Source organism: Lissotriton vulgaris, chromosome 11, assembly GCF_964263255.1.
Source record: "Lissotriton vulgaris chromosome 11, aLisVul1.2, whole genome shotgun sequence".
Lineage (NCBI taxonomy): Eukaryota > Metazoa > Chordata > Amphibia > Caudata > Salamandridae > Lissotriton > Lissotriton vulgaris.
The window spans coordinates 338,792,889-338,937,067 of NC_141699.1; the positions used below are offsets into that span (position 1 = coordinate 338,792,889).

At 45.8% G+C, this 144,179-nt stretch overlaps 1 protein-coding gene across 1 annotated transcript; it reads left to right on the plus strand.

Moving 5' to 3' along the window:
• The first annotated feature begins 6,040 nt into the window (after window positions 1–6,040).
• On the plus strand, window positions 6,041–120,002 carry HSPB8 (heat shock protein family B (small) member 8). Its single transcript, XM_086943296.1, has 3 exons — window positions 6,041–7,057; window positions 52,445–52,508; window positions 119,332–120,002. The coding sequence occupies exons 1-3, from the start codon at window positions 6,667–6,669 to the stop codon at window positions 119,489–119,491; spliced, it is 615 nt and encodes a 204-aa protein (XP_086799422.1). The 5' UTR covers window positions 6,041–6,666; the 3' UTR covers window positions 119,492–120,002.
• The last annotated feature ends 24,177 nt before the right edge of the window (window positions 120,003–144,179 follow it).

A 144,179-nucleotide genomic window follows, 5' to 3' on the forward strand; every position in this document is an offset into this window, starting at 1 on the left:
GAACAGGAAGCAGGCAGGGTAGTCAGCCTCCCTCCCCTAAGCCAATGACAGTGTTGTGATTGGCTGGGACGCAGACCACACAGGCGTCAATAAGAAGCACATTTTCTCCTTGTGGGCTACATGCAGCCTACATGGAGAAAATGCAGAGTGCGTATGACTGGTTTGGTCAGCCCTATGGCCAACCAAACAGTCAGCGACCTCAGAATGGGAAAGCCACTCCGTCCATGGCCTCAGCAGACCCGGTCACCCGCCAGCCCACCCCTAAGCATACCCTTCTGCTTTCTTGCAGTGCGAGAAGCAGAAACATAAAATGGTAGCGAGATAGCAGTGGGGCGACGCTCTTCAGTCTAATGGAGGAGCTGCCCCTGATCTAAATGCGTACTGACGGGCTATTTGTTCAGGGCCTTTCTGCTAAAGCGATGCTCAATGGAAGGTTCCCGATTATAGACTGAGAATGGATTGTCCCTTCTGCACCACCCTCCAACAATGTGGCAGTAGTCCAAGAGGGGCTGATGCCTGATGAAAAATATACTGCAGTCAGGTCATTCCTCCATGAAGGTCTCAGTAGTAAGTCCCAGAGCAATGTCATTGGGCTTCTCTATGCCATCCTCAAAGTAACTGTCAGCTCCACCCAGTCAATCCATGAAGAAAATGGAAGGCTATCCCCATGGAAATTGTCCACACCCTCCCTGTACAATTCATGTGATATCACATGCACCACCTGTAAAAAAGGTCCACAGTGGCGGCTTGTTGTCGTCATTTCTCCATAACCAATTTAGTTACACTATTGTGACAGCTCAGGTTCAATCAGGCCCTTAGCCAGGCAGTTAGCTGAGCAGCCTGCCCAGGAGCCCACCTAGGAGGCTGCCGGGTTATCAATCACCTGCACCAATCAGAGCCCCCGTGGATCTCCTATTCTCCCTCTCTAGAACACGGACACTAGCAACCCGCAATATATATTATAAGGGATACTACAGGGCTGAGCTTAACATCACCATGTGGGCAACCTCCATTTTACAAATGGATACGACCCTTTTCAGGTTTCATTGTCTGATCAATGGTGTTTCACTGCATCTGCAATCGCTTTGCACTGATATATTCCATTGCAAATCACAGAGAAGGGAGAAGGCGTCTATCACACCCCAAGTTATTTCTAATTCATAACGAATTAAAACGTGCACATTAACATTACTTGTGTACTTGTAAAGCACACATTCACCCCTGGGCATCTTGGCGCTGAATAACAGACGATTATTGTTACCCAAATCTATGGTACTCATTTTATCGAGCTCAGAACGATGAAAGGGTAAGTAGACCCCCAGGATTTGAACTTGTCACCATGGGATCCAGGGCCGGCTCTAGGGCGGTGCGATCGGTGCGACCGCACCAGGCGTTGACATGGGGTGGGTGCAACATTTTGAAAATGTATATTATCATTTCAAAAGCACCTGCTGATGGGCTCCTGGCCTCCAACAATTGTCAAACATTCATTAAAATGTCAAGATAACTCTGGTGAATAATCATCTTCCTGGAAAGTGACCGGAGCTTTGCCTAGTGGAAGTTTTGACTCATCCTAAGGTAGTGCAGAGGGTTAAAATGCCTGCTCCTAAGAACGTGTACTCTGCGGATAACGCATTAAAATGCATATAATGTAAATAAGTCAGTGGGTTACTGTTGCTATAAGAGAGCTCCTTTGTTACTTGTCGTTTATAAGTCAAAATCCTAATTCGAACATTGAGCTATAAACTGTCATCACAGAGCTACATGCAAACTGCAAGGTATATGTTAGAGATAAATGTTTTTTTGCCCAGTCTTGCATCATCCTAATCCTGTGAAAAGGGTTCATTTGGGTGGAAAACAGTTCTTATTATGAAAGAAAACCTTAACAATGATGTTACGTTTAAAATTCTGGATTTGTGCTTTTCCAGAATAAGGACTCTTACACTATATTGCCTACCAGTATCGATGACATGTCACTCCTACACTACACCTTGTAGTCCTGTCTGATGTAACATTTCCTATAAACTGAATTACACACATATGATTATCTCTGTGCAATGGGTGAGTGTGGTGTAAAGTGCTCTGACACCTTACACCGGTTTGAGTGGTGCTATAAAACTAAATGACTCTGAGAGACATTGGTTATGGAGACTTGAGAGGCACTGCTAAAGGGTGCTTGTGAGGGAATCCGTGGCAGAGGTGGTCATTGGGGGGGCGCCAACAGACATTGTCGCGCAGGGTGCCACCAGCGCTAAAGCCGGCCCTGGCGGGATCAAACCCAGGCTCCTCCCCGGGACGCATTAGTCCACTAAGCCAGCAGATCCCACCTACATTAGGAGTCGCAATGTGATTTGTGGGTCAAGTGAAGCTTTTATACAGTGAAACTTTGGAAAGCCTGTACTTTTGAGAAACGCAGATTTTGTGCTGGACAAATTTGCATACTTTAGCCCTGTGCGCACTAAACAGTGGGTGATGTGACGCTGCAAAATATTAAGAATGATAATAGAGTTATTTTCTGACTAAGGATGAGCCATAGGCCAGCAATCTGCTTGCTTTGCTTAATTCTGAAACGACACTTTTCGAAGAATCACACTCAACCCCTGCCTTGCTAGGAAACTAGACCCCACAGTGCATTCATTCTTACAGTCCTATTTTGTGGTTATTGTTTCAAGCATGTTTTGTCGGTGGTAAAAGCATATCTCATTGAAAAATAAACATAAACGCAAGAAGTGGAAAATGGAAAAGTGAGAAAAGGCCTTTTGAATCTCATTCTCCGGGTCTCCTCAGGTCAGGTGAGAGATGTTCAGTCAGTGTTGTTTGCATGCCACGTTTCATGCTGGTACTTGCATCCTGAACATTAAAAAGGGGAAATATCTGACTTACAAGTACCAGAAGGCAAGACGGTAGGGGTAAAAATCCATGATTAAATAATATCTCACAGCTGACATTATCCAACTTGATAGTTGGAAGTGATCTGAGACCAGAAAAAGACGCTTATTATTTTAAGGAATGTTCCAGTGGAGGGCAAGTGGGAAATCTTTCAATTGCAAATTTAATTATTTCTGTCAAAAGTCGTCTGGGAATCCCAAAAAGCCCTCTGTCAATGGTCCTGCTGGATGATGAGACATTTGTATTTAACCATTGTTTGTGTTAAATTGTATACCGATGCTGACACTTGTTTAATAAAATGAAGTTTAAAAACAGAAATGTCGGCTGGGAAGGGGAAGTCTCATTAAGATGCCGGTCTGGGCTCATCTGTTGTTGAAAGGAGACGGAGCTAAACAAAACCGGCTTTTGGGCATGTCATGAAGTCACGCACCTTCTGACCTTTAGGAGGCTACTCAAGACCTGGCTGTTCGAGCAGTAGCAGCTCAGAGGCTTGAGACCCTCACGGGTGAGTAGCTGTGTATATTAGTTATTTTTTTTTAATCCATGAGGGCCCAGCATGACACATACTTCGTGTATGCTGTGTATATTTTATATCGTTGTATCGTTATCAAGATGGATGCAAGACACAACTACTAAATTTCCAGATAACCCTGGTGATTAATGATCCTGCTGGAGAGCAATATTTTGTCTGTTCCTAAGTTTTTTTAATGCAGATAAACTGTATTTATGTGGATAGCTCAGTGGGTTACTTGAGGTACAGAAGTTACAATCCTAAAAGAGGACAGTGACCTATGAACTGACATCAAAGAGCTGCATACAAACCTGAATGGTATAGTTAGAACTCGTTTTTTTGGTGTTTTAATATAGTTATTTACCCTGTCTTTCATTACTCTAATGTTGCTATAAAGAGTTTGTTTTGGCAGATATACATTTTAATCAGTAAAGCCAACCCCGCAACCACTGGGGTATGCTTTAAATCCTGTGTTTGTGCTTCTCCAGACCAAACCCTCTTAAAAACATGCTGCCCACCAGTATGGATGACATGTGATTCCTACACCATGTAATCCTCATTGGCTTATGTGACATTCTCTATAGACTGATTTACATACTTGTATGATTCATTGTCTCTGCATGATGTAAGTACTGTGGCACCCTACACTATGAGTAGCGCTATACAACAAATGAAATCTGAGAGAGGGGCTACAGAGAGATGAAGGGCACTGTTGGAGGGTGACCATTAGGGAATCCGGGGAGGAGGTCATGTGGGGAGAGGCTATGGAGTGATGAGGGGCACTGGTGGAGGGTGGCAGTGAGGGAATCCAAGAAATATGTCATGGGGGGGGCTACGGAGAGATGAAGTGCACTGTTGGAGGGTGGTAGTGAGAAAGCCTGAGGAGGAGGTGATGAGGGGGAGAGGCTATGGAGCACTGAGGGGCACTGGTGGAGGGTGACCATTAGGGAATCCGAGGAGGAGGTCATGGGGGGAGAGGCTATGGAGCGATGAGGGGCACTGGTGGAGGGTGGCAGTGAGGGAATCCAAGGAATATGTCATGGGGGGCTACGGAGAGATGAAGTGAACTGTTGGAGGGTGGTAGTGAGGGAGTCTGAGGAAGAGGTGATGAGAGGGAGAGGCTATGGAGCGATGAGGGGCACTGGTGGAGGGTGGCAGTGAGGGAATCCAAGGAATATGTCATGGGGAGCTACGGAGAGATGAAGTGAACTGTTGGAGTGTGGTAGTGAGGGAGTCTGAGGAGGAGGTGATGAGGGGGAGAGGCTATGGAGCGATGAGGGGCACTGGTGGAGTGTGGCAGTGAGGGAATCCGAGGAGGAGGTCATGGGGGGAGAGGCTATGGAGCGATGAGGGGCACTGGTGGAAGGTGGCAATTAGTGAATCCAAGGAGGAGGTCATGGGGGGAGGGGGAGAGATACGGAGAGATGAGGGGCACTGGTGGAGGGTAGTAGTGAGGGAGACTGAGGAGGAGGTCATGAGGGAGGGGAAGTGGTTATGGAGAGATTGTGAGGGGGAGGGGCTTTGGGGTAATGAGGGTCACTGTTGGAGGGTGGCAATGAGGGAATCCACGGAGGAGGTCTTAAGGAGGAGGACCTTTGGAGAGAGGAGGGTGAAGTTGGAGGGTGGTACTGAGGGGATTTCAGGATGAAGTCAAGAGGGGGAGGGGCTTTGGAGAGATGAAGGGCACTGTTTGAGGGTTGTATGTCATGACAAGGCGTGGTATTACCACTCGTGCCATTACAATGCAGGAATTACAACGAAAGTCGTTACAACGACTTTCGCTGGAGAGCGCTGGATAGTGGAATAGTTTAATTTTCTATTCCAACTCCAGCCCACGTTGACAGTAGAGAAGGTTTGGATATAAAAATTAACTATTCCCTATCCGAGAGCGCCCTCCAGCGAAAATCGTTGTAACGACTTTCGTTGTAATTCCTGCGTTGTAATGGCAGTGCGGGGTAATCCCCGCGTTGTCATGGCTGTTCACCCTGTTGGAGGGTAGCAGTGAGGGAATCCGAGGAGGAGGTCATTGGGGGAGGGTGGGAGATACAGAGAGATGAGGGGCACTGGTGGAGGGTGGTAGTGAGGGAGTCTGAGGAGGAGGTCATGAGGGGGAGGGGCTACAGAGAGGTAGAGTGCACTGTTGGAGGGTGGTAGTAAAGGTATCTACAGAGAACGAGGTTAGTGGTGGGGCACCAATAAATACATGCTCTGTATCCACACAGAGGCAATCCTTGTATCACAGAGGCAATCCTTGTATCATAGTGACTGTTTGCAAGTAGATATGATGTAATCTATGGCTTGTAGTTTACCTCCTGAAGCGACAAATTGGGCCACTAGTGGCCCACCCGACAGCACCTTTGGCCCACCCAAATAAAAATTCCTGGAGGCGGGCATGGGGACCAAGAACCTGGGTGCTGTTTGTGCATGTTCAAACCCTGCCACAGCAGTGAATGCGCGGCTATAGTTAGCATGCCCTGGCGCTGTTGCTGCTCAGGAGCCTGGCACAGGGTGGAGGAGGAGGAGACAGGGCTGGGCCAGTGATGAAGGCACCCTAATCCGCGTCTGCCCAGAGTCAGCCGTCCCTGCCCCCTCTGGGAAGGACCAGCTGTTAACAGAGCAGATTCCGCAGGCGTGCTTCATGCCTCTGAAATACTCAGCTGACAGGCAGGCCAGGCACACAGGCCCGAGCACCGACAGGTTATAAATAGAAGCCTTCCAGAGTCCTGGAGAAGTTTGGAGAACTTTCTGCGCTCACGGGACCAGTGACTACTTCAGCAGCACTTCTAGGCCTCGGGGAGGACGCCTGGTGCCAGTCTCGGACGCTGCTTGGGGGCCGAAGACCGCTTTACCTACCTTTCACTTCTTAAGGGGTTCTAAACAAAAGTTCTGTGGAACCAGGCACGGCACTTCTCCGTCCTTCCCCTGACATATTTTTTCATGACGTCTGAACTCCCAGGAACAGAGCATTCGAGGTAGAGGCAGTCTGGAGACTTTTACTTTGTGAGCTCTTAAGGGCAGCCACTCATCAAGATAGGGTCCGGGCCTGCCCTCGCTGCTCACTGCTCTGCCCACGACTGCCACCAACGCTCACATTAGTTTGCATGACGTTTTAGCTGTGTGGAGAGAAAAATTATAGGCATAGAAACATCTTTTGTAACTCATTTTGTTTACAAAGGTGGACCTTGATTCTAGGTCCAAGTGCCTGGGAGCGCCCTTGAAGTCTTTTAGGCGCTTTGGTTGCTGCTTTTCTTTTTCCACAGTTCACGATGGCCGACAGCCAACTTCCCTTTTCCTGTCATTACCCCGGCCTCAGACAGCGGAGTGCCCGGGACCCCTTCCGCGAGAACGCGCTGGCCTCCCGGCTTCTGGACGATGACTTCGGCATGTCACCCTTCTCCGATGACCTGACCATGGACTGGCCCGACTGGGCACGGCCGCGGCTCACCGCCACGTGGTCGGCGTCCCCGCTGCGGACAGGGGTCCCTCGGCAGTCAGGGGTCTCTCCCCCGGGGTATAGTTCCAGGTACACGGGGCACGTGGAACCGGTGAGCCCGGCCGCGTTCCGGGGGGACCCGTGGAAGGTGTGCGTCAACGTGCAGAGCTTCACTGCGGAGGAGCTGACCGTGAAAACCAGGGACGGCTTCGTGGAAGTGTCAGGTGAGTGGCGCGCAGGTGGAGGGCGGCCGCGGCGAGTGTGCGCGAGGAGGGAGTAACTGTCGTTTGAGAGGAGGGGGTAACCGTAGAGACTCGTACATACCCCCTGCCCCTGCCCGCTCTGCCCGTGTTGTAAGGGGAAGTGAATGAAAGTAAAGACAGCGCTTACAAACGATGTTGAATTTTTGTAGTTTCCAGACCTTTTTCCTTTAGCAGACTGTTAAGTTGCTGGGGGGTGGACAAGGGGTCAACACTCTGACGTCACGACGATTCAGAGGATGGAGTAAGTGTCAGTCAATATGTGGATGGAGAAAAGGTATTTAGTGAATGTGTGAGAGGAGATTTGAAGTGTCATGTGAATCATGCGCGGGTGAGTGTGTCAGGGGTGTCACAATAGCGAGTGTCCGATGAGTATTTGGGACGGAGTAACTGTAAAGTGAGAATGTGGGAAGAGGGTGGAACAGTAGAAGAGTTATGCAAGTGTGTCAGGAGAGGGTGAAAGTGTAAGGTGAGTGTTACAGAAGAGGAGAAATGTGGGACATCAAATGCCATCTAAGTGTGAAGTGGGAGGAAGGCAACGTCAGATGAGTGTGCAAGGTAGAATGGAAGTAGTAGGTGAGTGTGAAATACACGAGCTACTTAAAGAAACATAAGCACAGATACAACAGTGAGTGTGTGAGGGTGTGGGAAGGTGCAAGGGGATCGTGAAAATGACTTGGGCCGTTCAACATACTGGTGAACGTGTCAGATGATTGACCATTGTGGAAGGATGAGCAGGATGAGTTTAGCTGATGATGTAGGAGAGGGTGAAATTGGCAGATGGGGCTTGAGGAGATTATAGAAGTGATATCTAAGCGGAGGGTAAACATGTGTGGTGGATGTTCAGAAGCAGGGTGGAACTGCTAATTAAGGGGCTTATTTACAAGCCCCTTGCGCCGCCTGTCAGTCCCTTTTACCTGTGTTAAAAGAGACGCACATGCGGCGCAATGGGCTTGTAAATAAGCCACAAAGAATGGGGTAAGTGGAAATCAAGGGGTCTCGGGGGTATCATTTCTGTGCGTGTAAGTGGTGTAAACAAGTGTAAAGTGAGAATGTAGGGTTGAGGGCGGCAGCATAAGTTGAGTGTGTATGAGAGAATTAGATTGTTGGGTGCGTGTTTGGAACAGGAGACCGAGGGTAGCTCTTAGTATGAGGCGCCTGGATACCCTGACGGGTGACAAGCAGCGCTCTACAAATCCACCTCACATTACATTACAGTGTAAAATATGCAGGTCAAAGTGATAGAAAACAGGAGAGTGCTACACAAATGAAGGGTGGGATTGAAAGGAGGGGTGGACACAGTGGCATATCAATGCCCACAGTGAAGGTTGAAATGCTGCGTGAGTGTGTGAGTAGTTACACAGCACTAATCGAGTTTGCAGCTGTGAGCATGACGGTGTAGAAGAAGCATGAACATGTCATAGGAAGAGCTAGCCACAAGGGAGCAGTGCTGAGTCAGTGAGCAAAGCAAGAGGGGAAGTGTCTGTTAATGTGTCATGGGAGTTGGCAGTGTCCAGTGAGTTCACAATGGGAGTTTAGAAGTCTCCCGAGTGCACAAGGAGGTGGACAATATCTGCTGTAAATAAAGGGCAGGACGGGCATCCTGTGACTGAGTGTGTCTGGGCAGAGTGAGAGAATCTAGTGAAACTGTCAAGCAAATGAATTGTATTATTTTATGGTTAGGGTAGCTTAAAAATGTCTGACAATCCTGGAATGACACAATAGAAGTGTTATACAAGGGAATCACGGAAGTGTGAAGGGAGTGCGCAGGGGCATCGGAATGCCAGGTGATTTCCCAAGGAAAGGTGTTAGGTGCTAGGTAAGTGACACGTGGTTGTGTGAGTGGAGGGTACATGTGTGAGAGGTGAAGGATCAGTGTCAGAGTGTTTGCAAGAACGTGGAAGTACGAGGCGAAAGTGCATGGAGAGGGTTTTATAGAGCGGAACAGGATGGTGAACATTTCAGATGAGCGGGTGAGGGGCTGAGGGTGTCAGATGCATGTCTGAGGGAAGCATGCTATTGTCAGATGGGTGATTTGTTAAATGAATTATGTGGTAATTAATAGTGAGGGCGAATGTTTTTGTGCCAGAGGGGAAGAACGTTTCTTCATAGGTGGCACTTTTATAGCCAATGTGAAATCTCTCTCTCTCTCTCTCTCTCTCTCTCTATATATATATATATATATATACACACACACACATAAATGTATACATTTGCATGGCAAACCGCTACCCTTAAGTGCATCCTACCATGGCCTGCACCTAGCCAATCGTGCCCTTGATGGTTTACCCTTCTTTGATTAATACATTTAGCAAATTTCCTCAAACGCATATTTTTTAAGTTTGTTTCTTTAATACAAAATGGTGGATGCATGCTTGAAACGCTCCAGTTTTGGTATGAGAGCACAACGGGTACCATAACTCACGACCCCCACAATGTTTTGGTGTTGGTAGACAGCCTTTATTTAAAACACACGTGTGGCAAACATGTGCATTGGACTTGGCAAGGATTGTGAGTTATAGTGGGCTTGGTGAGGGGGGATGAGTTTTTGCTTTTCTAATGCAATTTGCCTGACTTCAAAACTTAGGGGTTTTCTTCCCTTCTCCTCCTTGCAACAGTAAATCTGGTCCGGTAAACACACAGAACCACCGCACCCTCAACCCCAGACACACTGCACCTACTCCATTCTACTCCTTCACTGTGGTTCCCCTCCCAGATCTTAAAATTGCATTGGCCCAGCAGAGCACATGATGAGCCAAGGTGACACAACAAAAAAAGCCACTGTTAGAAAAAAGATTCAAACAAAATTAATTACAATGCATTTATATTTTGAAATGCATGCATTCTCGTATAGAAAAATCAGTGTCTCTGCTTTGGAAAATAAATTATTTCAATGGAAGCTTAAATAGGCACTTTTTGTGTGTAAACATAATCACCAGCTCCCCAACACAGGCACAAACACGACATTAAGAACAAACAGCAAGCCAAAGGGGTCCAAGACCCCAACAGGTCTTAACTAGCAGTTAAGTGTTAATGATTTGAGTGGAACCCTTAATCAAGTGAAAAGGAATCATCATCATCAGCTGAGTCGCATAAAGCTCTAAAAGCCCTGTGTTAGAAGAGTGTGTAAGTGAATGGTGCAAGTTCAAGGTAAGTATGTTAGAGCCCCAGTAAAGAAAGGCATTCTGAAGTGACTGGGCGAAGGAGGATGGATTTGTCAGTGTGTCAGGTGTGTGTCTGAGGGTGGGTGAAGGTGTCCGGTCACTGAATATTGGTAGGAAAATTATTTCACCTAGTGTATGTTGTGATGGTATCAGAGCACCCTTCAGAGGACCACAGGGCAAGCAGGAGCTTCTGGGCCAAGTGTGAGGGGTGAGGATTTTTACTCCTGATATCTTGGGGCTCAACTACTATGGGTTCTGAGCAACTGAACTAAGTACCTCTCCAGTACTTGATTCTCAATGGTAGCTTGTGTCGGGCAGTCCAAGGCTTCTCGTAGAAGGTGGTGGCCACAGGCTCACAACTCAATGTACGTTCAGTAGCAGCAATACATTTTTGTCCTGTCAATTATATTCATTTATGACAAAAGTAGTATTTATTCACAAACACAAAGTGAAATACAGCATACACAAACAATAGGCATTGCGCCCTGAGGTCAGGGCTCTGGTGTTCAAAAGGCAGGTCCCTGATATCACTTTCCTCTCACTAGCAGTAGTGTTTTTTCCCCATTCACTATAGGTGACATTCAGGTTAGGCTCCATGAGTAGTGAAGCCTGACTCTTCTTCCTCCTCCAATGTGTGTCCCACCCAGCTCACAGGACTGCAGCAGTCCACAAGTTTGCCTGGGGGCATTCCTCTACCTCCTCATGCCACTGCAGTCAGCCATGGTCTCTCAAAATGGAACCCAGAATCATCCATGTATTGTACCAGACACAGACACACATACACCTAGCATATGCATGTAACGCACACACACGTGGCACAGAGCCACATACAAATTGATGAAGGCCACAGGTGACTCACACAGCAGAAGAACTATACATGAGTGAACCTTTAGGCATCACTCCAATGAAACCTGTTTAATTTTTACTGATCACTATATGGTATGCTGCCACGGCCAGCCACGTGCTACTTACCTCCGGGCAAACGCAGTAGCTTTTCACCTCTATGAGAGTATCACTTTGGGGATCTCCCCCGGTCCGACAAGATAGCAATCCGTTAGGCTGGCCTATGTCATGGTGCACACTCATGATCCATGGTTGTCAATGACAACAAAAATGAACACCAGAGATCCAGACATAGTTGCAGCTGGAGCACTCAGGGCAGGGGTACACGTCCATCACCATGTGTAGCACTTTACAATAGAAGTGTAAGGTGAGTATACAAGAAATATGGACTGTGTTGTTTGAGTATGTACAGAGAACATAGAGGGTGAAAGTCTACTGTAGGCGAGTGAAGGTAGGGTATAAGTGTCAAACGAGTGCGCAAGTGAAGAACAAAAGTGTTAGCTGAGTGTACAGGATGGGTGGATATGTCCGATGAGTTTGCCAGGTAGATCTAGACGTTTTACAGGAGAGTGAAGGGATGATAGCGATGTTAGCTTGTTGTGTGCAAGGAGTGGTTCACTGTGAGTTTGTAAGTATAGAATATCTGTATTAGATGAGTGGCGAAATTTAAGATGACAGTGTGAGATGAATTGTGAGAGGAAGTGTGAAATGTATTTGCAGGGGAAACTGGTTTTGTTGAGTGTGGTGTGTTTGTCTATGGGTTTAGGAGGGCTATAGAGATAACTGCCTTGCTAACTTCTACTACACACTCTATTCTGGTTAGCACACACTGTTTGACTTCAAGGCCAAAGTTATCTCACTAAATGTGCACCTCATTTGGTTCTGTGTTGAAGCTGAGTGAACGGTAGGGGCTAATTTTCCTGAAAAAAACATAATTTTCAGGCCTAGGTTTCTGATGGCCAGTTTGTGTCATTCTGGGTATGAAATAGAAATAGAACGAGCTTTTGTGCTAAGAGAGTCCAGGGGGGCTGTTGCTCCTGCAGAGGCGTAAGAAATTCTTCATAGTTATCTAAAAAGAAGCAAAACCCTGAGCCAGTTTAATTCACTCTGACCCCAACCAGACTGTTGCAGTGGGGATGTCCTATGCATGGGGAACTTGCATATACCCCTGTCTCGAGTGCCCTACTGCATGTGAAACATATAAGATGACTTTTATTTTGGTCCTGGCACCACACTAAGGTAGTGTGTGCCCAGCGGCCTAGGACTGCTCATGATAATGTAGGGTTGTTGTCCCGCCTTATGACCTGGGGGGGCTCACTAAGTCTGCCCTCATTGGAGGGTGGACTACAGTTCCTGTGCTGGGTGTATGAAGTAAGGCAGCGATGGCAGCATTCTGCGTTTGGAGATTAATAGTTGACTAGCCTGTTTTACTCTGTGTCAGTGACAATGTGGTGTACTGACCCCTATTGTGTGAAGTTCTGCTGTTATGTTAAACCTAGAACCTTGAACTGACATCTCTTGTGAATGTCAAGTGTTTGTGTACAGTGAGCATGTGATACATGTATGTTAGTAGAAACAATGTGTGTGTGTAGGCGCTCGCGGGCTTATGTGTGTCTGTGTGTGAGTCTGAGTACGTAACCCCAGAGGATTCATCTTAGATGCCCCTGGTTTGGCACGGCACGATGGAGGATGAGGAAAACTGCCCCAGACAGTGGCAGTGATTGTGTGCATGGCTGAAGGGTTGAGATCCAGACGCTAAAGGGAAGGTGGATTGAGATGGGGCTACCTAAAAAAATTCCATGAAGATATTTTTTTAGCAAGGAAGTTCTAATTAGTACTGCCTGAGCACTGCCATGTGGTTGATGGTAGGGATGAGATGTGGGGCTGCAGTTTCTATTGTAAAAGGTGAGGAATTTTCTGTGACCGCTGTGCCCATTTGTCTGTCCCTGACTATTGCTTCCATGAGACTAATGACAGCCATTCTAGGTGCAGAGAGCGCATGCTTTATTGTGTCCATATTCTGGGAACTCCTTGCTTAGTCCTTACCCATTTCCACCTGCCATGAGAAATACTACTTTACAATAGAGATTAGCCTTAGAATGATATTTGAACAAGAACCAACCCAAACTGGTTCTGAAGCATGAGGCTGTGGTTCCACATCTCCTGTTTGGGAAACGGGTATAAACACTGGATCCAAAGTATCCCACTTTGTTGCAGTTACAAGTTCTTCATGGCCACGGATGGGAGTACTCCCCAGAGTACTGAAATAACTGCTGACCAGGGTTGGTCTCTGCACAACAGCCAGTCTCTCAAATGTAAATTGACATCCCCTGATTTTCTTTTGTAGTTGTAAAAAATGAGGGTCTATGTTTTTTAGAAGCCTGCAGGCTTCTAAAAACCAGACAGACCCTCACAGAGGGAAGGAGTCTGTCAACTAATGCAGGAGAAGAGACTGACAGACATGAGTATCCAAGCATGTTCCCGGAGTGAGGAACACCCAGGGAAAGAGGACTACTTGAGAGAGCAAAGCCAGGAGTGACCTGTGCTATGGGTGGGGCTTCTGACCACTCTCTGTGGTTCCTACTGAGATCTGCACCCCAAAAGACTGCACATATTTAACATTAAGCGTGTTTGTCTGGCAGCCACCGCGATCTGGTGCTACAACAGCTGACAAATGTAGAAGCTGCGCTACTGCTGAGGTACAGCTGGTCAGCATGGGAAGGATGCAACTGCAATAGACACATCCTCGCTGACCAGTGGTCCTGGTTGTGGATAACAACTGCCTGGAACTGAATGTCGTTGGCCAGTGAAGGGCCGTAACTGCTAAAGACAACACCATGTGGGCTACAACGGGGCCACCAGGCTGAATTCATTTTGTAATCCATTCTGAAAGAAGGCCACCATGCATGCTAGTCACAAGTTGCGTCCACATATGACTAACTGTAGAACCAACAAGCAGGTAATGCGGGCCTCTGCATGCAGCGAGTATAGTGAGAGTGTAACATGGGCAGAAGGCTTAACCACCAGATCTGAGTTTTTTCTTACCAAGTAAAAACAGGGGTAAGAATGAGCAAACCGACTGTACATCTGAACCTGCGGAGTAAGACTAAAGAAATCTGTACTTGCGCCTAATTCAGATCTCTGCCACAGATTACTGATGATTAAAATTAATAGGGTCATCTGGATGGGCGAGAGTACAGAAGAGGGAAGTGTAGTGTCCACAATTCATAACCAGGTTTACCAACCTGTATTTGCTAATTGAATTGAATTGTGTAGTATTTAGTTATGTTGTGTGTTTAAAAGTGCTTTCTTTAACTTAAAGGCCTGTACTGGGCTGGATATTAAGTTATATTGGTTTGGTTGGGTGGTTGTTGCGTTCTGAACTCTTTCCCCCGATACTACCTCTCTGAGAAGTCTGTGACTGCTCGCCCTCACTACCCACAGCGTCAAGTGCAGAAATGGCTGTACTTGACCCAGTTTGCAGAGCCATAGTACAATGGTCTCTGGACACCATTGGAAAACAACCTCAAGTACCATGGTTAAGCCCTGTAGCGCTCATCTGCATGTGCCCCCAAACAAGGTCTGACATGGCAAATAACACAGAGGAGTGTATGGCTGTGTGTCTGTAAAGTACAGTCATGCAGTCCACAGGTTGAGTCTACCTAGGATCCAACATGTTTATACAGAGCCTCTCCCTAGGCTGGGCCCCTCCTGGCACAAAAAATTCTGCTTGTTAAATCTCTGCATATGCTGGAGCAGTCTGCAGGGTGGGATAACTCACAAAGGTGGGAGGGGTCATAAAATGGGAGAAACTTTTTGTAACAAAGAGCCTCTAAAAAGCATTTACAAAATGGCCACAGTGTATGAAAGTGGTAGAGGTGTCAGTTGAGTGTGTCAGTAGTGACTGATGGTGTGTTGGCAACTCACATCATTCCCTCTACCTGCTGATCCATACCTGCTGGAAAAAAGTATACGTAAATCAAGCGGAAAATGAGAAACATGGTGTAACTACGTAAAGATGGTACACTCACACTGTGATTTCTGCATGTTTCCTAACACAGCCTGGGAATCACATCTCATTGCACAATACTGGTTTGTAAGCCCTTTAAAATAGGTCTTGGCCTAACTCCTTTCTAATCATCAAGGGCAATTGATAACTTTCAGTGATATCAGCTTCTAACGAGTCACGTGCCCACTAGTGAGATCATTCTTCGTCAGTTTGAGCTAACAATTCTAAGCACAACAGGTCATACCTACACACTTCAAGCTCAAAACCAAAACCCAAGGTTAGGTACCAAAAGCTAGCTGTGCCTCCTGTCAGTTAGAAACCAATGCTGTCAGGTAATTCTTTCCACGTAGCAGGCTCCTTTATCTGCTACTCTCTCCTGCTTCATCTGCTATTGAAACAGTAGTTCATGAAGTACAGGTGAGGGCATCACCCCAGCCTACCTACTCTGCTTGGCCCTCAATTGCATCCCCTGCCGCTTGAAGCATTGTGCCTCAAGTAATGAATGACAGAAGCTCACCTCACTGTTCTGTAAGCCAGATACACAGCATGTAAGCAAGTATATAAGCCACAGTTTAATCATTCAGATTTAGGTCAAGCTAACCAATCACAACAGAGAAATCAGATGACGGTCCACACAGTTGTTCAACTGCACTGCATGCAGGTCAGATAGTGACATATATAGATTGCATTCAACCTCTTCCCCAGAAACCAGCCAATGCGGCCTACTGATGGTTTGAAAAGTAGGCAAATTTGATCTTCACTAAAAGAGGATAAACAAAAATTGCCAGCTTTGAGCCTTTAATGAAATTGACATAAAAAAAGTGGATGAAAAACCCTTTAAACGGATTGTTATGTTGAAGAAATGCCTTTTGTTTAGAGTAGAATTCTCATTCAAGAACTAGTTTGTGAGAAAATTGCCTGCAAAACTTTGCAGGCTATTTCTCCAGTGGAGAATGACAACTTTGATAAGTTTTAAAGTTTCACCTTTACGCAACTGCTTCTACAGAATTTGAATTTTGCTTACGCCTAATGGAAACATTAAATTAATCTTCAGTTCTCTTGGATGCTGCCTGCTTGATGTTGCCTTCTGTAGAGGTTCAGGCTCTTCTGATCCTCAAGAGAAACTTCCTATTGATGTTTAAACTCAGAGATAGCTTCAGACCCAGGGCTTCAAAAATACACAAAAGACTCTCTGGATTTCTTTCCCCGAAAGTAGAGCCAGATTTGCTGGCAATTACCGGCTTTCATTTCCAACTAGTCATCCATTTTCCTGCTCCCCATTCAAATACAAGTCCTGGTCTCCATCTCTCCCTTTACGTACTTAACACGAAACCTTTTTTTTATCATTTAATCGTTTTGTCTCCACAAGTTCTAAAATTAAGGCTGTATCGTATGTTCACTGTTCTCGAAAGTTAATCGAGTATTCTCATATTCCTTCTGGTCTTGTATCCTAATCTCCTGTTGTCTTTCAAAAAACTGTTTGGCTGTTATGTTGCATTTTCCTGACATATCCATCCACTCATTATTTTCCCCATCATATGGATACTTAAATTCTTTATTTTCCTTACATACAAATCATGATTTAATAATTTTCCAGCTCTGAACTGTATGCGGTCTGTTTTTACCCTTGAGCAGATGAAGCATCTGGCTTCGCTGTGAAATTTCAAAGATATGGCCAAAAGAACTGTATGCATGACCTCGTAATATTAGCCTTTTGTTTTTGTTAATCAGGCTTTTCCTGGCCTACCATACACTGACCACCAGTGTTGTGCTATCCATTATACGCAATGACAGATTCATCTCCAAAAGCGTAGTGCTCAAATCCTGCAAAAGCACATACATTGTTCTAAAGCATGTAAGAAGGACATGGTGGGTAAGGATTCCTTTGCTTTCGATGTATCCATTGCATTACTATTAGAAACACTTTATGTAGCATCAGCTTCAATGATTGCAATAGTCAAGATATAGGCTAAAAGAGGCCGGAGAGAATAGCATTTGCATGCATGCATAAATACATGTGTTGACCAAACTAATCATCACAGGGCCCAAAGGTGGTTTGGGAGGCTTGCGAAGCAGAGTTACCTAAGGTTCCAGCTGGTAGACCTCTTGCCAAGGGATGTTCCTTCATGCATTGGTGAGGGAGTGCATGTTGTTGATAGAGGACTGAAACTGCGAAGGAGAGAAAAAGGCATTTAAGTACTATAATCCAGTGCATGATTTGGGATCCGACGTTGCCTTTGGTGGCATTGGAGGAGATGATGTGTGGTAGAACTGTGGATTGATATGAGCACAAGACTATCAACATCCACAATAATATTTGGTCCTCAGTGAGCCGACCATCGTGTGAATAGGAGGTAGGCTTCCATGGTGTATAGGATGTAAGTGTAAATTTAGGCATATATTAATGGGCTGCAGACCATAGAGGTGATTGCTGCTGTTGCTAATTTTGACAAGAACAGGAGAGGCTATGAACTTTTTGGTTGTGTGGGAGAAAGTTCACACTGTGGTTGTGGGCTTCAATCTTCAGATCTGCCAATGTGCCACTTTTTCAAATAGCTAAATTCAGAACCTCCTGTCACAATAAGGACCTTGGGTTGGTCAGGTTCGAAATGTGTACGCAAAAATATTGTTAGTATCCAAAAAGTTTACAAAAAATATTATGGAAATGGGTTAATGCATAAATCGTATAATTCACAGCACACTTTTTCATGTATAAATTGTGATTATTATTAATATTTACCAGCATAGAGCCCTCATATTTTCCATAAAGAGTGTCTTGACCCAATGAATTATACATGTACTTAGGGTAGAGCTAGCTGATATTAACCAGCTTCTAGTGTTAGCAGACACGGCCGGTAGTAGGTGTAACTGCAGGGCGGTGACGTAGGGAGGGGGAGGGGCAGGGTGGGGTGTTGTAATGTATGGATTACGGACTTTAACAGGTAAGTAAACATATAAATAAATAAAGCGAATTTCGTTGCGCGCACTGCTTCGCATTTGGTGATGCAGTGCACGCAACAAAATTTGTTTTATTTATTTATATGTTTACTTACCTGTTAAAGTCCGTAATCCACACATTACAACCCCCCACCCTGCCCCTCCCTCTCCCCACGTCACCACCCTGCAGTTACACCTACTACCGGCCGTGGCTGAGTGTTAGGCAACACCTTTGTGCACAGACACCCTACTGGATGTTTTGTCTCAGGCTAGTCTATCAAAAGGATGTTTTTCAGGGGGACAGAGAGGACGAAAAGTAGGGAAATCCCTGTTAATCTGTAACATGTTCTCTTGTCGAATTAGAAAGCCAGCCATATAGATTTTCTTTAAAAATTGGCTAGCTCCTTCCTCAACAACTTTGCTTGTGCAATTTATTTAATCATTTTAAGCCACAGGTTCACCAAGAAGTTGGGAAGTACTTGTGGGAACTGCAGCTGTCATGACACTTTCTCAAAATTACATATAACATAGAAGTTGGGGTGACACTGAGGCACGCAACTTGACATGGCAGATGCAGCGCATGCTCCAAGCCACTTTCAGAGTCTATCATGGTGGCTTCGAAAAATGGAATAACTGTAGTCCTGTTGAGTTTATTCAACAGGGAGATTCTCTGATTTAAAACAACATATTGCACCGGAGTTTCTCTTCAAAGTGGTGGCCTTTTCACACCAAATCCTTGCGATCCCAAGTAAAATCGCTATATCAGACTAGATTATATACTTTATGTAAATCAACACCCTTTTCGCGTACCTAAATATTGTATTGTATGCATTATTTATAAAGCGCAGCTATCACAAAAAGGGTATCTTGGCACTATAGTACGTGACGTCAACACTCACAGATGGTAGAGGTTGTGGTTTAACAGTGAACGTCCTCAAACATTAAGAGAGATCAAGTTCTAGGTAACAGCTATGTTTTGACCTTTTTCCTAAACTGCAAAAGGTCATGGGACTGTCTGATTTCAAGTGGAAGTTTATTCCAAAGCTTTGCGGCAGCTGTGCTGAACGCCCTACCTCCTGATTTAGCTCTTCGAATTCTAGGAACTCTCACCAAGTAGGCAGAGAAAGAGCAAAGACACCTCGTCGGAATATACCAGGCAAATTTCTCCTGTAAAGGTTTGGTTCCAACAGCATGAAGGGCTTTAAACACTATGGAAAGAGATTTAAACTGAGTTCTTTGCAATATTGAGAGCCAATGCAGCTCTGCAAGGGCCAAAGAGCCCGAAGAGCGCTGTGGCTTCATTAAAGCCAGTTTAGCCTCCGAAGTTTGGACTCTTTGAAGACGTTCAATCAGGAATTTTGGAGACTCCAGTAGTAGAACATTACAATAATCCAACCTGCTGAGGATGATACATCCAACTACCAAGGCTCTAGCTGTGTTGGGCAGCAGCGGGAGGATCTTCCTCAGTGCTCTGGTAAGGGAGAAACAACTCCTCACCAATTTATTTACTTGTACTTCCAAATTCAGATTTGACGCTAGTCTGTGTATGTGATACAGCCAAAACTGCTGAGAAAATGTAATGCTGCTGACCCCACACGTTCAAAATAAGATGACCCTTGGAGTGTTTGGATCAGTAGTCTAGACCAGTGAAGTGTTTATATTTTCTTTTCATATTTCTTGTCTTTGCGGCATTGTGAAGGCCCTTTAATCCTTTCCATCACTGACCTTTCATCTAGAGTTCCATGCCTTCTTCTTCTCACCCCTCCTCATCCTGTCTTTTGTCCTTTTATTTTCTTATTCTGCCCCCGAAGGTCACATGCTCAATAGAATGTTTGCCTTTTGACTTTTTTCATAGCCTCGCCTGCTCAATTGCTGAGACATGCTCCCTAAATTGGTTCACTCTTAGAGCAATGGGCAGCCTTTCAATCTTTTTGATACCACAGATCTTCTTAGCCTGTGTCTGGCTCGGCCTCTGCTCTTGTACGCAGTCTCCCAGTGTATCTATCCTATTACCGCAATCTGATGCAGGGTTCATTAATTTGTCTACTTATCCAGCTAAAGAGGTTTTATTAGCTCAGATCGACATGGTATTCTATTTGGCTTCTGATTGCAACTTCAGTTGTATTCTGTTGTTTCTTCTCCCTGTAAATTTTCTGTTTGCTCCTGCATATACAAGGTCTTTTTTTCCTTCCTTATGTTATCCTATCTTCTCCTGTCCTTCTACGTGATAGCCCTTCAGCATGAACATTTATTGCAAAACACTTAATTTACAGGTTACTACTTTTTTGACCACCTGACTTTAGACGTGTAAATTAATCTAACAAAAGATATCCCTAACTCATCAGAGGGTTGAGTGATACCTGTTCAGGTTAAAATATCAACATCAGACCCTAACACTTTATTCAAAATGTATGTCACCGTTTCACCAGCTGCAATCACATGACGGCAAATTTCACATGTACATTTAATACAACAATTTAGTTCACTGTATTTACATTTCATCTAAATCCACATATTTTACAGTTCATTCTGATAATACTTTTACACTGATTCGCCATTTTTTGTCAAACCAGAAAAGGTTCACTACAGCAATTCACAAGGCTTTTCACCAATAATGCCCCTATTTGGTTTATTGACCCTCCCGTTTAGTATCCAAATACGTAGTGGTAAAGACGAGTGCGGGCGGGATGTATGAAGAGGTGATATGCTAGCCGTGATGCAGCTCGCGTTTTAGAGTTCCACTGCAACGGTGGATGATTGAAAGACATATACATTTCTTAATAAATTCAAATATGCATTGCGTTACATTTTTTCATGGACCTAGTTAGAATATCTGCTGAGCATGGAGGAATCCATAGCTGTTGCCCAAGTACTGTGTAATAATACATTTCAACATATTGCTTAACTCGTATTAAAAATGTGAATACAAATTTCAACCAATAGCTAAATGATTATCACTCAGTAGAGAACTAGATATTAAGAGGTGTCATTAGCTTCTGTAGCTTAGTTTATAATAGTTCTTGCAGCTGTGCACACAAATACTAAACATGGCTGTAATGAATGCCAGTAATCCAATAGCTCTGCTGTCTGCTGTATGCAACAGAAATATCCCATATCATTAGTAGGTCTGCACAAATATATCACATCACTTTGCTGTTAATCTTTCACAAACATATGTATCGGGCCCTTACATGACTGATGAACTACACTGCATGTTTCTCCTTATCCACTTAAAATTCAAAGTACATAAATATAATTGGAAATGATTTTATTATGCTTGTTTATTGAGCACATAATTGTAACACTTCTACGGCAAATTTGATTAGACGACTTCACATAAATTTGAAGGACCTACATATTAAAACTAAGCTGGATGTTTTTCAACCCTGATTAATTAACATACTTTATATTGCAATTGAAAATGATTGTTTGCTGTTGACTTGGTTAGCAATTCAATTGCTTCCTTCTTCTTTCATTCTTAAGCAAGTATCATCTATTCCGGAGCATAACGTTTAATTGGAATCTAGGATGATTTTATCTCGATTATGTTGTTTGTTAATTTTTTTAGCAACCCATTATCAGTCTTTTAAGTAGCTGTGTATCTATTCTCATCTAATGCAAACATTGAATGAGATGGCTTATGCCTATAAAGTGAGTATGTTTCGTTCAACTTTTTTGGGCTGTCCACTCATTGTGAGTGGAGTGTTATGAGGTCATATAGTTCTGAGTGGCATGTAATGAGTGGGGGCAATGTAGGTGTCTGGAGAGTGGGAAGGACCTGTTTGGTGGTGTTCCACTTTGTGTCAATAAACCCACTTCTACATCACCTGAAGCATATGTTAGATCTTTACTGGTGCAGGACCCAGCATAGGAAATTGGCGACGATTTGTGGAGCTTGCGGAGGAGGCAGGATTTAAATAACACAGACCCCTAGCACAGAGTACTTGCGGACGATATTCCTCAGCCAACCGTGTACAACCTACTTGAACTTTCTAGGAAGCAGGAGAACCTGTGACAAAGAATTGTACATTTGGAAACAGATTCTGACCATACCAGTTTATGGGTGAGAAGGCATTGGCCATTGCACGAGGAAGAGACATACAACTCAGCGCGAGGTGCCTATCATCATTTTGGCCATCAGTGTGAGCATTGCTGCTGATGGGCAGCTCAGGTGAGCGCATCACATGGCCATCTGTTTGGGCATTTTTGCATCACCAAGTTTTGCCACGTTGACACGTCACTATGCACACAAGAGTGTACTGCTTGCTCCGGATTTGGCATTTTCCAGAGTGTTATGTTATTGTGACTGTGAAATGGAGAGCTGCCATCTTGGTTTGGATGGTTTTGCATCGCCGGCATTGCATTGAGGGAATGTGCCAGTGACAGTTGTCATTCTGGTGTTCATCGTGTTTCCCAGCGAGGGGTCTGCACTGGATATCCTTATTAAGGCGGTTCTGGTGTGGCATATACGTTGTGCTTGAGAGTGTTCTCATCACGCATGTGGATCGTTTTGTCAACATCTTCTGGTAAACCTCAATTAGTTGGAGAAACTCTGAGCATCGGATTGCGAGCTGAGGCAAGAGGAAAATTCCTTGGTCCATCTAGGGAAGTGATGAAGGCCGCTCTGCTGGTGACAGTCCTCCTGGACTTGCAGGTTTTTGTTTTAGTTTGTTTTCATAGTCTGTTGTATTAGTTTGTTTATTTTTGGCATACTGTATTGTGGAAAGTGTGGTTTGATGTCAGCTACAGGGATTACAGGGATGATGCAACTCCCTAAAATTTTAAGTGAAATGGTGGAGCTAATTCTACCATGGATAAGATGGAAGAAACTATTTGATTAATATTTAGTGGCCATTGGTGCTGAAAAGTTTTCAATGTTCAAAAAATAAGGAGTACTTTACACAATCTGGGGGTTGAATGGAGATATATATATATAAAAGTCTAGATGATATTGCGGTGAGGCGTGCAGAAGGTGACCTCAGTGATGTGTTTGAAATATAGGTAAGAATGTTAGAACGGAATTTCGGTACCCAGATTAATGAAGTGTTGGAAAGTCACAAATTATTTGCCCGTCAGCAAGGCAAACGAGAACAGGTAGGCAACAAAGTAGCATGTTTGAGAAATTTGGCTAGAATATTGTGATTTTGGGGATTTTACTGAGTCGTTGGTTCGGGATCAGTTAGTGCACTGTACTAATAATGTAAAAGTACAAGTGAAACTGTTGGCTAAGAACCCTAGTTTGAAGGAAGCCATTGTTATCATAGAGGGTATTGAGCATACATTGATTGGGTCAAAGAAATGTGGAATGAAGACCATAATGAAGGGGGTATTGCCAGAATCACAGCTACAAAAAAGGCTGATAAGAGCATGAAAGAGGCAAAGAGTAGGTTTGACAGTAGCAAAATCAAGTGCTATCAGTGTGGTAGTGAACAGCATTCAGTGAATTACCCAAACTGTTTTGCAAAAAATGCAGTGTGTCGTAAATGTGGAAAGAAGGGACACTTTTCCAGAGTGTGCAAAAGCTTTTCTGAGATGGGGAGTGAGAGCAAAGTGGTACATCAGGTTGAGAAGGTCAGGGAGTGGGTCAGGAATCTAGCATTTATGGTCACGGATAAGGGCATGGATGATGTAATCTCTAAGGATTTATTGTGTGACAGTGATGGTGTGAGCATGCCTCAGTGTGAGGTGTTGATTGGTGGTATACATTTGATGGTTTTGGCAGATTCAGGGTCACCTTACACCGTGGTGGGTGATCGTATCTGGGAGAAGAAGTATGGAAGTGATGGATTTCAACTCATTGAACCAGATATCACGCCTTTGGGGGTATGGTGGTACAACTATTGATGTTATGGGAGTCGTTCCCATGTTGATTGATTTCCAAGACAGGACAACATGGGTGAAAGTGTATGTGGCGAAAAGAGGAGATTGCTTGTTGGGGGTCTAGGCATCAGAGAGATCTCGGAATCACTCTTAATCCCAATGCACATGAACAGGTGCTGTTGGTGAATTGTGGACAGGGGAACCCAAATATAGTGTTGAAATTTCCAGAAGTTTTTGAAGACAGTTTAGGGAAATTGGATGTTTTTGAGCAATGTAATGTCCTGAAAACAGGGAGCAAAGCCAATTGTGCACAAGGTGAGAAAAGTGCTGCATCTCATTCTTTGAATGAGGAACTTGGCAAGATTGGCTATCTTCCAAGGAAGAACATGGCAATTATTGAAGTTGGGTGTGATTTGAGGAGATTGAATCCTCAGAATGGCTAGCTCCGGTGGTTCTGGCACCCAATGATAATGGTAGAAGTTTGAGAATGTGGAATTGATTTGAGAGACCTGAATAGAAACATTTGGGTTGATATGCAACCTTTGCTGAATATTGGACAGGAGTTGTCTTTGATATGAGGAGCATGGTAGTTTAGTGTAATGGACCTTTCAGCTGCCTATCACCAGGTGCCATTGAGTGATGATTCCAAACTTCTTACTTCTTTTGGGACGCTTCTGGGAGCCTTCCGGTTCATCCGTATGCCATTTGGGCTGGCATCAGTGGCAGCATGCTTCCAGAGGGTGATGTTAAAAGTGCTAGAGGGGATTGACCAGATTAAAGAAGTTCAGGATTACATCTTGGTCTATGGTAAAGATGAGAATGGTCATGATAAGAAGTTAACACAAGGAGATGATGTACAAAGTGCTGAAACTTTTCAGACACTCACCCCCGTCACAGATCTGGGTTTAATCCATCATCATTCTTTAGCTCACTTTGCCACCCCAGTTCAGCCACGGCTATTTGCAAATCAGTCTTGACCCTGTGCCTCGTGGGCACAGTCCAGCCTGAAATGCCGAGCCATATCTTCCCTAGACCAGAAACAAGCATCCTGGGACCGGTTTCGGCATCACGCCCCCACATCAGCCAGGGCAGCTTGAATCCAAAGTCAAATTGAGCAAGGGACCCACGTCTGGACATACCCTACCAACTTAGGGCAAACAAAGCAAACACAAGAAAATGATGGACAGAGTGCTGAAACTTTTAAAACACTCACCCTCAGTCACAGATCTGGGTTGAATCCATCATCATTCTTTAGCTCACTTCGCCACCCCTGTTCCGACACAGCTATATGCAAATCATTCTTGACCCTGTGCCTCATGGGAACAGTCCTGCCCTAACTGCTAAGCCATGTTTTCCTGGACCAGAAACAATCATCCTGGTACCAGTTTTGGGATAACATCCCTCATCAGTCAGGCTAGCTTGAATCCAGTGGCAAAGTGAGCAAGGGACCCACGTCTGGGCATACTGAATGTATGATTGCACATCGCAAACTATTCCAACGTGTGCTTTCACCACGCGTCAAAGGCATCGCAAAGACCATCACACCGGCATTGTTAACAATGCATGGGGTTTCAACGCCAATGCGGTGTTTCCGATTGCCAAGAAGAATACATTGCACACTGTAAAAGCGCATGCCTTTACAACGCATATGTGCAGTCCTACCACAGTTTTGACCCCAGATTCCCGCCTCTAACACCCGGCCCCCACTGCCCCTGTATCATTCCCCATCCAAAAAAATGAAAACAAGCATTAGAAATGCAATAGGTCTCGGATATATTTGAGTTAGAGGTAATGGCATTGTAAATGGCAATGTCTTTTATCCATGTGTTATGGAGTGTATGCATGTGGTGTGTAGTAGAAATATGTGGGTTGGATTGGAATTGTATTAATGGTGGCATGCTGCGCTTTAGATGAATTTGTTTAAAAGTGAAGTGCACCATACTGCGATTGCTACAATAGTTTATTGTGGATGCGTTAACAGTTGATGTGTGCACTGATGGCTTTTAGTGTGTGTGCCTGTAGAAATTGTTCACTGATGGCTCGGGGTATGTGTGCTTGGTGGAAGCGTGCACTGCCGACTGGAAGTGTGTGTGCCGGGTGGCAGTGTGCACTGACGGCTGGTGGTGTGTGTGCCTGGTAAACGTGTGTACAGATGGCTAGTGGTGTGTGTGCCTGGTGAAAGTGTGCACTGATGGCTGGTGGTGAGTGCGCCTGGTAAAAGCGCGCACTGACGGCTGGTGGTGAGTGCGCCTGGTAAAAGCGTGCACTGACGGCTGGTGTTTGTGTGCCTGGTGAAAGTGTGCACTGATGGCTGGTGGTGTGTGTGTGTTTGGTGAAAGCGTGCACTGACGTTTGATGTTGTGTGCCTGGTGGAAGCCTGCAGTACGCCTGGTGGTGTTTGTGCCTGGTGAAAGCGTGCACTGATGGCGGTTGGTGTTTGTGCCTGGTGAAAGCGTGCACTGACGGCTGGTGGTGTGTGGTTGTGTGTGTGGTAGTGAGTGTGTGGTGGTGAGTGGTGGTGAGTGTGTGGTGGTGAGAGAGTGGTGTGTGTGTGTGGTGTGTGTGTATGTGTGGTGTGTGTGGTGTGTGGGTGTGTGTTGTGTGTGTGTGGTGTGTGTGGTCTTATGTATGTGTGTGTGGTGGACTTAGTTTGAGTGTTCGTATCCTGCACACTCACACACTGCTCACCCTGCACACTCGCACTGTTCACCCTGCACACTCACACACTGTTCACCCTGCACACTCACACACTGTTCACCCTGCACACTCACACACTGTTCACCCTGCACACTCACACACTTCAGTCACTGTCACTCTGCAGTCACTGTCACTCTGCAGTCACTGTCACTCTGCAGTCACACTTGGTCTGCACTTGCAGTCACTCTGCACTCACTCTGCACCTGCTCTCACTCTACACTCACTCTGCATCTGCACTCACACTCACTCTGCACTCACTCACTCTGCACTCACTCACTCTGCACTCACTCACCACTGTTCACCCTGCACACTCACACACTGCAGTTACTGTCACTCTGCAGACACTGTCACTCTGCAGTCACTCTGCAGTCACACTCAGTCTGGACTCACAGTCACTCTGCACTCACTCTGCACCTACACTCACTCTACACTCACTCTGCATCTGCACTCACACTCACTCTGCACTCACTCTGCATCTGCACTCACACTCTCTCTGCACTCACTCACTCTGCACTACTCACTCTGCACTCACTCACACTCTGCACTCACTCATACTCTGCACTCACTCTGCAATCACTCTGCACTCACTCTGCACTCACTCTGCAATCACTCACTCTGCACTGACTCACTCTGCACCCACTCACACTGCACTCACTCACACTCTGCCCTCACTCACACACTGCACTCACTCTGCACTCTGCACTCACTCTGCACTCACTCTGCACTTGCACTCACTCTGCACTCACTCCAGCAATCTCTCCCATCTGCCCCGCAGGACTACTAGTGGGCTATGCACCATTTTAGCCAGGGCTCTACAGAGTCATGTCACCAGATGTCTATTGAAAAGGCAGTTTTGAGGTAACAGATTTAATCTTAAAACAGAACAAATTATAACTCTGCTTCTGGATAATCCGGTAAAAACTGTATGAACTTGTTTTCGGACAGACATGAGAGCTGCACTGTTCACAGTGGGGGGCCTACATGGGAACAGGAACATGTTATGGGTGTTGTCAAAAGTCTGCCATTACCCTACAATGCCTTGTGAAAGGTAGTAAGTGTTATATAAGTACAAATTTACTAATACAAATTACAAAGAGATGGAAACCATGGGGACATGATAGTAATTTAATTGGAGGCTGCATAACCTGCTTTCTTATTCCGTCTGCCACACTCTACTAAATGGTTTGCTACAGACTGGGCAAATCACCTTACGTACCTCCATGTGCCTCTATTTCTTGCTGCCCGACCCCCTCCAAATTGGGAGTGTTTAAAAAACACATGAATACCCAGCATTGCGCATTTTTGGTTTACTTAACATATACCTGCGTGCCTAGCTTATTAAAATGACTCCTCGCAGAGACATGCAAATAGTTTGAAGCAAATCAGGCATTACCAATGAGATACAGCAGAGCTCAGAACAGATTATGCACTCAAGCCTTCATGGGAAATATATTAGCAACTGAACGCGACCGTGCAAAATTACAGATGGACAACAAATACACTTTCCCGCCCATTAAATACAGCACATATCATATTCAAAGGCACTGTTTTGTTCGGCGTGCTGAACACGTAAACACATTTGAATTCCACCCCAGTGTTAACTTGGAAAGAAAGAGGTTTGTCCTCTGCTTTGAAAACATGACGTCTCTCACGGCTGAGATAACTCACTCGCGTTGGTTACCAGGGGGAAATAGTCGGAGCTGAAAAGAAAAGCGGCCTTTATTTGTGTTCAGTTTCGAGCTGTACGTGTCCACGAGCCTGTATTTCACCCGCGCGCCGTTTGCATGAGTCTATGTCGCCTTTTTCGTATGTGCGGATTTAATATATGTCTGCCTGTACTTTATCGTGTGTGCGTGGAAATAGAGAGGGGGGATATGAGTAAACAGCACAATACACGCCCGCTCGGAGTAAACTACATTTTTTTTTTAATAGTAATAGGACTTTACATTCGCTCACTTTCACACTCCTAATTAATGCTATTCTCAACGTGGGAGACACCTCGGCTGGCTCACAGGGGCTGCTATCTTCAATGACACGCATGAGCGGGCTACAGTCACACCTTGATCCTGCCAGCAGGCTGTCACCGGGGTCTGTGATAAACTCCCCTCGCACAATACGGAAACAGAAAAAAGCCCCTCTCTTGTCCTGCCGAGGGTGCAGGAGGGAGAGAGAGGCGGCGAGAAGCTCCCACGCCTCATACAGCAAAGATTGTTATCAATATAGACCGTGCTGCAATCCTCCCCATACGGCGTCCTGGGACCGACAGCAGCATGAGCCGGGCTGCCTCCTGCTAGGAAACCGCATGACAGATCCATGTGCTGGTGCTGCACTGAAAACGATCGCTTTTGCGAACGGGGTTACAAAAAAAAAAGCCAGCTACAAAAAAAAAAGCCCGCAGTGGTACGCGCCCGTGCCACTGCAGGCATATGTTTTGAATTATCGCGGAGCCAGCGAGGGAGAAGAGGAGGTGAAGGGGAAACGAGGGGTGGAGAGATGCACAGACACATGCCGAGAGAAACAGTGAGGTAGAAGCGCCCAGCATCTGTCTTCAATTACCGTGGCCTCTGACAGCTGGTAATTGAAAAAATATGCCCTTCTGCTGCGTGTGTCAGCACGGAATATGCACTAGGCGGAGCAACTCAAACGCCTATGCCCTATTGCGTGCTGGCTTGTAAAAACACAGCCATGCGAGGCCCAATTGCCATGCAGCTGCCATAAGTAACGAGCAAAAATCACAAGCTTTTCTGGAATTCGTAGGTTAGATTTTCGAAGTCCTCAGAAAAGGACTCTTAAGCCACACCCACTTTGTGGGACGTAGGCCGAGCCCTAAAAGGAATAAGGCTGGACTCCTGCTGCCCAAGCCTCATGTCATTTTTCCAGCTGGAATTACGAAGCTGAAAATCGTGCACGTTTCTTCCTCCCAAGAAAGAACAAGCATTTACAATGCAACGGTTTCGCCTTTGCAAAAGTTAGAGCTATTGGCATTGTAAAGGATAACATTTTATTTATGTATTGGTTTTGAAAACAGATAAATAAATGGCATTGTCATTTACAATGCCAATAGCTTAATTTCTCGCAAATGCCACACACCCATAGAGAGCCCCCCCACACACAGCCCCACCCACACACACACAGAGCCCCCCCACACACACCCACACAGAGCCACCCCACGACACCCACACAGAGCCCCCCACACCCACACAGACCCCCCACCCCCACACCCACACAGAGCCCCACCCACACACACGCCTCAACGGGGTGCAGCCAGAATGGTAGACCCCCTGGGAATCTCAGGGCAACCATTCAAGCACACAAGGAATACTTGCCTCAGAACGCCGCTCTGTGATTGTCTCACAGCGGGCGCTTGTTAGCAGCATGCGTCACCCAGCGGGCATCTCACTGGCGCAGTAATGTTTGTTTTTTAGTGCAATTATTCCGTTTTTTAACCCCCCCGTTGCCATTTTAAAGTGACAGGTGATGTGCTTAAATATGGACAGTGAAATTTTAGTCCTATAATCAGTTTATAAATTGCGAACTAGAAAACACTTTTGCAGTTTTGTTTTTCCCATAGAAGTTTAAAAGCCTGTTTCACATTAGCGATTCTGATAGATAAATAAAAAAGACGAAGGAATTCAACTCGAGTCATGTGAATAGCTAGTTGTAGAAATCACATTGAAGCGCCCAGACACTTGATATATTTTCAGTGCTAAATATATTCGATGAATGCTCCGAGTATCGCAAAAGATTTTGAGATCTAAGCCCGATGGGGTGACCAATCAAAGAGCTCGGAACATGGCTGAGCTGGGTCGGAGCCCCAGTTTTGTGGTGGTTTATAAAACTAAAGGGGCATGCGAAGTTTGCAACGAAAAAACAACTTAAAAGGCTGTATTTAAACAAAACAACCTTAAAGGCTTTAAGAGTGGTTTTCTTGGTCAGGGACGAGAACACGTTCACATCCGACAATTTATATCACAACGAATAAATAAGGCGGGGCTCGTGTTTGAACGAAACAATTTGTCACACATGGTTTGTCAAACATGAGCAGCAAAAACAACGAACAAACAGGAAACCGCTCACGAAAGAGCGGGGTTCAGACACCCCGAGCACGTTCGCGCCACAAGATACATAAAGTCGGAATGGTGTTGCCTGCAAACTGAACAATTAAACAACTTGCGAGGGGGCAAATAAGGCATCTTATAAAGGTAAACTAAATGGCATTTGGGAAATGTATCATTTGTCAGTATTACCTTCTAAGGTTACTGTGCCCCGTATAATGGTTCAGCATATGCAACATTTTGACAGGTATCATTTTTTTAAGTTTAGGAAATAGAAGTTTATTAAAATGATATGCAGATAGGATACAAAGAGAAAAACACATCAACACAAAATATCCCTACAGATATGATATAGTGATCACTTTAAATATGTTCGTTTATAATCTAGTTTGAATTCGTTTTTAAGCTATTTTAGATTTCAAACTACATTTAAAACTTATTGTGCAACTGAATTGGTTTATTAATTAGTGACCTCATCGCTGGCATAATTAAACACTAACGGACCTCTGGAGTTAAGTGGCAGTTACTGTTTATTATGGTTCGTCAGGGGAGAGACGGACGTTTACATATAACGTGTGGCAATAACGCTCTCCACTAACGATAAAGGCACCCGTCAATAAGTAGGGTTATTTTTAACATCGATTTATAGCGCTCCAGACCACGAAGTGGTTCTTTCGTATTTGAGGCACTATTAGCTCATAACGTCCCACTAGTGTCACGGAAAAGCTCTTGCCATGCAGTAGACACCAACAAACGTACTCTGGTATTAGTCATCCATGGGGGTTTGTCTGCTGGTCATGTAGTTGCTATGTGACACGAGGGTATTAACACGAAATAACGGACTGCTAGCCGTCAACATTTGGAGGCCTTAATGGAGTTATTTTTGTGTACATATCGCTGTTAAGCAATAAAGACCAGCTGGCATACCAGGCAAGAGAGGCCCCGAGAGACCCATGAACATGATAGATTAATAGGTTGTAGAGTACGCGGGTGGGTCATGAAAACCAAATAATGCGGCTACCCGGTGTCACTAAGATGCTCTATCGTAGGCAGGTTAATTTTAAAATAAGTGTCAATAACCATCTGCACGTGCGTTAACACATAATGGCCCGCTCGTTTAGTTCAATTGAAGGGTACTTTTAAATGGCTTAAGGCGCAGAACAAAAGTTTGAACACTCATTTTTGACAGCTAAACACCAAATTTAATCCTTGCATTCAAAATTCTGCCCCCCTCTAAATGAGACCGGCTCCTTACCTGCCCTGCTTGGTAACTATCATCTCCGTCTAGTGCCGGTGAAACTTCAGCCAGAGGGGCCGGTTACAGAGCAAGACCTGAGCCCGCAGGCCCTGGCCGGAGCCTCCGAGGCCGCCTGCGCTGCCGCCCATCCCAGGGTAAGGGCTGTAGAGCGCCGCCGGGCCCTGCCCATACTGGTAGCCGGGACTGAACTGCCCCCGGGTGGGGCAGGCGGAGGGCGAGATAGCAGCGGGGGGCAGCATACTGCCAAACGGGTCCAAATCTACTTAACTGAGGGGGGGGGCTGGAAAGGCACGGACGGCGGGAGGGGAGGCGGGAACAGCACACGGTAGGCGGGAGGGGGGGGCGGGAAGGCAAGGAAAAGGAAAAACAAGCACTCACCCACCTGGACTTCCTCCAACGTCGGTCGGCCGCAGAATGAGAGCAACATGGCTCCGAAAAAAAAAAACAACTCCGCCCACGCCCATGGAAAAAATCTCGGGAACGCCTCCGAATCTGGTCCGTGAATGACGGACAGATCTCTGTTCCAATGGCTAGCCTCCATTTATGGAGCTAGCCAATGGAACAGAGGGGCGTATTCAAGTCCCCCTTACTGAAAACTAGAGATTTCTCCTGGGGGCCGAGCTAAAGCTCCGTGTCCCAGGCTATCCTGGATCAGGCTGAGTGAAATTCCATTCAGTAATTTTGCTCTGCTTTACTCAGAGTTGGGGCCTGTGTGTGGCTCCACAGCTTGGATGGCAAAGTGTGCATGTGCCCGATAGAAGACAGGAGCACAGAGTGCCCTCACATTACACTAGTTAACAAACCCATGATGCAGCTCCGTTTTCAGAAGCTGTTTTTCCTCAAATCCTCAACTTTTCTTTTTTTTTGCCACCACTTTACATCACTTTTTCTCGGCTAAAGATAACAACCACTGAGACGTTATGACGTATCAAAGCCACATTCCGTTGACGATTCCGCATTTGACACCTTCGAGGTTGAATAGGAAAGATAATAGTGTGACGAGCTATTCCGGGCCGTGCAATAGCGTAAGTACGCATCTCTGCCTGCACCAGATATGCCATTATTTTTCAGGCACCTAATGATATGGGTAGAAATGTTCATGCCTCGCGCTCGCAGGTTTCTAATGCGCTATTTACATGCATTTCACAAGTATCAGTATTACGGTATTGTTGTGTCAGTGTTCTATGTGCTTTTGTATTAATGTGTATGCGTTTGCGCGTCAGGGTGATTTGGTGTCACATAGTGTACGGTCGTATTTCAGTGTGTGGGTTTTGTCTGTCACGTGAATGTGCTCTTATGCCATTGTGTGTGCTTATTGTTCAGTTATGTGTGTACACTAATATGTCATTGTATAGGTGTGCTCTGGTGCCTGTGTGCGTGCTGCTCCTGTGACAAGGTGTGTGTATACTATTATGTCAGGCTGTGTGTGCTCTGTTCTAGGTGTTCTGTGGTTTGTGAATGCATTTGTGTGTTAGAATGCATGTGTGCTCTTGTATCAAAGCATGTGTGCTGCTTTTGTCTGTGTGTACTATTCTGACATTGTGTGCTCCTCTTGTGTCAGAGTGTGTGTATGATATGTTAGAGTGTGTGTGCTCTGGACTGTGTGTGTTCTCATCTCATTAGGTATACGTCCTCGTGCCAGAGTATGTGTTGTGTATGTCAGAGTGTGTGTGCTCTGGACTGTGTGCGTGCTCTCAGTGTGCATGCTCGTGTGTCAGGGTGTGTGATAATATCTAATTTCATAGTGTGTAGAATCTTGCATCAGGTTGAGGGTCATTATGGCAGCGTGTTCATCTTTCAGTGTGTAAGCGTTCGTGTGTCAGTGTGTATGCGCTGGTGTGTGTGTGCGTGTTAACGTGACACTTTGTGTACTCTTCTGACGCTGTGAAAACCGTCGTAATAGAATGCGATGTGAACAACAGTGCGATGCAAGGGCTTGCGTTGCTGTGACTTACGATGTAAAAGTTCCTGCGAAGTAAAAATTGGGTTGTGATGTTCCCGCGAAGTAGGCACATCGTTGTAATGGGTGTCCACCGGGCATACCGTGCCAACTTAAGATAAACACATGATAAGACGTTGTTTGAAGTACTTGTAAGGTTATGTGATGACAGATTATTATAAGAAATAGTGTTTCTAAGTTAATGCTACTCACATTCAAACTTCTTTGTGGGGTGGTTGAATTTCAAAATGTGCATATATTATTTGCAAATCTTATGAAACATTTTTATTTTCTCTTTGTCACTGCAAATGTTTTGTATTTATTTTGTAATGCTTTCTTTTCTATTGTAGGTTATTGAACCTTTTGACATACTAGTCCTTTCATTTTTAGGGTCAAAGTTTGTGTTCATTGTTGTTCCCTTTCTTTTGGAAAAAAAAGGATGTATTGTGTTTTACTTTCTGGGCTGTCCGCGCATTGTGAGTGGAGTGTTATGAGGTCATATAGTTCTTTGGGGAATGTAATGAGTGGGGCAGTTGGAGTTGGCTGGGCAGAGGGAAGGACCTGTTTGGTGTTGTTCCAGTTTGCACCAATAAATCCACTTCTACATCAACTGAAGTGCGTGTTGGATCGTAACAGGTGCAGGACACAGCTGAGTACACATTGAACAAGATATTAACCAGGGCCAGGTTTTGCCTCCAATAATGTCAATTTCCGTTGCTCTGTAAAGATCCATGACAATTTGTGATCATTTCCGGTACATGCTGTATGATGAGCAAAGTTTCAATAAAAATAATTTATTTAAAAAACGATATTTACCAGGGCAGAAATCTTAACAAAAGTAAGCATCTGTCTAATGAGCTTACACAACGCGCAATGAGATCACCAGGCATGATGTTCAGGACGTCACTTCGCCGTATCACTGCTAACGTTAATGGGAATGGATCACTTTTTTCTGTCTATGGCAGTATAATTTTTAGTCCATTCACCTCAGAAGACTACTGTATGTGAAGCAAGATGGAAATATTTATATATATGAATTCACAGAGTTTTCCTTATCCCTAATTCTTTAGGTCTTTTCAGTAAAACACAGTATAATGTTTTAATAAAACTGAGTGGGTTAAACACTCACTGCTGTCATAAACGTTTGTCTTCAAGGTTGTAGGGCCCGATCTTGTGATGGTTATAGCCATATTGTATTCTTTTGAGATAACGTGAATGAGCATCAGGTTTCATTAGATAATAACACATGTTATGCGTAGAACGCCTTGGATGAACTAACGATGTGTAGGTTACGTTTATCTTATTCCATTATTATAAAACGAATGAGTCATTCTTTCCACTGTGGAAGGGAGAGGCTGCCTGCTGTGGCATTTTTTATAATTAAGTAAAAGCACAAACGTGCATCCCTTAAACCGCTGGAGCTTTTTCTCTGGGTTGAGACTCGACCAAAACAATTTCACTGTAAATGGCGAAGCATTCGTTTTACAAAAAGCTTCCAGCATCTCTTGATGCCAATTTAGAGATAAAGTTGTGCCAGCCAGAGGGGGTTAAAAGCACCCTGTGATGCCACATTAAAAGTTAGAAATGTGGGTAGCTGTGTTCCTGGGGCACAGGTATCGTCAGGCCTATGCTTAATTTGTGCCTGTGTTGGCAGGGGGACAGCACTTATTTCGGAGGGTCATATGACCCTGTTGTGGATAGGGATCATTCAGAATTCATACATGAATTTCAATGTATTTTTGTCTTTGTTTCTATTAAATGTAAAGTGAGTCACAACTTTTTGCTAACTTTACTACCTCCCTTTCCCTTTTCCTTTTCTCTATGGGCACATAAACTAATGATAATCAAGTGTGTATTTTGATATTCACAAATGAATTACTTGACTATGACGAAATGGATGCATAGTGAATAAAACAATGCATTTCCAGAACCTTTTTGATTCTGTTTTCTCTTCAACTTTTTGAAATACTTGTTGATTTTCCTTTTCCCTTACCAACTCCATATTAGTTGGGGACCCCTCTGCTTATAATGTTTAAAACACTGGGTAGTTTCAAGGCGGGAACAAATTATATGTACAAATGTCATAAATTCTCACTATGTACAGCGCCTTAAATGAACAGGCACTCACGGGTACTGAGTATCTGCATTTTTTTCATTTTAAGGGGAGAGTACCTGCACTTCTCTGCAGGGGTGCAACACTTTTAACGGGGGAGTGCTAGCACTTCTCAGTAGCAAACAGGGAGCCTGGAATAGTGAGTACCTGTACTTTTCTATTTCCATTTAAAACACAGGTTTTCTATCTTCACTAGGATTGCCACCGATATTTTGATGGCAAAATGACCTAACGCTGGTGTTTTTAGCATTAATTTGTACACATTTCAAACAGCAATGTTTAATAGAAAGCACTCTTAAATGTTTTAGAGCTGTGTTAATGATCCATGACTAACTCTGTGGAGAGGTAGAGTTCTGGTTTAATATCCAATAGAAATGGTATACTGCAACACCCACAAACTGGCACTGTCAAGGTATGCACAACAAAACAGATTTTTTCAAAGAGCAAAAATCACAAGTCTAATGATATGTGGTAAGCACTGTAAAGCAGAACTGGCAGTTAAAATAATTTCAAAGCCGTGACAGGATGGCCATGATCACTGAAACCACATCAACAGCAACGCGGTATTATGTACAGTATTCCCCCATTGAAAATAAATGTGTATTTAACCCCTTGCATGCTGATGACGGGTCCCTCAGCCGTCATGCACTACGGTGCTCATGTGCTGATGACGGCTGGGGCCGTCATAAACCCACCCACTCGCGTTTTTGCCACACAGGCGCAGAATCGCGGCCGCATGGAAGGGGTTAATAGTTATATGGCGTAAACCAGCAAACTAAAGTGCTGACGGCCTTGTTGAAAAACAATATATAGAAAAAAAGAAATAAGCTGTATCTCATAGTGCAGAGTCAAATGGGATAGACGGCCCAGCAACAGCAGAACAAAGCTCCTCAAGAATAGCAAGTCTTGAGCTTTTCTGGTAGGCAACAATTTAAGGACAACCCTCAGGTCTTTTGTGGAATATAAGAGCCAGGGCTGATATTCTCACATCTCCTCTCTATTTGCACATCATTTTCAGTATCACCAAGGCTACTTGGTTATTAATAGCTAACAAGGAGCACACATTGTTGCTGTATTCCCAGAAGGTATGTTGGTACTAGTCTATGAAGGCATTTAAAGGTAAGACAACATTATAGTAAAGTCAATCTTTTTCATTGTAGCCATTGAAGCTGCTTTAACGCTTGAGGATAATTCAGCATTTGAGATGGCCATGGTCAATGGTGGTGCTCCACACGTCACTATACCCCAATGCACCAACCTGGAATCAAATCACTGACCCTGCAGTTATATACTAATCTGAAGTGATGTTATTAATTCACTGTTCCTTCGTACCTGAAAAACTTATCTCCTGTATAAGTTAAACTTACATTTTTTTTTATTTAAAAGGTGTGCATTATAGTTTTCACTCGAGTTCCTGTAGGTGAAAGACCAATGGCGTATCTGATCCTACCTCCACCATTCTCAGGATCAATGTTTCCATTCTTATGCAATTTGACCGCTGGTTGAGGTTTGAGGTTCAAAAGCCTTATGCCCCAGCTCTGCTTTCTAACAGTGCTTTTATAATTCATGAAAACGTTCAAGCTTTCTTACCCCGTCCACACTCCAATCCAAACCAAACAGCTATTACGTATGGAAGGGGGGGTGTATAAACTGACCAGGAAAACATGTTAGCATTGAACAGCACTCAGACAGATGCTCAGTAAAACACAAAATCACAATAGATGCGCATAAACACACATGAATATGACCCGTGACAGATACACATGCACCTCTGAGAAACGTCCCACAGGCATATGCCAGAAGCCAGATTTTCAAATATATTTTAAGACCAGTTTATGCCGAACAAACAGGTCGGTGGCAGCCAAACAGGCAAATGTATCAGGCGAGCTCAACACTGTAGACACTTAGCTCAAAACCAAACATTAGAAACACAACAGCTTTGCCAATACATGCTGTACCTGCCCATGGAGCTTCTCCACCCGGTACCAGAAGAGGATCCACTCATAACAGCCACTGATGAGCCATACATGCCGCTCATGCTCCGAAAACTTTGGCCAACTAAAAAGTGCGGAGAAAGCGAGACACACACATGAGAGTCATTTGGCGCAAGCTGCGACTGCAAACCCTGCAGCAAGACAAGTAGACATCTTGAAAGGGAGGTGAATTAAGAAACAACCAATAAACAGTAGCAGTTAATGTGCACTTTAAAACGTATTTCCTTGTTCTTTGCTAAGCAGAAAATGAACAAAGTAGTCCCCAGTGAACAAAATAAACACCTTCAGCATAATGAAACTGTAGTTAGCCGGTGCTCCTGAGCAGAAAACAGAAGTGATGTGTCCGGAGCGCCAACTAATGAGGACCCAGCAAAGAGGACAGACGCAAGAGTGAACCTATTGAAAGCAGCAGGTGGGATTCCACTCAGTAGTTAGTACAACAGGTCTTGCAGACAGTGCATGCGCGCTGACACTCGACCTAAAAACTTTGTACCTTCAGACACACACACACACATATATATATATATATATATATATATATATATATATATATATATATATATATATATATATATATATATATATATATATATGTACACACACACACATAGATATATACAAACACACACACTTATATATATATATATATACACACACACATATATATATATATATATATATATATATATATATATATATATATATATATATATATATATATATATATATATATACACACACACACATACATATATATATATATATATACATCCTCTCCATTCCTGTATCACCCACAGGAACCCAAATGAAGTCGCACTCTCACCATTTGTTTCTCAGCAGCAGTGTTGATTTATTATTTCAATTAGATTCCAAATGAAGGTACAGGCAAACAACCTACACGTTTCGGTATGCTTATACCTTGGTCACGGTCATATATATATATATATATTCCCCCCCACAAATTAAATGATGCACCAAGGTTATTATTCGCAATAAGAGGCACCGCCCCTTTCAAAGGGAAAAGGGTTCCCCTATCTAAAAATAATAGGAGGAGAAGGCGAGGATGATAGATGCATCCATTTGTGGCCACCCTCCAGTTATTTCCCACCTTCTAATGAATATATATATATATCCTCTCCATTCCTGTGTCACCCACAGGAACCCAAATGAAGTCGCACTCTCACCATTTGTTTCTCAGCAGCAGTGTTGATTTATTATTTCAAGTAGATTCCAAATGAAGGTACAGGCAAACAACCTACACGTTTCGGTATACTTATACCTTGGTCACGGTCATATATATATATTCCCCCCCACAAATTAAATGATGCACCAAGGTCATTATTCCCAATAAGAGGCACCGCCCCTTTCAAAGGGAAAAGGGTTCCCCTATCTAACAATAATAGGAGGAGAAGGCGAGGATGATAGATGCATCCATTTGTGGTCACCCTCCAGTTATTTCCCACCTTCTAATGAAAACAACAGTTGGTGCCCGAAAGGACACCTATGGTGCCCCCTTGTTGATCTCTGCACCGTGTGGCAAGCACCCTCAGGTGCCTGCCACACACTGCATTGATGAACACAATGTCCCATTTCCCTATGGGAGCTTGTGCTACGGCCGGTTTACGGCAGAAGCACATGCTCCATAAGGGAAATGTGATCGGTTACATGCTAATTAGGCGGTCGAGAACGCAAACCGGAGGTCGGTCTGGTTCCTTTTCCGCAATGGTGTTGGGTGGACTCAAGTCCACAAGACATCGTAATAAGCCCCTAAGTGTAAAGTTGGTTCGAACAGGGGGCTCCAACATGTCTTGTCCGGGGCCCCAAAAATACTCAAGATGTCCCTGCAGCAGGCTCTTTAATCTCAGAATTATGTGAGGGCATGATAATGATCATTCTTCTTCAGACCCTTTTTCCTGATTGGCTTTGGATAGTCACTTCATTCAAGATACGTCTGAGTAAGTTTCTTTTTAACTCTTTCCTGATATGCAGAGAATAATAGACAGGTCTCAATTCGGTTGCAAGGGTTTGTCAGATTTCTAGAGCAGGTCTGGGCCAGGGAGTGTTGTGTTTTTGGGTTATCGGACATCTCGGTGCATCTGATTTTTGCTGTTCAAATCAAGCATTCCTGAGACATCATACATTTACAAATTATGCAGGCTGTTTTGATGTTGGGATGCTCTTTATTGAGGAGACTGTGAAAAGACGTTAGGACAGTTTTTTTGGTTGGTCATAGCCCGTGTGCGCAGCTGGAAGGAATGTGTCAAAGAGCCATCTTCCAAGATGGCGGAATATAAGTGAGGTTTTGTGAGGCACATGGAGATTTTTGAACTAGCCAACACAATATTGCTGATATTACTCGATGCTGAAAAAGCGTTTGACCGCGTAGAATGAAACTATTTATGGAAGGTAATGGAGATCATGGGATTCCCCAGAAAGTTTATGATTGTACTGCAAAGCTTATACGTGGCACCAACGGCTAGGATAGCATCCATGGGTGCGACTTCCGACTTAGTGCAGATAACTAGAGGGACAAGGCAGGGATGTCCCTGCTCCCCTCTTCTTTTTGCATTATATATAAATCCCTTTATTGGTTTGCTTACTAAAAGTGAGGCTATTAAACCCTTTTATGTACGTAATATCCCCCATATTGTTTTTGCCTTTGCAGATGACATAGCAGTGACTACAGAAGATCCGACTCTTGGACTGGTAGAAATTGAGAGGCTAGCTAAGCTATTTAGCCAACTATCTGGCTTTAAGCTGAATGCTGCAAAAATACAGTTGGTGTGCTCCCACACAGTTAAGGTGAACGACTCTAGAGTAGTAGTAGAAGAAACCTACTTGGGGGTCAAGATAAGAGCAGCTATGTCAGAAGTGGTTACAACTAATTGGGGTTCACTGTATAGAAATATAGCGGAATCTTTAGAAAAGTGGGGGAGGTTACATTTTACTTTAATCGGCCAAACTAACATAATAAAAATGACTATACTACCAAGGGTTTTATATCTCTTTAGATCCCTACCATTAGAAATACTGCCAGTCCAAATTCAACAACTGCAGGCTTTGTGTGCCAGATTTATATGGACTCCCGGCAAACCACGGAGAGCCATGAGGCTCATGATGCTACCGAAAGATAGAGGGGGACTATCGTTCCCTGACTTTTTATTGTATTATTACGTTTGTTTTTTACAAAAGATGCATAGTGTTTTGATGGGAGGTGAAGAGGGAATGAACCTAACAACACCGAACTATAAGATCTCTATTTCTCACTTAACTCTGGGAATGGCAGCTAATCGGAGTCTGTTCAGGGAAATAGAATGGAGCTATTATAAAAGAACAAAGTTTAAGACGATATTAGCAGTTAATAAAATCTGTAAGAAAGTATGTAAGTTAATTAATTTAGGAACTATAATGTATTATACCCCACTAAATGCGACAAAACAGCTCCCTGCTATATGTAGTGATAGTGTGACGAGGTCTTGGCAGGGTAAAGGGATTAACCCGTTACGGGACTTATACGATCAGTCTGGTACTCTTAAACTGTTTGCATCATTGTCACAGGACTATGGCATACCACAAATGAAGTTTTTTAAGTATATACAAATTAGGGATTTCTTAGCTAAAAAGAACTGAAAATTGATATCTAAACCTTTGATGGAGGCTGTAAAGGCTCACAGCAGAATAGGGGGTCTGTATAAAATCTTAAATTCAAGAAAGAATGACGATCTGGAGAAACACATGGTATATAGGGCCGAAACTCTTGGTTAGAATGAAATAGATCTATCAATAGAGGAAGCGATTGTAAGAGCTAGGGAAACTTTAATGTCAGCAAATTTACAAGTGCAATTTTTTAAAACTGCGTTTAGGTTGTACTACACGCCCACGCGAATGAAAAAATGGGGTAGTAGATACGATGGGAAATGTTTTCGATGTGCTTCACCTGAGGCGTATATAGATCATATCTTCTATACTTGTGTTAAATTGCTTCCTTTTATACAAGCTATGGAAAGATTTTTATCTGCAACACTAGAGAAACCTGTCAGGATAACCCCTGCTATGATGATGTTAGGGATGGGCCACGATGTCTCAAAGGGGGGTAGTTGTATAAGTTTAGATATTTTTTATTTGTTGCAATGACCATCGCCCGCCTATGTGTAGCGGGGGAATGACTATGTCAAGAGCCTCCAAGATTTGAGGTGTGGAGGGCCAAGCTATTTAGAGTGTCAAAGAGCCATCTTCCAATATGGCGGAATATAAGTGAGGTTTTGTGAGGCACATGGAGATTTTTGAACTAGCCAACAAAATATTGCCAGCGAATTGTCTTTAACAAGAACCAACAAACAATTCAATAACTTCAGCACCAAGATTGGTGGCATCTGTGCCCAAACTGGCATCCAACCAAGAGTTGTAGGCTTCACCTTCTGAGTGGGTTTGCACCGATACCAGTTGCCCAAGGAGAAGCAGAAGGTGGTCCTAGTTAGGGATGGTTTGGCTGCTTTTGTTCTGTCCTTGTGTAGATGAGCTCCACTTTGGCCCAGTGGTTTCCAGAAGAATAGCACACGTGGCAGGGGGGAAACTGCCGGTGAACATCGTCCTGTGTATGGCATCAGAAGTTAAGATGTGAGTCATGATCTGATGATGTGGGTCCTGGTGCCAAGAAAGATAGAGGACTGCTGCTCGTGTAGAGGTGATATATACTTCTCTCAATACATGGTACGGAAGGCATTTGGCAACGTGGGCAACTTGGGGGTGTGCATGGGGCCTGGGAGTCCAGGTTGCCTGTGTGGCTCCTCTCCTGGCTGTAACGTGGTCACCCCTCCATCACAGAGTAGAAAGAGTTTGAGCTGGCCAGTACCTGTTGCCACACGTTGTTGACTGCCCTGCGGCTCAAAGAAGGTGTTTAGTTGGCAAGTCTGTAAATTTAAATAAACACAGATTTGTGTGGAAGAGATGCGGGAGAGGAGGTACTGAGAACCTTGCAGCAACTGTGAGTAGATACCTAAATGCAGCTGTGCAGGAAATGAGTAAATATGATGCAAATGGGTTGCCTAGGAGGCAGACAGAGTGATTGCAGGAAGGACTCCCTATTAGCACTTTGAGCTGCTGCCTTGCAACTTTGCTAATAAGGGACAATGGTCCCATTAAACATGATAATGAGGGACTTTTAAAAAAAAATCCACTTAAGGGCCAGATGTATCAAAGAGTTTTTCCCATTCTGTGTCTATGGAAAAATGTGTTCATACATCTGGCCCTTAATGTCGTCTACAATTAATGAGGCATTAGTTTCAAGGTACCATGGGACAATCAAGAGAAGAAATACAGCCTAAGAAGACAAAATATAGTCTCTTTCATTTAATACACACACAGTCTCGGCGATATGCTCGAAATGTAAGTACATTTATTCAATGTACTGCATCAAGTAAAAATGGTGAGAAGTGAAAAATAGTGAAAATAGTGCTCAGTGCGCAAGGTGGTGCACACGATGTGGCAGTGGGTCCGCTAGTGTTAACAATGAAAATGACTATATACTGTCTGGTAGTATACAAGGAAGTAGGTTTGTAGTTGCAAACAGATAGATTCAGTCGTTTGTGGTAAACTTGGGAGAGTGCCATTGAGGTTGCATTTCAGGGTCATCATCAAGAGAAACAATCCATGTGACTATTTAAGCAGCTGAGAAGAATCTTGAACCACAACAAACGTTGCTGGAAGAGAAGGCTAAAGGAAAGGCCAAGATTGATAACTTAAGACTTTCTTGGAGGCTGGGCAGGAAGCAGGGATTAGTGGGCAGCAGGTTGAACGCATGTCAAAGGTGCCTCTTGAAATAGGTTGGTACAATCTGGACAGGATTAGGTCTGAAGGCAATAAAACCTCAAGTGGAGTCAATGAAAAGCTGAAGTGCACCTACTCAGACAAGCAGGGGGTCTGCTGGATCCTGTCAACACATCGTATACTCTGATCTATTAACTCTTTGTTGGCACTGTATTTTTGATAGGCTACTAAATTTAGCAATTTGAAACCATGATATTAATGAATTAGGATCTGGGTGTATTTTTCCACATATGCCATTTGTGAATCTATTTGTAAATATTTATATACACAATAATCAGTATTCTACGAATGCCGCGCAGCGAGTGGGCAAAGGAGGCGCTGAGCTAGAGTTCAATTTTACTGCATTAAGTGAGAAAAATAACCAAACTACTCTGATAATGGTTGACAGTACAGCAACTACAGCAACTAAAATCAAAAGTGAAGTAGCGAAAGTCTATTCTCATTCCTCAGTTTTAGTCTTCCAAAGGCCTATGAAATGTAACTTCAAACACGACTCCGCCGGGAGGGCTCTGGGTACTTCCCCCAAAGCTTGCCCATTACATCTACATTAGCAGTAAACTCATGAATAGGTAATGATGATTGATCCTTACTTTAAATTTAGGCAGAGATTAAAGAATCATCCCGCACTCTCATCTGCAGAAGCCTAGGCGCCTCTTCTGAAGATCCAGGCAAACATCCACAAGTGATATGGGAGAGGTGTGGTGCAGTGGCCAGAGCAGCTGACTCCGGAGAGCGGTGCTCACGGGTTGATCACCGGCAGCAGCTCATCTCAGCATCATGTGACTCTGGTCAACAGCTCACCTAATCTCCCCGACGACCCCCAGTGCCTTGATACCCTTAGGGGTCATAAATTTGCGCTTTACAATAACAAATAAGTGGATTATTAGTGCTGGTCGAATTGTATCAAAAAGAGTGACACTTTTAAGCGGGTGGTTTGGGCAGGAGATTGAGCTGGAATGAGGGGCGGGCTATAGTTGTTGTTGGCGCCAGTGAAGTGGATTTTAGAATTGGGTAGAGCTGAGACCAGAAGTGTGCTTTCTCCTACAGTTGTTTTAGTTGTGTTACTTTTGGTTGAATTTTGTTACAGTTCAACCTGGTAGTGACGGCAGAGCTGGTATGAGCGATACAGAGCTGGGAACAGCAATGATTGTACTACGTAATGTCGAGAATGAGAATATGACGATATACTAATATCATATATAGAATATTGAGGGACAAAATATTGAAAAAATTACTTATATAACGGGACAAAATATTGAAAGGGAAGTGCATATAGAGGAAATATGAATTTTAATTTTCTTAACTCCACCCCATGCATATAGAAGTGAAATACAGGGGCTTTGGAATCATGTGATCTTGCTGCTAAGGCTGCTTTTGCATAGACACTTGCTACATTGAAAAATTGACAAAATTATACAGTAAGACTACCACACAATGTGCCCCAATATCCTGCATAATTTGCCTTTTTCTGGCTGCATAATTTAGTAAATGCCGCTTCATAATTTGCTCCTTCTCTGCTGCATAATTCCAGTGACCATAGTTATATATATTGTCAAGGTCACTTTTAAACTAGGCCCTGGTGAAATTTCCGTTATGTAGGCATAATCTCCAGGAATTTGTGAATTGTGTGATATCACAATGCATACAATTTTCCCCATTTTGTAAACCTTAAAATTTCAGACGATCTTTGCCCACATGAGACTGATTCAATTAAAAAATATCTCAATCAGACATTTTTTTCTCGAACCAGACTCCTGTCTGTATCTTGTTTTAAAATTCTACACAAAGTTTGCCACAATGTGCAATTTTTGCATGAAATCCATGCAAAGAGTATTTCATGTAAGACGTGTAATTACATATAATTTTTAGAAAGATTGTACATTTTATGCAAAATAAAAACTTTCAAATTTCATACACCCTGATTTCAAACAATTGATTTAAACACACTAATAGGTCTATGAACACGCCCCAATATAGACAAAAGATAGTCTAACCAGTACTGTTCCTTTTAAGATTAACACATACCACCTACTGGGAATTAAAAAAAATGTGCATGCTTATGGAAGATTTTTTGCTGTTAATGCAGAAGTGATGGGGAACAAAATCTTAAAGCAACTGGGACAGATTGTAAGTGTGTTACCATTTCAGAAAGCCACCATGACACAAATCGCTCTATATCACGTCTATCTCTTAATGCTGGTTAGCACCTGGCTTTTTCTTGTTAAGATAAAGCGCCATGGAAATAATCATAGACATCCCAGACTATACTTCTAAAGAAGAAACAATGCCACAGAGCAGGGCCATTCATAGATGCTTCACTATACACTACAATCTAAAATTAGGGATTGGAAGAGTATAAAACAATTTGCGGTTTTGATCCGCACATAGGGGGCCACTAGGATGGTGGACGGACTTTGTCCGTCCACCATCCTGTCGTGGCAAGGGACCGTCCGCCATAACGGCGGAGGTCCTGTGCGTCGAATTAGGATGCACCTGCCACAGTGGCGGGTGCATCCCGCATTTTTAACGTTGCGGCGGGCGGTGCTGAAAGCACCGCCCACCGCAATGCTAAAAATGCATGTTGTGCATTTCAAAGTACAACATGACAGGCACTGCGCGGTGCCTGCCATGTTGTACTTTGAAACGCAGGGGGTACCATAGGTACCCCCCTCCATGTGCACCCCCACCCCCCCTTCATCCTGGGGGCCCGCAACGGGCCCCCAAAGCAAAGACCGTATGCCTTTCCTCAGCGGCATTGCCATCACGGAAAGGCATTCCCCAAAGCCCATCCTAATATGGCTGGCGGTGTCTGATAGACACCGCCACCATATTAGACCTTTTCCACCACGGTCGCAAGGCACCGCGGCGGAAAAGCGGCGGATGGTCTTCCCGTCCGCCGCGGACCCCCCAGCCATCCTAATGTGGTGGGGGTTCATTTCAAGGAGGATGGCAGACGGATTGCCCCCGCCAGGCCGGCGGTGGCTACCGCCAGCCTGGCGGGGGCAATCCGTCCGCCATCCTAATCGGCCCCATAGTGCTAACCTGAAACATTTTAACAGCAGACAAATTTTCAAGGTAAAGTGCTATTCATAACATAATGTAGTTATCCCAATCGGTGAAAAATTACAAAGGGATCAACAGTAGTGTTAATTCAGGATGTTCTCTAAGGGATAAGAGTAGTTGACCCTAAGTGCTCTATCAGAAAAAAACAACACAGCCCATCATTCTTAATTACTAATTGCAATGACGGATACTACACATATGCGTTCCCTCCCTCAAGTTGCATGATGCCTAGCTAAGGTGAATGTAGTCTGATTTTATGTCCTGGGGAAGATGCTTGGCTGAAAACAGATGTAACATTGTGGTCAATTGCCCAGCAAGGTACGGGACGCGCATAATCAGGCAAAGAATAACCAGTCGTTTCAAGGAAAAAATGATGCAAAAAAAATAAAGGTAAAACTTTAAAACTGTTATTATTAACTCATGCGTTTTCACTTGCAGAATTCATCAGAATATGATAGGGTTCTGTGATTTATATACTCATCATAATGGCAGAGAAGTGATTAAAGGAAAGAGGTTCATTTTCATGATCACCCCTATACTCTCTCCGCAATGGGTATTTTACTCTCTCTTATCCATGAGGGACTTTTTCTCCCCGCCTTCGTCTCCTGAATGGTATTCCCCAACCTGCCCACTTCCCAGTAGAGAGTTTCACTCACTTTAATCCATCCCCTTTGCCAGATCCTCACCGATCGTTTCCACCATGGTAGGATATGCCACCTCAATGCCCCTTTTTCATGTAGAGTATTTCCTTTCCACTTCACCCCTCTCTTCTCTAATCCCCAGACATTTTGGCAAGTCCATCCTGGCACTAGGCCCCCAGGGACCAATATATTCCTCTGCTATTAGATATCCGCCTCTGTCCTTGCTCACCTTTAGTCGATGCCGTCTCCCCTTAGTTTGAGGGATCACAGTAGCAGAACTTCCTTCGGGTCACCTTCCTCTGCAGCTAGCTTCCCCAATACCAGCAACATCTGAAATGCGAACAATGTGCTTTTGATTTTATAGTTCTTCAGCCAGTGTGCATTCATCATTTTCTTGCACCCTGAACAAGAGGACCATGGGGCTGTCTGCACAACCACCATTTGTATGAGTACTTATTCTAGGACACGTGCTAATGCCGATTTGGGAACAAATGCGCATGTACACAGTCTGGTATTTTAGGTGGTGCTGTAATAGCTCATCCTGTTAGTGTTTGCCCGCAAATTTAGACCGGCTAAACCTGTCATAAATTTTATCCATAAAGCGTTCACTTTCCCAGATCTCAAGGAGAATATACAAAACCGTACAATTTCCACCTTGCCTCCCATTCCTCGGTCCAACATCTAGAAAGGTGTGGTAATTACGCACCCCTACACTCTGAAATAGGGGTTTAGTGGGTGCACAATTACCACAGTGAATAACACTGCTCATGGAATGAGCGCCTTTGACAACATGTGGCCCCAACAGGGCAGGGCTTTTCTGGACATCTCCTGGCTTTAGGCCACTTCTGAATGAATTAGTGACCAGGAGCAAACAAGTCATGGGTGCCATTTGGCAACCTGTCCCTGACAGCATTCTGTTATTGCAACAAACAAATGTGAACATTGCGTTGATTGTCTCTTTACTCCTGACCCTGAATGTTTTCTATTTATATAGTGACTACAGGGTTCATGCACACACAGGATCCTTCCACCTCTTGCCTGCCAATTTCCATTATTGTTTTGAAAGGAAGTTTTCATAATGATGGTAGAGTTCACTTCAGAGCATCTACCTACGTTCTCATACCCACGTATTTTCGTTGCCACAATATTTAATTTGCTCTTTTGAAATCTAAACATTAACATATTGGATGTGAGAGACTTGGCAGCCTACTTTGTACTTTTTGTTTTCTTGCTTTGTTCAGGATTAGGACTGGCTGGAACTTGTAAAACAAGCTCCAAACCTTCAGCATGTTTATTACAAAATATGGAACGCTCTGTAAAGCCTCGGCGCCGGGGATGGCCTTGTCTGTTGGATGTAATTTGTTTTTGTGATTAATTAAGATCTTTTCGATCTTGGACCTTGGTACTCTCTCCTCCCCTTGCTTTTAAATGTTTCTCTTTCTCTCGCATGCCATGTCTCTGCTTCTTTTTCTGTTCACGTTTTTCTTGCTCTTACTTGCTGTACTCTCTCATTCTGTCCTCTCTCTCTTTTATAAGCAGCATTACTTTCCAAAGAATATTTCAGTGCTCTTCACTTATGCCTCTATTTCTCCACCTATACAAATCCCGATTCAGGCACAATCTCCCGTTGTGCACTCTACTAATCCTTATACAGAGACGTTTTAAGGCATGGCCAAAGTGGGTCCTTGTCCAGGGCCCCAGACTTTCAGGGGGCCCTCTGATCGAGCCAGCTCTGGCCTTACTCTGATGACCTTGGATAATTCTTAACGGATTGCTTTAAATATCGTTTTCCTTTCATTTATTTTGAATGTGGATGATGGATTTGAGTCTATTAACGACATTTGGCAGAGAACTGTATGTTTTTTAATACCATGCAACATCCAAAAAAAACAGTTTCTTTTAGATTAAAATAGGACCTTACTTATGAGAAATGGCAGGGGGTCACACAGATTATTAGCAATAATATTAGTGAGCTGCTGCGGAATTATAATATTGAAAACACACGTCACTATTCCTGAATATTAGATGTATATACATTTAGAACTTGGACCAGTGTGCCACGTCAGTGATCTGGCCAAAGTAGACCAGAAAGAGCTGAACTTTGATAAAAAAATATGTAAAGCTGTTATGAACAGGGGCCCACAAAACACGTTTGGCCAAGGGCACTCACTGGAAACCCTTAATATGTCCTTGCATTAGCACTGAACATGGCGTTGTCATCAGTAATTTTGTGCACATGTTCAATATTAAATGTTTTCATGATAGTTGTCTTGCTGGAGAAGCCGATGCTCTAAACGACAGACCTGGGTTGGCTATGATGACAATGCGCACTAACGAAAAAGGATACAGGGCTGAGTTCTTCGGGGGTCCTTATGTCGAATACAAAAGGCCTGACCTGGTTATTCTTTTTTTTATCTTTTCCAATCTTTATTTCGGCCATTTGGCCATAAAAGAGAAACAGTACACATATACAATCCCAATAAGTCAAAACATTAAAACATTGGAAGTACATATGTTAAAAATACTGAAAAAACTGTGCATCTAAAATTTTAAGGGGGACCCAACACCTTTAAAATACGGTTGCGCGTATGCCAAACATTGGTAAGAAATTTTGATAAAGCGAGGACAGTAGGGCCTGAGAGATCAGATTTTAAAATCCTATACATTGGAGCATATTCCCTGCCACCCATATTCCTAATCAATGGGAGAAGCCAGTATTTCCGCACTGCCCTGTAGGCTGGGCAGAAGAAGGCCACATGTAAATCGGTTTCCTCCAAAGCATCACAGGCCGGGCACTGCATCGTAGTGGGGGGCGATGACCAAGTACTTGTAAAGGACCGAAAGGGCAGTGAGCCGTATCTCCATTGGAGAAACAGCTTCCTAGCAAGTACCGGAAAGATAGGATCCAATACCCTCTCAAACCTATAAAGGTCCTTGCTTTGCAAAAACACAGAGGATAGAGACCCTTCTACCTGGGTAACTCGGGCCCTAGCTAATTTGTGTTCGTGGTATACGTTAGTCAGGGACCTTTTAGAGATGTTCAGTGCGGCATTCGCAGGGTCAGTCCATAAGTCAGGGAGCCCTAGTTCCATGCAGGTGGATTGGATGTTTTTGACCCAAGGGATACGGAGCGCTTTTGGGTGGTTCAATAATTCTGCCAGTTCCGCCCTGTATGCTGCAAGATCATTACTGCTCCACAACCTACGCCAGAAGGCTATGGGTCTCAGGCTTATTTCATCAGATAATGGTCGTAGGCCGAGGTCAAGCCTCAAGGGGAGGAGCGGGGTACTGGGGGGAAGCGCGGTTATCTGTCTTATAAACTTGTTTTCTGTTAGTGAAAGGCTACGGCAAGGTGTGTGTCCCCACAGTTCCGCCCCGTACATGATAACTCCCCTGGCCTGGGCCTTGTATATCTGGATCAGGGCCCCCAACGGGCGATATGAGGAGCCGGTCATCATCCGGGCGATACCCCCAGTAGTTTGTGTAAGTTTGAGGTTCGCCCTACTCTGGTGAGATCCCCAAGTCATGGTTTCATTAAGAGTCACACCTAGATATTCAAAGGTGGCAACCCTCTCGAGCCGTACTACTCCCAATTGCGGATTCGGCCGCAATTTTTGGCTCGGATTTAAAACCATGAATTTAGTTTTGGCCGCATTGATTTCTAGCCCCCTGTCCGTACAGAAGGCTACAAATGAATCAAGGATCCTCTGTATCCCCATGGGGGTTTTAGATAGCAGCAGGGTGTCGTCCGCAAACATGATTGCGGTCACCCTGCTGCCATTTAGTTTGGGGGCATCAGTATAATCGGTGGCATTTAGGTGGGCGATTACCCCGTTGACGAAGAGGCAAAACAGGGTCGGTGCCAACACACAACCCTGCCTTACCCCTCGGTCAACGGGGAATCTATTGGTCAATTCCCCCGACCTCCCGCACCTCACTCGGGCATAATTATTATGATGGAGCCTCTGTAAGATTACTAGGATGTCCGGGGGGACGCCCATCTCTGCCAAGACGCTCCAGAGTTTTCCCCTGGGCACCAGATCGAAGGCGGCCCGTAAGTCCACAAAAATTGTGTACAGACTGCCGCCCTCGAATATTGCTGCCCTCCAGTAGATAAGATTCAACCTAAAAACCTGGTCCACTATGGATACCCCCTTCCTAAATCCCGCCTGATAGGGACTAAGGGCACCCACCTCTTCCATCCAATCCTGGAGGCGATTCAGCAAAACCCTGCCAAACAGCTTCTGTGCTACGTCGATTAAGCTGATGGGTCTGTAGTTGGCCGGGAGGAGAGGCGAGCCCTTTTTAAAGATAGGGACCACCTCTGCCCCCAGCCAAGTACCAGGGATTTCCATGCCGCTTAGAACTCCATTGAAAAGGGCAGTAAGGTAAGGGACCTGGTTATTAGAAAAGTTATAACAAAGGCTGGAGTACTTGACAATTAATTGTGAAATGCATATGTTAACATGTCAATGCCCCATACTAACCTGTGTGTGCATTTGAAATGAAATAAAATGGCACCTCGGCGCGCGTTGCGAAGTAACAACATTGAGGAAGGAAGCGTGGCTTCCGAAACGCGTCTGCGCGAGTAAAGTTGCTTTTTGAATTGAAGATTCCCGTGTGTGCAGTCTTTATTTCCCATCCGGGACTGGGAGGGATTGAGCTTGAATATATATATATATATATATATATATATATATATATATATATATATATATATATATATATATATATATATATAAATATATATATATAGAGAGAGAGAGAGAGAGAGAGAGATATCCATACCTTAATATATATGTATATATCTTTAAGAGATATATATTTATATAATATATAATTTTGTGTATTGTAGACATAAATGCTTTGTGTATAGTTTGTGTACATTCTAAAGCCTGCTCTACAACCAGACTTCTTTGCACATACATTAGATTCTCAATAAATCAAGATCCTAACAGGTTTTTTTGCACTTTGTCTTGTTTACCATTGAAGGAAAACACGAAGAACAGCAAGAAGAAGGAGGGATTGTTTCTAAGAATTTCACCAAGAAAATCCAGTAAGTAATTCTCCAGTTTGTCTTTGGAGATCCTACTCTTCTTTCCACACAGCGAGGCTCCACCTAAGTGTAACCTTTATATGAACATCAAGGACCCAGGGAATCAAGCAATGTAGTTCTCATTCTTATTAATAAGTATTGTATTGAAAACTTTATATAAAGCACTTTATACCTAGGTTCTGCTGTTTCTAAGCACTGGTAATAACACATATTGCTATCACATAATTATTGGAATTCAAATGACCAACCTTAGAAGTTTGGAGAGCTAAAGACGGACTTGATGGGATTTTAACTTGTGACTTTCAAATCACATTATTTGTCAGTTGATGGGTTTGACTCGCTGAGCTACCCTGACAGCTTAATCCAGCAGGGGACGTCTTGGAATATGAGGTACACTCTAATGATCAGTGTAGTATTAGATTTCTATATGAGGTCTGTGCGTGGCCTTGCTACAGTGGTCTTTTCTGTATGTTCACCACTAGCTCCAAAGTTCAGGCATCTGGTAAATGTGGAATGGAGTCAGAGATATCCTTTCCTATAGGCTGACAAACAAGTGACGCCATGGATGGAACAACTTGATGGGTTTCAACACAATTACTCAAATATGCAGACGCTGATGTCCTCATTCCAATTCCTTCCTAATTCCTGATTTGTCCAGTAAGAGCGGTTAAATGTGACTGGCCTTGTGAGGTCTCGGACCCGGCAGAATTTAATAACTAGCTTTGAAGGAGTCTCTAACGGCCCGCATACTCAGATCCTTACCTTTACAGGCAAAACATAGATTAATTTCTCAACAATGACTGCAAAAACCCTTAAGGTACTCTTTGTCAGGGATGCAGTCCCTGTTTGACTTAACCTTGCATCCACTAAGAGTATTTGCTTTTTCCAGATCTAGTGTATCTGCAGGGTGCTCCATGCATTGAAGGATTCTTGTATAGAACATACTGTAAATGGGTCCCTTCTTGGTGTATCGTTAATTTAGGTTGTGGGTGGGTGCTCATGACAGGGCAGAGTTGAGAGCTTTGGAGTTGAGGTTGAAGGCAGTGCCTGTCATTGAGTAATAAAGGTGTTCAGAATGCATGCTCATCCATTCCTTGGCCTCGCTGAAGAGCACACAGAGGATCACTTACATATGTGCCAATTGTTATTTCCATTGTAACAGAAAACTCACAGAGAGGTACCCAAATACTGATAAGAAGAAACCTTGTGTGAATCACAGAATGTTAGTTCATATGTTTTTAGCCACACTCTTATTTACATAGGCCATACCTCTTGGAAGGTATTCCTACTTATGTTTCTTTGGCCACACTCCTTCAGGAAGCCCCCCCTTCCATCCCTCACAAGTTTCATGCCACATAAACACTGGCTACAACTGATGCAGCAATTGTACATGTAGTATTGCTGCATTTCAAATTACCTCAGGTATATCCTGGGTCAAATTGCATTTTTAAAGAACGGTCCTATATTATGCTATATTATCCACAAACTCGCCGAGGCGACTTCAGAGTGCTGTTTCTGAGAATAGAGGAGAGTTGCATGAACAGAAAATATAAAGGAGATACTGAGAGACAGAGTGTTCAAACGTACTCCATAAGATCATTGGAACATTCTGAATTGCTTATAGTCTTAGATTTGAGTTGAGGGTACCCACAATTCGAGGAAGAGCACTTCGATGGGGGAGGAACTATGAACCACCTCTCTGTGTCTTAGAAGGTTGTGTAATTGATCCTTTTTGTAGATATTCGACCTGTAGGAGTACAATAACAGATGTACATATCAATACCCCCATAATAATGTATAGATTGCTGTAGGGAGGGATCATAGGAGTTAAAGAAGATGACGCACCAAAATGATTTATTTAATAAAAAGATTGTTAGAAATAAAGACTTTTGATAGCTCTATGTAATTTTAGTCCATGCATAAGGGAAGCACATGTGAGCTCCATAGACGTGGGCCCATTTTGGAAAATCTCCAGTCTCACTTTTTGGAAATTTGAAATACTTATTATGATAGTTGGTTTATGGAGGGTGACATTAGAGGCCATGAATGTAAGAATTTTGCTACCAAGTGACGATGGAACCTGGCCAACAGGTGCTTGCTCTCTATGTAAATTTCCTTGAAATACACTCTTTTTCTATCAAGGATCCACAGAAGATCATCTTCACCTTTCAGTATTTGATTACCCCTTTTCAGATCTGAAAACGAAGCAGGCACCGCCATTTTAGAAATTTTGACGTTGAGATAAAGATTATTTCTTGGGTATTTTGATTGCATACCTCCAGCCTGGGGCTGCTGTCAGTACCCCCCTCGTTTCTATGAAATCAGCTTGAATGAAATAGACAATTATTTGAGCCTATAAAACCTTCTGCCAACCTCATAGACCTCAAAGTTCATTATTGTGTAATTTTTTATAATTTATCCACAGATTCCCAAGACAGCGGCTCTTAACCTTTGGACTTTTGTGGACCCCCACTTAATTATTACTGGAACATGGGGACCCCCACAAAATCATTATAGGAATCCAGGGACGTACCTGGAAGCCGGGTACTCTGGGCTTATCAATTTCGATTATTAGAACCTCAAAACAAAATTACAGAAACAAGCATTCATCAAACAAATACACAAATTATGAAATATATAATGTAATTAACCAATTAAAAAAGTCTAAATTATAATTTAAAGGGTAGGGCTTTTCTAAATTCAATTGATGCCACCACCATCCGTACTATATTCTGTTTGATGTACTTACACTGCTCCAAAAAATCAAAATCAGGATACCAACTTGATTTTTATTCCCCCAATTTTAAATTCTTTCACACTTCCAGAATGTTTTCAGATTTTTAATTTCTACTTTATTAATCTGTTAATATTATTTAATTTTCTAAGCAGTGATGGGCCACCTGAATAGGCCTTGTGAACCTGACCACTGGTTAAGAATCACTGTCCTAAAACGTTAAAGAGAATGTTTTAACTGCAACAGGTCAATCACGTATAACCCCACTCATTTGTTGTAGCAGTTGGGCTAATTCAATGAAGGTTGGCGCCCTAAGCAAAGGATCCTTTTACCATTCCCGCTGTCAAAATGCAGAGATAAATTAGAATTTTAAAAACATCTGATTACCTGATGGGGCCATGTCGTCAGGGACACGATTTGTAATCACTACACGTTCTGTTTTTTAAAGTCATTGTTTTCAAGTGTCTGTATAATTGATTCAGTCGAAGTGAAGCACGACTACAACTCCCAGACTGCATTTGATTGTTGGAGCAAATGCCATGATCAATTAACCTTATTTTACGGCAATATGATGGTCCAAAACCTTCATTGCTGCTGCCAATCAAAAATGCAACTTAGTCATGCCCAGACCTGACATGTCGAGAGTTTGCATTCATGGTGCCCCAGTCCTAACTGAAGATTTCCTGTATGCAAAATGCATCTATTGTATGAGCAAATGTATTTTTTTGAAATGTTATTAGCTACCTAGAATATCAGCTGTGAGCATTCCAGGCAATGACGCTTGTTTACTTAGCAGATGGGGCACGCCAGTGTTATTCACTGAAGCAGATTCATATCAGCGTATGGAGACAAGCTACTGCAAAACAAAAGCAAGATATAAATAGAGGGATTGTCACATTTTTACTAACGACAAGAATAGCACTTGTCTGAGGGGAACGGTTGTTGTTTTTTCTCCACTTCACGCCAAACTATTTTTCACAGTGCTGGTGGCTCTGTGGTGCATTAGTGATGAAAACTTGTAATGATGGCCCACTGCACATTGGAACTGTACTGAGGTGAGGACAGCATTATGGCCCATATTTAGGAACATTTTTGCATTGTTGGTGCATTATTTCTTTTGGTGAAGCCACAACACAAAATATATTTTGGAATTTACAAAGCAACTCAAAGCCCAATTTGTGTGCTTTGTAAAAGAAAGAAAAAACAACACGGGAAAACACAGCACTGCCTTGCTTTACTTTGCATCAGGGAGGCATCCATGAGTGGAGTATTGGGGTTCCAGTGCATCTACCCATGTATTTTGATACAGACTCAGATTAACTAAAGTCTATTTAACCTGGGCTTGTGCCAAAATGGTGCTCCTACCCAAGGTTGGCATGAAGAGATATAGCTTTATTACACCTCGTTTCTACCTCTTTGCTTTGGTGCTGCATTTGCCTCCACTCAGAGCTTTAAGTAAGATGAATCGATTACTTAAGAACTGTTAGCATGGACCTTGTCATGTGCCCTTCATTTTTGGGATCATACCCGGGTAGATATCCCTTGGCCCTAAAGAGGTGTTCATAGCATTGGTCTGAGTTGAGAAAAAGATAACAGGCAGGTGCCCCACATCCACTGTTTAGGCCAGACTCAAAGGAATGTAGAGGATGTTAGAAATATGACAGATCTACCAGAGAATCTTTTACAGGGTATTGATGAGAAGCTATGCCCCAGAACACCTAGATTAATACTCACCCGTATTTCAGAATCAGTGTATATTATGTGGAATTTAAGGTCTGTCATGTGTTAGAGTTGTCACCAAAATAATTGATTAATCCATAACTCAGTAATATTAAATATTATGAGAATTAGTAAACAGTCTGTTGGAAATGACCATCATTTGCATGGCATTCCCCCAGATATTTGTGCCTTCTTTTGGCGAACCCATATTTGTTGGCCATAAGACTTTGTGCACTTTACTGTGTTTTTGCTTTATTGCTGGAGGAGTGCATAACTACTTTACACATTGTCTTTAAGGTAAACCTAACTGTGCTGTGCCAATCTGCCAGAGGTTAAGTCCATTTATTTAGTGACTTCAGTGGTTCATCTTGGCAAGGATTGGGATTATTATTTAAGGTGGGTTCCCATCCACCTCAACCGATACTCCAATTTCATACACAGCCTAAATGTCACTACTTAAATATGGTACAAAATAATTGGTTTTCCGAAGAGCTCAGACTAATGAGGCATAAATGCAATGTCATACTTACTCCACAGAAATCAAATAAGAGTGACTATTGTTAAATAATGCCTATTAAAAATCTTTTAAAACTGCAAAGGCATTGTACTTGACAGAAAATCCTTTCAGCATCAGATATGTTAATGGCAATTATCTCAGCAATAAATGAGCTCAAAGCAATAGCAACACTACAACCTTAATCCGAGTCAGCATTTAAGTGCAATATATTTGCTGATTAATTATGGTTTTACTCAATTTACTCAATTATGGGAGAAATACTACACAACTGTGATAAAAGTCCGTAAAGCTTTATGGACAGCTCCACATCCCTTTCTAGCAGAATTCCATAATTAATGCTATTAGTGTCACAGGCCCATGTTCAGTCCATTATTAATTCTTCCCTAATTTCTAGGTGTGCACCAAGAGCTTTGAAGAAATTTTATTTACCCTTAACTCGGACTGTTTGGGCAATAACAGACAAGTTTCACAACTCCCCAAACTATGAAATGTACTTTGGCAGGCATTGTTTAATCAGCTTTCCTACTTTATCACTCTCATTAAATACTTCACCCATTGCAGGCTGACATCCATGTTGGTTGCATCATGGAAGACTCATCCCAAATCTCAATCTATTACTCTCTCCGATCAACTGTACTATTTCTCACCAAATACCTCTCTAAATATATCCTCTACCTCTACTCTCTGACTAGTATCATCTCCAAAATAACCCCTTCTAGACTCTCGCCCCCTCTACTCTAACCTGTTTGGGTCCCAGAATAGTGTGCGTACATTTAATTTATTCACCACCAATCCTTTTTCGGTTCCAGAGCTACTCGCTTCGAAGTCTCGTCAGGGGTAGTAAGTGCTATTTAAATGCAATTTCAATTACATTCTGACAGCTATTATGGATGATCTACCCCACTGTGTTGGTCAGAATATATCTACAGCATTTGTGCTACTTGACCTATCTGCAGCTTGGTTACTGTGAACCATCTGGACTTCAGTATCACTGGAACAGTTTAGCCCAGATTTCAAGATGTTTAGCTGATTGATATATGCAGGTTAAGATGAGCCCCAATTTGTCAGATCCAAATCCTGTGCCATGTGAGTTCCTCTTAGGATGGTTTAACCACCCGTACATTTTAAATGGTACCACTGGTAAAGTTAGCTCAGTCATTTAGCTTCATGAAGTTAATCCTGGGGGTTGACAGTCCTCCCAAAATAAAGGCTGAAACATTTCATAACTCCATATTCAATGTGCAAGGATTAATGACCTAAAATAAACTTAATATAAATGGTTCAAAAACAGAAATATTAGCACTTTTTTTTAGCAAACTACTGTCTGGACCAATTCGAATCTGGCCATCGTCACTAGTTCAACAACCAGAAGCCCTGCATTCAGGAAAAAGTTTAGGTGTTTACATATCAACATGGATGCTCGATCTGTTCCCTACAAGTCAGATAATTCAGATCTGCAATGCCATTTGTCATTAATGTTAGACTATTGTAATGCATTGTAACTCACACTTTCCCTCCTAACATCTCGAAAATGTCAAATAGTGAGAATGCTGCAGGCAGAATGGTCTTATGCAAAGAAAATTTGACTGCGCTGACAAATGTGCTCTGATTTCCGGTAACTCAAACAATTACATTCAAATCCTTTTGCCTTGTGCATAAAGCACTTCGCAGTTCTCTAGCAGGAAGATTTACCTTCCATAAAGTCTGAGAGTCTCTGAGGTTAGAAGGGCTTTTCCTTTTAAATACCCGTAAGTTGAAATGAGTCCGCTTATAAAACAGAGCGTTCTCCTCTACAGCCCCAAAATGTTGCACTATTTTTGCCTTTTGGTTTACGAAAAGAAACTATCCTTTTTAAATGCAGAAAGCTTCTGAAACTATGGCAATTTTCTCCGATGTAATATATAGTGGCATTTTATAATAGCAGCATTTCCTATTCCGGGTGAACAATGCACTTTATACATTCCAAAAAGAAATACATTTAATTTACACCACAAATATAGTTGATCAACATTGCAGTAGGGCGTATTGTATTCTGAATATTGGTGAGACAGATTATCATTACAACAGTATCGATGGACAAAAGATTGAAATTAAAGTGCGTAGAGGGAGGTAAGGATTTACTATTCTTAACTCCACATCTACGTATCTTAAAAAAAAAATATATATATATATATATATATATATATATATATATATATATATATATATATATATATATATATATATATATATATATATATATATATATATATATATATATATATATATATATATGCACACATATATCCAAGGTAGGTTTATCCACAACATTAATGGTCTAATCCCCATATTTGACTTGTGGCATTATATTGTGATGCTACCTTGGTTCTTAAATGTGTACTACATCTGAACGACTGAAGCCCTGGTGGTCTTAGATAATGTATCCCTTTGGGCCAAGAAGGGGGGGGGGCACAGCACAGAACGCAAACCAGCTTGTTAGGTGTGAAAAAGGCCGCATTATTGACGACAGGTGCATCTGCTGAAAAAACCTGGCTTAGATCCCTCGAATCTGGCCAATTTTAGGCCTATTTCTCTTTTGCCCGGTTTTTCAAAAATCGCAGAAAAGATGGTTAATCGCCAGCTCTCGTACCACCTAGAATCCCATCATTTGCTGGAAGACTCCCAGACGGGCTTTCGCCCTGGTCAGGGGACGGACACGGCCTTATTGGCAGTGGTGGAGGAAGCAAGGAGCATTCTTGATATGGGGGGTCAGTGGCAGTGATCCTCCTGGACTTGAGTGCTGCCTTCGACACCGTGAGTCACCAGATGCTCCTCCAACGACTGTCAGAGGTGGGTGTCACGGGGATGGCCCTCAAATGGCTTGAGTCCTTCCTCTCTGACTGCTTCTATCAAGTCTGGGAAGGGGCAGAGCAGTCGACCCTGTTCCCTCTTCAATGTGGAGTCCCGCAGGGCTCATCATTGAGCCCTACCTTATTTAACGTCTATATGACTCCACTTGAGAGAGTGGTCTCCCCTTCAGGAGTGAAGATCATCAGCTATGCTGATGATACTCAGCTGGTTGTAGGCCTTACCCAGCTGGCGGAACAACCAGAGGTTCTTCATGACTGCCTTGCCAACGTTCATCGTTGGATGTCCCACTCTGGCCTTAAGCTCAACGGAGAGAAAACTGAGCTTATATTGCTAGGCAAACCTAGGCCTTCGCTCATCGCCAGTTGCTGGCCTCGGTCTCTGGGTGACCCACCATCTCCTAAGAAGGAGATTAAGAGCCTAGGAGTATGGCTGGAGGAAGACCTGTCCTTTAGGACACATGCTAGGAAGACCGCAGGGGTGTGTTTTGGCCTGTTGCGGTCAGCGCGCAAGGTGCTACCACTGCTCCCCAATCCATCCAGGAAGCTTCTGATTCGTGGTTTAATCTTGTCGAGACTTGACTTCGGGAACGCACTGTTCCTTGGCGCTCCGGAAGCGACCTTTAGGACCCTTCAACAGGTGCAGAATGCAGCCGCTAGACTGCTGAAGGAGGTTCCTAGAAGACATTCAGCTGCTCCGGCCCTGAAAACTCTTCACTGGCTCCCGGTTAAGGAGCGGGTGAAATTTAAAGCGTTATGCACGGCCCATAAAATCTTGCATGGTAGGGGCCCTTCTATCTTGTCCAATATGGCACGCCCCTATAAACCCACACGGCCACTGCGATCGGACCAAGGACGTCTTCTGCAGTTAACCAGAGTAAAAAGAGCTCGCTCTGGGGGCCGGCGTTCTTCAGTGCAAGTGGCGGCACTGTGGAACTCCCTGCCCTTTAAGATTCGTTCAGAGCCTAACATTCTGCACTTTAGGAAACTCCTGAAGACGCATTTGTTTCCTGTGTAGTGACTGAGTCTGAGCTTTCCCTTCTTCGTTCTGTTCAGCGCCGGGATGCCTCTGGGTAACTGAGCGCGCTACAAATTTCATATAATAATAATAATAATAATCTTACAATCAGTTTCCTTGGCCTGTGCCGTACAAAACTAAACCTCACTAAATATTTTCCTCCTGACTTACCCCCACCCCACCCCTAAAGTTTTCCCCTTTGCAACCATTTCTAAACCGCCAAATCTGTCCTCCTTGCTGCCCCGATAAAGTTGCAACTTCTCATCATTTCCTAACATAACTATTTATGTAACCTTCCTATGCTACTTCCCCTTACTGCGTGCTCCCAGAGGGACATTTTCCAACCAATAAACTGTAATTGTAAACAGATCTACCAACTATTACCCAGGAAAAACGCCACTCAGAAATTCTGGCCCCAGACGTTTTTGACCCTCCCTCTAGGTACCCTGTTATTTCGGAAAACTGCCAAAACCCTGTCCAAAAATCTCCTTAATCTGTGTTATACACAACTCCAAAACATAGCGGGACACATGCACCCCCTCTTCCCTGAAAATAGAGCGCTGCATACCTAAGCTCAGGATGTACCACTCCCCTATGCTTTCCCCATCACCAAATTTGCATGTCCCGGTTGAACTTTCGTCTGTCTTTATTTATCGCAGCGGGTCTCTCCGCCCCCCTCCACTGCCTCCTGGTATGAACTCCAACAGATAAGATAACAACCTGATCACTGCTGTTTAATCAGCAAAAATACCACTTCCTTTATTTTATCCAGGCCCAACCTTTGCACCTAAACAGATCCTTCTCCTCCAAATGAATAATCAACTCAGCCAGACAGACCCCACCCCTAATCATCCTGTGTAACGCTAGGAGCCAACTCGTGTCCCTCATACCCCCCTTCCGTTCCAGGCACACTTTAACAACTGTTGATCAAAAACCCTAATTCAAACCGTTTCCAATTGTAAACTCATAACGTTCTACCCCTTGAACAAAAGGGTGTCCTACGATGCAGATGGATAACTCCGCCGCAGCAGGCCCCACCAACACACCTGAAAAGACACGTATATGAGGAAGGAAATGAACATCATGCATCCCCTTCCCCCAAAGCCCCGCAGCCGTATGTGGGTTTTCCAAAACAGTCTGGCTTTCTTTTTTAAAATTGTTTTTATTTGTCAGAACCAGTAAAGACAGGAGTCAAAATATAATAATACCGCACAGTAAACAAACACATTCATATATGATTCGTTCTCACATTTTTGGAGAGATAAAGAAAGAGAAAGAGACATAAAAAAAAGGAAGAGAAAATACACCTTCCCATGACAGCAGAGATTGCTCGTAAAAGAAGGCAGATTTACATAGTTCATCATAGCCCTGAGCAAAGCCCCCCTCCTCCAATTAGTGATGGGCTGCCAAATCACCTTGCCACGCACAGCAGATTTTAACTCTCTAGTAGCATATATGGCGCTTTCCTGAGTGTATTATCAGTACCTAGCAGATACAGAGTGGGGGAGTCAGGTATTTTATGACCAAACACTTCTTCCCAGAATTTGCAAATCATTCTTTTAATTAATGTTAGTTCGTCACACTCACTGAACATGTGTATTAATGTTGTGGGCCGTTAAGACATCTAGGGCAGTGATCATTCTCCCTTTTGCCCCGAGCATGTAGCTTAGCAGGGGTAAAATACAAATTATATATGGTTTTGTAAGTCTGGGCTTTTAAGCTAGCTGACATAAGTACTCGTGATGATAAATATAAACTCATATCAATATCTACATTTGGGTTGTCAAGTTTGTCTTCCCAGGCAGTTTCTGTATGTTCTATATCATCTTGTAGTTTATCCAGCAGTTGGCCATAAATTGTACCTATTCTTGTAGTCTTTTTAGCTATGGTATCGATAATTTCAATTCTCCCCAGGTTGATATTGGGGGCCTTAAGTTTCAGCATAGTATGAATCTGGATAAATTTGAGGTAGTGCCCATTTGGAAGGTGAAATTTTTGTTGTAGGTCTGCAAAAGTGGTGACTTTCAACGCCCTAGGTGCATGATCTCTTCCCACCCCCGACCACTCCCAGCTGCGTCTGTGATTGCCCCTATGTGGAATGAATGTATCCCAAACTGCAAGGCTTTTCCCCCCAGGCAGAGGAGGGCATGCCTCACGGCCCAAAGCAGCTGCTATACCGACACCCCGCGTCCCACTTGCCTCTCACACGCCAAACCTTCTAGCAATTAGCTCCCTAATTCACCCTGCCGACGGCGCCCTACCCCCCACGAGTTCCCATAAAAAATGTATGGCCGACAACTTGCCTGCCATTATTACCCAGACAAACCTTTGTCAGTCACGTAGAAATAACTGTACCAACTGCGTTTCACGTACCCAGGGTTGTCCACAGCACTCTGCACCAGTGTCGAGAAATTACACCCATGCGTGCGTGTATGCCTTCCTGCAGATGGCGCCAGGCGCTCTTTCACTAACTGTACGACCCTTATGTCTCCTACATACCACATCCCTTATGAACCGGCTTCCTGCCCTAATCCTCTTCTGTGACTAGCCGTGGAACCTCTGCCACTGAGAACGAGGCAAAACGTCTGCAATGTCATTGTCTATTCCCGGCACATGTCCTGCCAGAAACAAGATATCATGCTCCAACCCCACAACCCAAGACGCGCACCAACTGGAGCACCTGAGCATCCCTTGCCAATAGTCTGTTCACCACCCGGACTACTGCCAAATTGTCCATGTGAACGATCATCTTCTTGTGTGCCCATCCCCGCGCCCGTCCTGTCAAGGCCACTACCTGCGGCACGAGCTTCTAGAAAAGCAATACCCATCCCCCCATTCCTCCGGTGTGGCATCCATCTTTCTGAGCACCACCTCCCTTGCAAGTAGAGTCCCAAGCTTCTGCCCCCACTGCGCCCGACGAGATCGTGACATCACCCTCCCATTCCTCCCGGGTTGCCATATGGATGCCGTTGAACTAGACCACAATTGTGTGCCACATGCGCAAGTCCCCCTTAGCGCCGGCCAACAGGCACCTATGATGGTGAGGCCCAGCCAGACCCACCCATTCATTGCCCGTCCTCCTGCAGAAAGTCTGCCCCGCTCTCCCCCCCTGCACGTAAGGTTTAGGTGTCCAAGCAAAGCCTGTACCTCCCTGACCGTCAACCTCTTTTTGGCCAGCAAACCGTCAAGCAACGTCAGCATGTGCCCTTTCTTTGACCAGCGGCACTCAGACTGCCATCGCTCCCCATTCCAGGTCAATACCAAGGAAGGATAACACTGTACTGGGACCTTGTGTCTTCTCTGGCACCAGGGGCACACCCAGCTAGCCCCTGAGCTCCTAAAACTTGCCAATTGCCGTTGGCAGTCCGTAGAACCGGGCAGTCCCACCAGGAAAAAGTCATCCAGGTAGTGTGCCACTGACTCTTTCACGGTTCGCCATGAGAACCCACTGCAGGAAAGTACTAAAGCGCTAAAATACAGCACCGGCTATGAAAACATCCCATTGGCAGTGCCTTATACCCAAGTTGGACCCCTCGAACTGTATGCCCCACCACTATTGCTCCTCAGGGTGTACGGGTACAATCTAAAGGCCGACTTTGAGTCACATTTTACCGTGGCAACTAGATGTCGGGCGACCTCTACCGAGGAGTAAGACATTGCAGCCAGCTCGGCCGCTATAAAATCGTTCACCAATGCCCCTTCTGGCCACGACATGTAGTGTATCAACCTGTACCGCCCTGGCTCCCCTGTTGGTACCACGCCAAGTGGGGAAACAATCAGGTCCCGCATGGAACTACTCATGAATGGACCTGCCATACGCCCCTCCTGCACGTCTTCTAACACGTCCGCCTGCCCTACTAGACCGCGCGTTTTTGCGGACTACAACCTCTCAGCCCACCGTGCGGCCCTCGGACCTTCATAGCGCCGCCAGACACCCTCCTGAAAAAACCCCGCTGCAAAAGCTCGGCATCCCCGTTCCATGGATAAGACACAAAAATTCCCCCAGACAACTACGTTTAATGGGCGTACTAGCCTTTGCCCCAGCCATGTGGTATGCTGTGTGGCCGGGAAAGACTGCTGTCCCTGCCCACCAGCACTCTATCTCCCCCCACTTAGCCTCCGGCTCCCAGTCCAACCTTGCCCTGCACCTCTCGTCGTAATGGACCATGCATACCCCGTACGCCACCTGTGCCCATCTAATCATGTCCATGTAATTAAATAATGAGTGGACCCGTCAGGGTACTTCTCACAGTACACACTGGCAAAATCAGAAATGCAGCTGACCCATTCGCAAAGTTCATGTCCCCTGCAGGCTCTTGGCAAGCCCCAGCTTATTTCCCCCATATTTGCCCCTCAGATCTTCTCTTTGGTGGCCAACATAAGGTGGGCTCCCAAGGCCTTGTTAATCTCCATGTAAGGTAACCCTATTCTCTGAATGTATTAACTCTCCTTAGTCCCTTCCTTGTCCGCCCCATCTGACCCGCATCTATTACTCCTGCCGTCCCCTCTGCAGAGTTGGTTGCCGCCATCCCTGCCCTCGCACTCCCCCCATTCAATGCCCTTCCGCCGTCGCACCTCCCCCTCCTCCCCCTGGAGCATCCGCACCCATTGACACCCTACTTCCAGAGCAAAACTGGGCATCCTCGACCCTTTCGCTGTGGCCCACCAGCCTCTGTCCCCTTGCGTGCGCTCCCTTGCCTTACCTGGCGTCATGGTTGGCTGCCTAACCAGTTGTGCGGGGGGCGCCACCCTCTCCACTTGAGTAGACTGTCCCAACTGTTCTGTAAAAAACTAGACAGTTCATTACTGACATCCCCCCTGACTACTCCCACCCTTCTGCTCTGATCTCCCCTCCTCCCACACTCTCTGCATCATAGTCCCATAGCAATGGGCCATCCTCCACCGTCTCCAGCCCGCAAGAAAGTGCTCGCTTCCCATTATTACGGATTGGCAAAGGGCCGCCCACCATGGACTCTAGCCTGCTCCATCCCACACTCTTTTCATCACAGTCCTATAGCCATGGGCCGTCCTCCACAAACTCCAGTCCGGATGAAACTGCTCACACACCATCATTGCGGATTGGCAAAGGGCCACCCACCGTGGACTCCAGCCTGCTCAATCCCAGACCCTCTTCACCATAGTCCTATAGCCTTGGGCCTACCTTCGCGGACTCCAGCCCGCACAAAACCGCTCGCTCCCTATCAGTGCAGATTGGCAAAGGGCCGCCCACTGTGGACTCCAGCCTGCTCAATCCCACACTCTCTTTATCACATCCTATAGCAATGGGCCGTCCTCCACGGACTCCAGCCCGCTTTAAACTGCTCCCACACCATCATTGCGGATTGGTAAAAGGCCGCCCACCGTGGACTCCAACATGCTCAATCCCAGACTCTCTTTCTCATATTCCTATAGCATTGGGCCATCCCCCACAGACTCCAGTCCGCATGAAACCTGAGCATCCCGCTTTGTCATCCATGAATCCCATGCATGCGCCCTAGGGCCGCACCGACTCACCGGGGTTGTGACACGGGAGATTGGTCATCCCTCCTGCTGCACACCACCTCCTACAGGTCGCTCGTTGGAGCCCGGCAGTCCGCATGAGGCATATCCTGCCCATACTCTTGGAGGAGTGGAGCATCATGTAACTCCCCGAGCACCTCACCTGCCGCCCCTACCAAAAAAAAGTGGGGTCCGACATGCCGGGGTTAGCACTTACTTCTGACCCTAACACCCTGGATACCACTGACACCCTCCCCCAGTCCCGGACGAGTGTCCCCCTGCCCCTCTGGTTAGCCCTTTTCACTCAGACGGTCCCATCCTCCCTCCCCCCTGCCCCTCGCACCCCCCTCCTCACCCTCACTCCACCCCAAAGAGTACCACCCACTTGCCCTCGCGGCCGCCCAAAGCCCGGTCGTTGGTAGCTGTGCTCCCCAACACCCCTGCACTCCTCCCTGCCCCATGGCTCCCCCCTTGCCCACCCCTCCGCATCCGGCCCCCGCTGACGGAGCCCTGCCGGGGCCCCCTCCCGCCGGTACTCCCACTCCAGTGGTGGCATAGATCCCCCACTGCGTCCTCCCCGCCCGACCCGTCGCAGTGCCTATTCCGGCCCGACGCCCCCTGCTCCCCCTGCACCCCTCCTATGGAACCCCCCCACCGTAAACACAAAATGCACTCTGCGCCTTGCCCCCCACCCACCATTAAGTAGACCCCCGGCCGCCCCACCTCCCCCTCTTCCGACTCCACATCCCCGCTGCTCCCCACCACCAGGGGACAATCTCAGCCGCTGTCCACGCAATGGGTGCGCCTCGCAGTGGTGCCCATCCTGCCCCCCCGCTCACTTCCCAGCTCGGGGCCTGCAATTGAGCGATTACAAACTGTTCATGAAGTGCTCTGTATTATAAATATCCCCCAGCCACCCAGGTCAATCACTGGCTGCACACAGCCCTAGCAGCCCTGTTCAGTGTTATGGGCAGCTTTGCAAAAGTGAGACTCTCCTTCCCTGATGCTTACTTACTTGAAAAGAGCGCTCCCACGACTCTTTGTGCTTCCATACCCAGAGGCACAGCCATTGCTGGCGGTGATGCGCGGCCAGCTCGGACATGCGGCCGCGCCCCTCAGACTCATTATCCCACCGTCCTCGGGCCCGCGACCCTGCTTGCCGCACGCCCCGGAGGCCTCAACATCAGCCCGACCACCTCATGTCTGCACGGCCCGCCTCTGCCAAGATGCAAAAGCGCCATCCTAGTGCCGCACGCAGCGCGACATCAATGGCACCAGAATAACCTTAACAAAATTGTCTTTCCCACAAAATTACTTTCCCTGCCTGTCTTTGGGTTTTACACAACCAGGATTCAAACTTCCCTCGTTTTACTCTTAGCAACTGATAATTATAAGCAGTGTGACAGTGGAAAGCTTCCTTCTAAGTTGCATTTAATTATGAGAAGCATGGAACAGTCAGACAGAAGCAGTAGCGGCTGCTACCCAAAGGGGGTGGTGCAACGGGGGGGCGGAGGGAGGGGAACAAATAATAAATAAAAAACACTTACCCTAATACTGCTGGCCACTGCCTCTCCTCCATCCTCTCTGCAGCAGGAACCAGGAAGCCAAGCACATAGCCTCCCAGAATCCCCAGACCAATCACAATGGAATGTACCTCTTTTTTACGCACTATTTTTCCCCATAGGGAATTACAACGCGGTCGTTACAACGACCGCGTTGTAACCACGCATGCCATTGCCCCGCAAGTCATAACAGAGACTTGCGGAGGGGGCTGCTGGAAGTTAGAAGAGTATAATTTACTATCCCAACTCCAGTCTGTACGGACAGTAGGGAAGGTGTTGGATTTTAAATCCAACACCTTCTGTCCCCTCCGCAAGTTGTTCCGACTTGCGGAGCAATGGTATGCGTGGTTACAACTCGGTCGTTGTAGCGACTGTGTTGTAATTCCCTGCAGGGAAAACTTTTTGTGATAAACGTTGTTCACCAATCACAATGCTGCCTTACAGAAGCATTGTGATTGGACTGAGTGCCATGATTCATTACTCATACAGGGGCTGGCGGGCTGTGCATGTTCTCCACCCAGGCTGTAATGGCGAGAAGGCCGGCCAAACCATCATTTGTACTTTAGGTGTGGCCACCACTCCTCCTCCCTGTGGCGTGGGGAGCCCAGCCCAGCCGCTTCAACTGCAAGCTGAATACAAAAAACAAAATGATACTAACAGGACATTATTATCATTTTGTTTTTTGTATTCAGCTTGCAGTCGAAGCAGTAGGGTGACTCTCCTTCCCCTTAGCAGAGCGGCCGCCGCTGAACAGAGGACATGTAGCGACACAAGCATCCCTCATGCAGAAAGCAAAAGACAACTGCAGGATAAATGTACTCCCATCAATTACACAGTCAAACACTGTTCTGACAAAACACTCAAATTAAGCAAAATCAGAAAGGTGTCATGCCCATGCACAGACCTCACCTCTACAAACACTTTGACCATAAACTCAAAGAGGTCACATAAGGATAGCAGGTGCAGATTGTTATCAGAATTAGTGCATAGTACTCATTGAATGACCGGGGAAGGGTGAAAGACTGAATGGGGCCACCAGGATTGGACTCTGTTACCATGAGGTAACATCAATTCTCTGCCGTTGGTGCATTAGTCCCGGGGACTTCCAGGCCGAGATTGCCCTTGCTGTCCACGACCCAGGAAGCTCCAGTAGTTCTGAGAGCAAACATGCCTCTTTCCCTTATGCACTCTGTGCAGTGTAGTTTCCTTACATGGAGTGCAGTGCAAGCACAGTTAAAGAAGTCAAGCACTTGGCCAAATTATTATGGGCTCATTATCTGATATACTAACACCCTTACTGGACATTCTAATATTTGTTTTAATAGTTTTCATCCAGTACTCAGTAGTTTGCTCTCAAACATGATACCCAAGATGTTACTGAACGTTCTTCAGTAACATCTTGGGTACAGTTCTTCAGAACATCTTGCCAGCCTGTAGCTTATCCCACTTATTTGGATGGTTTCAATCACCTTGAGTCACCATCACCTTCCAACAAGATACCTCCATTAAAGGTCAGTTGTATCTCAGTCACCCAGCAAACCTTCCTGACACTCCCAATATTGTGCTAATAATCATTGATTTCAAAGGAGCCCTCTCCAAAGGCACTTTTCCTCTTACTGTCTGTAGACTGAAATGGGGAGGGGCATGTTCCCTTATCCTTTTCTCTATTTATTTATTTATCGTGGGCAACATGCTTTCTAAAAGCACACAGCATGGTACGCAGATATGATGGCTAACACAAACCATTGTGGTGGAAGGGGCATCTCTTCAATTGGTGCAGCAGGTGCAGTTGCACCAGGGCTCTAAGAGGATAGGTGAACCTTTTGGTTTAATAATGCTCTATAAAATTCAAAAATAGATACAAGAATTCCAATTGCATGAGATGGCTTTCCAGGGTCGTTTTGAGCTCAGTGAGCTCCCTGTCCTAGACCTCTTTTTCCCTCTCCTGTCCTCCTCATCACTTTAAAGTGATCTCAAGGTGGTATAAAGTGATATTCTTACCTTCCTTACATTGGGACGGTCACTGAGAAGGGTGTACCCATACAGCTTCACAACAAGCTTGAAACCAATAATCCCCTCCATAAATACCAATTTAGATGGGAGACATCCTTTACATCGCATGCGGTACATTGCAAGCCATTAAAACGCCGTTGTTACAATGACCGTATTGTTGCATCGCAAACCATTGCAACGCAAGTCATTACAACGACTTGCTGTAGGTGGCAGAAGGCGTTTTAGTGGCATGCGATGTAGCGCATGCGATGTAACATCGCATATTCCTTTTAGACACAGGTCAAATGGAGACAGTCACGAACTGCGTGTTCGACGATGCAGTGGCTTTCCTGGTCCCTTCATCCTGCTCATCTACTCTGCGCGTTTTAATGCAGTCAACCAGCAGCCTCCCTTTTCAACGCCTTTCCATCACCAATGAGCTTTGTTGGAACCAGTTGTGAAGCTAATAGAGACTACAGGGGTCCTGCCCCCCCCCCCCCCCCCCACCCCCACTTGATTTAATGTTCCAGTCACGCCCCCTCCCTGGCTTCTGGTAACTGCAGGAAATAAGTGCCTGCATTTTGCAAGTGAAATAAAAGCATCTATTTGCACAAGCTGTCCCCAAGTTGGCTTGGTGACTGTAATTTTGCAAACGCATTGTGGCAATGTAAAATACGTCACTGTTGATGTTGCTGGCCTTGCCCACAAGGAACCCCAGTTCAATATCTGGTACAAGACGGGCATGTTGAGATGAAACGTGCTGCTGCTGTCTCTAAAAGCAGGTCAGGATCAGCCTGGGACGGGAGATAGGACCGGGCACCGAAATAAAAGCGACCTACGAGATAGGCCCGGGCACCGAAATAAAAGCGACCTACATCAGGAAATCCGATAGTTACAAAAGTGGCCCACATTTGCAAATCAGGGCACTATTAAAGACAAGCAGTATAGGGGTTTCACAAGTTGTGGGCCACTGCATGCATTGTGCTTGCTTCAGGCAATGTTTCTGGTATTATCAGCAAAATTGGCAATACAACCTGGCCACCAGGCCATAAAACAGGCCCACAAACATCCAAAAAACTGATCAGTCAGAGCAGCCCTTTGGACACTGCCAGACTGCCTTATAGGCCATTCTGGCCGGGTACCAGGTTTCTCGTTTTCACACTACTAATAAATAAGGCTGACCTGAACTGTTTCAGCTCAACACCGGTGTGCCCTAGCTGGCCCCCAGCTGCTTCTACTTTCAAGACATTCTGTATATGATATGCAAATAGAAGCAACTTCCAGGTGAGAAACAATTTCAGGTTTTTTTTTTCGAATAATGCAGCACACACTAAACGGTTTTGGAAGATGTGTTTAAACCCTGCAGCAAATTGTATTTTCTCGTTCCAAACCCTGTATTTTTCTCTGAGATGGCAACATGATGCTCAGTGAAATACTGTGTCCCCTTCCTTCCAATGTAATTGTTATTCAAACGAGCGTCATTCCCACATAGATGGTGGAGGTTTATGGTGTTGTCATTTGAGCAGTGTAGCTGCAGGCTGTGCTCTGAACTGAGTCTTCATTTTTTAGAACATCGCATCTATGTGCTGCAGATGCCTTAAGATGCCTTTGTGAGTCTGACCCTTGGGGGGATTCTCTGTGGACCAGCACAGCCAGCCCAGAACTCTCAAGTTTCCCAGTTCCATGCATGAGTAGCTCAACCTGTCCATTTCTTTTATTTGCATCCTTTGCAAATTTTTATAAGATGAGGATGTCAAGTCAGAAAATACAAAGCAAATACCTGGAATGGATTAACCAATCACACAAGCACCTGAGAAATAGAAAGGGGTCTGCCTGCAGTGCAGGAGCTCTAGTCAGCTCTGCCAGACCCTGTCATGGAACAGACCAGTACTGGATGAGGGCAGACGGTGCGGGGTGTGTATTTGTGTGGTAAGGTGCAGCCCGGGCCAAGGTAGCTGGAGATGTTGGTGTGGCTGACCACATCCTCAGAGTTATTCTCTAAGCCATTGCCAAGCTAAAGAACGACTGACTTTTAACACATGCTCTTTGTTGAAAGAAACACAGTACAATATAACACTTTTCAAACTGGAATGCCATCTTGAGAGCTACTTAGATAAAGGAACGCGGTAGTGAGAATGACTTTTCTCAAGATCACACAATTTAGTCAAGCGGGGAAACTACCTTATAAAACCAGCACTCCTTTGCCTGAATCTCTAAATTAGTCTCTTACCTTTATTGTCTCGCTCTCGTCCTCGCAACATGCCTTACATTCCATTATCATGTGAAGTGGAAAGGATTAACAATCAACATGTCTCACAGTTTCGTATGGGAATGTCTTAGTGCTTTTGTACCTTATTTTTCTAGCACAACAATATGAGGCACACTGCCTTTTCTGCAACCATGTCTACGCTTGTAAATGATTTATTTTATCGCAAATCCTGGTCCAGATTTACTTAGCTTTAGTAGAAGTGCTCACATTACACAAATTTTGCAGACAAAAAGATTTTTGTGCTGAGTGTTTATTAGAGCGCAGCCCTAAAACTCTGCAATGCGTACTTTGCAATACGTAACAGCAAACCCCCCAAAAATCAATGACAGTGGGTGTAATGGGGTGAGCACTGTGCAAAAACCCTTAGATTTCCGGGTAACTTGATCAATTAAAGTCATGCAAAGTGAGGCACCCTTGATTTGCTTGAAACCCTAACTGTAAATGAATACAGGCGCAAACAGTGGGTAAATGGAAATTGACATCATATTTCCAAACATATGTGCAATTTCAGCACAATGACACATATAACATGATTAACATATCGGTGATAGTTTGCGTGTAGATGTTTGTACTGCAGGGTGTGCCTAGAGTGCAGATGTTTGCATTATTGGATTTGCACTATAGTTCAAACCTAAATTCTGTCAGACTTGCGCAGAGACAGTATTTCTAGGATAAGTGTGGCCAAAGACTTCTTGTGCTCGCCACTTGTAGTAAACACAACAGTTCACAATCTTTTGCTGCTTGTGCAAGGCTTCACTAGATTTTTACATGGCAGCTAAGTCGATTTCCTCACAGAGGTGTATTGCACAATGCTTGATATGCCTTGGCTTCTGTTTTTGTTCGTTAGGTGTTTAGTTATTGTGTGGTGACTAGAGCTGTGATTTTATTGTGTGTCTGAAAAAAGAAATGGAGTGCATTGAGGCATGTAGGAAAGTGGGTTATTAGTAGAGAAAAATACATATCTCCCACTGGCAATTGGACAGAGCGTCCACCCCCAAATGGGGGGGTGGGGGGGAAGGGACGCAGCGCTTAGGACCCGGACCCCCGTGGGCTGGGACTCTCGCAATCCGGCAGGGCACCAGCCATGGGCAGACAAAACCGTGTTTTGGCTAAACGCCTTCCAGCCCCCCGTGTCTCACAATTGGTGGGCGGGCGGCCAGAAGTGAGTAATTGCTGCGCACCGCCATCGGGATGGCCATGGTGGGGGTATAAAGTCCCTGTGCCCTTTGGCCTGTGCCTTTTTCTTCACCTGGCTGTCCCGACAACTCAGCGACCCAGCGCAGCGCAAGCAATTAGGCCTCTAACACAGTCTAGGATCAGAATAGCTCTCACAAAAGTATTTCCGTGCTCAACCCTTGGTAGCTTGGCTGCGAGCAGGCAGGCTTAACTTCAGCGACAGGCACGTAAAGCATTTAAAAACGCAAATTCTGTAAATAATTAAGACACAACACACAATAAAACATCCAATTTATAAACATAGGAAATATTTTTATGGTTAAAATGACACCAAAACAAAAAAATCCAATGTAGAGAACTGGAGATATGAATTTTCAAAGATTTAGCACTATATAGCACATATAAACCTTTTGCGCCTATTAGAACATCTGGTGACGCTAGACGGGGTCAAAGTTTCAGGCCAAACACAATGGAGCCCTGCCCGGCAATCCCTCGCGGCAGACCTCGTTCAAAGTTTATACCTTCTGACTTCAAAACTATCCTGGAGCTTTTTCTGCTGGGGTCCCTCAATGCTCTCCACCAGTCCGGGTTCGGTGAGGCTTTGCCGGCTTCCCTTTGATGGAGCTCCCAAGCAAACTATGGAAGTTGGACCTCCGGAGCTTTCCAGTAGGAAGAACCAGGGATCAAGGCCAGCTTATGGCTGAAGGTGGACAGCTTGACTCTTGCGGTTGTGCCACTTAAGTCTTTTACCTTTGGATTTAGAAACTTTTACAGAGCTTTTTCGACCGTGGTCCCTCGATGCTCTTCACCAGGCCAGGTTCGGTGAGGGTTTGCCAGCTTGACTTTTAACAAGCTCCCAGTCAAACTGTGGAAGTCAGATCTCCTGAGGTTTTTAGCTGGACGGGCCTGGAGGGCAGGCCGGCTTGCGATTGAGGGTCGCCGGCTTGGCTGGCCAGGTCGAGTTGGTCCACTTATGGAGCTTTTTTCCACAGTTGATCAAACTTCTCCAAACTTCCGTAACGTCTTCCTGAAGTTCCTTTTATTGTTCCAGTGTGTCAAAAACACAATCCAAGTGTCTGAAACCTCCAAGATGGCCCTTGAAAGTTTGGGTCTTCTGTTCCCACAATCCGCTTGGACAAAACCCTTTCAAATCCACTGGACGCACTCCAGGCTGAAGGTTCTTGGTGGTGATGGTTCAGGTAAGCTCTGTTAACCTGTGGCTTGCAGGGAGTCCACTCTTTATTCTTCTTGAAGTAAGTTAGTTCCACAGGGCTTTAGTTCCAGATTGTGAAGCAGGTGCAGTCAGTCCGAGTGCAGGACCTAGTTGGTGCAAATCAAACTTCCAGCATGGAACCTTCTTCTTCTCTTGTTTCAAGCAATAGATATGAGAGGCTCTGCCTCTCTCAGAAACGTATTTAGTGATCTCTGGGGTAAAGCAGGGTGTCACTCCCGTCCAATGAGGTGCAGGGAAACACCCCAGAGCATGCCCACTTACTCCAAAGTGTGGCACAATGGTCTCCCAAAGACCACTATTCTTTCAAAATTCAATATGGCTGAAGTCTCATCAGATTAGCAAGAGCTAACTAAACTACCTCCTGGATGGCTCATTCCATAGCTCCCCTCCTTTTAAAATCTGCAAATTCCTTCCTAACGCCTGCCATCTGGATGCTGCACAACCTCTCCCCACTGCTCAGGAATTCCTGTGGAGCAGGGTCCTCTTGCAAGAAATAGTCACTCTGGGGTGAGCCGTTTATCACTTCATCAAAGTAGCCTGGCTAATCCTGTTAACTCTTACCAATCAGGACAGACCACTGGAAGGCTGAATTTTGGCTTACAGACACGAAAGTCTTAAACCTTCTTTTCTGTACATTTTAGGATAAATTCAACAACAACATATTTTTGAATTTATCAATATCATTCTCCTAGGTCCCTGAATGATATTTTTTGGTAGTCCATTCCGGTAGTTATGAATTCATAAACTATTACAAGGTTAACCTACATGGCAGGTGATCTATAATGGGGAAAATAAAATGTCCAATTCCCCCAGCACCAGGGCTTATAAAACATCTTTTTATAAGGACCCTGATTATAGCTACATGACTCCCACCCCTGAAACACCTAGGGGGGACTTTAGGGGTCCTGAATATCCAAACACGATGTAGAGCCGCACTCTACAGTGCTCCTAGCACAAAAGTCGATTTGGGGAATCACTTTACTATAATGAGTTAAGTGAAATGTGCAATTTTTCTATCCCCAGCTCATATAAAACTTCTTTTATAAGGGTCCTCCTTATAAGTACCTGACACTCCACCCCTGAGACACCTAGGAGAGGCAGGCCCTGGGGGTACCTAATATGCCTAAATATTGTTGTTTATCGATTTTTAAGTGTCCCTAACACCAAAGTCGAGTTTGGGCACCATTTACATTTAAAAACAGTTCTGCAACAGAGGGCTGCTTTTAAAATGACCTAAGGCTCTCAGCAGTGCACAGATGCAAGTGCAGTCAGGGCTGCTGGCCTCTAAACTGCCATGCCCTATTATGTATTAGGGACTTAATGGTAGCTTTAATCCCCCTGCCATACTATGAACTAGGAGCTTATAAGGTAGGTCCTGCAATCATAGGGGTACCCTAACCCATAGTGTATGTAGGTGTTTCACTGTATTCTAAGTGTGTTTTCAGCATAGCACTGGCCCTGGGCCTTGCCAGGCAGAGCCCAGGGACAGTCAGCGCCAGTTACCACCAGTACCAGTCAGCTAAAAATGGGGGAGTCCAGGGCACAGGATGACATTGCAATGGGGCACAGTAGCTTACCCTGTATTGTGTTGTGAAGGATATTGGAATATAAGAGTATCCTATATATGTGAGAGCTTTGGTCTTGTACATAATTGGCTATGGTTGTCATTGTGTTGTCTTGAATGGATAGCTGCACTTATACAGGAGAAGTGGTACCAGTTCTAGGATGGGTATGATCCTGAGCAGTCCATACCTCCATCTGGCTCAGAACCCAGCTCCTTTTGGTTGGTGTTCTGCTTCATTAACTGTTAGGGAAGGGTCAGATTTTTACTCCTTTCCTGAAGTCCAAGTAGACTTAAATGTCTGTTGTCTTTGCCGGCAGAATGTTCCTTAGGTTTGCTGCTTGTTTGGTAAAGGAGGTTCCACCTGTGCATTCCTTTCTGTAGGAAGTGACAGTCAGCTAAGGTGCCAATCTAGAGCAGAGGTGCACTTTAGTGAGTATTTCTAGGTAGTCTCTTGCTGAAGCATTTCAGATACTCTGAAGTCTTCAGAAAAGGAAAGGTTGGGTACCTAGGTAGAGACTGTTTGTATAGTCTACATGAGATCATGTCAGGTCGATCCTGAAACATCAGCAGAACGTGTACGATCTGATTGAGAATGAAGCCCCGGATATCTTTGCCTTAACCGAAACATGGCTTCAGGAAGCTGACACTGCCATCCCCAATCTTGTATGCCCTCCTGGCTACTCTATGTACACTGCGAATAGGCTATCTAGAGGGGGGGAATAGCCCTTATAGTGAGGTCTAGCTTTTCCTGTGTGTGGACCATCCTTAAGACTGCTGGCTGTGAAAGTGCCTCTTTCAAAGTCTCTGTCAGCCCAGAATTTACACTCTCTGGGATGGTGGTGTATCGTCTGCCGGGCAGTGACGTGGTGTTCAGGAATGCCTTCCCGGACACCGTTGCCACCTTGATCACTGACTGCGCCAATTTTTCCATTCTGGGCGTTCTAAATTTGCATTTCGACACACCTTCCAGTCTGGCAGCACGTAGTATTCTTTTGGACTTAGAGGCCTTTCAACTTTCCCAGCTGGTCTCCCAGCCTACTCATTCCGGGGGACATATTCTTGACCCTTTTTTCACTAATCTGACAGAGGCTAAAGTCATGTCGATTGCTCCTGTAGAATGGTCTGACCATTCTCTGGTGTCCATCTGTTGTCCTACATCAGCCACTACTTCTATCTCTTCAGCCAGACGGGTACCCAGGAGACCCTGGAGTAAACTCAGGCTGGAAGACTTCCACCATCTTCTGTCAGTGGAGCCTCTGGGCCCATTGAATAATGTAGAAGAGGGGTATGACCTCTTCTGCTCTTGGCTCACTAGGGCTCTGGACGCCTTGATACCTATTGTAACGACGAAGATCAATCCTCGTGTGTCGAGCCCCTGGTATGATGATGCTCTGCGCGCCCTGAAGGGAGCCTGTAGACGGGCGGAGAGGGCTTGGCGGAAGACATATGGGGCTGAGTTAAAAGCTGCATATGCTGCGTCCGTCAAGCTCTACCACCGGGCCATTTGCCGTGCCTGAGCGGCCTTCTATGCCGAAGAATTCCGGAACAGCACTAACCCGTCGAAGGCCATCTTTAAGGCGGTCCAAGATCTTATGGCAAAGCGGATCACCTCTACGGCTGAGAGCTCTGTCGCACACTGCGAATCCCTTGCTTCCTATTTCTTGGGAAAAGTTCAAGCTATATATCGGACATTCCCTAGTATTGGAAATGTGCTGGGTAGCTCCAAGGAGACACCTCATCAGACCACTCTGCTCTCATTTCCCGCTCTCACCTTGGATGGGTTTGATAAACTTGCCATGCAAGTTAAATCTGGGTCTCCATCTGATCCAGTGAGGCCTGCCCTCTTTCGAGACCAGACCTTTTTGGGACGCCCGGCTATACGCTCCGTTGTCAACCTTTCCCTGGAGTCGGGGGTAGTTCCTACTAGTTGGAAGCAGGCGGTGGTGTCTCCGATTATTAAAAAACCCTCCCTTGACCCGTCTAAGCCGGAAAGCTATCGTCCCATTTCGCTGCTACCCTGGCCAGCTAAGCTTACAGAGGCCCATGTCAATCTGGCCCTGTCTGAACATCTAGCCCGGTCCAACGCCCTCGATCCCACACAGAATGGCTTCCGTGCTGGCCACAGCACGGAGACTGCCCTTCTTGTGATGGTGGAACATCTCCGTGCGAGGTTGGATGCTGGTCAGACGGCGGCGCTGATTTTGTTAGACCTCAGCGCCGCCTTTGACACTGTATCTCACAGCATCCTCCAGCAGCGGCTCGAGGAGATTGGTATCGGTGGCCAGGCGCTGCAATGGTTCCGCTCCTTCCTGGACAACCGTTCCTTCTGTGTTGCCATCCCTCCCTTCAAGTCCAGGTTCCAGCCTCTGGCCATGGGGGTTCCGCAGGGGTCCTCGCTGAGTCCCACGTTGTTCAACCTTTACGTGAGACCGCTGGCTGATGTCGCAAGGCAGTGGGGCCTAACTTTGGTCTCATATGCCGATGACACACAGCTGGCGGTTACTCTCAGCGGGGATGCGGAACAGGATGCCCCCAGGTTTCAGTCTGGACTGAAGGCGGTGGCCAGCTGGTTGACAGGTAACTGTCTCCAGCTTAATGCCACAAAAACAGAGGTTATGGTTGTCGGGAAGGGAGTGGAGCTCTGGGGCGATCAGTGGTGGCCTTCGGAGCTGGGCCCCACTCCGACCCCGGTGTCGGAGGTGAAGAATCTAGGGGTCTGGTTAGACGTTGGTCTTACATTCGTAGGGCATACCAAAAAAATTGCAGCCTGTTGCTTTGGACTGTTAAGAGGTTTAAGACCAGCTCTTAAATTCTTCGATGCCCCTACCAGACAGCTTGTAGTCCAGGCAACTATCATCTCCCGTCTGGACTACGCTAGCTCTCTGCTGGCTGGGGCTAACCAGGCTGAGTTAACTCGTCTGCAGCGGGTGCAAAACGCCGCGGCGAGAGCCATTGTCGGCCTACCTAGATTCTGCCCGGTGGCTAATGTCCTCCGCTCCCTGCATTGGCTCCCTGTAAGGAAGCGTATTCTTTTTAAGGTCCTTTGTTTGACCTTCAAAATCATAAGAGGTATAGGCCCTGAGATTTTGTCCAACTCAATCTCCTTCTATGCCCCCACCCGCAACCTCCGATCTCAAGGTCAGGCCCTTGCTGTTGTCCCCAGATTTAGGCTCAGCAGGATGGGGGGTCGTTCCTTCAGGGTGAAAGCTGCATTAATTTGGAACACCCTCCCAGTTGAAATCCGGCTGCTTGAGGACCTGTTGTCTTTCCGTAGAGCCATTAAGACTTTTCTGTTTTAGCCATCTTTCTGAGGCCCTATCTTCCTGTTGTGTTATGTTGCTCCTTGTCTCTGCGCTGTGACGCTCCTTCGCTGGAGTCGCTGTGCGCATAATAAATTGTTATAACATAACATAACATAACATATGACAAGGGCAGTGGTAGCCTGAAGCTGTTGAGGGAAAACTAGATGCAGAAAGAAGTGTGAAAGGATTTGCTTGGCGGCGAAAGTACTTCTTGTGACTAGTTCCACTTGGAGCACCCATGAAAGGCTGTTGTCCTTGAGAATTCCGTGATTTCTTACTTCTGTCGATGTCACTGGCGGTGGGTTGTATTATTTTGGCCAGATGGACGTAGACTGGTTGCTCCTCCATTCTTCATAGGTTAGATTATTGGTTTTGGAAGAGTTAAGCTAAAGATTGATTATCAGCATCCATTGGTTGATCGCTCCGAGGCAACGGACAAGTCCTAAAGTGTGTTTGTCCATCGGATTTTCCATCTTCATGGTGATCTGAGTGTCATTGGTGTCGTTATAGCATATACGATTTTAGGATTTGATATGTTCCAGTAGTGGGCTGAGGGGGGTGTTAAAGAGGAATTGTGAGATGATTAACCCTTGAAGTACCTCACATTCAGTGCTTAAATGATGTGATGTAAACAGGAGAAGTGAGATGATGCTAATTCTGTCAAGGCAGTAACAGAGGGTCCAGTCCTAAATGGTTCCGTGGCTGCCAAGTTTCTTTAGTGTTTAGTCTCTCTAGGTGGGATTAGTGGTAAACTGTATCAAAGTTAACAGAATAGCAAAATAGTTGATAAATGTTCTTTCAAATATATGATTGGACTATCTTAAAAACTCTTGATGGCAAACACCTCAAAAGACCGCTTCAAATCGCTGGAAGTTCCCATTGCCTTCGCTCAATCAGTGACACTGAGACAGAGGCCCCAGTTACGAAAGAGCCTTTACCCTTTGCACAACAATTTCTGCACTCCATTCCACCATGATTGGTGCATGTCAATAGTCTGTGGCATCCATTGGAGCCCCATTCGGGAGCCTGCATAGTAGTGAAATTATACCTGCTAGGTGTTTCACTGCTGCATGACACTTGTAAACGCTGGGCTAAAGAGGGACAAAATGTGGGAGCGTCAGGTGTCCAGAACTGGAATGTAGCTGCTTTACATGCCTCCACATACCTTTATATGTCACTGGTCAGTGTATGAACACGAAGTGCAAGAATATGGCGCCCATACCTGCTTTAAATGTTTCGTAAATGTAAGTTAACCTTTACACATAGGCACTCGTTTCAGGTCGATTGCTAGCAGAATTGAAGCAGGGCATTCCTCTCCATGTACTAACACACAGCAAACTGTTATTTTCCAGCTTTAAAGGTACCCCCCTGCCACTTCCGGTGCAACAGCAGAGAGCTGATGGAGGCTAACAGGTGCTATTGCCTGAAGACTAGCTCAGTGCCATGCTTTTCTTCATCCCCCTACACTGCTGCAGTCATAGTCCTGTCATAGCTCCCCACCTGTCCCTCCATGAGAGATGTTTCTGATGAAAAATCTGGTAAACTAGCAATGTCTACAGAGTGCTTGATATATCATGCACTTCTGTGGGTGATTGATGTGAGATGAGAAGTGGAGCCAGAAGGGTGCAGGTGTCCAAGAAGGGGCAGGGAATACATGACTCGGCGGGATAGAGGAGTGTGACGGGAAAGAAGGTAAACAGGTCTGTCTCTGTGCCAGCATTGCTAGGGCGATACTTCGACTTCACAAAATCTTTTCTTTTTTTTTACTTTTTTTTTTTGTGAAAAGTTGCACAGTCGGAAACATTACATGCCATCGCACATGACAATTGTACATTCGAAAAGGACAGGCAGCATTTCACGACCAATAATAGAGTGCATAAGCATCCTGATTTTGGACCAATATTACAAACCAAGGATCCCATCTCAATAATGTCATAGTATAACATGTACAGTGTCTCATGACCACACATGGTGCATTATACCGGGTTTGAGTCACCCAGAAACGAGAACAGATAAAACGTCAACAGTGGTGGCAGCAGAAATTGAGTGTCAGGAACGTCCACTGAACTAGCTGGGACGAAGAGAAACATGAGTTGGATCCCCGAATCCTCAAAGGGGGAGGCAATAGTCACCCCTCTATGGGGAGTAAGCAAAGCGAGGGGGGACAGCAGAGGAGGAAGTACAGGGCCCTCCCCATGCGCCAAATGTCACGTAGGAGCATCCGCCTGCATAGTCCCCATTGGGGCACACCGGTAGGTGGGGGGGGGGGGAAGCACTGACAAGGACACCAACTTAGTGTGATAAAGGCCGCTTTATTTGGAATCAGGTGCACCTACATAACCCACCTGGCCTGTGCCGAACAAAACTAAAGCTCGCTAAATAGCAACTGCCTAACGCCCCCTCCCACCCCCATCCCTAAATGTATCCCCAACAGTGCAACAAAGTATCCACATCCACTCAGCAACCTACCCCCAACTGCAATGACCTCATAGACCTTCTTGACCTCCGCTTCCCCATCTGCCCATGCAGCCCCAGGCCTCCTGTGCTACCCCCCTCTCCTTAGGAAAACACGCCACCCATCCCAGCACCTGTTCCAGCGACAACACAACTCTAGGCCCTCACCTCAGATGCACCATCAACCAAGAAAGCCCCTCAAGCCCCCGGGCCTCCTGATCTCAATTAGCCAAAACTCCCCCCCCCCCTCAACCCACGGGAAAAAAGGGGAGGGAGGGCGGGACAACGAGCTGCTACACCCCTCCGGCTGCCGTGTCACTGCACCTGAAATGGTGCCTATCGACACAAAATGTCCGGTTTTATGCCAGGGCGCCCAAAGGAACCAAAAAGGAGCCCAACCAGCCCAAAAACCGCCCAACGCTACTAACTACGGAACCCCTCAGTGCTCACCTTCCCCCCCCCCCTGCTGCCCCAAATTTCCCCGGGTGGGCAGGCCTCCCGCTGGTCGGCTGCCCCCCCAAATCCCCATTGGCGATCCCACCCCTCCGCACATTCCCAGCCACTGCAGGCTCCACTATTTACCATTCAATCAGTCCACAAAATCTTCAAAGCAGTAAGGTTCAATAGTCACATAATGTCAGTTAACACAACATGCATTCTGCCCTGTACCCACAGTCTGTCTGCTCCTATAGGACCTCATCATTTCCCCTTTATAGCAAAGGTATTTCTTGCAAAGTAAAGCGACTTTTGTAGGTACTAAACCCAATTTAGTGGCGGTCTCTTTCCAAAGGACAATATGCCATTTCTTATTTAATCTCCTGCTTAAAAAGTTACATTTGAAGGATAATTACTCACACCAGAGCCTTAGACTGCGCTATCGCTTTGCCCCCACCATATGAATGAATTTCCCAGCCTTAGCTGGCTTTAAGAAACACTAGTCCATTGAGGCATTGTTATGTTTCCAGGCTTTTTCACACGCATAAATAGTGTTTACATTATAAAAATGTTTCAAATCTTGTTTGTTTCAGCTTCTATCATTCAGAAATAAAAAGTATATTTACTGCAAAATGTTAAATACATATATTACTTACTCTTTCAGTGCCCCCCTTATAAGAAATGTATGCTATATTTGGAACAACGAACTATAGTTAGTAAACCTAAAGTTCTGCCAAATCTGAGCCCTGTGTCTCAAATAGGCAAGACGTTGTTAGCAATCTAGAAAATGCTTTTCATATAGGATGCAACTCATTCATTGCTTCAGATACAAATATCTGTCATTTCTTAAGGCAGAGAAATGGTTTGAGCTTGTGCTCCCGAGGATCCTAACCCTCCCCCGGCCTCCCCACGCGGAGCCAGAACCTGCCCCTGGGTGGACTCATCCTGCAGTGCTCCTGCTTTCTGAAAAATAGTGCACCGCACAGTCTCTGGTTCTAACACATCTGGATGGATATAATGCCCTGGCTGAAGTCATCTCGAGTTGGTCATCTTCCCTGATATCCACTGAATATCACTGAAGCCGCACTCTGCCGTATCACAGGACATCAGTTTGACAGAATTCATTTGCACCATCTACAAGGCAACCAACTCCAAAACACCACTTGAATTTGTAACCAAAATAAAGGCCTAGCGAATATGCACATCTCACATCAGTAAAATGACCAAGCACGAAATCATATAACCCAAGAAAGAAAAGACAAAAAGCTTCTTCCAGCCACATGCCCAAAGTGTGGAATACTGCCTCATTACAAATCCGAGTTATAAATCAATTAGTTCACGAAATAAGTTCTGTATTACACCATACAGACAAACACCACAAGTTCATTTCACCGAATGTAACTGAATAATTCTAAAGAAGGAATGTACAGTATTCAAATTTCAAATTGCATTTATTTATGCAATGATTTACTTCCGTAGTTTGTTCAACATATTGTGTCTCATATATTCAACAGCATTACTTCAATGTAATTGTGAATTCATTACATTTAGGGCCAGATGTATCAAGGCTTTTGCGACTCGCAAAGGCCGAAATTCGCAGAATTTCGGCCTTTGCGACTCGCAAACGGCCGATTTGCGATTTTTGTAATGTATCAAAAAATCGCAATTTAAGGAATCGCAAATATTTGCGATTGCTTATTTTGCGATTCCTTAAATGGCATGTATGACACTTTCTTAAATTGCTAATTTGGGTTAAGGAATCGCAAATTAACACCAATTTGAGGTTCGTGTTAATTTGCGAAATCCTTTTAAAAAACAAATTATGACTATTTTGAAGGTGGCATGTGACACACATACATGCCCATAGGGCATGTATGTGTGCCATATGCACACACATGTAAGTTTCAGGGGTGCAGCAGGGTGTCCATGAGACACCCCTGCACCCTTGAAATAATTCTCAAATTGCGATTAGCAAATTGCGAATTCGCAATTTGAGAATTACTGCACAATCATTCCTATGGGCCTCCTGGCCCATAGGAATGCATGGGGAATTATTCCTTATTTGCGAATTCGCAAAATGCAAATTCGCAAATAAAGAAAAATAAAGAATCGCAAAAAAAATGCAATTTTTTACATACATTCCATTTTGCGAATTCTAAATAGCGATTCGCAAAAAATCGCTATTTGAGATTCGCAAAATGGAATCTTGATACATCTAGGCCTTAGAGTGCTCTCAGTGAGGAAGAGAAGGGAAGTGCAAAAGTTGTGAGGGACTGGGTAAAGGTGGTGTGACTTTTTAAGAACATTGCGTTAAAATCAAAAATTAACTTGTGGTGCTTGTCTGTATGGTGTAATACAGAACTTATTTTGTGAACTAATTGATTTATAACTCGGACCTTCTCTACTTTGTACTGTTTCATGGACCCAGGTCCTCGAGTTCTAAGGGCCCACCCCTTATAACTCATTACAAACTCATTACAAATCCAGCAGGCCCCGTCATTTCTCCACTTCCAGAAGCACCCGAAAACATGTCTTCAGACCACTCATCACTGTAGCATAACCACCCTGATGAGCCACTCAATTAGAAGCCACCATTCCCTGTCCTCGTTCCGCCGTCTAGTGTCCCATGCATGCCCCTTATTGCTCTGACTCTTTTGCCCCTTCCTGACCGCTCTCTCTTATTCTACAAGACCCCTCTCCCCACCACCACCCCACCCTGACACCTCCTGGCTCCCACCTGTCTGTACTGCACCTCTATTGTATAAAGCACTCTGTTGCTTTGTAGCCATGTTTGAATTGTATACATCACACATGCACATCCTTTGTCCTGTTACGTTTTGCCACAGTCTTTTTTTCATCTGTTTTATTATCCCTCGCAAAACTCCAACAAGTATATATTTATTTATTGAACTGATTTCAGTTTCCACAGCCCTGCCTCACTCTCAAGCCTCACGTTAATAATATGGATGAAGTAAGGTTGAATCCTCAGTGCTGGCCCAGCAGGCCACAGCCATTGTGGCTATCTCCAGTTTTGATCCACTGTGTGATCTTGTGCAAATTACTTATTATTGCTACTCCTGGTATTTGTGTGCTGTCAACAATAGTAACCACCTTAAGCAGCTTTAATAACTGGTAATCACCTTTCACAGGGGTATTATAGATGCAACAAAACTGGATGGGGCTAGGGTGGCCGCACTACTTTTTGCTGACGACACCCTTCTAATCTCCCAGACTCCTATGGGCCACCAACAGCGTTCAGTGAATTTTAACACTGTCTGCTCTATCAAGGGCCTTGAGATCTCAAAAACAAAATGTATCACAGTTAGACCGCATAAGTCATTCAAGCAAGCGCTGATCTTGGCTAACGAGAATCTGGAGCGAATCCATAGATTTGAGTATTTGGGTATGCTGCTAAATAGCAAATTATTGTGGTCCCCCCACATTGAGAAGAGAAGGGTTGTGATTCAGCATCAAGCCTCAGTGATCTATGGACAATTTCAGGAAACAGCTTCGAGAGCCTTACTCCCTGCCCTAGAACTAGTCAAACTAAAGGCCAAATCTGCTGCCTTATATGGGGCCGAAAAATGGGGTTATGAGAATTTTGATCCATTTATTATAATTGAAAATAAGTTTGTTTGCTCGTTTCTCCATCTTCCCACGCGACCTATTTGATTCCCATGTTCTTGGATGTCGATTTAAAAAAGGGGGCGGGACCTGGCTAGACTAAGGCCTTTCTTATATTGAGTGAGGCTTTGGACTACTGAAGAGCTGCGGCAGTGTCGGAGGGCAGTAGTGGAATTACTATACCTTGGCACGGACCTCACCGTTCTAGGGTTCAAACACGTTCGCCACTGGTTCGACAGAACGAACCCTGGTTACTTTTGGTCGGATCCTGGCTCGTTGGTGGTTACTGCCAAGCTGCAATTAAAAATTTACTATTGACAGTACATTCAGGCAAGTCTCCTCCATTGCCCTACTCATGGTAGACTGACAAATTGGGGTCTTTTACTGTATCGTGGGACACTAGCAGGTGCGCTGGTCATGCGGCTGCTTGCGCGTTGTGCTCTCAGTCAGTGAATCAAACAGGACATCACATACTGTGTTTTCTGTCCCGCATCCAAAAGCCCATTGTGTAATTATCTTGGTGTCCAGAGGTATTTGGAGGCACTAAGAATCTTGAAGGGTGATACATCCATCTACACAATTTTTGCTGTCAGTGCATTTCTATTCTTAGTAGGCCTCCTAAGGAAAGCGAATGACCTTAAATTCTAGGCTAGCATAAACCGATTTATAGTTCTATATAGACTGTAAATAATCATTATGTCAGGTCGTGGCGGTGTGCTTACGGATGTAGTTTGTGTATTATGACAAACCCCAGCATTTTCTAGGGGAATGCGGAGAAACTTGAAACACTCCCTAAAGTGTGCCTCGTGTATCTGCCTTATAAGCTAACCTCAAGATGAAAGGTGGAACTAGCGTTGAGTGCATCAATTGTTTGCTATTTGCACATATTCCGCTTTTTACCGTTTTATAATGATTTTATCCTTAATGGAATATGTATGCAGAGATGTTATGCTGGAACAAATTTTTGGAAACTTGTTTTTATTTCTAAATGCTTTTACGATAGACTTTTATGGACTACGTGCAGGGATATAATTACAAAAAATGTATGAATCTGTTTACAAAGGATTGTTTTATGATTGCAATTTTTATGGAATGCATTTTTTCGAAATACACTTTTACTACTACGATTAACACCTTTTCTCACAATGAAATTCTAAATCATTGATCATTATTTGATAGGGCACCTAGGAAGAACCGCTGATGACAAGAGGCGGGGCCATCGGACTACTCCCTTTCGTACTCTGCGCCCGCAGCAGCCCTCTTGCAGTAATCTTTGGAGGAGGGGACCAGTTGCCTGGTGCCTTAATAGCATGCCTGAATTCCTCCTTTTGGCAACACTACCAGTGGTGTAATGCAAAAAGATGTGACCCCTACAGAATGTGGAGAGGGGCCTCTGCCACGGCCGTATCTCACAGATATGTATACGCTCTGGGCTGATGAGCCGGTGAGCCGGGCTTTCTCTGCGTCACAGGGACTGCAAGGGCCTGTGTTACTCCCTGCCTACTGTCCCTTTTATTGTCGCCCTGGGGTCATTTAGCCAGCTGCATCTTCCCGACGCAACTAAATTCCATTCATTCCAACCCTGGCTTCGGAGCATTACCTCATTCCTGTGAAATGCTGAATATTTGCTGACGTACCTACCTTTGTACTTTGGGAACTGTAGCAGCGGCTGTTGTAGAGCGCCCTGAATCCGATCGTTTGGTTTCATATGACAAAGCGTGGACTTGTTTGTCATTACAATTATTATTTTTTCGGCGGTGCGCCCTTACTGTGAGTCTTTGTTACCATTGGTGACTAATGTTTTCATGTACTACTGGATCAAACCACTCCCTCGTTGCTCGGTAATTGCAATAAACATAGTGTGTGTTACTCAGCTGAAGCGAGAGCTCGTGGACCGTATGCACAAGGTCACACGGCTTGCCAGAGGCCGAGGGACCGGCGCCAGGTAATGGACTCGGGCCAGCAAGACACGGGTGTGCTCACAGTGATCCATTATGTCCTACCTGCGCTTCTGGCTTGGATCATCAGCTGCTTTCTTTCTCACTCCCAGAATCCTCCGCCGTCGGGCATTCCTTCTCGCGCTCACAATGGCCCACGCCTTGCTCATTTGAGTTTTTTTCTACTTCTTGTATTTCCACAGGGGCAAGACTCGCCCTATAAACTATAGAGATTTTGTGTTTGAAAGAACCACGTGGGACTGGCTAAGCCCAGGTCTCAGTTTTGCAAATTGCATTCTGGGACTTCTAGTCTTGATTGTATAATCGAGCAAACAGGAATACAAGTCCTATAACGCAAATAAAAGAACTGGGCCGGGTGTGTTCCTTGTGCATGAGGAACAGAACAGAGGCAACTTGAGAGCTCTGTAGAAAAGCACATAAATCAAAAAACAATGCATATGAGTTCGGGATAGTCTGGTCCTGGGCTGCATTGGTAGGGATTAGAAGCATGGATCCTGCTTGCTGCGAGGTCTGCCGTGTTGGCTTTTTTAGGTCTCTGCCTGCGTAGGCTGCGCTTGCGTAGTCTCGCTGGGCGAGAAATTATGTCAGAGAGTAGGGAGGTAAACGTGCCAGCTCTTCTCCATTGGCTGGCTTCCTAAACGGAGGCCAGCCAGTGAAGAAGAGCTCTGCCTGTCCCTTTAAGCCCCGTCCGTTTCGGATTGAGGGGCGTGTTTTTTTGCTGTTTTCTCTCCGTGATGTCATCTATCACTCAACAAAAAACACGCCCCCCCCCCCCCCAGTCTGAAAAGGATGAGGCTTACATCATCGGTGTGCAGGCTGCGGTTGGTTCCTGCCCCCAGGGATTGCGGCAGCGTCATCGGCCTGCCGCGCTGGGATTGGCTTCCGCCTGCAGGGACTGCCACCACGTCATTATGGGGCCACGCTGGGATTGGTCCCAGCCTCTGAGGGCTCCCCTTCGCTCATCCACGAAGCGGAGCTGTTGCCCGAGGCCGGGGAGCGTCCCGAAAGAAAAGCCGCCTGAAACTGAAACCGCCTGAAATCCTCGCCTGCCCCGCAGATTCCAAGGTAACCGGCGCTGTTCATGCGTTTTGTTTTCATCCCCGGTTTATGTTATAGGGTATTGGCCTCGACCACTGCATATGTAATTTTCTGCACCATTTTATCATGGCACCCATTTTTGCCCACTTTGTTTCCCTTCTTGTTGTCCTGTGTTTATTTTGTTAGTTAATCTAAGAGGAGGAGCTCCTCTATAGTCCATCTTCTTATTTATCTGGTTTCCGCCTAGCGCTAAATATTTAAACTCTGTTCCCAACCCTTACAGTGCCTTGAATCTCGGCTGTGAGCACGCAGTTACCCTGCCCGAATGGTTTTTTCCACCGCCTGATCCTCTGCTCAAAGTAACACCCCTCGTCGCAGCCGTGTTTTTATTATCTTTAGCGCCCTCGCAATCTCCTACTTTGGCACTATTGGTGTGCCGATTTGTTTAATTGTCTGTGCGCGTATATGCCTTTCGCACTGTACGGGTCTCCTACTATCATTCTCTTTATGTATACCGTGGCAGCCCATATCCTTGTCACCATGTAGCCTTGGTACCGCTGATGCCTCGTCTATTTCTGTTGTTCATACTGTTTGTCCTCACCCTTTGTCAACCCTACTCTGCTGCGGATTTCTTTCCTTTTGGCAAGTGTTCCTTTTGAACCCCAAAATATTCTCATGTCACTTTAGGCATTGCCGTTGTTTAATCGTTTGTTGTCATAACTCCATTGATAAACCGCTTTAGCTACTCTGACTATTGGCCACTTCTTTTCTGGTTGTGTTTTCGTTTTGTTTATTTTTTTATTTTTATTTATTGCCATGTCTTTTTTAGTTTTAGCACCAAAGCTTATTTGCATTGAACACCCTTTCGATGCCGCATATCACTTAGAACTGTGTTCAGCATTATGCTTCTCTTTTCATGAAGAACCGGCTGTGCCCACTATCCTCCGGGTAAGCAGCTACTTTCCTGTCCCACAGCAATATACCTTATGCCTACTCTGTCCTCATGCTTCTGTGGCTGCTAACTTTAGATAAATCCTCCTGATTGCAACACTTTGGAGCTCTGTGTGTGTGTGCCTCTATCTGTGTGTGTGTGGCTTTGTGTGTGTGTGGCTCTGTGTGTGTGTGGCTCCGTGTGTGGCTCTGTCTGTGTGTGTGTGTGGCTCTATGTGTGGCTCTGTCTGTGTGTGTGTGTGTGTGACTCTGTGTGTGTGTGGGTGTGTCTGGCTCTGTCTGTGTGTGTGTGGCTCTGTCTGTCTGTGTTGGGCTCTGTCTGTGTGTGTGGGGCTCTGTATGTGTGTGTGTGGCTCTGTCTGTGTGTGTGTGGCTCTGTCTGTGTGTGTGTGGCTCTGTCTGTGTGTGAGTGGCTCTGTCTGTGTGTGTGTGGCTTTGTCTGTATGTGTGTGTGTGTGTGTGTGGCTCTGTGTGTGTGTGTGGCTCTGTGTGTGTGTGTGTGTGGCTCTGTGTTTGTGTGTGTGGCTCTGTGTGTGTGTGGCTCTGTCTGTGTGTGTGGCTCTGTCTGTGTGTGTGTGGCTCTGTCTGTGTGTGTGTGGCTCTGTCTGTGTGTGAGTGGCTCTGTCTGTGTGGCGGTCAGTGTGTGTGTGGCTCTGTGTGTGTGGGGCCCTGTATGTGTGTGTGTGGCTCTGTCTGTGTGTGTGTGGCTCTGTCTGTGTGTGGCTCTGTCTGTGTGTGAGTGGCTCTGTCTGTGTGGCTCTGTCTGTGTGTGTGTGGCTTTGTCTGTGTGTGTGGCTCTGTGTGGGTGTGTGGCTCTGTGTGTGTGTGTGGCTCTGTGTGTGTGTGGCTCTGTGTTTGTGTGTGTGTGGCTCTGTGTGTGTGTGGCTCTGTGTGTTTGTGTGGCTCTGTCTGTGTGTGTGTGGCTCTGTGTGTGTGTGGCTCTGTCTGTGTGTGAGTGGCTCTGTCTGTGTGGCTGTCTGTGTGTGTGTGGCTTTGTCTGTGTGTGTGTGGCTCTGTGTGTGTGTGTGTGGCTCTGTGTGTGTGTGTGTGGGGCTCTGTGTGTGTGTGGCTCTGTGTTTGTGTGTGTGTGGCTCTGTGTGTGTGGCTCTGTGTGTGTGTAGCTCTGTGTGTGTGTGTGGCTCTGTCTGTGTGTGGGTGTGTGTGTGTGGCTCTGTGTGTGTGTGTGTGGGTGCAAATGCAATAGGTCTCACATTTGCGAGAGATTAAACTATTGGCATTGTAAATGACAATGCCATTTTTTTTCTTGCCTCTGTTCCCTGCTGCTGTTCGTTTTTTTCTTGCCTCTGTTCCCTGCTGCTGTTCGTTTTTTTCTTGCCTCTGTTCTCTGCTTCTGATCGTTCCCTGCTTGTCATCGTTTTCGTCTTGCCTCTGTTCTCTGGGGCGTTACTGGGCAGAGATGGGCGTGTGGCTGACCTAGACTGAAGGATGTCTGTGTGTGGGGCTCTGTGTGTCTGTGTGTGGGGCTCTGTGTGTCTGTGTGTGTTGGGCTCTGTGTGTCTATGTGTTCGGCTCTGTGTGTCTGTGTGTGTTGGGCTCTGTGTGTGTGTGTGTTGGGCTCTGTGTGTCTGTGTGTGTTCGGCTCTGTGTGTGTGTGTTCGTGTTGGGCTCTGTGTGTGTGTTGGGCTCTGTGTGTGGGGCTCTGTGTGTGTGGTGCTCTGTGTGTGTGGGGGGGCTCTGTGAGTGTGTGAGGGGGGCTCTGTGTTTGTGGCTTTGTGTGTGTGTGTCTGTGGCTCGCTGTGTGTGTGTGTGTGTCTCTGTGTGTGGCTCTGTGTGTGTGTGTGGCTGTGTGTGTGTGTGTGGCTCTGTGTGTGTGTGTGTGTGTGTGGCTTGCTGTGTGTGTGGGGCTCTTGGTGTGTGTGTGGTTCTCTATGTGTGTGTGTGGCTCTGTGTGTGTGTGTGTGGCTCTCTGTGGGTGTGGGTGGCTCTCTGTGTGTGTGGGTGGCTTTCTATGTGTGTAGCTCTGTGTCAGCTAATACTCTCTACTACTCTCCAATGCTCACCTATTGCCATTGTAAGCAAAAAATGGAAAAAATGCCATTTGCAATGCCAATAGCTCTACCTTTAACAAAGCCGAGGCCATTGCATTGTAAATGCTTGTTAGGTCGAGCCTTCGCAGCACATGCGCTCCAAAGGAAAACAACCTTTTCTGAGCGCTTAGGCTTTTCAGCCAAGCACGTGCACACGTCCCATTGCCTTCAATGGCAACGCGTGCACGTCAGGAGATCCACTCGCGGAAGCGCGCGGCCCATCTGGTCGCAATTATCGATCCTGCGAGTGAATCCCTCCCCCCAGCTGCCGCGCGAGCACTTGTTTTTACAATGCAATACTCCCCACAAAAACTCTTCATTCGGAAACTCCATCTCTGTCCGAATCTTTCTGTGTCCCTTGAATATAAAATGGTAACTGTTGTCCACTACACAGAAAGCATACTCTTAGCTTTGTTCAAGCTTCTCTAAATTGCTTGGCATGGGATTTGACGTGGACATTTGTATGACGTCAGTACGGCTTATGGAGCTGTGGCCTGCACACAATGCTTGTTTCCACACGGTTCATGTAAATAAACAGCGTGAAGCGGCGGTGCTATCTATGTTTTGCTTGTAAAAGGTGATCACAGTAGTTGCAGAAGCATCAGCGGCATGTTTGCACAAGCCATGCCAACATGCTTTTGATGAGCGGAAAAGAAGTCTTCTGCGAGTTGTGGAAAGCTCCTCCCCCTTGTGAGCGCTTCAGCAAAGCAGGCAGTCATGAGCAGTCAGTCACCTGCCCTGGCAGGGCTCGCACACAAAGGGAATAAACAAGTGATTTCACACAGCAATGTTCTTTACAGGACACGTCGCCCTAGCAGGTTCACGTTAAACAAGCTAAGACTTATGCACACTTTACGAACGATATTCAGTTCAGATTAGCTTTATTCGATTTTTGTTACATAAAATCATAAAAGCAACATTTCATATATATATATATACATACAATTCATACCCAATAAAACCTTTTGTTAAAACAGTATTAAATCAGTTTAAGGTACTTCGTTAATCACTAGATTCCGTTTTCTTAAAAAAAAATTAAAAATCCAGTCATCACCATGGTACAAGTAGCGTTTCCCAGTTGCTGCAGGCTAAGAAACGCAGGGAGGCATTGCCGACAAGCACCTTGTTTCAAATGCTGTTTAATCCACTTTTTACGCTCACTCTCATACAGTTTACAAAACAATACTATATGAAAGGTGGATTGCACCGATGTACGGTCACATGGGCTAGGAGCAAGGGTTCTTGACCAATCGTTTTTACTTGGGAATGTAACTAACCGGTGGAATAAATGAAACCTAAATCTTGTTAAAATAAATCGGTCAAAGCCCAAGTTACATAAGGTCAAATATGGCTGAATTGTGTAGGTAGTCAGCGATAGTTGATGCACACTAACTGTTTTCTTTGTCATCTCTCCTACACACCTTAAGAGTTCAAAATGAGCCATACATAGCCTCTTCAATTCAGACTTCAAGATGTTGATGATTGAGACTGGATTGCTAAAATACTCAGGCAGTTGTATGTCTATAAATGTTTTCCTGATATACTCAAGCCAGGCTATGCGCTTAGCGTTTTCAAGGGCCATGACATCCTTTATTATATCCTGGTTTAGGACAAAGGACTCTGAGACCCATACTCTGCGCCAGAGTAGAACCGGTTTTAATTTAATCAAATCGGATATGTAGTCCAACCCCATTTCCTGATGACAATTAAAGACTGAGGTACCTTTCGGGAGAGCTAAAAGGTATCTAAGGAAGTTATTTTCTTCAACTTGGATCGCCGATGTATCCTGATACCCCCAGATCCCTGCCCCATACAATGCAACACTTCTGCATTTAGATATATAAATCTTTACCATGATTCCAGGGGGTCTTTTGCCCAACTTGGCAGCAACATTTTTTAGTGCTTCAATAGTGCGCTTAAAAGACAGGGTCCTATTCTTGATCTCGGGCCCCCAGGAGCCAGAGCCCTCAATTATGACCCCTAGGTATGGGAAAGTTTTAGTGTGCTCAATTACAAGTCCCGGCGCCTTAAGGTTTTTACAACTTGCACGTCCCTTCCCACACCGCATCACGTATGATTTTTTAGCATTTATCATAAGGCCCCTTTCTTTCATGAATTCAAGATATTTTGTTAGGGCTTTCTGCGCTCCCACCTTAGTTCTCGCAATCAGTACTGCATTGTCTGCGTACAGGAGTGATACGATTGGGTTACTCCCATACCTTGGGGAGTCTATTTTGCAAGCACCCAGTTCTTCCTCAAGTTTGTTCGTATAATGGGTAAAGAGAAAGGGGGCCAATACGCACCCTTGTCTTACCCCTTTTTCTATACTGAAAGACCCAGTGCACTCTCCCCTCAGCCCATATCTAACCTTGGCTGTTGCCCCCGAATACAGCTGCCTTAGGAAGAATACAATGGCAGGCTCAACTTCCATTTCCTCAAGAGTTTGCCACATCTTGGAATGCATCACGCAGTCAAAAGCTGCGGATAGGTCAACAAAGATGGCATATAGTTGACCTTCTTTAGCCCGAGTGTATTTGGCTTGTAACAAAACGAAGTTTAGAACCTGCTCTACTGTACCCATCCCTTCACGAAAGCCATACTGTACAGGGCTCAAAATACTGTGTTCCTCCGCCCATAGTTGTAATTTATTTAGGACCACCCTCCCCGCCATTTTCATAAGGGAATCTAGTATAGAGATCGGTCTATAATTTGACGGGGACTCCCTGTCCCCCTTTTTGTATATCGGTATAATAACCAATAAAACCTATGGCACAACAAGCTTGAAGAACCCGGGTACAGAGTGGGGCCCATAGATCTATATTTAATTTTAAAATGTCATTAGGGATCCCATCCGGTCCTGGGGCTTTATTATTTTTACTAGCTTGTATGGCCATCTGTACTTCCTGTAGGGTGATCCCCATAGTAATAGGATAACAGTTGCCCCCTCCAATAAGTTTTTCATCTATTGTGGAGGTCCCCTGTTTATTTTCATAAACCTTTGAGAAGAAGTCAATCCAGGTTTTTTCATCTATGGCGATTTCCAGCCTTTCTACCTCCTTTTTGCTAAAGAATGGTGCGTTGACTGCCTCCCAAAAGGCCCTGGCATCTCTACCCTGTGAGTCAGTCAACAGGTTCTGCCACGCTAGGTCCTTGATTTCTTTTTTCCGCTGACACCTTGCCTGCGTGTATACCTTCCTGCAATGTCTTATTGCCTCGTGATCCCTTGGTTTTCGGCTCAAGGCGTCCTTAAGAGCGGTATACGCCTTGGTACACCCAGAGTCAAACCAGCCCACCCCTTTATTGACTTGTCTCTCTGCACCCTGGTTAGATTATCTTGGATGATCCTTGTAATTTTACCAAAGGCCGCCAGTGTACGTTCTTCTCGAGAATTCGCATCCAGACATACCAATATATCTGTAAGGGCCAAGGTTATTATTTCTTTAAATTTTTTGACAGAGTCTACAGTACTCCATTTAAGTGTTATCCCATTGTAGCGAGCTATGGCAATGTTTTGAGTCCAAGTAAGTGACTCAATAGTAGTGGTACTAATTAGCTCTTCTGTGGTTATGGTCATACTGAGAGGAAGGTTGTTTGCCCGTTACTAAGTGCAGAGGTAATGTTCATCGCCCTCCTGCCCCTTGGTACAACGATGAATTAAAGCTAGAAAAAACCAAGTGTAAGGCATTAGAGCGGAAATGGCGCAAACATTACGATCCTTTAAAAAAGGAAATATATCGTAGTGCCAGAAACCTCTACCACAGGGCCTGTACTAGAGCCAAAGCATACTATATAACTGAGACTATTAACACAGCCGCAAACAAAGCACGGACTCTTTTTAACACAGTTAAGGAACTGGCCGGAGCAAATTCTATGGCGGCCGCACCTCCCCTGACCCCTCAAAAATGTCAAAATCTTGCCACGTATTTTGTGGAAAAGATAGATAATATTATTGCCAATATTAATCCTCTGGTGAGGGATGACGGGGAAGTCCCGTCCCCATCTTTGGTAAATCCAACAGGACAACGGCTTGACTCTTGGCCACCTATCTCCATGGACATTCTGAAATCCTTAGCTGCGTCCATTAAATCAGGTTCTCCCTGTGATCCTCTCCCCATTAACATCCTGAGGCAACTGGATGACTCAGCCCTGGGGACTATTGCTGAGACATTAAATGCCTCCATTCATCTGGCAACTGTCCCAGCGGCTTGGAAGCACGCCATGGTCAGCCCTCTATTGAAAAAGCCGGCGGCTGATCCTGAGGTGCTGGCCAATTACCGCCCAATTTCCCTGTTACCTGCGTTCTCTAAGATCTTAGAGAAGCACATTCACGGTGTACTCTCAATATATACGGAGAACAACAACCTACTCCATTTTTCTCAGTCAGGTTTTAGGGCGGGCCATTCCACCGAGTCCGCCCTCTTGGGAGTCACCGAGAAGATCAGGGGACTTTTGGATGAGGGGCAAACGGTTGCTCTTGTCTTACTTGATCTAAGTGCGGCCTTCGACACCATCTCACACAACAGACTACTTGCTAGGCTGAGTGATGATGGTGTCGGAGGGAAAGCGCTTGACTGGATCGCGTCCTACTTGAGCAACCGGACGTTTCAGATCTCGTCCTCGCAAGCTCAGTCAGACACCTTTCTTTCTCCTCATGGCATGCCTCAGGGCTCAATTCTGAGCCCGTTATTTTTTAATCTGTGTCTCCGCCCTCTCGCCGATTTAGCAGAGCGAGCAGGCCTAGAACTTATGACATATGCGGATGATTCGCAGATTATTTTTTCTCTCACCAACTCAAAGCCTTCATCCCCCTCTGCGTTGAAAATAGGCCTTCAGGAAGTCTTCAGCTGGATGTCAACTAATCAGCTGAAGCTAAATGGGGAGAAGACGGAGATTCTTCTCCTAGGTAAAAAGAGAGATCTATGGCAGGATACCCACTGGCCGCCTTCCCTGGGTGCTTTTCCCAGCCCGGCCACTCAAGTCAGGAACTTAGGGGTATGCATCGACGACTCTTTATCGATGAAACAGCAGGTAAACAAAGTAGCTGGTACGTGCTTCACCATCCTTAAATGGTTGCGGAAGATCATCTGGATGCTGCCTATGGATACCCAGAAGACCGTAGTCAATGCACTGATTACATCTAGGCTTGACTACGGTAACATCTTATATCTGGGCTCCAACTTAGCTGTGATTAGGCGGCTCCAACTGGTCCAGAATTCCGCTGCCAGGCTGCTATGTAAGATCCCTAGGTCAGCTAGGATCTCGAAGCACCTAAAGGACCTGCACTGGCTTAGAGTTGAGAACCGGGTCCGGTTCAAAGCATTGACCTATATGTTTAAGATCAAGGCAGGGACCGCACCAAAGTACCTGCAGAATCTGGTTAGGCCCTACGTTCCTGAACGAAACCTCCGCTCTTCAAATGGAGCAAACTTTGTGGTTCCTAGATTTAAACTGGCCCGTATGGGGGGAAAGTCTTTTTCCCATCTGGGACCAGTTCTTTGGAACTCTCTGCCCTTAGCCCTGCGGAAGGAGGTAAATCTCGCCAGCTTTAAGAAAGGCGTAAAAACCTGGCTCTTTGATAAATAATTGCGGTCTTTAAATGGGTTGTTTTTCTGCGCTTTCTGTGTTCTCAGCTTTCCTATCTTTGCGCCGGGAAACCCTTTGTGGGTATCTGCGCGCATTATAAGCGCAAAAAATAAATAAAAAAATAAATAAGGTGGTCACGTATTCCAATAGTTGGTATCTCAAAGTTTTTTACACAATGTGTGAAACTATGTGGCACAATTATAAAATCAATAATGGAGTGACATCCTCTTGCTAGAAACGAAGCACTGAATTCTACCTTGGGTGTACACATTAAATTTGCAAAGCCAAGGTCAAAATTTGCCATGATATTATTTCGTTTCTCTCCTTTATCGGAGTGCATAAAGTGGGACCTGCTCACATATTCACCCTTCCATATTCCCGAAATCCACAGCTTTTTTGGTCATAGATATTCAAGGTAAAATCCCCTACCCAAACCAGCATTTTGTTTCCCCCCTCAACAAATACTGGGCATTTAATTCCCCTAGCAAGCTACTTAAAACCCCTGCAAATTCCTTATTTTTTATATTGTTATAGAAATTGACTATTAGTAGCTCAACCCGATTGTTAGGGTGACTGAGACCATCTGATAGTAGTGTGTGTAACAATTTCTCGTAACTTTAACAATTTTTAGTAGGTTGGAGATATAAATACAAATTCCTCCTTTATGTCTCCCGAACAGGGAACGAACCGCAGGGATGTGAAAAGTTTTAAAACCTAAAAGATGTTTCTCATTAATAAGCCATATTTCTTGAACACATAAGATGTCAATATTTTCGATGAAGTCTCCCCAGATAGTGTTGGGCACTTTGCTCTCTAGTCCACATACATTCCAGGAGGCAATCCTCACCAAGCCACCCCGCTCCCTGTGTGCTTTCTGCTTTACCAACGATTTCTCCTTGTTAGTGGTCACCCCCTGTAAATCTGGTATGAGATCTAATCCAGCATGTTCTTGCTCGTAATTTGACTCTTTATTCCCCGTTGACAATAACTCTAAGCCCCTACAGTCCCTATTATTGATTACTGCCGCAGGTGAGATGTCATGTGAAGCATCTTTAGCGAGTACAGTTTCCTGTGTGTTAGAGTCTAATAGATCAATCATTATCCCTGTTATTCTATCTCGCTTGGTTACATTGTCGGGTTGATTTTGTGTTGCAGAAAACTTCCTCCCTTGCTGAGCATCTATGAGTATCAGTGTGACTTTATCTTTTCCACCACCCAGTCAGTCACAGTAATTTAGGCCAGAGAGAGGTATAAACCGGTTCGGTCCTATCAATACAGGAGCATATCCCGGATTTCCTCTTTGTAGCCGGAATGGGTGTCATAGATGTCTCTTTCTAGGATATTCCCAGGGCTGGCTTATTTGAGAGTACAGTATCCTATCATCCTGATTTTGATATGGGGGTCTAGAATGCCTATACTGGTGTTGAAATATCGGCCTAGTATAATTAACCTGAAATTGGGATGAGTACCTTGAGTGATCTAGCTGCTGTTGAAATGGGGGCCTAAGACAGACATCCTGATAATGAGACGAATGAAATGATTCTCCAGAGCGATCATTCTGTTGTTGGAATAAGGGCCTAATGTGATCGTCCTGATGTTGATGTAATGGTCTAAGGTTAGTTACAGGGACCGATGGAGCTCTGGGGTAAAAATAGGGCAGTTCACGTGGTGTAATTACATTACTATCATCTTGGGGGTTACAGTTTAAGATGTATCTAACTGCTCTATCATCTCTGAAATTAATTATGATGATATCCCCCGTTATATCTTTAACTCTGTATAAGGTAAGCGACATACATTACGACCCTCACTTAGCGGTGCTTTGTAAAACAACATAGCACTTTGTCTTGCAAATAACCCTCGATCAGCAACCATTTAGTGTGTTGATGCAAACGGCAGGCATGGCATTGCCACAAATTAACTGCGAAATGTGGCATTATTTGCAGAAAAAACTATTCTGCACGCCTTCCTGATTTTAAATCAATGAATGGGGGGGGCGCGGGACGGATTTGTGGAGTGAGAATCACAGGATGTTGAGCCAAAGCCGTGACTCAAACCTGGTTCCCCAGTTCCAAAGTTGGCAGTTCTGGCTGTTAGGCCACATATGCAGAAAACTCCTTGCATCTTTTTCCAAATTACTTTTCTGCACTTCCAACCAGCTTTCGATGAGGGTTCGTGAATTTGTTTAATCACACTGCAGGTAATGTGGATCATTTGCATTGGGGGAAAGTTTATGCGCAACATCGAAGCACGGAGTTTGACAAACCATTGATGAATGTTACAAGCCTGATCGGTTTAATAGAAGATACACAGGCAGGTGGCTTGACTTATTTCTTGCAAAAAAGCATAAGTAGAAGCCAATATCACTTCAAAGGTGGATTATCGATACACTGTGTTAAAGCGTGTAGACGGGAATTTGGTTACAGGGAATCTCACAGATAATCATAGTAGCCAAGGGTTTGGCGTTCCTTACCCCTGGGATAAACCCAAGGGGAAGACTATTTTCACATTGAAAAGCCTTATTATCCAATGCAGCCTATGGAGTAGCCAGTATTTGGTCTACAAGTATGCCTTTGTTTTGTATACGAAATTTTTTTTTACTCTCAATAAAGAATATTTTGAAATAAAAAAAATAAAAAAAAGAAAAGAAAAAAGAAAAAGAAAAAAAGAAAAGCCTTATTAGGCTGTTTTTCGAAGGGGTGAACAGTGTTTAACCAACTGTATTTTCCTAGGTATATGTAATTGTGCGATTAGCAGTGATGTATATGAGGAGGTGTATTGTGGGGTCTTTGTGTTTCTTTGTGGCTTTAGGTGCAGCAGCGTCCTGAGTGTGTTACTGTTATTGCCAATAATGCCGCGTGTGTGTTGATGGATGTCTGTGCTAGTCAGTGATGTGGGTATTTAAATTGTGCCTGGGTTCCTAGCACTGACAGTAAAGCATTTGGCTTGTTTCTGTCTATGTGTGAGTCTGTGTCTTCGCAGCAATCTATGTGCGCTAGTATGTATGTTACTGTGCGTGCGTGTTAATGATAGGGAATGCTGTGTGTGTTTTTTTAGTTAGTGTTGCAGTCTGTGATACTTTGGTGTGTCTGTTGCAGTCAGCGAAGACGTATGAATGGTAACTGCGTTATTGGCAGTGATGCTGCTCGCGTTTTGTGCCTGTGTCTCTTCAAGTTCAAGTTCGGAGATTTGTATAGCGCACTACTCACCCATAGGGTCTCAAGGCGCTTGAGGGAGGGGGGGTGCTCTACTTGTCGAAGGTTTATATAAGTGTGCTTGTTTTCCTTGTGTCAGAGGTGCCATGTGGACCCGAGGCACGAGTGTCATTTATGGCCAGATCTGGCTTTTTTAGGAAACCGAACTTTGAATTTGGAAATTGTAGGTCCAAGCAAAGGAGAAAGATGACGCTAAAAGTCTTAGCATTCAAATTGTTGTTCGATAAGAGGCTAGGCCCGACTGAAGGTCATAACATAAGGCCTATTTGGCAGCCGGCTGAGCAAACTCTACCTCATTGACGTCACCCCTCCCTCCTCCTTCAGCAGAGACGAGCATCCTGGTGAATGAACAGTGACAGTCGTTAACCCTCCTCTCCTTAAGAGGTTACTGTGGAAACTGCCTCTTTAGCAGATCTTGTCGTCCTCGCGAGGATTGCAGACGCAGCGGAACGCCTCGGTGTCTGTGACGTAGGACCCAGAGTCTCCAAAAAGACTTTTACCACAAGTTGCCGCAGGCTGAGAGAGCTGGCGCCAAAACCTGCCCTGCTCACGCGGCCATGTATGGGCATGGATCGGTCTCTCCTGGTCCAGCCTCCGTCTCCGCCATGTGTCTTCCTCCATAGCATCTCCGTCCTTACGTCTGTCTTCCTGGGCCGGGGGGCGGCCTTTGATCTGAGCGCCTCCAAGCTCACACCCATGCCAGGGTATTTTAAACAGAGAGCGGCGAGGAGGGGAGTTTATTTCCAAAAGGAGGCTGCGAGTGCGGCAGCCGGGCTGCATGCCAGCAGAGAGGCAGGGGGGCCTAGGCTGGCTCGCCGCCCGTCTCCCTCACTCGTGGTTTACTGGCTACTGAGTGAAAATGAACAGAAAACTCAAATTAACCAGTAACTCAGCCAGACACTTTTTTTTGTTGCTGGATGGGCTTTAAAGCCCCGTTTTAACCCACTATGAAACCAAGGGTGGGGCCTTACCTGGGACTCCTAGTGCAGGCAATTAATTAACCCAGACTGTCAGCCGGTATTAAAATATCAGATCCCTGGACTACGGTGTCACTGCACCTGCTACACTGAAGTAATTTACAGGTCTCCAAGTTCCTCATTTTATTCGTCTTTCATTCTCGCCTCCCTATTCTCCACACTGCTCTTTTTCAGCAATTTAATGTTCTCCTCTCTCACCCCTTCCTGTCTCTCTTCTACTTCTATCTCTCACTCACCCCCATCTTCTCTTCGCTCCTCACGTCTGGTTCCTTCTCTTCCCTTTCCCTTTCCCTTGCCCACTTTGCTCATCCTTATCGCCTTTCTCACTTAACCTCATCTCCTTCTCCCATTCTGTCCCCGTCTCCTGCCCTCCTCCCCTTGTCTCACCCTCTACTTTCCTTTCATACTTTTCCTCTCTTTTCTTTATTGTTCCCTTTTCCTCCCCTCCTTCTGTAACCCCTCCCCCCATAGAAAGCAACACAGCCAAGCCCCTGGTGTGCACTGTGTGAAAGCTGACAGAATGCAGCACAGAAAATGTATAAACAACACCAGTGGCGGATCCAGCTTAAGGTGGAGGTGCATCCCCCCACTAAAAAATTGCCCCCCTGAGATGGAAAACTAAAATGGTAATAAAGTTAATTAATTACCATTTTATTTTTCAAAACCCTGTCCCGAGCCAAGTGTTCGGGCGGGGGGAAGCTTGGGGGGTGGGTGGGAGGTCTTTCTGTTGCTGCCAATCAGGCAGCAGCAGAAAGAAGTGATAGGCAGGGTACTTTAACCCCTTGCGTGCTTTGGACGGCCCCCGGCCGGCCGACGTCACGGTGGGCGTGTGCAAACCCCACCCACTCTTTAATTCACCCGCAAGGGGTTAAGTTTAAAGTGCACATGTCTTTTTGGCCGAACATCTTACGATGGCCAGCCGGACATGCACATGCTCACTAACACAGCTGTCTAGACAGAGAGGGCTCCAGTCTCCTCGGGAGTGGATAGAGATGCCGCTCCCTCCATTCCTGGCACTGCTCTCATGCAGCATGAGAGAAGCGCCAAGATTGGTTACTGCAGTTTCCCGGAGCGTGCCTGGAGAGAAGACCCAAGCGAGGAGAACGTGGTACCAGGAAGGTAACTGGAATGATATTTAAAAAAAAATATTTTGTATTATTCCCCCCCCTCACCACCCTCCTTACATGCTAGCTGTCACTGACCAATACACAAGGCGGGCTTCAGACAGCACCCAGAGGGTAGGGGTGTAGGTTGGCGGGGGTGGGGGAATCATGTACCCTAGTGCAAGCAGTGAAACTAAGCACCCAACAGTAGTTAAATACTGCTATGAGGTCCATCACACATCTGGGCCCTGGTGTCACTTTACCTTTACACTGATGTCATTTACGGGCCTCCAAGTTCCTCATTCTACTCGTCTTTCCTTCTCACCTGCCTATCTCCAGCCCGCTCTCCTCTATTTCCTTCTCTCATTCTGTCAACTGTTCCTGCCCTCCTCCCCTTATCTCACTATCGCCTTTTTTATCACCCCTTTCCTCTCTCTTCTTTATTGTTTCTTTATCCTCTCATCCCTCCATACCCTTCCTATAAAAGGAAGTTCAGTCAAGCCCCTGGCATGGACTGTGTCTTACATTTTTGTTTTAGAACATGCAGCCTCTAAAATAGCCTCAGCTGATGCAGGGCAGCCTGGACCCCTGCACATTCCACCAGCTGCGCCAACTTTAGCTACGCCCCTAAAACCAAGACTACAAGTCCCAGAATTCAAAGAACTTTCCTTAACTGCATGACCTGCCCATGATGGAGCAGTGAGGCTTGATAGCTCTGTAGAAAGAGGTCAGACGCATAGCCTCCCACAGTTGTCAATGTGATTGGTGGGAAGGAGACAGCGTGATTGGTGGAAAGAAGAGGGCGCATCTCCTGAGCATTCTGAAGTACTCAGTGGCAGATTCACAAGCCTCTTGCGCCTCCTTTACACCGCAGTCGCGTCACTTTTGTGACGCTGCAGCGGCGCAAAGCCAGCGCCATGCTCTGGGGTATTTACAACGTGACGCATCTGGGAGTTGTGTCACGTTGTAAAGCCCTGCGGCACATGTTGGCATTCCGGTGCAGGGTAGGGCGTTCCGGCGCAGGAATGCCTCCTAAAAGTGGCTGAGTGAAATCTACAAGATTTCACTCAATCACTTTTAAGGCCATGCTGCATCAAAACCCTGCGCCTGCTTGAAGCAGGCTTAAGGACTGATGCAGCATGTTAGAGATAGGGCACCCCGAGCCTTGCTGGAGCTGCGTCGCCCTTGCGATGCAACTCCAGCAATGAGCAGCCTTTCCGACGGGGGATGTGACACGCATCTGCCCGTCCGTGCGTCACGGTGCGCCGCATTGTAAATGCAGCGCATCAATGGTGGCGCACGGGTGGGTGGATGCATCGCAACTCTTCTTGCGCTTCCCTGCTAATTAACAGAGATGCGTCAGGAATAGTAAATCTGTCCCTCAATGAGGTCCTTTTAGTTAGCTTTAGCCTCTGACTACTGCCTCAGACTATAATCGAGCACAGAAAGCCTGTGTTCTTGACTCAAGATTATTTGGTCAAGAGGAGACTGTTCCTTCTGCCAAAATAAATGTCAGATTGTTGATGGGTGTGTACAGCTCTTCCCATAAAATAAACACTATTGTAAAATATAGGCTGCTAACTGCGTCTTCTTCTCTGGTTGTTTGCTTTTATAAGCGATGACGTACGAGGCTTGGCTTCAGTGAGACACCTCATACTGTTATTCTGTGTCATTTCAACCGCTCATCGGCACATTTCTCTCAATTTGCCTGCTCTCCCACACAATGTGTCTTTCTTTATTCCCTGTTCATAAACCATGTATTCCTTTCTCCTGTACCATGTTTCACTTTTACTGTCGCATGTAAATTAAGAACTTTCCACACATTTTTCTACCTTTGTTTTCTCTCTACCCCCTCCTAACCCATTGCTTCTTTATTTCATAACTAGAAGCCCGTCCCGACCTTGTCTGGGAGCAACAGGCTTCCCCGTCCCCTGCCCCGCCCGGATCGTCCTCCGCCTGCTCCGACCCCCGCCCGCCCCGACCCCCACCTACCCCTACATGGGTCCCCTTACCTCAGCCGTCGCTCCTCCCGCCTGTCTGCTGCTGATATACTGCTTTAAATATGTCTGTTCTTCTTTGCAGAGGTGTACAGCTGACCAATCCGTTCTACAGTGTACATTGGCTGGGAAAGCTTAAATCATAGCAAATCTTTTTGGCCTAGAGGTGTGTTAATGATTGCTGTTTCACCATAAAAACACAGGATCATTCTCTTTTCTCCTGCAGCCCGGCCCCCCGCCCAGCCGGTCCCACGCCTGCCCCGACATGGGTCCCCTTACCTCAGCTGCCGCTCCTCCCGCCTGTCCGCTGCTCGCACCGCCGCTGGCCTGTCCGCTGCTCCTCACGTCACCGCTCCTCCTCCGCGCCATGTCCGCCGCTCCCTTACCTCAGCTGCCGCTCCTCCAGCCTGTCCGCTGCTCCTCACGTTACAGCTCCTCCCCTGCGCCATGTCCGCCGCTCCTTGTCGCGCTCCTGGACGCCGCTCCTCCCCGCGCTCCTGACGTGAGCACACGCGTCGCGGCCGCGCTACTTCGGAGGGACTACTATTTTTTTTACTGTAAATTTTTTAAATAACGTTTTTTTTAATTTACATAGCCTATAACCATCTGCACACCCTGACGATTCCAACGGTGTATCGGGTGTGTGGATTGGTGCTGTGGTTCCCAAGTTTACTCGCCTCAAAGGCTGAAAGTTCTTCCTTTATTATAGTAGTATAGATTTTTTATTTTTCCTTTGCCATCCATTACAGTTTTCTCGTTATTCTCTTTATATATTTAACTCTGTGTTTCTTACTTTAATTTTTTTTCTTACAATTTTTCCTTTTCTGCATTTGTTTTCCTTGTATTTTTTCTATTTTCTCTTTTCTCCTTTATTTCTGTTTTCCTCCTTCCTTTACCTTCTTCCCTGATTTCACTCCCTACTTTCACAGACTAGGCTTCAATCTGTCCATCACAGCTCTGTTATTCTTCTTCAGTTGGAGGATTCAGGTAGTTTGTTTTCTTTTTTGCCTCCTGCTCTGATTTCTTAATGCAGGGCTTACTAGGTGTTTCTCGCTTCACAATCCACCTAAACCAATACTTTGCAATATTTGTCTCACGAGTCATGGCCCTTTCAGTCACAAGAGTTGAGTAAACATATCTCTGGTCCAGATAGCCTTAGCCCAGGAGATGCTCCTTTTGTCCAGGGCCCTGGCATTAGTTGATCATGTCACATTTGACGAGGAAAGTCCACAGTATTTTGAACTTTCCGATAGAAATGATTGACCAGCTCTCAAGATCGGTACTGGTCACCTTGACCAATACTTCGTTCCAGAAATTCCCATTGACCAAGAAAGGAGGTGTACTACAGTTGTATGTTTGTGAAGCTATACTGATTTAAATCCCAATTTCCTCTCTCCACCTCAGTGTTTGTTGAAGCTGCTACAGTGGCATTAATGGTGATTAAGGCCTGTGGGCACCCAATGCCATAACACTTCAGCGTGACTGGTGGCATCATAGATATAGTTCTGCAAACTAAAATCTGCCCAGTGCAGTGTACCAGTTTTCATCTGCAGTTCCCCACCTGAGTAATCTCGGCTCAAGGGAGCAGCCAGAAAACTAAAATGCTCCCTACTTTCAATCATGTCAATCCACATGAGTGTGAAAAGCATGCGTTTCTGATACTTTCTAGGTAGGTTTACTGAAATTGCTCCCCTGAGAAAAGCTTCCTTCCTTCCTTCCTTCCTTCCTTCCTTCCTTCCTTCCTTCCTTCCTTCCTTCCTTCCTTCCTTCCTTCCTTCCTTCCTTCCTTCCTTCCTTCCTTCCTTCCTTCCTTCCTTCCTTCCTTCCTTCCTTTCCTTCCTTTCCTTCCTTCCTTCCTTCCTTCCTTCCTTTCCTTCCTTCCTTCCTTCCTTCCTTTCCTTCCTTTCTTTCCTTCTCTTTTCTCATTTCAATCTTTCTTCCATTCTTTCTATTCTTTTGTAGCTTCCAACCTTGAGTTCATCCTGCTTTCTTTCTTACTTCCATTTTAATCTTCTCCTTTGCATTTTTGATTTTCCTACTTGTACACACATTTCATTCGCCCCTCACTTTTTTCTTCTCATTAAAAAAAATAACCTCTTTTTCTAATCATGCTAGATTTGATTGTCACTATTTGCTGCCCATCCCACAGCTGTGGCACAGTACCTTCTTTCTTGCAGTGTTGTTTATTAGCTTTTGCTTCTACCCTGAGACCTGAAGGTCAATGATCAAAGTTGAGATGGGCCATTAGGAACCATTCAATCTGCCTAGGGGCACCACCGCTTTAGTTCATATAGCAGATGCTTCACTGCCCCCTTCATGGACTCCCATGGACTGTATCCCTGTTCTAAAGCACTGGACAGTGCTTTCACAAGGTACTCTACTTCAATTACTGTGTTCTGCCACAAATTGATTGGGCACTCCATTGTTCCATCGGGTGGGACTCTACGGAAGATAAGTTACACAGCTGACATGCTTCAAGACTCCAAGGGCCATATGTAGGTGGCAAAATACCGGTCGGTAACGGCCGATTTCGCCGTTACCGACCGGTATTTGTAATTCCAGATGTAGGGGGCCTGAAAATTACCGATTCTGTATATTTACCGAATCGGTAAATGACCGATTCAGTAAATGTACAGAATCGGAAATTTGGGATGTAGGTGGCACTGGAAACACTGCCACATGCCCTTAGAAATTCGTTATTTACCATGAAATACAATGGCATGGTAAATAACGAATTTCTGTGTGCATGCACATCTGTGCATGTACACCTGTGCCATGTGGCACACATACATGCCCTAAGGGCATGTATGTGTGTCACATTGCACACAAGCCAAAATCAGGGGTGCAACAGGGTGTCAAAGTGACACCCTGTCCCCCTTGACAAATCGGTAAAATTACCGAATCGGTATTTACCGATTCGGTAATTGCCATTGATTCCTATGGGCCTCAAGGCCCATAGGAATCAATGGCAATTACCGAATCGGTAATTACCGAATATTACAGAATCTGTAAAATTTAAAGAATTATTACCTACATGGCATTTACCGAATTGTAAATACCGAATCGGTAAAATTCGGTATTTACGATTCGGTAAATGCCATTTACCTACATATGGCCCCAAGAGGTTTGGAGATTTGAAGCATATCAGCTAAACTCGTTGGTTGGCTATGGGGGACATCCATTGCATCCAATGCGGTGCTAAGATTCTGTAAAACATCCCCATCAAAGTCATTGGTGACAGTTGCCTCATACAGGCAGCACATTGGTACTGCAAGTGGGACTGAACCACCGATAGAACATTGTGCATAGACTTCGTGTTGGTGCATGAGCATTCTATTAGGACTTGGGGTTCTATCTTCTTCCAGAAAAAAGCATGAGAGCTATGGTTTCCATTATTCACCCTCCTTTAAGCTGTAGTATTCAGATCATGGTGTAGTAAAGTAGTTTTCTTTTGACAAAGTAAAGCACTATCAGAAGCGGTATCCTTATTGAGTATTGTTATATAAGTTCTGAGTGTCTTACCTTCATCACGTCCTTGAGTATTCCTTCGAGTCCTCTTCTGCATTCAGTGGTGTAGCATGTCCGTGTTGGGACCAAATCACAGCTAGGTACTTGGGCCAGCTACTCTGGGTTTGGTAGTGGAAAACAGCTATTAACTGAGATATACTGGGCTCGTGAGCCCCTGTATCCCCACGCCACTGTGCCTCCTTCACTATTGATAACTAGTTGCATTGCTACTGAGTGCTTAAGAAAAGTAGGGGCATATTAACAACGGCCAGCGATAATCATCGCTGGCCGTGCTTAGTGATAATTTTATTATCGCAGGCTATCTCTGGAATTTATCGCCCTGGTAGTGCGTTATTAACAATGCGTTACTCCAGTAAAATAGCCACAATTAGGAAGCAGTTGGCCCTTCATTGTTTGGGTCTTCTTGCCACTGCACTCATGTAATAATGGCAGCTACAGCCTGTTCTTGATAGCTTTGTGCACAAGCTCAGACACTTAATGCCTAGCAAGGCTATAGTAACTGTGAACGCCACCACTGTGCCTGATGTGTAATTCCTAGGACAGGTACAAAAAGCCACCATGCAGAACAGTTCCCCCAGAATATCTTCCAATGACTCTTACTCCCAAGCCCACTGTGCCTAATGGAAAATATCAGGTTCAGATCTCCAATCGCGATCCCTTGAGGTTTCCCCGCTCTTTTAAGAACATCAGAGGGTCTTTCCATCCAGCAACTTGATCCCATCCGCTCTCTCTGGTGGAGATCATTGAAACTAGACTTGGTGGTTTCAACAAAGGAGCATGCATTTCAGTTGGTCATGTTCTCGGACATTATCAGTGCATTCCTGTGACCAAGATACACTCTTTGTCCAGTGCCTTATAATTGTATGGCACGTAAACAAAGCCAATGATTTGGATGGACTTAAAGGCAAACTTCTGAAATCACAGACTCATGATCATACAGCGGTGTTGAGAGTCTGGGCTGTGTGAGAGTGCAATGTCAGGAGTTTAATATAGTTCTAGAGATGTGCATTGATGCCACACTTCCTAAATTAGCATTACTGCAACACATGTATACACCAGGGACAGGAGCTAACGCTCACAGGCAACCCGATCAAGGCTCAAAGAAAGCCCTGGTTGACTGGCTCGTCTTGATAATCGGAATGGGTTTGTCCAGACGTGGACTCTTTACTTGCTGTGGTGTCTAGAGATTCAATCTGGACCTCTCTGATTATGGTCATTGTATGTTGTGTTGTCATGAATTGAAGTGGTGGGGGGCGTGGCTTGGACGCCGTTCGGGATGGCGGCGTGAGCTTGCAGCTCCGCACGGAATCCCGCTAATTCTCCTGATTCCTGCACCCTGAGCGACCCGTGGTCGATAATCCTGCCCTACGAAGTGTAGGGGAGCCACTAGGCATCGGTGGAAAGCTGCTGGGGGACCGCTGGCCCCGGGGAGACCTCGATGAACGACGGCCGAGGTGTCGCCGAGAGTGCGAAGAAAATGGCGGCGGAGCGGACCGACGGCTCCGGACGACGACATTGAGCAGTCTTGGCGCCGACTGGTGGGGGGACCCACTGCTGTGAGATCGACGCTGTGGGGGCTGTGGCGACGGTCCTGAAGGTTGGGGGACCGGGAAACCGGCGCTGTTCGGACATCGGGGACGATTGCTCACCGCTATCCCTCCTCCTTCCCCTCCTCCCTCCGGATCTGGAGGGGGCAAGTCGGACGGTGCTAGCCCATTTGGTCCTTGGAGTTGCGGGCATCAGAGGTGGCACTTGATCCTGTACATTATTGAGACGTTTGCCCCGTCACAAGGCAACTGCCGGGACTAGGCGAGTCTCTTTGCCTGTGACGCAGTAACCTAAGATGGCGGCTGCAGGAGGAACGGCGACCATGGAGCAGGGACAGGAGGACTTGGCTGCGCTGTCCCAGGTGGGCGAGGCCCCCCCGCCGATGTTGGACCAGGAGCAGCGACTGAATCGGCGCTTGGATGCCATACTGGACGCTATCACCTCGACCAAGGAGGCGTTGCAGCAGGACATTGCACAAGTCGCCACAGGGCTGGGGCTATTGCGAGCGGACCATGCGAAGCTGGCGGATAAGGTCAAGGACCATGATCAACTCCTATTGGACCTGAAACCGTCGGTGGTGACCGCGGAACATAAGATAACAGATATCCTGGCCCGGTTGGATTCGCTGGAACGACGAGCGGAGGATGCCGAAAGCCGCAATAGGCGGAACAACGTGCGGGTTGTAGGCCTGCCGGAACAAATTGAGGGGGAGGATGCGGTGGCCTACATGGAGGACTGGTTTCGAACTGTGGTGGCACCAGAGGGGCTTACTCCTTTCTTTACCCTGGAACGGGCCCACAGGGTGCCGGCTCGCCCGCCAGCGCTTGGCCGCCCCCCCCGACCGATGGTGGTGCGGCTCCTCCATTATAAGGACCGGGACCTCCTCATCCAGAGGGCTCGGGCATCGGGCCCGTATGAGGTGGAGAACAGCAGGGTTACGATCTTCCCGGATTACACCCAGGCGGTCCAGAAGAATAGGGCATCGTTTCTGGCGGTGAAGAAGGAACTGCGAGAGGAGGGCATCCAGTACTCCTTGCTCTTCCCGGCCAAGCTGCGGGTCATCCTGGATGAGACCACGCACTTCTTTCAGTCCCCGGACGAAGCATGGCAGTGGCTGGAATCGTACAGGGCTGGGACGGATAGGTCTCACAAAAGTAGACGAGATCGGCCTAAACCACCTCAGGTCAGACAATCACAACGGATCCGGTCCCGCAATAGGCGCCAGCGGGAGAAATGGGAGGCCCAAATGGCTGCGGACAAGAGAGAGGCGCTTGCAGCGACGGTGGCCATTACGAGGTCGCAGCAGGAAAGTGAACTGGCGGAGACGGACTCTGGCGACGAAGGCGGCAGGACTGGAGAGGACCTTTTGGAGGCGGAGAGTTCGAAGGGGCCGGTGGTCACCCCCCAGACATCTGATGGGATTTTTCATGGTTGATGCTTCATTGGGACTTGAACACGGTTTTTGCTAGGGTGGTATCCTGTTGGAGATGGGTGGGTTGCCGGGTAGGGTGCTGCGTTGGCATGATGGGATGGGGAGCGCGGGGCGTGGGTTCCGCTCGCTGGGGCCGGCGATAACTCACCCCGCAGGGCCCTTAAGGCCTTCTGTGGTGGCGACCACAGGTTAGACGGATGTGTGTTTGGTTTGAAGTTTGGATCGGGGTTGACACTGGGTTTGTAGGCTCTGTCCTGGGGAGTGGGGTTTGGGGCGTTTTCTTTTCTAAAGTTTGTTTCGGGGGGGGCAACTGCTATGGTGTGGACACGAACTGGCAATGTTTGACTTGGATTGTTCACTGCTGGTATGGGGACGTTACCTAACTTAAAATGCCTGATGTGGAACGTCCGGGGGCTGCGAACTATGGTCAAGCGCCACAAGGTACATGCGTATTTGGTGCGAAGGGGGGTCCAGGTTGCCATGCTGCAGGAGACCCATTTGACGAAAAAGGAATGTGCCGCACTGCAAAAAAGATGGCGGGGTCAGGTGTTTGGCACCACTTACTCAGCGTATGCTAGGGGGGTACTGATATGGGTGAGAGCGGGGATACCGTTTCAGGTACTGAACTAAGTGGTGGATCCTGAGGGCAGGTTTGTGGTGGTGGAGGGACGGTTGTATGGTCGGGATGTGGTTCTCTGTTGTGTGTATGCGCCAAATGCTGATCAGGCCCGATTCTTCGATGGCCTTTCCGGGTCCTTGGCCTCTTTTCTGGCGGGCCCGGTGATACTGGGAGGGGATTTTAATTCGATTACGGATGTGGTCTTGGACAGGTCTCACCCTCCCCTTGTTGATTCCCCGGTACGCAAGTTAGCCATGCACAGGAAGGATTGGCAGGATAGGTGGGGGTTGCTGGATGTATGGCGGGAACAGCACAGGGATGCCAGGGATTATTCCTTTTTCTCAGCCCTCCATGCACTACATGTGAGAATTGATTCGGTGCTCTGTGGCGGGTCCCTGGCCCCATTGATCTCTCATACGGAATATTTAGCCAGAACCATATCGGATCATAATCCCCTATTGGTACATGTCCAGTGGCAACGGGAGCGCTCGGCGATTCCAACATGGCGGCTTCGGCCAGACACGTTGGAGGACTCAGTGTTCAGTGAAGTGGTCCAGCAGGGCATCGATCATTATTTCAGTGAGAATGAGGGTACTGCTACGTGTAGGTCCACTGAGTGGGATGCGATGAAAGTGGTGGTGAGAGGGGTGTGCCTGGGTAGGTTTTCGAATGCTCGTACGTCTGTGTTGAATGCACTTGCCAATGCGGAAGAGAAACTGAGAGACATGGAGCGGCGCAGGCCGGCCCGACCGGACTTGCAGGCCCGGTTGCTGGAAGCGAAGGAGGTGGTCGCTACCGAAACGGAACGGTTGAGGAGCTACGACTATAGGCAATACGCCATCAGAGCGCATGCTGAACGGGATAAGGTGGGCACGCTCCTGGCCAGACTTGCTAATCTTGAAATTAGGGGCTGCCCGGTCCTTAGCATCAACAACGCACTGGGGGAATCAGTGTATTCTCAGGCAGCGGTGCTGGAGTGCTTTCGTGTGTATTATGAGGAACTGTACCAGAGTCAGTTGGGAGTAGGGGTCCACGAAATTGCAGAGTACCTAGAGGCGAGGCAGCTTCCGGTCCTTGACGATGAGGACGCGAAAGATCTGGGCGGGCTGATCAAACTAGCTGAAATAAGGGCGGCCATTAAGCATATGGTGCGGAATAAAACACCCGGTGTGGATGGGTTGCCGATAGAGTTCTACCAGAAGTTTGTAGATAGTTTGGCACCCAGACTGCTGGTGGTGTACATGGAGGCTTATGAGTCAGGGGGTTTGCCCGGATCCATGAGGGAAGCATTGATAGTGCCGCTGCTAAAAGCCGGCAGGGATGCGACGGATGTGAGGTCCTATCGACCGTTATCCATGCTAACGGTGGACTACAAGATACTGAGCCGGATCTTGGCCACCAGGCTGGCTCCACATATGACTGACCTGGTGCACAGGGATCAGGCGGGGTTTATCCCCACGAGGAGTACGGCGTTGAATATTCGTCACCTGGTTGGGATAATGGACGCTGTGGTGGATGAGAACGGGGACCAGGCGGTACTATCGGTGGACATTGAGAAGGCTTTCGATAGTTTGGAGTGGGTTTTTCTGGATGGAGTGCTAGAGAGGTTTGGTATTGGTGAGGGGTTCCGCAGATGGACGAAGGTGCTGTATTCCTCGGCGACGGCGCAAGTACGCCTGGGTGGCTTGGTGTCCGCTGCTTATCCGGTCAGTAGAGGCACGTGGCAGGGGTGCTCCCTTTCCCCCCTTCTGTTCGCCCTGGCGATGGAACCCTTGGCGGTCCATGCTAGGTCGGGAGATAGATACGCGGGGATAGAAAGCGGCGGGCGGCTACACCACATTTCGCTGTATGCGGATGATCTGTTGCTGTATTTGGACGACACGGAGCGGGCGTTAGAAGGGGCGATGGACCTGTTGTCGGAGTTTGGCCAGTTGTCGGGCCTCAAGGTCAATTGGGCGAAGACCTGTGTGTTTCCGCTGCGAGCGGAGTCGCCCTGCCCTGCACGTGACTTGGGGGTGGTCTGGGAGCCATCTTGCTTCACTTATTTGGGAGTCCGCATCTACCACGTGACCGCGGACCTATTAGAGGGCAATATTGGATGGTGCGTACGGGCGCTGAGAGGTAGTATGTCTTTTTGGGCAACCCTTCCACTGACGGTACTGGGTAGGATTGCTCTTTTGAAAATGGTGGCGCTCCCCCGGCTCCTGTACTACTTTCGGACGCTGCCCATTTGGATTCCTCAGAGGATCTTTAGGGACCTGAGGACGATGGTTATCGGTTTCCTGTGGGGACATGGCCGCCGTAGAGTGGCACTGAGCACATTGCTACGCCCCAAGATTGAAGGGGGGATGGCCGTCCCCGATTTTGAACTGTATTACTTGGCGGCGCAGCTACAGGTTCTTACGCAGCACGTGGCTCGGGTGTTTAGGGGACCGGAGTGTGATCGAGAGTTGGGGATACAGCGCCATGTGCTGGCCTATATCGTCATGCAGCAGAAACTGGAGTTGCAAGGCCTCACTATGGAGGAACGGACGCTCAGGTTATGCCGGCAGAGGAGTCTCAGGAGGGCGAAGGCGACTCGACCGTATGCGCCGGAGATACCGATTGGCATGCTGACAGCCCTGCCACATGGGGGCTATTGGTCCCCATTGCTGGAATGGGAAGAGGCGGGACTTCAAGTGGTGGGGGACCTGTATGTCGATGGGACCTTGGTGCCCTTCGGAGTACTACAGGAACAGTTCGGGCTACCTGAAGGGGGTTTCCTATTACACGCGGCGGTGGTGGCGGCTATACAGAAGCATTGGAGGGGAGGGCTCATCGAACCGGACACGACTATGGCATGCCAGTACGTAGTAATGGCAGCGAGCACCTTTAAGGCGGTGACCTGCCTCCATAATAGGATGTTGCACGAGGGACTGGAACCGCTCCTGGGGCTCAAGGCGAAGTGGGAGGAGAGTGTGGGTAGGCCCATTCCGGACACGGCATGGAGCCATATTCTACAGCGTACGTGGAAAGGCACGAGGAATGCGCGTTTCCAGCAAGTGCACTTCTTTGTGTTACATAGGGCCTATCTGACTCCGGAAAAGATACGACGGTACTTCCAGGTGCAGGACGCACGGTGCCCGAGGTGCTTGTCACCGGAGGCAGACATGGATCACCTGTTCTGGGGTTGCCCAAATCTGGAGGCCTATTGGGAAGAGGTGGGGGACCTTCTAAACGAAGTGACTGACAGGGAGGTGGAATTTGATATGGCGGCATGTCTGTTGCTCTGGTTCCCGCACACCAAACACACTAAGGTGACGAGCAAATTCATTGACCTGGGGTTGATACTGGCACAAAGAGAGATTTCGTGGCATTGGAAGTCCAAGGGAGGGCCGTCAGTAAGAAGGTGGAAGAATGACTTGCTGCAGTGGTCCGAGTGTGAGAGTGTGCTCCGAATGAAGCAGGCTGCCAAGCTTGATAATGAAAAAGCCTTGGATACAGCGCGTGCGTGGGAATTGGTGGTGCAGGCCTTGCATGATTCATTAGTAGAGGATGAGAACTGAGTGGATGGGACCTGAGGACGCCGCGAGGCATACTAGTTCAGAGTTATCATTGACACTGTAGCGGGACCCATACTACATTCAGGAACATGACACATGCCATTAGCGGTTGCCGGGGAGGGGGCACCAGGGGGTTGTTTAGAGGGTGTTCGGGGTGGGTTAGGAGCCAGGAGGTAGATTGACCGTGGTGGCGATTCTGGGACTGAGAATGGGCCTGTGGGGCATAGGTGGACAGCGGGAGGTAGCAGAGGGGTACGGGACAGACATGATGGGCCTCACAGAGCACGGGGGTGGAACGGTAGCGGCTTTGTAGCATTGAACTGCACATGTAGGATGGCTGATGTTGTTATTATTTGTAGTTGGGGGGGTAAAATGCAGATACGTAAAACGTTTTTTCGACCATTGTCCCATAGGGACGCTCACCATGATGTCTTACTGTTATTTAGGACACTACGCCGCCCGGCCTCCGGGATGCGGGCTGAATGGCTGTGTATGGTACACGCTCTCACGATTGATGCGGGGGGACACCATGAGTGGATTGGTTGAGCAATTGTAAGCTGTGGTTTCTAATTCTGCAATAAAAACAAATTAAAAAAAAAATGAATTGAAGTGGTGTGACCTACAAGTTTAGGCCAGAATGCCCCTTTTCTCTTTGGTTGGACTGGGCTGCCTGGGTTTGACCCTTTCTGAAATCGCACAGAAATTATGATGAACGCGATCTGGAGGCATCCACCCTGATTGTAAACCATTAGCTCAAGCATTTCTTCATATTTTTGTTTTTTTATCACATCATGTCCTGTGCAGTATTACAGGATCCCTTCCTCCGCTACCCTCCTCCCATCACACACACCATTCATTCCTTGGACACAAAGCCATCTAGCCCATCTACACTGTGACCAGATTTTTGGAGAGGGTAAAGGTGGAGAGCAAACATACACCAACCAACCAATGTGTAGAAAAGAGAGAACAAGGTAAGAAAAAAGAAAAACAGATCAATTTTAACAAACGCACAGACAGCACTATAACATTCAAGAGCATATCCATAGTGGTCTGCAGCATCCCCTCCATAATCAAACAGTAGCTAAGAGAGGAAAATGCCCTATTGACAGCCCAGGGAATGTAGAATTCATATAAAAATCCCAAGTTATTTACTCTTAGGGCCTGATTTAGATCTCGGCGGATGACTTACTCCGTCACAACGGTGGCAGATATCCCATCCGCCGAAATATAAATCCCATAAGACATAATGTGATTTAAATTTTGGCAGACGGGATATTCGTCATTGTTGTAACGAAGTAACCCGTCCGCTGAGATCTAAATCAGGCCCTTAGTCTCCCACCTCACTAGACGATAAATTCTCATCGCCCTCCATCATCCTCATTGAACAACAAACTCAAGTTCATTCAGCTACTGAGAAGGTAGAGGTGGGATCTAGATCTTATCCTATTGCAGGGGTTAGGTTGTAGTATTCCCTACCACTGCACCTGTGCTCCCAACCATTCTTGTTGGTATTTAGGAAACAGTTCAGAGCGTGGTGTTTTACCTTAGAATTACATTGTGTCACCATTTTAGCATTCTGTTTGGTCCGACAGCACCAATACGCCTAGGTGACTGTGCTTCTTACAAATTACAATTTGTGATATAAAAGGCTCCATCATCCATCCTCCTACATCAGTAAATACTCTTTCCATGCAACCTAAAGGGTTAAATAAACATTTTCAACACAACAGTCCCCCAGGCCATTTATCTGTCATACTGGACTGCAACAACATATACGCCTCAAAGCATGCAAATAAAAGTGATGATCCTGAAATGAAATCCCTCAAATCTAAATGTATGCAAGCCCACCAAACCAAGGCCAAATCATTATATGCCATAAATGCTTGTGACACTCTCAGGCTTGTCTATCTTAAATCCAAGAGCCTGAAGAAGGTCTGCTATTATTGTCTTGCAACACAGTTGACCTAACCCAAATTATGTGCTACAGTCAAGAGACAATTGTCTAATAGTTTTCAGGAGGTGTTGGGAAATTGTACACCTTAGCTGGGTGGTTTCTATTGATTCAAAGTATCAGTCAAGTCCCTAAGTTCGCCCTTATAAACTTTCAAGCAAGTAGCCCTTATCCTCTCAGAAATTGTCCATCCAGCCATTTCACTCGGGCATTAGCTGGAAGTCCAGCTCTGAAGAAGGGAGCCCATGTTAGAAGACATAACCCTCTGCAGGTCATCTCATCTCTAAGGATTAGCCAGGAAGAGCATCCTCAGGACCGTACCTTCATCTTGCATATGAACGATTCATGTACTGTACCTGTTCAGACATCATAGATAGATCATTGAACATTTCAAGAAGATACAAATTGCTGCCAGTTTGTAGCCAAGAACTTTACTTTTTTTAATAAAATGGACTTGCAATGTCTAACACATGTGATAGTCTCATCTACTTTTATATCTTAGGAACCAACATAAATATCCAGATGTGGCAGCCAGGGGAAGAAGCTGCTATCTCTACCTTGTTCTCTGGTACCATTGACACTGCACTTGTTATCCTTAGTCTCACAGGTCATGTAGGCAGTAGCAGGACGAGAAAGTTAACAGAGCCTTGAGAGACTTGTTTCCTTTCCCTAGTTTCTGATTTTGTCCTTGCCTTAGTCCCTCAACAGCAAATAGGACTAAGAGAAAGGAGTATGGGTGGGACAAAGGGTGAATTCTGTGATGGTAATTCAGTGTAATGGTGTGTGATGTCTCTGCCTCTCCACCTGGCAATTTGGTTAAGCAGTGCTCATGCCTTTTTGCATAGATTTACTTCCAAAATGTCCCGGTGTCACCCGCCTTCAAGAATAGGGATTACCATATTCTGACATCTGCATCCATCATTTAACGTCAGCAGTCTTCAACAACGTCATGGGCATCATACATTCTCCTTGGATATAGACATGTGTCACCAGGCATAACTTTCTAAATTGTCACATTCCAACCTTTCCTCACTAAGTTCCAGAGAGGAGTGGCTTTTCTAGCTTTTCCTCTGTTCTGTCTCACAAGCCTGCAGGGACTGCCAGGAGCATTGGATCACTGGCAATTAAATGTATACAAATCCGAAGTTTTTATCCATTTGGAGAATTGATGTTATAGAGTAAAATGGTCTGTAAAGATGAGGGAGGATATGAGACATTGTACAAGGCTTTGGAAGGAGAATAGTAATGAGTGATTGAGACAGGGTAGCCCAAATGAAGAAATTGAAAAAGTTGTTGAATGAGAAGGGATGAAGAGCATGGAATGAAAAGTCTAGGAGCACGATCACAATGACTGACCTCTATTCTACTTTCTTTTCTTGTGTTTTTAGACTCCCGTCTGAAGTGGACCCCCTGACAGTCTTTGCTTCCTTGTCTCCAGAGGGGTTGCTGATCATTGAGGCACCTCTGGTCCCGCCCTACTACCAGCACAGTAATGACGGCTACAGCTTTGAGCTACCATTGGACAGCCAAGAAACCATTGTCTCCTAGATTTCTGCTTGAAGCCTTCCTATTCGTCCTGGACTCCACTTGCCATTGCCCCAGCTCAGCGGATTGGTACACTTCATGATGTGAATGTCTCGTCAGGTGGATGGCGTCCATCTTCTTTTACGTACAAAATACCAGCTGCTGTGATCACACCATGGGACAGTTGTTGTCTTTCTGGGCTGTGGGCCAGCGGAGTGGGGTTAGCACGTCTTCAGCCCCCTCTGGCTGGAATCCTCAATTTACATTGGAAAACCAGTCCAGTCCCACTTAAAGCGTAGGAGCGTACATCTTTTTTGTACATCTTTTTTTTTCTTCTTATTGTTAAGCTGCAACAGCTCACCTGCTTTTAGCGAAAACATATTTCTGGGGGAGTTTGTTTTTCTCCACATTGTTCACTGTTTCGAAGCTGTTGTAACAGGATGTTGACATTATCTTGGTTTAAACATGAGCACAATGCTGTAGTGTTTCACTTCCATATTTCAAGGTCTACTGTATAAATAAAACCCTGGTCTTATATGGTATGTTATGAGTAATTTGTAACGTTTGCATTTGTTTGAAAAGACTAGTCTCCCACTGCCTAGAACATTATCCTGCAGTGCGGCCAACACTATTCATTACCGCTGGCGCTTTCTCATCATCGGAATGTCTCATAGACACAACTTTGTAATGTTACATCGACCTGACATGTAGTGTCCCTGCTGGACTGGTCTCAGGCCCCAAGCAGCTCGGACCCTGACCCTCTTCTGTTTCCAGAGTCAGGCACAATTACAAATAAATCAGATTTCCTGACGCTGGACACACTAATAGACGGATTTCTTTTACTGTGGGGGTAATCTGTTGAATTTCAGAGATAGTGTGCTGCTCCTATTATTAAAAATTCTTGAAATTACGCTAATAGGCCAAGTAATTACGCGCCTTTCGCGATAAAGATGTATCAATAGTGCAGGGGAACAACGTGGACCGAGCATCTTCTGTTTGCTGCGCTTATGATTTTTTTGTGCAAATTTTATTGTGCGAAATTCTTGTTCGCGTCCAAATTAGAACTGAGGATGCATTTCACACTAAAATATAGCGTCAAATGCATTTCATGCAAATATGTGTAAATTTGCATAATATTTCAGAAATTGTGCATGATTATGCAAAAGCATATTATACACATTTCATACACCCATAGTCACATATCAGGATCATATGTTATGTGACTAACTTTGACCCTGTCCAGCAGTGCTGTCCTAGGCCTTATGCCACCAGGCAAACTCCCTTTTCCTGGATGTCAGTCCACATCTGACTGTTATTCATCTAAAGTGGCTTACCACTAAAGTTTGTAGTATTTTTTCTCAGTTTTTCCGAGAAACAACTGATAAGGCAAACAGGGTTTTGGGTTAGAGTATACATTCTGTTTCTTGTGCCATTTCTCCAGGGCTTGTGTACATCAGAGGCAGTCAGGCAAATATTTTGACGAATATTGAGGCTGTCCTTGGAAATACTAGAAAGAAGAGCTACTGCGAGCTCGCTGAATTGCCAAGTGCTTCATTTATAGCTTTTACTTCCAGAGTGTAGCAAGTTGAACAGTCAAGTCTTACTGATGGAGGTCAGTGAGGGGTGGACTATCCAGCACTTGTATCACTCACAAAATATACAATCCAAGTGGTGTTATTCATTTGGGTGACAAGCTCTGTAAAGGTAACACCAGTTATGGCATTAACAAATCTCAAATTGGTGTCTTCATTATTCTGTAACTCACCGAGGGTCTTGTATATGTACAGTTATCAGGGAATACTCCACTAAGGTTAATCCCACTCTATTGTCAATTGCAAATGCCTTTTTACCAGAGTACTTACCCAGAGACTCTTTAACCCGTTGACCACATCAGGAATTCCGCCGCAGTGCGGGTGGTTTATGACTGGGCGTCGTTCAGACGGCCCCCAGCCGTCCTCCGCACACACCCACTGTGACGTAGAACGGCCAGGGGCCGTCCGACGCACGTAATGGGCATAGTGGGCTCTGGCCCAGAGTCCCAGCCTTTCGGGGGGGCCCTCTGATAGATCCAGCTCTGTCCTTGGCCTGATGAGCTTGAATAATTCTTAAACCAATCGTTTTAAATACATTTTTTCTTTAGTTTATTTGTAATGTGTGTATTATCTGAAAGTTTATTACAAACATTTGGCAGAGAAAGGTTTGTTTATGTTTCATGCAACATTCATAAAAAAGTTTCTTTTAGCTCAAAAGGGAGCCTCACATATTAGAAATGGGAAGGTGTAACAGACAATATTTGCAGAAATATTAGTGAGCTGTTGTTGTGTTATAATATTGAAAACTCAAGTCAAAATCCCTAAATATTAGCTTGTGCCTGTGCACTGTCAGTGGCCAGGCCAAAGAGGGTATGAAAGAGCTGAAATATATGCCAAAATCACAGCTGATCTGAACAGGGGTCCCCAAAATACGTTTGGACCAGGGCCCTCAAAATCCTTAAGATGTCCCTGTACTTACCAGCATAGTTCCAAATCAGTTTCATTTAATTTCAGTGGGCTTCAGTTAGGCTACTTGAGAACTATATTAGGCCACTGTGCTGCCCGACCTTTCTCATCAGCCGCAGTGATGCCGTTTGTGGGAGCTGGTTGCTGGGGAAGTGGCAGTAGTCTCAAGATGTACCAGGAATCTGTGGGCAGTGGCAGCAGTGCTTCATGTGTTAAAAAATAAGTGTCAGGGCCCTCATCAGACCTCACTGTAGCTTGCACCCCCCATCGCCCCTGCCAGCTCTGCCAATGACAGTAACTAGACAACTACTAACCATTACACTGTTACAAGTGTGACAATTCAGACTATGCAAGGCCTCCTAAGCTATAAGAATAGCATGGGTGGCAGATAATAGTTGTTTTAATGTATATTAGATTAATAAACAGCTGCTATTGTGCTCATCCCCAAATTACACAAACACCGCCACCATATGGCAGACTGAAACAAGTGCCGGGGTTGACAATTAAGTGCCAGGGCTGAGCATCGGAAACCACTAGCACAAACGAATCACTGAGTGGCAGTGGGTGATGGTAGAGTATTCCTTTGGCATCCGAGCCACAGCACAATAGGTAAAAGTTCTGCAACAGAAACGCGGATGGTGTGGCACTCAGTCTTCATGTAGGCATAAATGCCATGTGAAAAAAGAAGCATCGCCATGCAGGGTACAGGCACAAGGACATTGCCCAGCTATCGATCTCAAGTGAAGAATAGATGCAGAGCGATGAATGGTTCAGACACACTGGCCTCATATGGTCATCATTGCTACTCGAAGAAAAGTTACACAGCTATGCAGTGCACAGACAAATGTGCCTTTCAGGATCATCAGTGCTGCATGGGGTAAAGGTGCACAGCAATGCAGTGTGTAGGCCAACGGCATCAGTGGACATCAGTGTTGGTGCATGACCATGAATGGTGAAAGGAGATGGGCCCCAAACGGGCTTCATGCATTTTTACCTGCACCTATGTGGAGAGACAGCCTACCAGCTCTCCATGGGCCCCTCACCTCTCTGCAGGTTGCATGCATGATAGTACTGAGATACATGAAAGGGGGTTACCCCTGGCCGGGTCTCCCCTGAGTTACTTATTTATAATTATTTGCCACCAGCCATTGGTTATGTCATGGTCTGGTCATGGGGGTGGCTGTCATACAAGTCAAAATGAGTATTCCTTTGGGTGGACAATTGCTACCCAGCAGAGGCTAGAACTCTGTTTGTGAGCAACAGGCATTAGCCATGTACCACACTCATAAGGAGACTAGTGATCCAAATCTCATGCACAAGAAGACAACATTCGGAGGCTGCCAAAACTCTAAAAGGAAGTGCAATCCGTCACATGGAAACAGTGCCGCAGGATGTTGACCCTGCAGACTCTCAAAAGAATATATATTATTATAAGAATGAGTCTCGTCTGCAAATAATGGATCCCAACTGGAATATCAACATGTTTCAAGAGCTGCAAGGGTACTGGCTTCATCTTCTTTCCCCCTCCTCCCACCATTAGCTTTGTACTAAGTTCAGCCTCTCACACATAGTAGCTTGAGGTGTGCTGGAGTCGTCCACCATGTATTGAGCTCAACTGGCCTTCAGGGAAACTAATTCCTTAGAGGATAAGCGGCCCTGGCATCTGAAACTCTGATAAAGCTGGAGGCAGATGTGTGACTCACCATGGACCAGGAATAATGGCTATTCATATGTGCTAACCTACCAATACATCCTAAAATGACTGACTGCCCTGGTACCAAGTCATTATGATGTTGCAGCTTAAGAGCATATGTTCCAACAAGGTCATATAAAGCTATCTGGTAAGGTCACTGTCCAGGGGGCTGCTTAGCACAGCGACAAAGAAGAGGTAAGATCTCAAATAATTAAAGAGGAATGTCCTGGGGAGGCGTGTGTGTATGTACACATACTGATGGGAAAAGAGAGATGTTGGAAAGAGAGGTTTGTGAAAGTCTCCCCTGGGCCTACATTCCACACATTACTCCAAGAGTTTTACTGGCATCAGAATCACATCATCACAATGACTTCAAACTAAAGGCTGAACCCCACCACCGTTACACAGGAAAGGATATATCCCTGGAAGCAAACACACCTCAAATGTTCTGACTGATTGTTGATTTAAGTCAATTATTTTATTAGTCCTTTACAGTTAAAATTTTTACCAAAGTTCTAGAAAATCTTTTTATAGGAGAAATCTGGCAGAAGGCAGATGTTGGTGCGATGTCAAACAAACACATCACTACACAAGATTCTCACTCTGCTGACCATGCTTGTCAAACTGCAACCCTAGATGGCTATATGACTTCCTGAAACTAAATCCTAGCAAAACATAACTTATACTACTGTCTCTGAAATTGAAAACCAACTTGGTTAGGGCTGTTCTTAATCAATTGATAGTTGCTTACTTCTTTCTGTGTCTCTTATTTCTGGTGACCTCCCATATCAACAACGTCACCGAATCTGTCAACTTCCTACTATTGGCATAAAAATAATAAGCCTTTGCCATCACCTAGTCTAATGACTTCCGCCTAAACCTTAATCTGATTGCACTCATCTTTGTTCTAGGGGAGTTATCTCACACCTCACTCAGCCCTCTCTAAGCCACCCTCCACTCTGCAGTCAGACTCCTTTAGTCTCAAAGGAAATTTGACCCCATTATCTCTAACTTCAAACATTTGCACTGGCTTTCAGTCAAGACTAAAATAAAGGTCTAATTAGCTTTTCTAACTTGCAAAGCGATACAGCATAACACCCAACCTTATCTCACAAAACTCCTTAAACTTTATGATGGTCAAAGAGGACTCCGAAGCAACAATACACTCCTTCTGGAAGACCTGAGATTCTAAACAACCCTCATGAGGCACTAATCCTTCTCTAATACAACTACCCCCTTCAAGAACTTGCTAAGAATGAATTTTGAATCTGAGTGTCCACTTAGAGTGTGGCAGACAGAGAACTCTGCCACAAACAAGGTGGAGCACCCTGTCCACCAAACTGCCAGTCTGCCCGCTGTATTTAGAGTTGGATCTTAATCATCAACATCAGCGCTTTTCATGAGCACCAGTTAAGGACACATTCATTAATGGTAGGCATGGGGAGATGAAGTTACTTGCCCAGAATCACAGGATGTTGAGCCCACGCAGAAACTCGAACCTGGTTCCCCAGCGCCGAAGTCGGCAGCTCTGGTCATTATGCCACATCCTCTCCACACTTTGATGGTTAATAGTTGGTTCTGTTTTAGGCGAAGCTAACAGGAGAAATGGGCAAAGTGCCTGCTGATGAGAGCCCCGGCACTTACTTCTTCTTTACAAATTAACCACTGGTTGGATCGACTGTGTTCTTTTTTGCTGGGGGTGCCCCCACTGCCTCTGTGGGTGGAAACGTTACACCGACAGCCTGGCGGACTTGTCACAGTCGGTGTAAGTACATCAGACAACCTATTTTATTTAGCGTAGATGCTCAGATCTACTTTTTTTTATTATCTCCTCAGACCCACCAGTAAAAGTTTCTGGTCCTGAAGGGAAAACAATGACACCCACACCCTCGGAGAAATCTCCTTAGTTTTTTCTTTACAGAAGTAAAACTCCCTGCTTAGGAAATCAAATTGTTTTCTGAGTTGCAGCAGAAAACTTGGCAGCCATTAAGCAAATATTCAATTCCTTCAGAGGAACCGCTGTGGCGGCAGATCCTCTGAACGCATGGAGATGTCCACCATGCTGGCGGGCGTCTCTAAATTCATCGAGACGTACACAACTAAAGGCTCTAGTCTTCAGTCAATATTCAACAGACATGCACTGAGTGCCTTATGAATAACATATCAGTTTCTCTTACTTCAGATACAAATATGGCTTCTGATTCCAAGTATTTTATTTTGTTTCACATTTAAACATTTTGCTGTATTCTTTATTGGTAATGCAACGTTACAATATACTATGCTAGTGTCTGAGTGCTATAAGAAAAAGTGTTCAATAAATGATGAAAATAAATATGTGATTTTTAATTACAGTTTCTATTTGTGTAGATCTCATCCTGTTGACGATGAGTTAGAAAAATGCTCCACTTACCACTTCTAGAACTTTGGTGTTCAATGTTAATTTCTTTGCATGATGTCACAAACTTCTATCCTGCCTCCATTTTGTGCATTCTTTTGGACAAGGCAACTTTCTTACCCAGTGGCATTCAAATTCTCTCCTGCGGTATCTTTCTTACGCCTGTGCCTTGAGCCCACTGAGTATTGTTCCTCTTGTTTCCTGTTATTGGCTCTGCATGCTGTTAGAATATAGGAATGTAAAAAACATGTGCTCTCACTCTGCCTCAAGGCTGTCTACTGCCTCCTGACCACGCTTTGTGCAGAGTGATGTTTGGCTGCAGCTCTTAATTGTGCAGGTGGTTGTACTACTACATATCAACATGAAGAATATCGTGATAATCTAATATCAAGGACAGAATATCGAGGGACAAAATATCAAAATCTACGTGCATATAGGGAAGTATAGATTGGCTATTCCTAACTCCACATCTAGATACCTTGAAGATGTATATAACGCGTAGGTACATAAATGTACATTTAGCTATAGAGAATCTAGGCTTACCTGTGAGTGTTTTATTTACAATATTGTGTTCTCAATATTCTTGGTTATCGATACTGAGGTTGCACACCTGTTGTTGTAGGTCTTATATTCTCCATCCTGTGGTGAAATACTATTGTTATCATGGTAAAATCCTACAAGTCTCTCATAATCGGAATCTTGAGATTGAGCGGAGGAAGGAGAAGGGGAGAGAAAGAGAGAGAATTTTACAGAAACTGTGTCTAGTGTCATTTAGAAGCACATGGTGACCCAAAATGCAGATCACATTTTCTCCCTGCCTTGGCACTAGTTTAACTAGCTCCATCAGAGACCCCATTGATCTTCCGAAGCTGGTTTCCTCTTTCTGGCATTAGACCTCTAATGCACATACTCTAGCGCTTGTCTAGCAGCAGGGTATCTGGAGCCTTAAGCAGGTCTGAGGGCTCTCACATTTTCTGTGGATGGTAGAAGAGCCAGGAAGATCCCCTTTACAACAAAAGCCTGGATAATGGACCATCTGAGACTTATCGACCTCTTTTTCCTTCCTGTGCAGAAAACCCCAAAATGTGCCTTTTTAGTTGATAAATTTCCATCAGAATTTAAAAAGATTGAATGAAGACCAATATGCTGTTTCAGGATTTTAGATCTGGATGTATGCCAATGTAGCACAGAGAAGGCCAACATCTTTGTGGTTCACATCAATCTGTCTCTTCATCCTCTAAGGCCTGTCCACAGCTTTTGGCATACTCTCCTCCTCCTCATTCATCATACAGTGGTTTGCCTCCTTCCTGACCAATGGATATCAGCTTAGGGCGGTAATCACACCAAGATCTCAGGGTATCCATACGACCTGCAGAGTAGCCCAGGCCTTCACCTTTTAATTGGTCAGCTTCAAGTCTTTTATGAAACTACTTGGAATTCTGGTTGACAAGGATATGAAGATACATCATTTTTTAGCTAACATTTAGGTCTATTCGAATATCTCATTTACCAGCAACATTGCCCACTTGAATAATCCCCCATTCGTCCCCTGCAAAAAGAGTTTATCTTGATTGACAATGAAATCCGATTTCCCATATAACCTGCATGAATCCCTGCAATGAACCCTGATTGAAACAACCCTCAGTGCTACTCATACAGACAGTGCCAAAGCTCAAAGTGTACACACCACAAGCGCCCTCAGCTTCAAGCCACACATAGCCAAGAAGAATCAGACACATTGATACCAACTCAACAATCTTTGCAAAGTTAACACCTAAATCCTGACTTCAGAACGTTTATTAAAGCAGTGGTCCTGGAAGGGGGCATGCCTTGCTCCTAGGTATCCCAGACATCCAAAACACACCTCAAAAAGCATCCTTTATGGAGCAGCTCAACTCGTTAAGGAGCTAAAATAGTATGCCCCTTCCAGTCCACTTCTGATGGCTAACAACAGGGTGACTGTTATTTTCTTACAACTTTACATTTTATATGCTTCTTTTGATCAAGTTCATTTACTGGAGTCATTTAAAGTACGGCATGTCCACCCTTTTCCGGACAAACGTAAAGTCAAGGCCAGTTTCCTTAATGATAGACTCATTCCATGCCTGTCATTCCTTGCCAAGAGTAGGAGAAATGTTTGGCAATCCAAATATAAAAACATGCAGGAATTGGTGAGGAAAAGATGATGCCCACTTTTACTACCTCTTTCGAGGATCAAAACTCAGAATCCCTTGGGAATTTCATCCTATTTAATACTGATTTCCCAGTATTTGTATCTTACCCATGGGGACATTTGTAGCCAGTTTTCCCAGCGAGTTTGTAAAGAAGGACTAAGCATGTCAAATACCAATCGAAGCTTCTGTGGGACATCAGATCATTCATCCTCACAGAGCATTTGAAGTCCAGAAGCTAAGGCCAATCCTATGTGAGCACAGGAATGCACAGCTCAATTGACGCCCCAAGTTACAACTCGCCTCATCAAACCAATCCCTTCATCTGCCTCCAAGCTGACCACCGACATCTCTCCAGTTCTTGATACCCTCAATTGATTACCTTTGGAACCTCTAGCTATAAAAAAAAACAGTAGCATGATGCACCTACAAGGCAACACAACAGATCTCAGGAGAAACCACAGCACATAGATGTCATGTTCTACTTTGTAAGTAAGTAAATGTTAATATTTACTGCCAATTAGTAAAAATCATTTCAATCAGGGAATACATTTTATACTCTAGATTGTTTAAAAGAATAGAGTAAAAAATTTACTTAGAGTTGGAGTGTTAATTTCTTCAATCACCAAATTCAGATCAACAATATTAATAGTAATTAGGTAGTTTAGGTATAACATGTCATATTGGATCATTGATATCACAAAAGCCCTTCACTAAAATAACATTTCATTCTGCTGTTTACATTTCATGTCATCGTTTTACATTTCATTATTAAGACATAGCTTCTTTAGATACTAGTAAAACCTTCCGTACAGACAGTCATTACCTTAATTCTTTGGCAATTTTCTGTATTAAAGTTAACTGACAATAAAGATTTACATTTACTTACTTTGTTTCAATATACATAGATTTTAGAAAGTGAAGGAAAGAAAAGAACATTACCTCTCAGGCTATGTCCCAAGAATGTGGAAAACCTTTACCTGATGTGTAGGACTCTATTTCCACTCCAGACCTTTAAGTCGAAACAGAAGTGCCATCTGCTGCACCCTTCCTAGCTTCTCCACTCCTCCTTCATTTGATGTGTAGTCTCAGTATGTCAGCGCTACCATAATGTCAAAATAACCTCTTCTTCAGCCTGTATGTTATCTTTTGTAATCAAATTCATGTTGTACCTTTCTCCCTGTCTCTTCCACGTATGTAAATCTGCTATGTCTCCTATAAGTATACCGATGTCAACATGTATTTCCTCTTTGATGTTTTCGTATGTCATCGTCTATAATTGTTCAGCTTCAAAAGGGGTATTCCTCTTTATAGCCTTTTAGTCCTCCGCCAAGGGCTATGCCGGTAATGAAAAGCTCTGAACCGTAGTTATAGGCCTTAGCTGTCAACTCAGGCCAATAACTGAGGGAGAGGTCCTTCAACAACCGATATAGCCCAAGTCAGAAGGGCTATAAGTCTGAGGGGTATATTCACAAGAAGGTGTGATAACTACCGCAAGAGTAGTGTAACACAACGTTCAACATCGCAGCCCATTGCGGGAAAATAACCCAGTGTCAAGGTGGAATTCACAACACGGCGGTAGCATGCAATAGTCTGCTGAAACCGTGGACAATGTCCGCGATACAACCACCTCGATGGAGACAAAACCACAAATCACAACATCAAAAAACATGCGATGGGCCCAAGCGCGATGAGGAAACCAGCAAAAAGCAGTTCCAGGCCTGCAACACACACCTGGCAGGCGGGAGAAATCACCATAAAAGTAGAAAAAACACCCAAACACAAACTGACCAACACCCAAGCATCATGGAGACAGCCGGAGCAGGCACAGAAGACAAGCGCAACCCCACAATCACCCCGGACGACCAGCCCGGGACCTGGGGGACAGGGAAGGGCAAGGTCAAGAAGAAGAGGAAGACGAAGTTCAGTCCGCAGGCAAACATGCTCATAGTCACGGAGGTGATGGAACACCATCAACAACTGTTCGTCACCTCCAATTCGTCATTGGGCACCAAAAACGGAATATGCCGGGACATCGTGGACAAGGTGAATGCCATCGGGGAGCACAAGAGAACAATGGACGAGGTCAAGAGGTGATGGAATTACATCAAGCTGCGGACCAAGGAGAAACTCTCCACCAACCTGCAGGCAGCAGCGCAGACTGGAGGTGGGGCATAGCGCCACAGCTCGAGCTGGATGACATGGAGGAGCTGGTGTCGACAGTCATAAGTGTGGAGACTGTGGCCGGAGTCAGGGGATCGGATACTGCTCGACAGGACACAATACAACCACAACAGGGTGAGTGACCACCAGGTACTGGGGGTGCGGGTGGAGATGGGCACAATGGCATACATGCACAATCAAGCAGAGCACAGTGCACACCCACAATGACTCTGGGTCCTCGCCCAGATCTACAGACTGTCACAATGCACAATGCCATGCTGTCTGAAAGTCAACAGGTACCATGCAGCTACATACATGTGGACACATCATAATATACCATCTCCCCTTCACATCGCAGGGGCACCGTCATCACCTCCTGCAGAGCAGTCCCAGCCACTCTTCACTGATGACGAGGAGGACAACACCAGCATCGACACCCAAGCCATCCAAGACATCATGGACCTCATCCAAAACTCACCTCCGGATCAGGGCAGGCCAGCTGTATCGAGGAGACCCCACCGACTACCCAAAGCACCCAGCAGTAGGCACCCACACCCGTGGCACCCCCCCCAGGACCCCCAGGAACAATACATGGCCTTCTAACTCCGTGTGCTGCAGTGCCAGAGGTAGTCCGCAGAGCAGGTCCAGTTGGGCTTTGGAAACAGGGCAACCAAACTTGACGCCATCCTTGGGTGTGTATCTCAGCTACATGGTCTCCAACAAGCCCTGACTGACATCGCTGGAGTCACGTCGCAGAGAGAAGAACACCTGTCTGCTCAGAGTGGCTCCAGCGATACCAGCCGGGAGCTGCCACAGATGCAGAGGCTCATGGAGGACATGGTGCGGATGGAGGCGGAAAGGATGGCAGCCACTGTTGAACATCAGCAAATGTAGCTGGGATCTACCATGCCCTGCAGAGCCTCATCATGGCATTGCTGCCACAAGGCATGGCGATGTTGAATGCTGCTGCCCCCACAACATCCACATCTCCGCCTCCTGGTGTGGCCATGCCTCCCTGTGCGGCAGGCCTAACCACTTCGGCACCTGAGGTGTCAGTGCCACACAGTGTGGCAGACAGACCACCTCCGGCACCTGAGGTGTAGTGCCTCCCTGTGTCGCAGCCGGTACAGCAACACCCACAGGTGGGGCAGGCCACATATCCAAGGACGAGGATGTGGATGGGCTTGTGATTAGAAGGGCTCAGTAACATTAATTTCCGCCACCTGGCCTGTTCCTGGTTGGTCCCGCATGTGGCCTCATGACCTTCCACTGACCCCCGATTCACTCAGATGCACTTACCTTGGACAGCAACATAGACCGCCACATCTTGTCTGAGGACCAATGACACCGCGACCAGACTGCGGACTGCACCCCTCCTCTTCCGCAGTACTTGTCATCCACGGATGGACTCTGGCTGGCACTCCATGGGCCCAGATAGTGTGGTACATTTGGCAGTGCTCTGTACTGCTCCAGCTGCTGAAAAGCACTGGATGTGCAATAAATATCCAGTGACGCACAGCTGTGTCATGTCTTCCACCATTCATGTATGTATGTGTGGATGAATGTAGGGACAGTGATTTCCCTTGTGTCAATGATGCACATCCTGCAGGATGGCAGTCAGAGGGTGCAACATGGCAATTTGTGTCACCGGTCCCGTGGACACCACACCCGGGACACACGCATCAGCCACTTTCTTGTTCGAACATGGACTGAACCACGCCCAGTGCCCACGAGTAATTTTTTTGCTAGCCCTGCCCTGTTCCGGCGTACGGCAGGCCAGACCCCTCCGCTCACGCTCTCAGGGTGGGCCTCGTTGCTACCCGTCGCAGGGGTACTCGCTGGTCTAGTTGTCAGCATGTCACAGCCACTCCATAAGGGCAGGTCTGCACACACACCACACCCACCCGGCACAGGCGTCACAGGCCATGTGACCCCGCAAATAAAAGGGGCCATTGATGTCACATAACCCTCTGCTGGTGGTGACTGGATGGCAGGCCTGAGGCCTTGAGGCCGGCACAGGCCTGCCACAACGTGGCGCTGACTGGGTTGCACAGGGTTTGTGGCAGTCGCTGCGTTGCGGCCTGCACAGGCACCCCACCACGGGTCGCTGACCGAGGTTGGATAGGCTTTGTAGCAGACGCTGCATTGCGCCCTGCACAAGCACCCCGCCACGGGACGCTGACTGGGGTTGGACAAGGTTTGTGTCAGATGCTGCATTGCGGCCAGCACAGGCACCCCGCCATGGGATGGTGACTTAGAGTGCACTGAGTCAGTGGCACCATGAGCTGCTGACCTGATGTACCTCCTGCGATGATGGCCCTTCCTGGCGGTCCGGACTGCCCAAGATTTATGTGCCTTGCTGGACTGCAGTGTAGGCCATGCCAGCATCCTGCGCAGGCCTACCACAACGTGGCCCAGCTTCCGGGGTCACAGAGTTAGTGGCACCCATTGGGCTAAGCGGCTGTGCAGGCTACGATGTTGCCAGGTGCCCTGGTTCAGACCATGCCGTGGTGTCATTTAGTCTCCGCACCAGACGTGGATGTATGGTTTGGAGGGTCCCATGTCTGGGGACCCGGCCTTGTGGCTTGTAGCGGCATGTTGTGGGACTTGCAATATACATGCCAGTGGCGGAAGGGGAAAATTGCAAAAAACACAGTTGATGGACAGAATGTAGAACAATGTCATACATTCACCCCAGTACAAGGATCTGGGCCTAAATCCATCGTTTTTTTGCACTCCACACCACCCTGGCGGAAGGTGAGCAGTGTGGCCCGGGTGTGCATGCTCCGATGGGCGGCGGGAGGGTCTGGGATGCCTCTGCCTGTGTGTGCATGGGCGGGCATGCTCCGATGAGCGGCGGGAGGGGCTGAGATGCCTCTACCTGGGTGTGCATGGGCAGGCATGCTCCGATGGACGGCGGACGGGGCTGGGATGCCTCTGCCTGGGTGTGTATGGGTAGGCGGGCGGACGGGCGATGTTGTCTTGTGCAAGTGTGTGGACTGTGCCTGTCATGTCTCTGAACTCTGTTTTAGATGACGGCTCTGTCTCAGATGTGGGACCTGGTGTGCTGCTATACATACTCTTTTCTTCTCTCTCTCTCCTTTGCCCTCTCTCTGTCCTTTGATGTGCACAGGACACTCCTTCTCGTCCTGTTTTTTGTCTTGCAGGCTGTGACCTACGGGATGTGTCGAGGGGAGCCGCCATGTGTCTAAATTTGATTTCTGCGTTGTGGCATGTCTTTGCAGGGAGGCGCTGAGGAGGAGGGAGTCCTGGGTGTGGTGGCGGTGGGTGTTGTGGCCCTCTTGGGTGTCGTGTGGGCATAATCAGTTGCTCCATGGCATCTGTTGCCTTTCCTATGATGCCCTGACTGAGTGCCCGATTGTGGTGCAGGCTGCCATCCGACTTTACTCCAGGTCAGAGCAGGAGTAAATTTCCTGCAGCTAACGCCCCTTATCGCGTGTTTTATGTTCTCATTGCCGATCTGTCTGGTCGTTGTGAATGTTGAGGTGTGGTGTTGTCGCGTCTTTTTGCATGGGAACGCCTACTTTGCATCTCATTAGCGATAGTTGCGGGGGTCCTCTGTGACGGTGTTTTTTGCGGCTGCTTTCACGGGAATACTGGTGCTGTGGGCCGTTGGCACCTGCTTGTGAATGGTGGGGTAAATTTATCACAACTTTTTCTGTGATAAAGTGCCGTTAATTCGTCGATAGTTCCTTGTGAATATCCCCCTACTAGTACATTCTACCCAATAAGGGTAGAATATACTAAATATTGAAGACAAACATAGGAATGTTGAAACTCTGGGCTTATACCAGCCATTATAAGCTCAGAGTTACTCAATTGGCTTCAACGGAGCTCTCAACATTCAAATGTTCTAATATATTCTAATGAACTATGTTTAGCTCCATGACTCCATTTGGGCTGGGGAGTGCCATACAAAGAATTAAATAAATGAAAATTCTTTGGCAGCCAGTGTAGCACATTCATCAAAATTACCACCAGACTTGGGACCAAGAGCCACTACATGGAAAAGACTGGCAGGCAAAGCTTCTGATAGACCTCTGGAATCTTGTAAGCCCTCACACAAAGCTCCAGTGCGCCTCATCTCTCTTTCATGTCTGGAAGCAACTACAGCGGCTGCATCCACTCAAGATGCAATGGAAATGTTTTACAGTTTCCTGTAAATAAGTTGCACTTTACTTTTCCTCCTGTATTTCTCCTCTTCTTTATGGCTCCCAATTTATTTAGGACTAAGTTCACACATTTTGAGTACTCTTCTTGGCTACATACAACTGACAGTTCTGCTGTGAGGACTAAGCATGGGAGAATTTTGCGAATCTGGCGTTCGCGAATTTACGTATTTGCGAACTTGCAATCCGCAAAATCCGCGAATTCTCGCGAATTTGTGGATTTTTTTTTTTTGTGTTCGCAAGGGTTTCTGCCGGTTCGCGAGGGTTTTGTACCAGTTCGCAATTGCGAACTTACTTGTCGGCTCGCAACGGTCGCGACTATGTTGTTTCTACGTCTGGTTCATCATCACAGGTTCCCAGTACCCTCTGTCTCACCACTGCCACCCTCTGTTTCACCCATGCCACCCTCTGGTACATCAATGCCACCCTCTGGTTCATCAGTGTAGATTATGGGGGGGGAAAGCAAGCACACCTGCCCTGCTTCAACTGACATGAATTAATTTGGGGTTGATTTATTAATGTGTCACTGTTAAAATTCCAGTCTGGCACCTGCTTCCTTATCTGTAATTTGCTTTCTGTTGCAGTGCAATTTTTTTTCTCCAGGACCTTTGTGGCCTACTTGTAGCTATTCTATGAGCCTGCTGTGAGGGTCAGAGCAGGGTCATAGAATTGTTGCAACTAGCAACTGAACTCTGGAGGGGCCCCAGTCAGGAAGCACTACAGGGAATGGTTACTAATGATGAGTTTGAACTTTTGCACCTGCTGAGTGCTTTCAGTTTTGCAAAACTCGGTTTTTTGCAGAACAGCAACTGTAATGCCCCAAACAAACATAGGCAACTGAACTCTGGAGGGGCCCCTCAGGAAGTACTACAGGGAATGGTTACTAATGATGAGTGAACTTTTGCACCTGCTGAGTGCTTTCAGTTTTGCAAAACTCGTTTTTCTGCAGAACAGCAACTGTAATGCCCCAAACAAACTTACTTGTGAAAGTTGATTTCTAATCCAAAAGTGATCCAAAGAAAGTCAAAAGGCCTCAAATCCAAAAAAGTGCAGGCAAATGTCAACCTGAGGAGTTATTCTGATAAAAATCATCATTTTCAGAAGGTCTATGCTGCTTGCTAGTGGATTTCTTGTGCAGAATTGCTAATTTTGTAATTTCGCGAGTGCGAGATTGTTGCTGCCCGCCGCACCTACATGTTCGCAATTGCGAACTCGCGCGATGCGTCACCAAACTCCCGCGGGATCCCGCAGCAAGATCCAAAATGGCGCAGCACTCGCAAAATATCGAGAAAAACAACTTGGCAAACGCTGAATGACGGTAAGTGAACGCCGCACACCGCAATATTGTATCACCAAGAAAAAAAATCAGCGGCGTGCGAATTTGCGGATTTTCGGTAAATTCGCGAGAGTTCGCGGATTGCGAATTTACCGAAAATCCGCAAAATCCGCGAGCGGAACAGATTTTCCACCCATGCTTAATGAGGACATGCTTGGGAAGTGAGCGTCCACCCAAGGTCAGGGGATTTCCTGCAACCTTGAAGCAAGAAGATACAAAATGAAGTGGGGGCATACGAAGGAGCCAGCTGCAGAAGTTGCCCATTTATGCACCAGCTCTCCTGCTTGGTCTCTCTTCTGTCGACTTCTATACCCAGTTATTGCGGTCTAGCATTGGGGAGGGTGTGCTTCTGCCTCCTTAGCTAGTGATTGTGAATTTGAAGATGCTGGATTCACATCTAGGACCACACCCTATCTCCTCTGGTGGAAGAGAACCCCTTGCACTTCTGTGGCTGTCCACATTCCTTGTCCTTGTACCCCAGAGGCAAGGCCCTGAGCCTTGAGGGGTAGGCCCATTTTAAGATATGGGCCTCTGAAGTTTCTGAACATTTGAAAATAATATATTTTGTCCTTACTCCGTCATGAGACTACATTGATCCCAAACTGAAGTACCCTTGTTAGCTTTGAAGACAGTTAACTAGTGATTTTATTGGAGGAAAGGTGCAGTGTTTATAGACATCAAGAGCTGCAGCACTAACCCTGCCTTTTGAACCTCTGATAGGTCGTAATTTGTCGTGGACTTCACGGATATACTGTTGCATCAATTCCCCTTGAAGTCATGGTTGCTAAAAATCTGATCTACGTTCCAAGTGTATTTCACATATGAAGTGGTTTCCTTTTTGTTGAAGTTATTTGGAGGGTCTTCATACAAGAGTCTGGAGCCCCTCAGGTACAAAATAAGGTATTTGTTCCATGTTAAGCCTTTACTTTACAGCACCAGCAGGTAGGCCCAGTCAGGGCTCCAGCCTCCCTCCAACACTCCGGTTCTCCTAGATTCCACTACACATCAACATTCTACTACACCATTCACCGTCAGTGCTCCAGACACCAGATCAGGCATACAGGAAATGGTGTCACACATGATACCACACACGTGGATCTATGATGTTACAAAGCGTTATTTTACAACGCATGCTGTAACATCGCAACTTTTACAACGCAGGTTCCATTACATCGGATGCCATTACAACGCAGGATATTACATAGCAGATGCTATTACAACGCATACCATTACATCGTAAGTATAGGTAAGTATAACTTTTTAAAAAAAATGTAATTAAGTTAATATAATTAATTTTATTCTACTAATATAATTAAATTAATTTTAAAAATGTAATAAATATAATTTATTTAAATAAGTTTAATTTAATTTTAAATAGGAATAAATGTAATTTTATTAATTTAATATAATTTTATTAATTTAATTTAATACATTTTATAATAGTAATTATTTAAATTTAATTAATTTAATTTAATTAATATAATTGAATTAATCTTAAAATTGTAATTAATTTGATTTAATAAATTTATTTAATTAAAATTAATTTAATTAATTTAATTTAATTAAAGTCGTACTTTAAAAAAAATAAACCCTAAAAATACCCCTGTACCCCAAAACCCAAACCCAGCCCTAAACCCTAAAAATACCCCTGTACCCCAAAACCCAAACCCAGCCCTAAAACTTAAAAATACCCCTGTACCCCAAAACACAAACCCAGCCCTAAAACCTAAAAATACCCTTGTACCCCAAAACCCAAACCCAGCCCTAAAACCTAAAAATACCCCTGTACCCCATAACCCAAACCCAGCCCTAAAACCTAAAAATACCCCTGTACCCCAAAACTCAAACCCAGCCCTAAAACCTAAAAATACCCCTGTACCCCAAAACCCAAACCCAGCCTTAAAACCTAAAAATACCCCTGTACCCCAAAACCCAAACCCAGCCCTAAAACCTAAAAATACCCCTGCACCCCAAAAACCAAACCCAGCCCTAAAACCTAAAAATACCCCTGTACCCCAAAACCCAAACCCAGCCCTAAACCCTAAAAATACCCCTGTACCCCAAAACCCAAACCCAGCCCTAAAACCTAAAAATACCCTTGTACCCCAAAACCCAAACCCAACCCTAAACCCTAAAATTACCCCTGTACCCCAAAACCCAAACCCAACCCTAAACCCTAAAAATACCCCTGTACCCCAAAACCCAAACCCAGCCCTAAACCCTAAAAATACCCCTGTACCCCAAAACCCAAACCCAGCCCTAAAACCTAAAAATACCCCTATACCCCAAAACCCAAACCCAGCCCTAAAACCTAAAAATACGCAAACACCCCAAAACATATACCTCAGTACCCCAAAACATATACTCCTATACTCATACTTATTTTAAAAATTATTTAAATTAATATATTTAATTTATAATATTAAAAAACATAAATAAATATATTTATTTATAATTAATATTCATTAAATTAATTAAATAATATTAATTAAAATAAAAAAAAATTATATACTTACCAATACTTACGATGTAATGGTATGCGTTGTAATAGCATCTGCTATGTAATATCCTGCGTTGTAATAGCATCCGATGTAATGGAACCAGCGTTGTAAAAGCTGCGTTGTAACAGCATTACGACGTAAAAGTTGCGTTGTAACGGTAACATACCCATACACCTCCCTTTCTTATAAACAACAAAACTGAGAACAGCCATTCCCTTGCATATAAGGCACAGGGTCGACCATTTACAATCACTCAGTCTGAAAGATTTCTTGCTTACACATTCAACTAACAACAACCAGTTAAACTCTCTAATACCCATGCAAATACACAAAGACAACAAACATCAGTCACAGAAACAGCTCAAAGCATGATGGCCCAGCACCTCATGTCAAACAATAACTGGGTCATCTCTACCATTGCACAACGGTCCAAGGCGTGCATGTATTGGGACCTCTTTGGACATGATGCCCTACCATCACATGTCTGCACGCTCACAATGACTCCATACAACATTTATGCATGCTCGGTCACACGACAGCCAGGACACGGAACCAACTGGTTCCCTTCCACAAATAGTTTGACCATCATCCCTAAGTCTACATATTTAAGCCAAAATCAAAACAAAAACTGAACATTTATCCATACATTACCTTAACTCAAAACTCCCTTGATCAGACTCCAATATCAAAACTGTAATCAAAACTACACCCATAACATTGTTTCCAGACATCCACCCCAGTTTATTAAACTACAGCACAACAAGCTCTCAGACTTTCTCCATATTTCACAAGCTACTAACACATCTCCACAAGGAAAACACACTGCAGCAAACAAATGTACATTCCAGGACTTCAACAGTCCCCACACCCAGACACATTAGCTGGCCAAACCAACATGACTAAGTGCCAGGCAGAAAAAAGAACTTAGGGGCCTATTAGGATGGCGGGCTTACCTGAGTCCGCCCGCCATCCTCACGGTGTTGGGACCGGCCTCCAAACATCCAGCGGTCCCGCACCATCAATTCGGATGCGACCACCACCTTGGCGGCCGCATTCCGCATATTAACATTGCGGCAAGTGCTGCTTACAGCAGCACCCGCAGCGATGTCAAAATTGCATGCATGGCATTTCCCTGAACCACGTAGCAGGCACCATGCGGTGCCTGCCACTTTGTGCAGAGACCTGCAGGGGGGTACCATGGATACCCCTCAAGTGCACCCACCCACCCCCGTGGGCCCACTACTGCCCCCCACAGCCAATCCCTGCCAGCCCTTGGGCCTGTATGATTCCCACATCGTAATATGACTGGTGGTGCCTGCTGGACACAGCCACCATTATACTGCCCCAGCACCGCTTGCCGACCGGCGGAAATGCAGTGGACAGACTTTGCATCCACCGCAATACCCCCGCCATCATAATATGGCAGGGGTATTTCATGTTACAATGACGTAACAGTGAGATCGTTGCGCCATCATAATGAGCCCCTTAGTCTGCACAATGAACTTCGCCCTCTGTACACTGCACCAGAAAAAATCTGGACATCTTTCCAAACACAATGATGCCTCCACTAGATGCGCACGGAAACCTTATTGGCATAAAACAATTAAACATTACAGCAGTCCAGCATTACAACCATTGACACCAGACCACATAACAGGTATATTTGTAGTACTGACCTACAACACACTAGAGCTACATTAAACACTACCATTCAAACAAAAAACTGCCTTAGTTTATTTTCCATAAACTGAATAAAACCCAGCACAAAGCTGTACACCACACCAGTCAGATCTTCCCATTTGTACAGAATGGCTGCTCATGCAAAACTTGAGGGTATCAACCCCAACACCATGGGGTATTACACTTCTGCACATTTTCACTCCATGAGGACCTTCCCCTTGCAACCTCATAGAATATGGTACTTCTCTTCTACCATATTGCAACTATGTGGTACACCCCCATGCAACATTTGAAAATAGGGTACTACTCCTTCCCAACTTAGCAAATAATGCATAATGGCTGCTACACTTCCCCAACTTATCACGCTACGGGGGTTCTCCCCTGTACAACGTCTCACAACAGGGTACTGCTTATCCCCAACTGTGTATGCCACTAGGTACTCCCAGCTTACTACCTCTAGCAACTGAGGAAAGAGCAGTTCCGCTCTTTCTTCAGTTCGCACCAACACACATGTTTACTAACCTTGTTACTTTAGCAATGAGTTACTATGCTTTCTCACATTCACAACACTTCGCCATGCACAACTAGTAGCTATCTATATAGCAACACATAGATACGTACCTCACAGTCTTTCCGCCATGGCTAACTGGAATCCATCATACCAAAGCACATGTGGTTGAAAGTAAATACCCACATTGCACACCCAAAACAATTTACAGTTGGATAATTGAAACTTCTCAACCTGTCAAGCAATACTACGCATTCAGCACACCACAACCATTAACATAAACTCTAACAAATAGAGTCATCTTATGTGGAAACTTACTAACCATACCCATCCATTATCAATAACATGCATATGGCACGTCAGTACACAAGAATCACCAGCCAAACTATTCCCCATCTTAATCAACTTCACAGTGGGAAACTAGGCACATATCTTAACAGAAGCATAAAATAATAGGAGCTCCATGAATTCCATATATTCCCACCGATTAATAAACTGAATTTCATCTTTTAACATCACAATTGGAAAAATGCCAACAAGTTTTCCCACTTCCCATTATTTATGTTCACAATATACCTTCAAATAACACAGTCTTATTTCTACCTCCAATGTCCTTAGAGATAGTCCTACTTCCCTTTCTAAACTAATAGGTAGGCCTTTGTAGTCTTTCATCAATGTCTCCAGAACTGCCCCAATCAAACATTAGCTTATCATCCTCCTTCTTGATGTTGAAGTGTACATAGACAGCACCTCCACTCCTACACACAAGTCTGAAGCTCAAGACTTTGGTGAGTCTCACTCACTAGTAAATTACACTGCTATGCCCCCAAACACCAGACCTTCTTCTTCCAGCACCAAATGACTTATGTTGGAGAGGAAGGCCCCAGTTTACCTGGTGCTGCCATTGCCACAAGACCCTTGTCAATCTCATTGACTACAGTGCTAGCAGGAGCTGTGTTAGAACCCGGAGTTCCCGCACACACAGTTGTTATCAAGTGTGAGACCCGGACCTCCCCTGCGCCCGCGTTAGGCCATGATAGGACACCATCCGAGACAGCCCTGCTCACGCCCTTTGTAGCTTGAGACGAGCAGCCAGGCTTATCTCCAAGGCACGAGTGTTCAGTATGTGCAACCACGCCCACAGCAACCCCAATGATGTCACCACAATGGACTCCACATGAGTTTGTATAAAACGAGTATACTTTATGTAAAAAGATATACGAAATGACCACATGATACACCTTCCACACATATACAATGGATAATATTGTTTCCGTGGGTTGGGCAGCTTTAATTCCCAACCACCGCTTCCAACCAACATTTATGCTGACTTTTATCCGTTCTCAACAGGTTATGTGCGTCGTTTCACTAGATTCACACACATTGCAAAATACAAGGAATACTGCCCTACTTAACAATGGGTTTCTGTACAGTGCCACAGTGAAACAATGCAATGCGTAGTGTCAAGATCCTGCACTGAGTTCACACAAGATAATACAACTCGGTTGCTACCAGCATGCCCTGCTCAAGGAAGGAATGCAGCAATGCAAAACGCTGCAATTACATACAGTGCAATAGGAAAACAATGCAATGCGTATCACCACCAGCATGCCATGTGCAAGAAAGGAATAAGGTAACGCGTCACAGTGCAATTCAGTACAGTGCAGTAAACAATCAATGCAGTGTGCTACGATATGATCCTGTATCCTGCAAGAGCATCATAACGTAGTGCGTAGCGCGCTAACCCCCTGAGTTGTTAAGCACCTCTAGTGTCAGACGTTGTTCAATAGTTCAATAGTTCGTGAGCAGCAAATATGCAAAGTGTTATACAACTGTTTTTAGAAGGTTGCCTCCAACACGGATCAACGATGACACCCAAGTTCCACTCCCGGCCCTGGCCCCTTTACTGCCCTGTCCGGGACCAACATGGGCCAAATCTGGGCCCGAGTAACAGGCGCACACAGCTGCCAGCAGCAAGAGGCAGAGAGAGTGTCCCTCCGGGCCCGCACCCCGCCCCAGATGATGATCCACTGTACTTGGGGTGGCGCGACCCCACTCTCCTCTCCTGCTGCAGCGGCTTGGCCTCACTCCAGAACCTTGTCACCATGGACAAGGCTCGCTCAGGCCGGTTGTTCAGCTCCTGCGGGGCTGCCGGTCCGGTCCACCAACGTTCAGCACAACTCCTTCCACAAAGCCTTCCATCAGACGCTGGTGCTCCTTCACGTTGCCTTTGAGGGCCCGATCACATGGCCCTCCTCTCCAGCGCTGTTGGGATTTCTTCACTCCCTGGTGCTCACTGCCCCCCAGTACTCCTCACCAGCACCTATGGTGGCACCTTCGGCATGCACCCCCGGCACGTCTGAGACTCGCTTCGTGTCCTGGTGCACCCGGCCTTCCAGCACTCTCCACAAACGCCCGGATCGTACCACGATGCGCACACTGCACATCTGAGTCTCACCTCACCACCACACGCCGATCCGCATGTCGGAGACTCACTCCTTCTCAGTCCCGACGATGTCCCGGCACTCTCCACCAGTGCCTAGACTTCACTGTGACACGCATTCTCTGCGGGTGCCGAATCTCGGCTCTCTTCCACAATGCCCACAATCCACAGGCACTCCAACACCTGAAGCCGCACCAAGACCTGCACCCTGTGCGTCAGAGTCTTTATTCCTTCCAGGTGCGCCCAATTACCCTAAGCACCCCTTAGGAAGTCCCAGGCTGCCATGACACGGGTCCCACCACCGCGCCACTTGAGTCTTCCTGGAAACTTTTATGTTCCTGTGTTTCCGAACAGGGAGCTAGCTCACCTCGGGCTCTTGGGGTACAGGACGTAGCACACAGCAAAGTCCTGCTCAGGAAGAAGGGGGCGCACGACTCACTGCAGCGCCCCTTCAGTTTCTCCTTGGTCAAGAGTTACAAACTGCCCACAAGCCCCAGATCACGAAGCAAGGGTCAAGCGTCTCCCGCAGGCTATTCAGCAACTCTTCCTGAGTCAGAGGGTTTCTTCCCGATTGTGGACAGGTCAAAGCCGCCAGAGGCCCGACCAGTCCATGGCGTCATCAAAGCGCTCCCAGCACTTCTCTGAATGATACAGAGAGCGTTCTCAACAACATTGTCAAAATGACAAAACATAACAAAAGTCTTGAGTTTACAGTCTTCTAGTTATACCCCTCAGTGTCCTTGAAGTTTCCTTGTGCTCAGAGGTCCCCGATTCCTTCCCTAAATCAGTCTTGCATATCTCCCCCCCAGTGTCACCGTCCTCTCTTTGATACTGGGGGCCTGGATCTTTAATCACTCAGAGGGAGATGGGTCTATTGTTTAATGGCTCTGAACCTGGCCTCTTCACCTCACAAAGCCTTTCCTTCACCCCGCTCCAGGTGCAGGGCAGCCTGGCACCGTCTCCACCCCTCCCCTGGGACACGACCTCCCTCAGCCTTTCTCGCCTCCCCCAGATCCAGGCAAGCAATTCATATTCTGCTGAGACATGCAAATAGGTCTAAAGCACAAACTCAGCCATTTTCTCAAACAGCGCTTTCTGGACACACAGCGACAAAACCATCTTCCCAAAAAGATG

Bases quoted from the DNA above. Each gene is read 5' to 3' on its own strand.
- HSPB8 (XM_086943296.1), top strand. From the start codon at position 6,667: ATGGCCGACAGCCAACTTCCCTTTTCCTGTCATTACCCCGGCCTCAGA. The intron at 7,058-52,444 runs GTGAGTGGCGCG...TTACCATTGAAG, and splicing joins CGGCTTCGTGGAAGTGTCAG to GAAAACACGAAGAACAGCAA. The intron at 52,509-119,331 runs GTAAGTAATTCT...TTGTGTTTTTAG, and splicing joins AATTTCACCAAGAAAATCCA to ACTCCCGTCTGAAGTGGACC.